This window comes from Macaca mulatta, chromosome 4 (assembly GCF_049350105.2).
Source record: "Macaca mulatta isolate MMU2019108-1 chromosome 4, T2T-MMU8v2.0, whole genome shotgun sequence".
NCBI lineage: Eukaryota > Metazoa > Chordata > Mammalia > Primates > Cercopithecidae > Macaca > Macaca mulatta.
The window spans coordinates 68,686,013-68,827,318 of NC_133409.1; the positions used below are offsets into that span (position 1 = coordinate 68,686,013).

The 141,306-nt window shown below is 47.3% G+C and overlaps 3 protein-coding genes, 2 long non-coding RNA genes and 1 pseudogene across 28 annotated transcripts; 2 read left to right on the forward strand and 4 right to left on the reverse strand.

Moving 5' to 3' along the window:
• Positions 1–402: 402 nt before the first annotated feature.
• Positions 403–6,622, reverse strand: LOC144340609 (UL16-binding protein 1-like; annotated as a pseudogene).
• Positions 6,623–6,776: 154 nt separating this feature from the next.
• On the reverse strand, positions 6,777–27,825 carry LOC694525 (UL16-binding protein 3). Of its 12 annotated transcripts, none has more exons than XR_013416244.1 (7): positions 24,160–27,637; positions 23,662–23,934; positions 22,831–22,959; positions 19,977–20,088; positions 18,419–18,530; positions 18,036–18,131; positions 15,069–17,153 (listed from the first exon to the last, which is right to left on the reverse strand). XR_013416244.1 is itself a non-coding variant. In XM_077999533.1 (5 exons), the coding sequence occupies exons 1-5, from the start codon at positions 27,755–27,757 to the stop codon at positions 7,078–7,080; spliced, it is 765 nt and encodes a 254-aa protein (XP_077855659.1). In that variant the 5' UTR covers positions 27,758–27,825; the 3' UTR covers positions 6,777–7,077. The 12 variants fall into 12 exon arrangements, 5 of the variants coding, with proteins under 5 accessions (XP_077855659.1, XP_077855657.1, XP_077855656.1 ...); XR_013416243.1 differs by having other exon boundaries at positions 18,036–18,203; XR_013416247.1 differs by lacking the exon at positions 19,977–20,088.
• A 61-nt stretch (positions 27,826–27,886) lies between these two features.
• LOC106998079 (uncharacterized) lies at positions 27,887–48,111 on the forward strand. 2 transcript variants are annotated; one of them, XR_013416250.1, is made up of 6 exons: positions 27,887–28,656; positions 39,209–39,474; positions 40,316–41,506; positions 41,963–43,198; positions 46,754–46,970; positions 47,704–48,111. It is a non-coding gene; the product is annotated as an uncharacterized LOC106998079 (long non-coding RNA). The 2 variants fall into 2 exon arrangements; XR_001444414.3 differs by lacking the exons at positions 40,316–41,506; positions 41,963–43,198 and having other exon boundaries at positions 27,902–28,656.
• Positions 29,581–60,178, reverse strand: LOC694076 (UL16-binding protein 6). Of its 9 annotated transcripts, XM_077999528.1 has the most exons (8): positions 59,516–60,178; positions 45,151–45,237; positions 42,946–43,026; positions 42,163–42,345; positions 39,576–39,839; positions 39,065–39,235; positions 38,203–38,413; positions 35,823–37,520 (listed from the first exon to the last, which is right to left on the reverse strand). In XM_077999528.1, the coding sequence occupies exons 4-7, from the start codon at positions 42,311–42,313 to the stop codon at positions 38,211–38,213; spliced, it is 789 nt and encodes a 262-aa protein (XP_077855654.1). In that variant the 5' UTR covers positions 42,314–42,345; positions 42,946–43,026; positions 45,151–45,237; positions 59,516–60,178; the 3' UTR covers positions 35,823–37,520; positions 38,203–38,210. The 9 variants fall into 9 exon arrangements, with proteins under 9 accessions (XP_077855651.1, XP_077855653.1, XP_077855654.1 ...); XM_028847219.2 differs by having other exon boundaries at positions 35,823–38,413; positions 39,065–39,346; XM_077999525.1 differs by lacking the exons at positions 35,823–37,520; positions 42,163–42,345; positions 42,946–43,026; positions 45,151–45,237; positions 59,516–60,178 and adding an exon at positions 29,581–34,747 and having other exon boundaries at positions 39,065–39,346; positions 39,576–40,389.
• Positions 60,179–64,669: 4,491 nt separating this feature from the next.
• LOC694135 (UL16-binding protein 3) lies at positions 64,670–72,417 on the reverse strand. Of its 4 annotated transcripts, none has more exons than XM_077999534.1 (6): positions 72,227–72,417; positions 71,684–71,790; positions 68,119–68,370; positions 67,621–67,893; positions 66,796–66,924; positions 64,670–65,550 (listed from the first exon to the last, which is right to left on the reverse strand). In XM_077999534.1, the coding sequence occupies exons 2-6, from the start codon at positions 71,766–71,768 to the stop codon at positions 65,540–65,542; spliced, it is 750 nt and encodes a 249-aa protein (XP_077855660.1). In that variant the 5' UTR covers positions 71,769–71,790; positions 72,227–72,417; the 3' UTR covers positions 64,670–65,539. The 4 variants fall into 4 exon arrangements, with proteins under 4 accessions (XP_077855660.1, XP_028703055.2, XP_014992619.3 ...); XM_028847222.2 differs by lacking the exons at positions 71,684–71,790; positions 72,227–72,417 and adding exons at positions 69,006–69,176; positions 70,536–71,507; XM_015137133.3 differs by lacking the exon at positions 72,227–72,417 and having other exon boundaries at positions 71,684–71,903.
• Positions 72,418–72,568: 151 nt separating this feature from the next.
• On the forward strand, positions 72,569–83,911 carry LOC106998080 (uncharacterized). Its single transcript, XR_003728854.2, has 4 exons — positions 72,569–72,837; positions 74,731–75,103; positions 78,290–79,156; positions 82,307–83,911. It is a non-coding gene; the product is annotated as an uncharacterized LOC106998080 (long non-coding RNA).
• Positions 83,912–141,306: the final 57,395 nt, after the last annotated feature.

The following is a 141,306-nucleotide window of genomic DNA, read 5'->3' on the forward strand; positions in this document are numbered from 1 at the left end:
TGCATCAGGCCAGAACCTTCTAGGTTCCTGTGTCCCTGCTCAGTCACAGAGGTGACTGCCATCCCATGTCCCTGTCTTCAAGCATAGACAGGCCCTGGGCTTGGCCCAGGCCTCCTCCCCTTTCCCACAGCATCAGGACCCTGGGGATTGAAGGTCACCAGGTGCAGGTTCTCCCCACACGAAGACTATGTGGAGTGGGAGGTCTGTGCCTATTTCTTTCATTTAATGGCGAAAGGGCTGAGTGACTGGGGGAAGAGTGGGACTCAGGCTCTACCAGTCTTCACTCCAGGCTAAGCTGTCTCTAGCAGGCTGGGGCCACTGGGCCCCTCACTTCCCTCCTACTTCTGCCCACAGTTCCAGATGCCTCCATGGTGACTGAGACGAGGATGTGCTGGGGATTCCTCAGTTGTGGGTGGGTGGAGTGACCACAGGGATGAGCTGCATGGAGAGGGGGTGAAGCTGTAGACTCAGGCCTGGTCGACCATCAATGGCTGTGCCCTAAAGTGAGCCCCAGACAAAAGGAGAACCCTCCCTCAGCTCCTGTGCCCATGGAAATCCAGCCCTTCACGGATCTGAGTCTCATCTGGATTAGGACATACATTTAGAAAGTGATGAAGGAACTCTGGGCCTGAGCTGCTTCAGTCTCTAGAGGGGCCTGGGGGTTGCCTGCAGGGGACGAGGGGGCAGGAGAAGCTGCCTGAGGCTGAGAACAGAGGGTGAGAGGGAAACACCTGGAGGCCCTGGCTTTGCAGGAGGAGGAGGAGCTGTGCTGCATTTATGGAATTATTTACCTCTTCACATCAATTTCTAAAAAGTAAGTTTTCTTGAATTTTTGGATGTGCTTTTTAAATAGTATGACAAATTATGAAATAAGCAAGAACCACAGTTGCTGCAGCACAGTCCAGAGAACTTCTCTTTCTGCCCACTTCAGGCCCTGGTGCCCCCTTCATCTTTAATGACATCATCTGATGACCCATACTTCAGTGGTTTTCCTCCAAACCAGGGCACTCTCCTAATAACCACAATATGATTGCCAAAGCAGATTTCACATCCACACGTGACACCATCTCACACTCATGCTCCTCTCAAGGTTCACCAATTGTTTCCGTCATGTCTGTCACAGACAGAGATCTGAGAGATGAGGCATTTCCTATCTCCCTATTTTGCTGAAGATACAGGAGATGGTATTTTATTTGTACCATTTGTTGATCTTTACATTTTGGAACATACATGGAGAAATCCAGATTGATGTGGTTAATATTTTTATGTGTCACTCAGAAGTCATTAGTATATTTGTGACTTCCAAATCCTTCCAGCATTTTGGTTTCATTTTTGCTAGTTCAGAGTTTCTAGGTTGATGTAGACTAAAACAGAAATCTTTCACTAAACTTGCTAAGTCTGGAACTCCTGCTGGTCTAGAAATACACAGGAGGTGGTGGGCAGGTGGCCAGCCAGAAGGGCGAGTTTGATCGAGGCCGTGCTCACAGGGGCTTTTTGGTATCATCTTCAACCTTCCGAAAGGACACAAATGTTGGTTTAAGAGGTGGAGGAGAACACAGACCATCCAGGCAATCCTTCCCTAGTCATTCCACGTCTCAGAGCCCCCTGCACTAAGGAACCTGTTTTTTCCCTTGAGTCCCAATCCTGGTGCCTGCAGCTTGGACCAACCTCCTTCTTCCTTTGTCACATCACAGAGTCAGCCCAGGCCCTGCACCTGACCAGGGGATGGAGTGGAGGGTCCTGCAGGACTGAAGCTGGTAGTGATGGGCCTGCTTCCTCACTCAAGGCCCTCTCTACCCTCTGATGAGAGGGCCTAAAACATGGCAAAAGGTTGAGGAACTCATCCAAAGAGAGGGCTCTGTATTCCTGTGCCCTTGGCCTTGGGTGGGCCTGCAGGCAACATCCCTCCTTCTCCTTCCTCAGCCTCTCCACACTGGGAGCAGCACCCATAGCTCTGAAGGTGACCGTCCCTGTTCCACATTATTCATTGCTGGTCCAGCCCAGTGGTGCCCATGGAACTCCAGCAGCAGCTCAGCTCCCCTGTGTCTCAGTCCACTCTGCTCCAGACAGGGCAATCAGCTGGCTCAGGACCTTGAGTACATAGAAGGCAGGATGTCAGGGGAGCTGCCTCATGGCCCGGACTCGAACCCCATGGGTCCATGGGACTGACTTTTTAAAAAACCTTCTCATGAGCAGCCTCTACTCTTCACCTCCACCTTAATTGCTGAACTCAAGCCACTTTCTGTGGGAAGACAGCTGTGAATTTCCTCCTTTTGAATTAGGTGTACCAAGGCTCTCCCAGCACCCCACCTCCTGGTACTAGACCTAGATCTCTCTTTTAGCCTCAGAGATGTAATTCCGCTTCCCTTGTCACACCCATGTAAAGCTACCAAAATGCACCTAACCCAACTAAGAGGACTGCCCATGCCCGGGCCCTCAAATCTGAGGAGATGCCTCCTCAGCTCCTGCCACCCCAGGTCATCCTGCAAGGCAGAGGTTTTGTCCCCCTCTGATGTGGGGCAGCCCCTGGGACAGGTCCTGGGGTAGGAAGGGAGAAGGGGTGTCCCTGTCCTCAGGGAGCTCACACAGCTGCTGAGAGAACAAAGTGACAGCACAGCCCACCCTCCTGCAGTGTTGGAAGAGGAGATCATGCCCCAGGGCAGGGGAAGGGAGGATCTCAGGGCTGTCATTGGAGGCGGTTTGGTTGGATTTCTAGAAACAGAGCAGAAGAAGGGAAAGGAAAAGTGGTCCCAGGAGGAGGGAACATTAAGCATAAAATTCTGGAAACACCATGTTGCCCAGTTTCAAGGCTGGTGAGAAATCCACAGTGAGGGGAGCAGAATCAAGTGTAGGGAGGAAAAGGAGTCAGGAGGGAGAAGGGAGAGGAGGATGGGAGAGCACAGGCATGCCAGCTCCCTGAGGAAGAGCCCCCCAAGAGGGGGTTATGTTCACACTCACTCACACACACACTCACACTCTCTCTCACACACATACATGCACACACACACACCTGGCTGATTAGATCTGAACTCAAGACCTTTGTTTTCTTCTCACTGACTTGCTTCAGCGTTTTTACCCAGTGTATCAAGAATTCCTCAAGCCAAGTTTCAGTCTCCCATTGAAATCTTCTGGAAGAACATGGTCACATCCTTGTTCTTATCCCACTTCTCTTTCATCTTGGCGCCAAGATAAAGCACTGTCCACTTTCTGTTGTTTGGGTCAAAGAGGAGAAACCTCTGTCCATTGAAGAGGAACTGCCAAGGTCCTCTGCCATGTCCATGGGCTTCGTGCTCACAAGACATCTGGGCCTGCAGAATGAGGGGCTCTGCCCCGTTGGAAAGAGATCAGCTCTGATCTTGGTAAGTCCTGAGCCCCGCCCTGCTTCCTTTCCTGGCTCCTGGACTTGCTCTTTCTGCTGCATCCTGCCCATGCTTCTCAGCCTCTTGTGTGACACAAACTTCTGGTTTATTTTTTACATGAAACCAATAAATACCTCTAAGTTACTATCCTGTCTGCTTCCTCCTGTCCTGGACAATTTTAACTTACCGCTGGGTATTCAATTCTCCACTCAAATGTCAGGCAGCTGCCCTTTGAGGAAATCCACCACGTCTCTTAGGGTTTCAGTCTGTTCTTCCCAGGCTTTTGTGACATTGACTTTCTTCCCCAGAGGAGCAAAGGCTTTGGCCTTATGGTTAACACAGTCATAGTAAAGAAAAGGCCTTTTATCTACCTGGCCTTGAACTTCACACCACTGTGGTTCAGGTCTGAACTCAGGAGTGATGGTGAAGTCATAGCAAAGACAGTGTTCGTCTGTGGAAGAAAAACACAGGAGGGGGTTGGTGTGGGGGGAAGTGGAACCTGAGACCCCTCCTCTTCCTTATGGTGACTGCAAGTGAAGGACTCTGAGGGGCTAGGCTGGCAGAGCAAGATGTGCCCCAGCCAGGACTGTCATGTCAACTAGTTAAAGACTAGAGCGTCTCCCTTATGTGAGTTCAAGACGAGGATGCTCCCTGCAGCCAAAAAAACACATGTCCCCCCCAAGACATATCCCACCTGGGCTCTGCCCACGTCAGTCAGCACATGACCCTGTCACTGGAGGTGCCAGGGCTGCTGTGGCAGGAAAAAGGCCTCGATGAGGATGACCTTCGGCAGCAGCCTCGGTGGACTGCGGGAGGTGGGAGAAGGTGTGGGGGATGCCCTGGATGCTCCAGCACAGTGGATGGGGTGAAGACAGAATCCAACTTGAATTAAAAAAGAGGTTATTGTCATAGTCACAGGATTTAACACATTGGCAAAGCCCCTGGCCATCATGCCCACCTGCTATGAGGATGCATTCCTGGAACCCTGGAAAAGGGATGGTTCACAGGGCGAGAAGTGGAAAACCTAGAACTCCTTTTTTTTTTTTTTTTTTTTGAGATGGAGTCTTACTCTGTCACCCAGGCTGGAGTGCAGTGGCGTGATCTCGGCTCACTGCAAGCTCCACCTCCTGGGTTCCCGCTATTCTCCTGCCTCAGCCTCCCGAGCAGCTGGGACTATAGGCGCCTGCCACCACGCCCGGCTATTTTTTTTTTTTTTTTTAGTAGAGAGGGGGTTTCACCAGGTTAGCCAGGTTGGTCTCGATCTCCTGACCTCGTGATCCACCCGCCTTGGCCTCCCAAAGTGCTGGGATTACAGGCGTGAGCCACTGCGCCTGGCCCCAAAAATCTAGAACTTCTAAGGCAGGGTGTAGAGGAAGGGATCACAGGCTCAGAGAAGCGCCCATGCCAGGGAGGTCTGAGTGTGAAAATCCAGAACAATGTCCATCCTCTGTGCTCATAGGAGGCCTGGAGGACTCCTGTTTACCCAGCATATAAAGCAGGCCCTGGGAGAAGGCAGCAGACTGTCAAGAAGCTCAGGAATGCCTGTTGCTGAAGGCCGGGGTTGGGGGTAGGAAATACTCTTCCCTAAATGGCTCCCGGGAGTAATGATCTGAAATAACTGATCCCAGGTGGAGGCTGTCACCTGTCAGGAGCACGGAAGATGCAATGATGCAAATAATTAGAGAAGTCACAATGCCAGCTGGAGTCCTGAGCCACAGAGAGCTATGCTCATGGCTCATAGAACAAGGGGGACCAAGAGGCAAAACAGATGGAGACTCACCCGGATCCTGCTGGACTTTAACTACAATAAATAAAGACAAAACAGAGAGCTGGATCATCCGGAGGCAGAAAGTGGACATTTCATTAGAAAACTGTATTACTTTGCCGAGTTTCCAGCACTAAGCCACTTCTCAGACAGACCCAGGATCCATTACTAGAAGCAGAGTCCACATTCCAATGAGGAAAGACCCTTCAACCTCACAACAAGTGCAAAGCTTCTTTTCCGACTTCCCCACATAAACGCATGGCCCGCAGAGCTTGCTGTGAGGGGCTGTATTGTGAATATAAGGGGCTTGCTGGCAACATAGTCCCTGTTGTCACTGATCAACTCTGCTGTGGTATCTTGATAGCAGCCACAGACAATCCATGCGTGATGAATGTGGCTGGACCTGTCACTAGGGCCCTAGGACTCAGTACACATTAGATTCTAGAAGCATCTGTGGTCAAAAAACATTTTGTGTAGAGTCCATAACAATTCCTCACTGGAGAATCAACAGGGTCACCTAGTGCCCAGAAGGAAGGCCATGCCACTGGCAGCAGGAAATACATCACACCCTTCAACAGTGGTTCTCGTTTTATCCTACGCCCTGGCAGATATGGGGCCTCCAGCCATGGGAGGGCAGTGACCACACAGCCTCAGAGCAGCCCATTACGGGGTGGGCTCCTCACCCTGTATGTCATTAGGAAGATAGGCCCGGCAGTGAGAAGACGCAGGTGCTTCTCCTGCGATGGGGAGGAGCAGGGCCACAGGGAACCGAGAAGCTGCAGAAGCAGTTGGCCCCAATCCCCAGGACACCACATAGCTGTACCCCCTCACCCTCAGCTCACACCCGAGGCTTCAGGGGATGACCCTGATGGCCCTGGTGGACCATAGATGCCACTCAGCTGCAAAGGAGGGGAGAGTAGGCCCCAAACCATGAACCCCCACTGCCATCATATCCACACCACCCAGAAGCCACAGGCAGGCTAGGACCTGCTTCTGACTTTTGGAGTTGCAGCTGAGACCCCACCTGGAGATGTTACCCTAGGGGATGGGCCATCAACTGTTGTGTCACTGTGTGTATCCTCATCTGGGGTCAGCAACCTAGAATAGTGTCCAAATCTGGGCCCTTTTTTATTTTCAGGTTGTCCTGGCCTGCTGTTGCTCTACAAAGGGATAGGACTTGACACAGAGACAGAAAACCCATGCCCTGAAAAGACCAAAGTGCTTCCTGCGTTCCTTTCTAGAAAGAGTTTGCCAACTCCTGCCTACCTTTCTATATGACGCTGGCTTCCCAATAGGAAGAATAGGCGAATCTAGGCTCCAAGGGCCAAAGTAGATGCTTCTACTCACCTGCGTTCTCAGGGTCGTCCTGAGGGAAATGGCACTTTCCATCCCCCCCGAACAGGTTCTCTTGGGAGCTCGGGGTGTGTTTACTGGGATGTGTCCTCAACAAGGGGAAAAAGGTGCTGGTTGGTGGGGGAGGTGGTGAGAGTTGCTTCATGGATAGGGAGGTGAGGGAGGCCTGTGGGGTGACAGGGCTGGGCTGAGATTGAAGGTAAAAGTGTGTGACCTATTTGGTGGCAGTGTGTTGTTGTCATTTATTACTGGATGAATGAAGGGGGACGAATGCAGAAATTAAGACAAAGACCAAAAGATACGTTTTGAAGAAGGGGTCGCAGGCTCTTTGCCTCTAGTGAACAAGGGCCCTGAGCTTTTACAGCCCTTCACTTTTATTAGGTAGAAAGAGCAGGGAGGGAGAGGTAACAGTTGGTCAGCTGTTTGATTTATCACAGGTATACAAAATTGTTTTCTTTGTACAACAGGCTTCAGATGTTTCTACAGATAGTCACGAGGAACACTGCACTGCGGCGAGTGAGCACCCTCCGTAATCCTTCTGGCAGCAGATGCAGTTTGTCAGCTTTCCAACATTCTGCTTTTACGAGAACAGTTTTCCGTTTACTCATATAGCCTCCAGTGGTGTACTGAGTTGGTCACGACCCCCATTTTTTCTTGGGTCTGCAACATCTCCCCCTTTTCGTTTATGCATAATTGGATAAAGGTAATCACAGGTTGTGTAGCTCTCAATTGCTGTTTGGTGGTCCAGCTGATTTTGCAGACTATGAACAGAAAACAGAAACATAATAACATTAATCCAATAGTTATATATTAAAAAAAAAAAAGACATTGAGGTGCAGTTTGAAGTAGGTCCAAGGGTTAAGGCTCTCCAAACCTTGCTGAAATTCTGCCCAAGTTTCTAAAGAGGGCTGAAACGCTTGAGTCTGCTTATTTAGGTTAAGGATTTTACTTTGTAAATCATTAATATCAAAAGCAACATTGGATGTTAAAGCTTCCTGTAAATGGGCTTTTACAAGGCTCCATGGATATTCACTTTGATTATATTTCAAATACACAAATATGGGTATGGTTAAAACAACAATGCAGTTGCTGCTGTAACTACAAAGTTTGTACTTGTTCTCTTAGCCACAGAACAGTAGTCTTTAACATTGCCACTTCTGTTTGTATCTCAGTGTTAATTTTATTTTGAAATAGCCATGCCTGGTCGGCTGTACGTGTCCAGTTTTCTACATATTGAGCTGTTTGAATGGAGATTGTGCCTTGCTACTGAAGACACCACAACAGAGGTTATTAATGTAACTAAGGAGACTATAGCAAAAATTATCACGCCCAAGGTTCTACGAGCATGATGAGTAAACTGAGAAAAAAGGAGTTTTATAAGACCTAAAGTGGGAGTGGCCGCTCAAGGCTCAGACAAAATTACAGGAATTCATAAGCCAGGAATGTGACCTAGAATTATTAGGGTAGATATACTGTGTGTTTGTATGGTGCTAGTATTAAGGCAATGATACAGTTGACAGGAATCACAAGTCAACTGGGCATCATCCATCTGGAGTTGGTCCTCTTTTGCTACTAGAAAAACATAGGGATTAAAAACACAAATTGTAAATTGGTAATATTTTCTACAAGAGTAACATTAAAACTGCGTTTAGCTCTGTCACTATTACTGAATAATGCTTCAACTTAAATGCTGCCATCCAAAATGGGAGTGCTGCTTTCCAAATCGATTTCTGAATTGGACCTCTTTTTCCTTGATAATGCCATTGAGGTAAAGGTGGGCTAAAGCCTGTACCGTACCGAGCAATTTGTGGGGCAGATTGGGATTGACTCCCAATGCGATGGGGCAAAGAGATGTCAGAGTTTTGCCACTAGTGCCAGCAAAGTTCATGTCATGAGGTTTGATGCTCATCTCCCCCAACAAAATAACCACGGGGACCCCAGTCAATAATGTCTCCTATTGGCATGGACTGTTGTCTAGCTAGGGAGCCAAGACACTGGGTCCAAGGAGGAGGGTTAGAATTATTAGAGGGAGCCCACTCTGTATGATTAATACAATTTGGGCGATTGGGCCAGGAGTGATTAGTAGCTACACCAGTAATATTAATAGAGCTAAGGCCCAATAGGTACATACCTTTTTCGTGGTAACTCAACTATGCCTGGGATTGAATTGTAAGACAACTGCGGTTGAGTGATGTATTCTAGGTGATGCATATAGGAAGTCCTTCCAACGGAGCGGTGTAATTAATACCATTGTTCTGAGAGTCTAATCGCTCTGTGTTAGGGTCCTGGTGCCCATGCTCCTTGATCATGATATAGGTCCGGATGAATGTCACTCCACAGTACAGGTCGTACTACTGGGGGGTTGGGAACATACATGCCTAATAAGTCTTCACCTCTGCACAGGGAAAACATACCGCACAGGATATTACTGCTAGCATGGCCATAAACATGGAGTCAGGAGTTTTGGCCTGACTCTGATGCTCCAGTAGTTTCTCAGTTTCCCGTGTGGTTTTGTTTGATCTATGAAACACAAGCATACCCTCATCCCCATGTCAGTAAATCCACTGGGCCTTTTCATTGTTCTTCCTCTGAGTATTTCCATAATACCTTTGGGTAAACTTTCTTTTTTCCCTCTAACATTTGCCAAGGTCATTCTGCCAGAGTCTTATTATCTGTACCAGGAGTTAAAAAATGTAAAGTAAATAAAGCTAAATGTAGTTTTGTTTGAGGTAACAGCTGGTCTCCTACTGCCCCTTTCTGTTTATTTAACATACGTTGTAATGTTTGATGTGCTTGCTCTATGATGCCTTTTCCTTTAGGATTATAAGGTATTCCTGTTTATATGAGTGATTGCCCATAACTAAAAAATGTTGAAAAGTATCACTAACATAAGTACGTCCATTGTCAGTTTTTATTTGTTTAGGGACCTCCATATGGGCAACTGATGACAAACAGTGTTGTCAGATATGGCCACCTCTTTCCTTTGGCATGTGGCATGTATCATATGAGAGTAAGTGTCTATTTTCACATGAACATAACTAAGTTTTCCAAAGGTTGCTATGTGTGTAACATTTATTTGCTAGATTTCATTTGGAGCTAAGCCTCGTGGATTACATCTTTCCACAGGTATAACAGCAGGGGCATGTTGACAAGTGAGGCAGGCTTGCACTATAGCTCCAGCCTGGCTGTGAGGCAGATGAAACATACAAGTAAGGGCAGAAGTGTTTTGATGCAGTAATGCATGAGAAGCTTGAGCTTGTTGAAGTATAGAGCTAATCAATGCATCTGGTCTCTCATTACCTAGAGATAGAGTCCCAGAAAATTGTGTGTGACAGTGAATATGAAAAATATGGAAAGGAGCAGCATGAGAGTGAACAGCATGCTGAAGCCTTAAAAACAAGTTAAACAGTTCTGGGTCTAGGGTGCTTTCAACAGTGGCATTCTCAATGTGACTGGCTACATTTACAACATAAGCTGAATCACAGACAATATTAATAGGAGTTGAAGCGGTGAGCTGTAAAACCTGAATAACTGCCATGAATTCTGAGCATTGAGCTGCAACTCTAGCGGTTTCTATTGTTTGAGTATGCTTAGGTCCATAAATAGCTGCTCAGCCTTTGGAAGAGCCATCAGTAAAATAAGTCTGGCCACCTGGAAGGAGGATAAAGGGGTGAACTTTATAAAATTGTAAAATTTTGTCTGAAGGGTAATGAGTTTTTATTGCACCCATCGGTTTAATTTGTGCATTAATAGCTCTTAAATGATGTCGTTTGCATTCTCAAAAGTTGGAGTTAAGGTGAGGGGATTGGGAGGGAAGTGTCTGCTGAGACCCTGGTTGTGAGCAAGTGCAGCAAAGTGCAGGGGGAAGTTGAAGGACAGGGAGCCTTGGGGATGCTGGAGGGTTTGTGTGGTGGAGAGCCAGTGAGAAAAGAGCATCTGTGTTTGTCTGGGATGTCTATGCTTGCATTTCTGCAAGATCCCCTGCCTCACTTCTGGTCCTGACCATGTCTGTGTCCTGGTAGCTCAGGCTCCTTCCGCCCCAGGGTGCAGTGGAGGTGCCAGCCTCACCAGAGAGTCTCGCCACGCCCGCTCGTCCCCTCTAATCCTCCTCCCTCCCAACCTCTGTTATAGGAGATAGAAAGAACTCATTTAGGTAGATAGGGTAAAGAGAGTCCCAGGCAAAAAAAACTTCCTTTTAACAAAAAGAAGCTCAGAAATCGCTCCCTTTCTAACCTCAAGCACTTCAAAGAAGTCACTTCTCTTCTTACAAAGAGAGCCTAGAAGATCAGGCTATAAAACGCAGATCAGCGACTCGGGCACGGAAGGAGGAGCTTGCTGGGTAATGACCAACCTTCACATACATAGAGTGGGCCCCCGCAAAAACAGTGGGTCTCAATGAGCACATTCCTGTCCATTTCTTTCTCCTTTCTTTCTTCCTTCCTTCCTGCCTTCCTTCTTTCTGTCTTTTTTTTTTTTTTTTTTGTCCCCCCCGAGTTTCGCTCTTGTCGCCCAGGCTGAAGTGCAATGGCGCGATCTCGGCTCACTGCAGCCTCCGCCACCCGGGTTCAAGCGATTCTCCTGCCTCAGCGTCCTAAGTAGCTGGGATTACAGGCGCCCGCCACCACGCCTTTTTGTTATTTTTAGTAGAGACGGGGTTTCGCCATGTTGACCAGGCTGATCTCGAACTCCTCACCTCAGGTGATCCACCCGCCTCGGCCTCCCAAAGTGCTGGAATTACAGACGTGAACCACCTCGCCTGGCCCCTGTCCATTTCTTTAGGCACACTGAGATAGGGAAGCCGGAAGCGTGCATGAGGTAGGGATGCCTGCAGCTGCAAGAAGGTGCCTGGGAACAGGCACAGAAACTCTGCATCCGCTTTTATCACAGGCGGGTACTTAGCACAGAGCAGCACAAACTAAGAGTTGGCCTGTATGATCAACGAATGGGGTGGGGGCTGCTAGAGACTCTGCCGTATGCACATGGCACACCTAGTCCTAACCGATTCTTCGCGCCCTATGGAGATAAGACACCCACTCCTCACTAGCCCATTTATAAAAACCCTGACATTTTTACAACCTGGCAACCCATTCGGGACTCCTCTCTGTGACAGAGAGCTTTCTTTCCTTTCGCCTACACAACTCCTGCTCCAATCTCACTCCGTGGATGTGCGTCCCCGTCCTTGATTTCCTTGGTCGTGAGACCAAGAATCTTGGCATTTCTTCCAGAAAACCAGCTGTTTTACTGTCGTTCCTTTCTGGCCTCATTTCTGCTACTGTGTTTTTACGGGCGGGGAGAAGCAACTCTAGGGACGCGACAGAGCCAGAAGGAGCCTTGCCCGGGGAATGGAGAAGGGCATGGCGCGGTCAGATAATTCCTCCTCCCGGACGCCCTCTCCTCTTGCTTCGACCCATTCCTGGAACTCACTGGCCCTCGGGGTCCAGGAACAGTCCCGCAGCAGAAGCAGAGCCAGGATGCAATGAATGAACGTGGGGCCCTCAGCCAGCGTCTTTGGGATCAGGACTTGGCGACGGAATGCAGACGACACCGCTGTTCACCGCGGAGGAAATGTGGGCGCCTCCCGCTGAGCCGTCCAGGGCTTTGGTCACCCGGGTGGAGCCGAAGCGGGGAGAAACGCCCTGACGTTTCACTCCGCCTGTCTCCTGCTTCCCATCCTTCCCAGGAGATCATTTCACTTCATTGTTTTGCAATATTTCCTCCCACTCGAGCGCTGCTTCTTTATTTTCTTAAATGCGTGTTTCACAAAAAGCAGGGATTGAGTTTTGTACTTTTGCTGTGTTGTTCATTTTTGTGTGTCTGTGGGTGGTGAAATCAGGTCGGAGTCCCTCTAAAGTCATTTTTGCCTCTTGCTCGCCTCAGGGAGGATATTAAAGGCTTTTGTGGATTTCAACCGCAAAAACCTTTTGTCAAAGTTCCTTCCGAGGGTTTCAGTTCCGTCCCGCCCCGTCCCTCCGGGTTCTTGGCCCTCCAGCGGCGCCCGCTGCGCCAGAGCTCAGGCTAGGTTCCGCCTGCCGGATGCCCCGCAGGGGGCGTTCGGCCGCCGCCGCCGCAGTCCCAGCAGGAGGGACAGGGCCTGGAGCGGGTTGCGGTCAGCATCACAGTCCTGCAGGCCACACTCTCGCCCACGCTCAATCTGGACTCCATCTCTCTGCACTCTACACCTGGAAGGAGTGAAGGATCCAGTCTCTCCATGTCCTCCCTGTGATTATGATGACAACCTTCCTTCTGGGTGTGAGGTGGCATCTTCTTGTGGCTGTGATTTGCATTTCCCTGACGGCTATGGATGTTGAGCCTCTTTTCATGGGCTTAGTGACCAATGTATACTTCGCCGGAGAAATGTTCATTCAAAACCTTTCCACATATTTATATTGCATTTTTTCTCTTTACAATATTGAGTTGTAAGAGTGCTTTATATATTCGGGATACCAGTCCCTTACCAGATATATAATTTGCACATATTTTCTCCAAGCTGTAAGTTGTCTTTTCACTTTCTAAATGGCATTCTTTTCGAAGCACAGAGGTTTTACCTTTGGAATAAATCAAATCAAACTATTTTTCTTTTGTCAATAGTTCTTTGGCAGGGGCCGGGCGCGGTGGTTCACGCCTGTAATCCCAACACTTCAGGAGGCCAAGATGGGTGGATCACCTGAACTCAGGAGTTTGACACCAGCCTGGGCAACACGGTGAAACCCCGTCTCTACTAAATATACAAAAAATTAGCCGGGCGTAGTAGTGTGTGCCTGTAGTCCCAGCTACTCCGAAGGCTGAGGCAGGAGAATCACTTGATCCTGGCAGGTGGAGGTTGCAGTTAGCTGAGATCGCATCACTGCAGTGCAGCCTGGGCGATGGAGCGAGACTCCAGCTCCAAAACAAACAAACAAACAAACAAGAAACAGAAAAAAGAAAAAATAGTGCTTTGGCATACAGTGCTTAAGTAGCCTTAGCCAGACCCAAAGTCATACAGATTTACGTCCATGCTTTCTTTTTTCTTTCTTTCCCTTCCTTCCCTTCCTTTCCTTTTTCCTTCCTCCCTTCATCCCTCCCTCCCTTCTTTCCTTCCTTCCGCAGGCTGGAATGCAATGGTGCAGTCTTGGCTCACTGCAACCTCTGCCTCCCGGGTTCAAACCCTACTCCTGCCTTGGCCTCCCGGGTAGGTGGGATTACAAGCTCCTGCCACCACACACGGCTAGTTTTTAGCAGAAACGGGGTTTCACCATGTTGGTCAGGCTGGTCTTGAACTCCTGAACTCAAGTGATCTGACCACCTCAACCTCCTAAAGTGCTGGGATTACAGGTGTGAGCCACTGTGCCTGGCCCTCCAACCCCATTCTTTAGGGCTTTTCTCTGGTAACCTAATGACCTATCAAAGCCTCCCCCTCCTAGCACATGTCGGGGATTAGGTTTGGGGGGACATAGACATTCAGTCACCAGTACCACCTCAGCTGAGTATTGTCTCCATGGAAATGAGGAAGCTGGATAGCTTTCTCCCCACAGTCTCCTCTTGACTGTCATCCCCTCGGAGTGACACTGAGTGACACTCCCTGGTGTGGAGGGCTTTGTGTGTGTGGTGTACTCCTACCCCTGCCACACTCAGGCGGGCAGCTGATGTCACCACTGCAGCTCTACTTCCTGCCTGCACAGAACCTCCAGGTCAGCCAAAGGTCAGAGATGTGGCCTTCTCAGGTGCTTCCTGGGCACATGCCAGCCGCTATGCTCATCTAATTCCCCAAATCTTTCTCTCAATCTCCCCCAGTAGCCACTTGTTTGCCCCACATGCAAACGGTGAGGATGTACAGTTTCAATGATTGCTTCTAGCCAGTGCTCTGAGGCTCTGGCTTTTCCCCTAGAGAGAGACCTCAGCGGGTCAAACAATGACAAACCCAAGGAATGGGGCTTTTCCAGTGAGTCCCAGACAGGCCAAAGAGAGTTCTCTGAGGCTGGGGCTTTTGAGGGGCTCCAAGCCCAGGGTGCCCCTCCAGCGAGTGGAGACTGTGGCCTTGCAGCTGTCACTGACATGGTGAGTCCAGTGTTTTCTGGGCACTATAAATCAGGATATATTGTGCAGACCACACATAGAAAGAAATGGTAGGAGGAAGAATAAAAATTTTCATGTATGTACTTGGTAAGAATTAGAAAAAAAAAAACAATGAGGAAGGGGCAAGGTTGGCTTGGTTGTAGCTAACCTGGTGGAGAAATGCAGCCGTCTGTGATAGAGGGCCTGAGCTCTTAGGTTCCTCTGCAATGCCGAGAGCACCTCCACAACCGGCCCTGCATCCTCCTCTCTCCCGAGGCTGAATGCAGCTCTTGTGCCTTCAGTGCCAAGGAAGCCACAGTCCTAGGCCAGAGGAAAGGCTAAGGTGGACAGTGGAACAGGAGGGGGTGGGTGCAGAAAGAGAAGGCTGACAGCAAGGATTTCCTGAGGATAAACAAAAAATGTCACGTGTAAATGGAAAGAAAAGAAGGGTATAAAGAACAAGATGGAAATCATCTGTAATTCCATTATACAGTGTTAATTTTAGGGTTTTGGCACTTCCATGTATAATTCTTATACAATTATCATCATACAACTTACGATTATTTTAAATGATTAGAGTTTATTTTTTTGAGCTGGGTTAGGGTTCTTAGTGCAGAATCCTCTCACTCCGGTCAGTTAACTCCAGGTTTTTGACCTTATGTCGTTTTTATTTATTCATCTTTAATTTCAACCTATATTATACATTAAAGGGTACACATACAGGTTTGTTACATGGGTAGATTTTGGGAGGCTGAGGCTTTGTGTCCCAGTGATCCCATCACCCAAACAGTGAGCATGGTGCCCCACAGCTCGTTTTTCAGCTCAGGTGCCCCTCTTCTCTCCCCCGTTTAGTAATTTCCAGCATCTGTGGTTCATGTGAATTCAATGTTTAGCTGCCACTTTCAAATGGGAACATGCAGTATGTGGTTTTCTGTTCTTGCCTTAGGTTGCTTAGGATAATAGCCTCTAGTTCCATCCATGTTGCTGAAAAGGACGTGACTTTGCTGTGTTTCGTAGCTACATAGATTTCCATGGTGTCTATGTACCACATTTGTTTTTTTCATTCAATTCAGTGTTGTTGGGTACTTAGATTGATTCTGTGTCCTTGCTAGTGAAAATAGCACTGTAATAGACATACTGGTGCAGGTGTCTTTTGGATAAAATGAATTCTTTTCCTTTGGGTATATCCCCAGCAGTGGGATTGTGGGATTGAATGGTAGTTCTATTTTAAGTTCTTGGAGGAATCTCCAAACTGCTTTCCATAGCAGCTGAACACGTTTGCTTTCCCACCAACAGTGTCTGTTTCCTTTTCTCTGCAGCCTCACCACCATCTCCGACTCTGACTGGTAAGAGATGGTAACTCATTGTGGTTTTGATTTGCACTTATCTCATGAATAGTGATATTGAGCATTTTGTCATGTTTCTTGGCCACTTGTATGTCTCCTTTTGAAGTGTCTGTTCATGTCTTTGCACATTTTTAATTGGATTTTTTGTTCTTGCTTGTCAAATTGTTTAAATTCCTTATAGATTCTGGATATTAGACCTTCATCAGATGCAGAGTTTGCAAATAGTTTCCCCCATTCTACAGGCTGTTTACTGTGTTCCTAGTTTCTTTTGCTGTGCAGAAGCTCTTTTAATGAGATCTCATTTGTCAATTTTTGTTTTTGGTACAATTGTTTTTAGTGTCTTCTCCATGAAATCTTTGCCAGGCCCTATGTCCACATTTGTATTTCTTAGATTATGTTCCAAGATTTTTACAGTTTTAATACTTATATTTAAATCTTTCATCCATATCGAGTTATTTTACATATATGGTGAGAGGTAGGGGTTCAGTTTCATTCTTCTGCATATGACTGGCCAGATATCCCAGCACTATTTTTCGAATAGGGGATCTTTCCCCCATTGCTCATTTCTGTTGAAGATTAGATGGCGGTAGGGGTGCAGGTTGATTTCTGGGCTGTCTATTTTGTTCCACTGCTCTAAGCGTCTATTTTTGTGCCAGCGTTGGTCTGTGTTCGTCACTGTAGCATTATAATATAGTTTGAAGTCCGGCAATGTGATGCCTCTGGCTTTTTCCTTTTTGCTTAGTATTGTTTCAACAGCTTGAACTTTGTTTTTTCCTTTTAGTTCCAAATAAGTTTTAGAATGGATTGTTTTAATTCTGTGAAAAACAATATTGGTATTTTGATAGAGATACCTTTGCATCTATAAGTTGTTTTGGGAAGTATGGCCATTTTAGCTATATTGATTCTTCCAACCCATGTGCATGAAATATTTTTTCCATTCATTTGTGTTTTGTCTTATTCTTTTTAGCAGTGTTTTGTAGTTCTCCTATAAAGATCTTTCATCCCTTCAGGTCAATGAACTACTAGGTACTTCATTTTCTTTGTGGCTGTTGTAAATGTGATTGTGTTCTTGCTTTCATTCTCAGCTAGAATGTTGTTGGAGTATAAGAATGCTACTGATTGCGTACATTGATTTTGTATCCTGAAACTTGACTGAATTCATGTATCAGTTCCAGGAGCCACTCCAGCTCCCCTTCTGTACCTGAGTTTTCCTTTGAGCCCCATTCCCTCCTGCAAGTGTCTCATTCATTCAGTTGCATGCTCAGCCTCCAACCACCACTTAAATCATGTCAGGTACACCTGATGAAGAAGAGAAAAACCATCCTCTGTGAGTCTAGAAAACACTCTGGATTCCTGATAAGTGTGTCCTGTGTCCCCCTGGTTGCTGGAGGAGGTGCATGATTGCTAGATCACAGCCATTAGCACTTTTGGGCTGCTGCTATTCCCAGCTTGGGTGGACCTGAGTCTGGTGGCCAGGAGCCTACAGCAGGAGTGAGGCAGGTGGGCCCAGGTGTGCACAGAGGCCCCTCCTCCTGTTACCTGGCTGTCCTGCCCAGGACTGTCCTGCCAGCATTCTGCCTTCCTCCTGTTCACCCAGTCACTGACCCAGGTTACCCAGCCTCAAGCCACTGGAGGCTGCCAGGGCTTTCCCAGTGGCCTCCTCCCAGGACTAACCCGGGATCCTGTCCCCAGCCCTGTGCATGGGTGGCTCTTCTCACACAGAGATCCTGGGATCCGCCAAACTCTACCCCTCCCAAGTCTGAGAACTGCCTAACTCCGTGTCTGTTGTCCTCCAGACAACCCTCTGTGTGGCCTCTCCTGGACAGAGCCTCTACTGCATCAGGCCAGAATCTTCTAGGCTGCCGTGTCCCTGCTCAGTTACAGAGGTGGCTGCCATCCCATGCCCCTGTCCTGAAGCAGAGAAAGGCCCTGGGCTTGCCCCAGGCCTCCCATCTTTTCCCTCAGCCTCAGGGCCCTGGGGATTGAAGGTCACCAGGTGCAGTTTCTCCCCACATGAAGACTGTGTGGAGTGGGAGGTCTGTGCCTATTTTTTTTCATTTAATGAGGAAAGAGCTGAGTGGCTGGGGGCAGAGTGGGACTCATGGTCTCTGCTCAGTCCTCACCCCAGGCTATACCCTCCACAGCAGCCAGGGGCCACTGGGCCCCCCACCTCCCTCTTACTTCTGCCCATGGTTCCAGATGCCTCCATGGTTACTGAGACGAGGATGTGCTGGGGGTTCCTCAGTTGTGGGTGGATGAAGTGACCACAGGGATGAGCTGAATGGAGAAAGGGTGCAGCCACCGACTCAGACCTGGGCGACCATTGATGGCTGTGTTGTAAAGTGAGCCCTATATGGAAGGAGAACCCTCCCTCAGCTCCTGTGCCCATGGAAATCCAACACTTCACAGATCTGAGTCTCATCTGGATCAGGCCATGTATTTAGAAAGTGATGAAGGGACCCTGGGCTTGAGCTGCTTCAGTCTCTAGAGGGGCCTGGGGGTTGCCTTCAGGGGATAAGGGGGCAGGAGAAGCTGCCTGAGGCTGAGGGTTAAGAGGAAAATACCAGGAGGCCCTGGCTTTGCAGGAGGAGGAGGAGATCTGCTGCATTTATGGAGGTATTCACTCCTTCACATCAATTTCTGAAAAGTAAGTTTTTCTTCAATTTCTATTTTCAACTAGTAAAAAAAAAATGAAACAATAGAATGAACAGAGTGGTCGCAAGCACATTACGGAGAACTTCTCTTCCTGCACTACTTGAGAGTGAGCTGTCACACTGACACCCCATCTTAAAGATGCCACCTCATGCCCCATACTTTACTATGGTTTCCTTGCAAACCAGGACACTCTCCAGATAACCCCTGTGCAAACTCCAAATTAGATTTCACTGCAGACATTGCGACCATCTCATGCTAAGACGCCACTCTGGGTTCAGCAATTGTTCTAAGAATGTCTTTCATCACCAGGGAGCTGATGGATGCGGGCATTTCCTACCCCCTTATTTTCCTAAATATCTACACTATGGTGTTGTATTTGTCCCACTGATTGATCTGTATAGTTTTGGAAATATGGAAAGTGATCTGGATTGATGTGGTTATTTTTATTGTGTGTAAATCACAAATGCTCACTAACATGTTGGAAAAGTTTAACATTTTCATCCAGCATTTGAATTGTTTCATTTTTGCTAGTTTGGATTTTCTAGTCTGATGTAGAGCGAAACAGGAATCTTTCATCAACATTGAAAAGCATTCTGTACTATACTTGAATATTTCATTGCTAATTTTTCGCTACGACAAAGGACAGCACAGTCAGCATCCTAGTATCTCCATGTTCTCTGGAACATGTCTGGAGCCCAGAACTGACTCTGGGATTGCTGGTTAGTGGGATAAGCACAGCGTCTACTCTCCTGGATACTACCTGAGTAGACATCAAAAAAGTGATTCAGTCTGGCCTCTTACCCACAATGTAAGAAGTCTCTGATATTCCATTTCCTGTCCACCAATTGGTAGAGACAGATTAAAAAAATTTGTTGGTAAGATGAGTATACAGGGGTAGACCATTGTTTTCTTGATTGTATCAGAGCTATGAAAGCTTTCACAGGTTTCTTTAGGATCTCTGAATTGCTCACAGCATTTCCTGAAGAATTAGGTGATTTTATTAATTTCTAGTAGTTCTTTATATATTCTGCTTCTGATCTTTTGTCTATGGGGGAATAGAATAACATTTACAAATAGAGATGTATCTGTAGTGAGGATTTCTTTCACTAGAAGTGAGCATGGTCAGGGCTGAAGAATGATGAGAAAAGCCACTGCCAGGCGTGGAGTGGGCTGGGGACAAACCAGAAAGCATCACATTCTGGAAGCAGGGATAAAGGCAGGAATACCTGCCGTCCCGGGACATCAGGACAGTGGTGAAGACTGACAGCCAGGCTGCTTGTAAATTAAGAGTGATCTTTAAAGTCTCTGTCTCCAAAAGATATCTAGCAGCATCCCTAGTTTTATTATTAAATATAACATGTCGGAAGGATGAAATCCCATTAATTCTCTATACAGGGCAACATAGGAAGACCCACTCTCTACCTAAAAATCAAACAATTTGCCAGGCATGGTGGCATGTGCGTGTACTTGCAGCTATTCTAGAGGTTGAGTCTAGAGGATCACTTGAGCCCAGGAGTTGGAGATTACAGTGAGTGATGATTATGCCACTTCACTCCAATATGGTTGACAGAATGAGAAACTGTAAAAAAGCATAACAGTAAAAAGGATTAAAACAATTCTTGGTCAGTGCATGGGAAAGATCCCTGAGATCTGAAGTCCAGCATGCTATTTTACTAGCAATACTGCTTGGAAGTATAAGGTCATGCTTTGGAGAAGTGTGTTTTCCACAATCAAAGAAGCAGAAAGAACTCTTTTTGCTGGGATTTCTTGTTCAGTTAAAACTTGTGCAGAAATTCCTTTCATTACCACTGAGAGAAAGTGACAGAAGATGTTAAGAAAAATGGCTGCTAGGATCATCATCAAAGGAAATGAGTGGCATGAGATGTTGAGTCTACAATGTCCTCATCATCTGCTGGGGGCCTGTGGTATTGGGGGAACCCATCCTCAATATTTCAACATATGTTCTTTCTATTTTCCCTAAGTGTCGGCCGGTCTGAGAAATAAAGAGAAAGAGTACAAAGAGAGGAATTTACAACTGTGCTGCTGGGGGTGACATCACATGTCGGAAGGTCTGTGATGCCCACCTAAGCAGCAAAACCAGCAGGTTTTTATTAAGGACTTCACAAGGGGAGTAGATGTACGAACAGGGAGTAGGTCACAAAGATCACATGCTTCAAAGGGGAATAAAGATCACAAGGCAAAGGGCAAAGCAAAGATCACAAGGCAAAGGGCAAAATTAGAATTACTGATAAGGGTCTATGTTCAGCTGTGCAAGTATTGTCTTTATAAACATCTTCAACAACAGAAAACAGAGTTCAAGAGCAGAGAATTGGTCTGACCTCAAATTCACCCAAATTCACCAGGGTGGGATTTTCCCCCCACCCTAATAAGCCTGAGGGTACTGCAGGAGACCAGGGCATATTTCAGTCCTTATCTCAACCATATAAGACAGACACTCCCAGAGCAGCCATTTATAGACCTCCCCCCAGGAATTCAATTCTTTTCCTAGGGGCTTAATATTATATTCCTTGCTATGAAAAGAACTTAGGAATATCTCTCCTACTTGCACGTCCATTTATAGGCTCTCTGCAGGAAGAAAAATATGGCTCTTTTTTCCCAACCCCACAGGCACTCAGATCTTATGGTTATCTTCCCTTGTTCCCTAAAATCACTGTTGTTCTGTTCATTTTCAAGGGGCACAGATTTCATATTGTTCAAACACACATGTTTTACAATCAATTTGTTCAGTTAACACAATCATCACGGGATCCTGAGGTGATGTACATCCTCAGCTTATGAAGCTAACAGGATTAAGAGATTCAAGTAAGACGGGGGTAAGAAATTATAAGAGTATTATTAGGGAAGTGATAAATATCCATGAAATCTTCACAACTTATGTTCCTCTGCCACAGCTCCAGCCTGTCCCTCCATTCGTGATCCCTGACTTCCTGCAACACTGTGGACTTGCTAAGGCTTGAACTCCTGCTTTTCAGAAAGGCACAGTGGTGAGTAGACAGCTGGCCTCCCTAAAGGGAGAGCAGGAACCAGACCAGACTAATAGGGGGTTCTTGATATCATCTTTCACCTTGACAAAAGATGAAGTGTTGGTTTAAGTGGCTGAGAAAAACCTGGATCTGTTCTCCTGGGTGATCCCTCCCAGACCCTCCCCATTTCGGAGCCTCTCCTCCAAATATGGAATATGTTTCTCCCTCCAACCCTACCCCTGGCTGTGCAGCCTGTCCCAACCTCCTCCCTCCTTCACCACACCACAGAGCCAGCCCAGGTTCTGTTACAGCCCAGGGAGGCTCAGAACTGAGGCTGGTAATGAGGGGTCTGCACCCTCACTCAGGTACTGCTCCTCCCTCTCATAGAAGGGTGTAGACGACCTGGAGGAGCCCTGTCCAAACAGAAGTATCTGGATGCATGTTTCCTGGCCTTGGGTGGGCTTGCAGGCAAACTTTCTTCTTTCCCCTTCTCTCTCAGCCTCTCCTCACCCTGGGAGTTGCACCCATAGCTCTGAATGGGACTGTCCCTGCCCTGCCCCATTCATTCCTGGCCAAGCTCAGTGGTGACCATGGAATTTCAGCAGCACCTCAGCTTCCCTGTCTGAGTCCACTCTGCTCCAGGCAGGGCCATCAGCTGACTCAGGATCTGGAGTGTGCAGGAGGCATAATGGCAGGGGCATCACCTCAGGGCCTGGCCACGAATCCCATGGGTCCAAGGGGCTTGGCCTTTTCCTAAAACTCATCCTGGACATGCTCTACTCTTCATCTTCCACCCTAACTATTGGGACTCAAGGTGCTTTCTCTGGGAATGCAGCTTTAGGAACTGGGTGGACCAAGGCCCTCACAGCCCCCTTGTCCTGGGATTCCTCCAGATGGCTCTCTTCTTAGCCTCCTCCAGGGACACCCTTTCCCTTGACATCCTAGGTGAAACGGCCATGCTATTCCTCTCCTATTGCGCGGACTGCCCATGCCTGAGTTCCTGCTGCCTGCAGGCCACACACCACTACCCTTCCTGAATAGAAACCTGCTCTGAAACAGGCCTGAATTGGCTAAACCCTCTCGAGCTCAATAGGCCCTGAGCTTTGGTGTGAGCCTCTCCCTTTCCCTCTGCCCTCTGACAGTGAGAATCCATCAGAACTCAAGGTTGAGCTGCCCAGGTCATTGCCAACAGGTGACACCAGGTCTTATTGACCTGTCTCATGTCAGGATGAGAAGGTCCCGGCCATGGGGAGGGGTGGGGCTCTGGGAATTCTCTTTCCCTTCCTCCCACCTCACCCATCTGTCTCTTGTTCCCCTCACAGTTTTGCCCACAGTACCTGTCACTCTAAAGGACTCTCCTGAGATGCCAGGGAGGATGAAGCAGAGAATGATGAGGAGGCTCCAGAGACTGAGGTTGGTGGACATGGCTTTGGTTAGGGCTGTGCGTGGGGCCATAGTGAGTGGTTCTGAAATGGAAACACTGGAGTGACAACTCTTGTCCACGCCCCAAATCTGAGGAGACACCTCTTCAGCTCCTGCTGCCCCAGGTCATCCTGGAAGGCAGAGGATTTGTCTCCCCTGCTGTGGGGCAGCCACTGTGACAGGTCCTGGGGGTAGGAAAGGAGAGGGGGTGTCCCCGTCCTCAGGGAGCTCACATAGCTGCTGAGGGAAGCAAGGTGACAGCACAGCCCACCCTCCTGCTCTGGCAGAAGAGGAGGTGATGTCCCAGGGCTGGGGAGGGGAGAGTCTCGGGGCTGGCATTCGAGGTGGTTTTGATGGATTTCCAGAAAGAGACCAAAGGAGAGGAAAGGAAAAGTAATTCTAGGTGGAGGGAAATCTAAAGAGAAAGGTCTAGAAACACAATGACGCCCACAGTTTCGAGGTTGGTGATAAATCCACAGTAAGTGGAGCAAAAGCAAGTGCAGTGAGGAAGAGGAGTCAGGAGGGAGAGAGAAGAGGAGGATGGGAGAGCCAAGGCATCCCCAGGAGGAGCCCCCCATGAGGGGTTCATGTTCTTACACTCACTCACACACACACTCACACTCACACATGCATAGACTCACACCCACTCACACCCATACACCCACACCCACCATACTCAGACTCACAGACAAGGGTGTAACTTGATGGCATCTCCATCGTGCTCCCAGTGCTCCCCTGTCAGTTACCTGTGGGTTCCAGCCTCTTCTTCCTGTGCATCAGGAAGTCCCTAAGCCAGCTCTTGCAGTCTCCCATTGAGAACACCTGAAAGAACATGGTTAGTCCACTGTCCTCCCACTTCTCTTTCATCCGCCTAGCTCCAGCCTGAACCACTGTCCATTTTCTGTTGTTTGAGTCAAGGAGGAGGAACTTCTGTCCGTCAAAGCCGAACTGCCAAGATCCATGGATGCGTCCATCAATTTCACACTCATAAGACATCCTGGCCTGCAGCGTGAGGGGTCCTGCCCCAATCAGAAAGAGATCAGCTCTGGTCTTTACATATTCTCTTCCCTATCCTACATCCTCCTATGCTGAGACCCTTCTCATCTGGTCCTGTTGCCTCCTCCAAGTCCTGCCCTTGCTGCTGGGCTTCATGGAGGTCCCATGTCTAATTTATTCTCCCCACACAAAGTGCAGCCCCTGAGCCCACACTCTGCTCCCTTCTGTCCTTGGTCTCCACCACTCACCGCTGGGTGTGAAATCCTCCAGCTCAGTGTCAGCCAGTTCCAGTCTGAGCCTCTGTCCCACTTCTCTCAACATTTCCAATTGTTTTCCCCAGGCATCTGTGGCATCCAGCTGCTCTTCTAGGTGATGCATAGATAAGACCTTGTCACTGCCACAGTCATAGGAGAGGAAATTCTTCTGATCCACCTGGCCTTGGACCTCACACCACTGTTGTCCATGTCTGGGCAAACGAATGATGGTGAAGTTATACCAGAAAGAGTGAGTGTCTATGGAAAAAAACCCAAAATACCGGAGAATTTTGAAGTGGGGGAAAGACCCCAAACACTGTGACAGCAAGAGGGTTTCCTGAAGGGCTGGGCTGGCAGAGATGGATTTCTCTTCCTCGATGGTGGTCTCTGCCTGTGGAGGAACCATGGGTCGCCAACATGTCCATCTCCCCACTCTGCCCAGACCTATACTCACATCTGTCAGCACAGCACCCTGCCAGGGAGGTGGCAGGCCTGCTACAGGTGAAAGGACCTAGATGGCAGGATCTTCAGCAGCAGCCCAGGTGGACTGCAAGAGGCAGGAGAGCACCCTGAGGATTTTGCAGCATGGGGTAGTGGGTACAATGTAGTCTAAATTGGGTAAGGATGAGTTTATTTATTATGGGAAAGAAGACATGCTAAGTTCCTGGAATATGCTTTTCAGCTGCTACTAGGTTGCCCTTGGAACCTTGGAAAAAGGAATGACCCACAGTGCACGAAACAGAAAGCCCATCTCTTACATGGCAGGTTGTAGAGGAAAGAACAAAATGCTCAGAGAAGTGCAGACGCTAGAGTGGCTGCAGTATGAACATTCAGAACAGTGGCCACCCTCTGGCTCAAGGGATGCCTGGAGGACTCCTGTTTACCCAGCATATAAGAAGGCCCTGGGAAAAGGCAGCCGATTGTCAAGAAGCTCAGGGATGCCTGTTGCTGAAGGCCAAGGTTGGGGGTAGGAGATGCTCTTCCTGAAATAGGCTTCCAGTAGTAATGGGGATGGAAAATCCTCAAATAACAGATCTCAAGTGGAGGCCATCAACTGTCAAGAGGAAGGAGGGTGCAATGATGGAAATAATTAGAGAAGTCACAATGCCAGCTGGGGACTTCAGCCATAGAAAGCTATGCCCATGGCTCATAGAATGAAGTGGTCCAAGATCCAAAAGAGATGGAAACTCAACCTGGATACTGCTAGATTTAAATAACTACAACAAACAAAGACAAAACGCAAGGATGGATGACCTGGAGGCTGAAAGTTGTCACCCCAGGAAATAACCGAGCTCCTTTGCCCAGCTTTGAGAACTGAGCCACATCTCAGATCAAGTCCATTACTAGAAGGAGAGCCCAGAGCCCCTGGTGGGCCTCTTTGACCCCACAGCAAGTGCAATGACTGCTTAAGACTCCCCCACAGAACCAGATGGGCATTCACTCTGGTAACTGTACACCATGAAACAGCAAATACCCAGATACTCCTAGTGAACATAGTGTGTGATCCGACCCCCTCCCAGGGATCTGAAGCATTAACTTGCTTCCCTGTTACTCATGAGGTGCAATGGGGCAAAGTAATGGATGGACACCTGTGTCAGGTCCAGCTTAGAGGGATGTGCTGGGTTCATGGACCCACTTGATGGTAATTTCACATTTCCTGGATTCGTACCGGGAATGGACAGTGTTTATAGCTAATGTAGTAACTATTAGAGGTTGTGCTGGTCATATGACCTCCCCTGTCACTACTCAACTCTGCTCTTGTAGCTCGTAATGCAGCCATACACACTCTGTGAACGAGGGGTGTGGCTGGACCTGCCACTACGGCTATTTGACCCTGCAGTCCCTAAGATCCCAGAGACATGTGTGGTTGGAAAAGGTGCTATGTGGATTTCATGGCAATTCCCAACCACAGAATCACAACAGGGTCCCCTAGTGCTCAGAAGCAAGGCTCATTTAAAGTGGCTCCAGGTGTGGTTCTAGGCCCTGGTGGAGATAGCCTCCAGCAATGGGAGGGCAGTCACCAGGTAGCCTCAGAGCTGCCCATTAGGAAGGTAGGCCCGGCAGTGAGAAGACGCAGGTGGGTCTCCTGGGATGGGCTGGAGCAGGGCCACAGGGAACCAAGAAGCTGCACAAGCAGTTGGTCCTGATCCCCAGGACACCCCATGCCTGCACCCCCTCACCCTCAGCTCACACCTGAGGCTTCAGGGAGGGTCCCTGAAGGTCCTGGGGGATGACTGATGCCCCCCAGCAGCAAAGGATGGGGGCAGTACACCCTGAATCATAGAACCTCCACTTACATCCATCACATCCACACCACCCAGAAGCCACAGGCAGGGTCGGACACACCTGTGACTCTTCAACTTACACCACTTGGAGATGACACCCTAGGGGATGGGGCAGCAATTGCCAGGACACAGCATGTACCCTCATCTGGGGTCAGCAACCTAGGATGGTGTTCACATCTGGTCTCCCTTTTATTAACAGGTTGCCATTTCCTGCTGCTGCTCCACAAAGGGACAGGACTTGACACAGAGAACCCACGGCCAGCAAGGACCAAAGTGCCTTCAGCCTTTCCTTTCTAGAAAGGGTTTGCTGACTCCTGTCTGCATAGTGACTATTCTGTATGACGTTTGCTCCCCAGTAGGAAGAACAGGCGGATCTGGGACCCAAGGGAAGTAGTGAGCGCCTCTACTCACGGGCGCTCCCAGGGTCATCCTGGGGGAAATGGTCCTACCCATCCCACCTGCACTAAGTTCTGTGGAAAGCGTGGGGAGTGTTTGCTGGGGAGAAGGGTAGAGGGTGCTAGTTGGTTGGGGAGGTGCTAAGGGCCCCTTCATGGATGGGGAGGTGAGGGAGGCCTGTGGGGTGACAGGGCTGGGCTGAGATGGGTAGTGAATGAATGTGACCTGGGTAGTGTAAGTGAACGCTGAGGGGAGCGGTGGGAAGTGTCTGGTGAGCCCCTGGGTGCGGGTGAGTGTCTGCAGCAAAGCTCAGAGGGAAGTTCCAGGGCAGGGAAGTTCCAAGGCAAGGAGCCCTGGGGGTGCTGGAGGGTTTGTGTGGTGGAGAGCGGGTGAGAACAGAGCAAGCCTGTGGCTGGTGGGGGTGTCAGTCATCGCGTCCCTGTGGAACCCCCTTCACCTCTGTCCTGACCACAGCTCGGGTTCCGGGAGCTCTGGTTTCTCCTTCCCGAGGGTGAGTGGGGCTGCGAGTCTGCACCAGGGATCCCCGCCCCACCTTGGGCTCGGCAAGCCCTTTGGTCCCTCCACCCTCCTGCGGTTCCTTGTCTGCCTTCTTTGACCCCCCGCCCCCCTCCTGGCCTGTGGGGCAAGCAGTAGCCACAGAAAGAGGACCGGAGGAAAGGAGCCTGGCAGGGGAACTGAGGGGGCACGCAGTCCTGGGAGATCGCGCCAGTCCTTCCAGAAGCCTTCCCCTCCTCTGAAACCCGGTATAGTCCACAGTCCTCCAGGTTTGGCCCCCGTCCCGCTTAGGCTCCATCCCTGAACTCACCGGCCCTCCCTGCCCCGAACCAGCCGGACAGCAGGAACAGAAGCGGGAGGCACAGAAGGAACGTGGGGTTGGCGGCCTCTGCCATGGGGGATCTGCAGCGGAAGGCACCGGAATCGCTGTCGCAGCAGAGATCCGCGGTTGAGTTGCAAAGAGAACCCCAAGCCGATTGGTTGTTGGGTGCCCCGCCCAGGCCGGTGACGTGCCCTCCGTCCGACCCCGCCCCGCCCCGCCGCTGCGCTCAGTCCAAGGCTGGGATCCACCTGAAACGTTTGCCGGCCCTCCTCTGGGGAACGCTCCACTCGGTCCTGTCCCCGGCTCCTGGCCTGACAGCGGCCAGGTCGGGCGAACCCTCCCCGTCCACCCCGCCCCTGCGACTTGGTGGCGGCGTGCGCGGGTTCCGCGCGGACCAGGACACAGTTCCTTCCTCTTTTAATTTTTCAACACAGCATTTATCATTACCCCAGTGTAAACACTGATGCAGAGGAAGGTGAAGAAACTTGCACGGGGATATTCAGTGGCGGCGGTGTTCTCCGTCACCGCCTGCGCCAGCGACACCTGCCCTCCCTCCGCCTGCAGGGCAGAATCCCCGCCCCTCTCCGTCCAGGGCGCCGCAGGTTCCCAGTCCGGAGCGGACCTTCTTTGCCTCACCTCTAAAAGCATGAGGAGGTCTTTGAGTGTATTATATATCCCTTTATGACTTTGGGGAAAAAAAGAAAGGAAAGCCCTAAAGGCCTACCGTGATCAATCTTTAAGTGATCAATTGTGTTTCCATGGAGAGCAGAAGCCGAGGGTGGAGTCTACGTCTTGATGGGGCTCACTTTGCTGCACACCCATCTGTGGCCAACTACACCCAAATCCATGGCTGCACCCACACCTCTGCTCAGTCCCTGGATGGTCCCTGCAGCCATCCTCAAAGGGGCAACGTGAGTGCATCCTCGTCTCAGTCACCGTGGAACCATCTAGATCTGTGGGCAGAAGCCAGAGGTAAGTGGGGGGCCCAGTGGCCCCTGGCCACAAGGGAGGGCTTAGCCTGGGGTGAGGACTGGGCAGAACCCCTGAGTCCCACTCTGCCCCCAGCCACTCAGCCGGTTCCCCATTGAATGAGAAAAATAGACACAGACCTCCCACTCTACACAGTCTTCATGTGGGGAGAACCTGCACCTGTTGACCATCAGTCTCCAGGGTCCTGAGGCCGTGGGAAAGGGGAGGAGGCCCGGACAAAGCCCAGGGCCTGTCTCTGCTTCAGGACAGAAACATGGGATGGCAGCAGCCTCTGTGACTGAGCAGGGACACAGAAGCCTGGAAGGTTCTGGCCTGATGCACGAGAGCCTCTGTGCAGGAGGGGCCATGTGGAGGGTGGTATGGAGGACAACAGACACATGGGGGTGGGCAGTTCTCAGATTTGTGAAGGCATAGCTTGGTGGTCTGGGGATCTGTGTGTGAGAAGATCCAGCCCAGGATGGAGACAGAAGTGGTTCAAAAGTGACTGTAATGGCCATGATCTAGAGACCATGTATTCAGACATGGAAGTCAGCTGATATTGTGGCATTCCCGTGCAAAGTTCTTCAGCTTTCTGGGCATGGATGTCTGCATGTGGAAAATGACAAATTTTACAAGAAACTCTGTCCTTGCACGTGCTAAGGACCCAGGGCAGGTCTCCTATTTCAGTTGTGAGCCCTGCGGCCCACCCTGAAGTCAGCAAAAGCCAGGTCCACCCTGAGGAGAGCTGGAGCTCTGATCCCAGGCCGAGGCCTCTTCATGGCCCTGAGGGTGCTGTGAGGGAGAGGAAATGAAAGCAAGGCCCATTCATCAGGACTCAGACGTGTTTTTCAGACCCACAGAGGATTTTTCTCTCCATCACCTGGTGAGCCTGACATGATTTAAGGGTGGTTGGAGGCTGAGTGAACCAGTGAATGAATGAGACAGTTGTGGGAGTGAATGGGGCTAGAGGAATAGCACAGGTTCAGAGGGGAGCTGGAGCGGAGGTTGTAACCCCCAGGGGCCTGAAGGTGGCAGCATCGAGGTTGAAGACCTCGTGGCTGGCACAAGTTGGTAATATTTTTTTCCCTGTTTTCCCTTTTTGGTTGTTGGGTGTTTTTTATTTATTTTTTGTGGGGATGCGGCGTACAGAGTCTCGCGCTGTCGCCCAGACTGGAGTGCACTGGGACGATCTCAACTCACTGCAACCTCCATCTCCCGGGTTCAAGTGATTCTCCTGCCTCGGCCTCCTAAGTAGTTGGGATTACAGGCGCCTGCCACTGTGCCGGGCTAATTTTTGCGATTTTAGTACAGACCATGTCTCACCATGTTGGCCAGGGTGGGCTGGAACTCCTGGCCTTAGGTGATCCACCTGTCTCAGCCTCCAAAAGTGCTGGAATTATAGGCATGAGCCACCGCACCCGGCCACAACATGGAAATTTGAATGCCCATCTGGGTGTCCACAAAGATTTTCCAAGGAAAAGTAATTTTGGTTTTCAACCAATCTGGGGGTGCTTCATCAGGATAGAATCTTCTAGAAAACAGTGTAATGGTGGACAGCAAACTGCTGTCTTCAGCTAAGGTTTGATTGAGCCTAGAGTGCAACAGGGCCAGAAAAATCTTGCCTTTTTTTTTTATTTTTTTTTTTTTAAGACAGACTCTTGTACTGTCGCCTGGGCTGGTGTGCAGTGGCGCGATCTCGGCTTGCTGTAACCTCTGTCTCCTGGGTTCAAACGATTCTCCTGCCTCGGCTTTCTGAGTAGCTGGGATTACAGGTGCCTGCCACCATGCCCAGCTAATTTTTTGTATTTTTAGTAGAGATGGGGTTTCACTGCATTGGCCAGGCTGGTCTCGAACTCCTGATCTCATGGTCAACCCACCTCAGCCTCCCAAAGTGCTGGGATGACAGATGTGAGCCGCCGTGCCTGGCCAAAAATCTTGCCTTTTAAGCAAAGAAGGAATGAGTCTGAAAGTGGGAATGGAGATGGGAAAAGATAAGGAAGGGGGCCAGGAGGAAAGAGGAGAAAAGAAGGGGTGGGATCTGAGAGGGAGCAAGGATCTAAGCATTTAGGGCCCCATGGCCTCTAGTTGCAAGTGGGCGGGGCGGGGACAACGGAGCTGTGACAGCCTTGAGGGCCTGGGTGACTCATGCACGGGGCCCTCTGCTTCCTCCGGGTGTGTCACGCCCTGGGCTTCAGGTCCCCAGTGGCACAGTTGCTGGTGCAGAGTTGGGCATTTGCCTCCAGCCTCTGCTCCTGCTGCCAGGCTGGTCCGAGTCGAGTCAGGTAGTTGAGTTCTGGGGCTGGACCCTAAGCAGGGGTTGTGGGCAAACACAGGGGGTCTTGGCCTACATGGGGGTCAGGAGGAGGGGAGGCTTCTGGAAGTTTCTGAAGGTCTCCCTGGAATTTAATGTGGCATTGCTAGCTGGAGCCAGCCTGGCATGGGGAGAGAGATGTGAAACTGATGAAAAGCACACAGTCTGATTTAAAAGCAAACCCTGAGACCTTTCCAAGAACAATAAAGCATATTGTAGTCACTAAAATAAACGAATACACACACACACACAAAAGTAGCCTTTCTTGGCAGATACAGCACATTTTATTTTTAATCTTTACATTTATCATTGCCTTTTGAAAACAATGTATATTATTCAATATTTAAAAATCCAACCTGGGAGTTTCAGTGATTTATGTGATAAGTTTAGTAATTCACCTTCATTGTTATTACTGTTTAGGATTTAGCTCTGTCATTTTTTTTTTTTTTTTAAAGATATGGGGTCTCCCTTTATTGTCCAGGCTGGAGTGCAGTGGCGTGGTCATAGCTTACTGTAGCCTCTAACTCCTGAGCTCAGGCCATCTTACTGCTTCAGCCTCCGAGTAGCCAGGACTACAAGCATGTGCCACCCACTGGGCTAATTTTCTATATTTGTTTGCAGAGATGGGGTCGGCCTATATTGCCCAGGCTGGTCTTGAACTCCTGAGCTCAAGCAATCCTCCCACCTCGGCCTCCCAAATTGCAGGGATTACAGACGTGAGCCACTTTCCCTGGTCCATATGTATTTACTGTATTTTTTATTGCTGGTATTTGCCCTCCATACCTGTGTTCCATTTAGTATACTGAAGGTTTTTTTCTGTTGGTTTAAAAGTTATATATTCTAGTTTTCTTCTCAGGGTGGCTGCCCTTTACCTATGACTCATACCAATATGTATCACATTTATTGGTATTAATGGTTTTGTTTTATTCCTAATTTTAGAAGTATCAGCACATTTTCCTATCCCTTTTGTGTGCCACCTTCAGCCCCATTTTCTTAATATCTTTCATAGCTATAATTCTCGGTTATTCTTAGCAACACTTCCTTGTTTCTGTGATCCTAGGTTCACATTTCCCACCCCCACCAACCCTTTTTTTTTTTTGAGATGGAGTCTCACTCTGTCACCTACCCTGGAGTGCAGTGGCACGATCTCGGCTCACTGCAACCTCCACCTCCTGGGTTCAAGTGATTCTCCTGCTTCAGCCTCCTGAGTACCTGGGATTACAGGCACCTGCCACCACACCCAGTTAATTTTTTGTATTTTTAGTAGAGACAGAATTTCGCCATGTTGGCCAGGCTGGTCTCTAACTTCTGACCTCAGGTAATCCACCCACCTCGACCTCCCAAAGTGCTGGGATTACAGGTGTGAGCTACCACGCCCGTCCCACATTTTCCCTTTTTGTTGACAACAGTAATCTGGAACAGATTCTTTGATCACTCGTCCTCCTTGGTGGTCTTGTCACATGTTCTGTGTTTCTCTTGCTATTGGAGTTCCTTCCTCTAAACTATTTCCAACTTGGATCTTCAGGAGGTAAATATTCTTCAGGTTTTAATAAGCTCAGGAGCTTATTTCCTGAGCTATTTCATCCAGTGGTACTGTTCTAGGCTGTTAGTCATAGTCTCAAGAAGGCGGAGAATGGTTTCTACTTTAACCTACCTTTTCATAGATGCACTTGTAGATCAGACAAGCTTATTGTTTTTCTCTTATTCAGCTACTGCTAGTCTTCTCTTCTCCCACTAAGGAAGGAGACCACTACTACTCCTGCTGCCCTCCTACCCCCACCTTGCCTAGTTCACAAAAGAGGAGGAAAGAGAGAAAGCAAAAAGTTAGAAAGAAACAAAAGTAAGATAAATAGCTAGACAACCTTGGCACCACCACCTGGTCCTAGGAGTTAAAAAAAGTAATAATAATAACATCAATCCCTGACCTAAACTTGTGTTATCTGTAAATTCCAGACACTGTATGAAAAAAGCATTGTAAAACTTTTTGTTCTGTTAGCTGATGCATGTAGCCCCCAGTCACGTTTCCCACGCTTGCTCAATTTATCACGACCCTTTCACGTGGACCCCTGAAAGTTAAAAGCCTTTAAAAAGGCCAAGAATTTCCTTTTCTGGGAGCTTGGCTCTTAAGACGTGAGTCTGCCGATGCCCCCGGCCGAATAAAAAACCACTTCCTTCTTTAATCTGGTGTCTAAGTTTTGTCTGTGGCTCGTCCTGCTACACCAGCATCACACCAGCTCCTCCCCCATTGCTGTGGGGTCCCTGCTCTCCCTGTTCACCATGTTCCCACCATTGGCTCCCCATTCTTACTGCCCTCCAAGCATCATCCCAGCCCCTCCAGGGTCACTGCCTGACCAGGTGGGGGTTGGGTGAAGAGGCAGAGATCAAGACAAGATACCTGGTCCAGTTTGACTTTAGGTTCCTCTCTAAAACACGACTGCATTCTACATCCTGTTCCTCCGGCATCCTCAGCTGGGAGGATGTGTAGGACTGTGTAGAATCTTGGCCGGTGATGACCGGTTCCTGCAACCATGGCTTTTCAGCTACATTGATTTTTCCTAAAACAGACAAGCAGACTGGCAATAAGTTATGGAAATACGGTTTTCGTTACTAAAAGTAGAGATGTGTACACCTATCAGTGCTGGTTTTTGAAATAAACATAAGCCCATAGGCACTCTGCTGCATGCAGATTCTATCTCAAAATAACACACTTTGAAGATCTTCCAAGATCTGCACATACAGATTCTTTTCCTTTTTATCTCTGCATGATATTGCATAGAAAGACTGCATCACAACAAATGTAACCAGTGTCTACGTATGAAGATCCAGATGGTCTCCAGTCAGTTACTTTTACAGACACGAAATGCTGCAGAAACTGTGCTTGCATGAGTCTCAATTCAATTGTATAGAATAGATTTCCAGACACAGAATTGCTGTGCAAAGTAATGCACCTTTAAAGCGTCTCACGTCACGGAATGGCAATGCTGGCAACACTCTTGTCTGTGATTGTGAAGACCCAGCTTGGGCAGAGGATGGTGAAACATCCACTGTAGAGAGAGAGGTAACTAGTACAAGCTTCCTGGAGAACAGGGTGACAGGGCTCATCAAGGGTCAAAAATATCCAAGTCTGAATTAAGAATATGTATTAATATGCGTTTGAAATGGCATAAAGACTCCCTGGAAAGATGAGAAGAATCCAATAAAGTTTTGTCCTGGGCATGTGGCCAATGAGAGTGGATGCAGGCAGGGGTGGGGGAGTCTTTTGCACATGACTTTTCATGGTTTCCATCCTGCAACAGGTGACTATATGGAGGTAAAGAAGTAAGGAAAAATGGGGCCCGGAGTCCTGGGGACAGTCACTGGGTGGGCTTGCCAGATCTGTTGTGGGCCACGAGGTTCCAGGGACTCGGAACCCAGGTAAGCGCATGCGGGACTGCTGCAGTGACGAGGCACTGGTTATAGATATTTACCCAACGGTATTGTCACAGGGGAAATATTACAGGTGATTGCTGATTTCAACCACAGATGATTTTGGGGAAAGTTCGCACCTGGCTGTTTCAGTTTCCACCCAGTCACGTCCTCTGGGCTCTGCTCCCTCCTCCCAGGTCGCCCGCTACGCCGGAGCTCTGGACCCGGGTCCTGCCCGGTGGAGACCGCGGAGCGGGTGCCCCGCTGCCGGCCAATGCGCCAGGGCCTCCGGGTCCACAGCCTCCGGACAAAACGGCCTTACCTGGGAGGACTCGGCTGTCGCGGCAAGGGACAGGCGGTTCCCGTGATGGAAGGATCCTGGAAATGTGGGGTTTTGGTGTGGTGAGGAGCAGGAGGTTTCCCCTTCATCCTCGCGGGGACTTTGCCACCGGCTCCGTGTGGAGACGTCACCTTCCCGCTCGGATTAGTGGGGCTCCAACAGTGTAGCCCCCAAAAGTACTCCCCATCCCCCTTGCCTTGGGGCTGCTGCGGGAGGGCGCCCGAGACGGGCGGGGCTTCCCGTTGTTGCCTCCACTACCCCGCCGCTCGCGGTGCAGGACTCCTGGTTTCTCCTCTGGGCTGGGGGCCCCGAGCATGGACATCGTGAGGCGGAGAAAACTTGGGATGGGTGGACAGAAGGATTCGAGGGAGGGCGGGAGAAAGGGAGAGGAAGGAAGCAGGTAGGCTCAGAGAACGGGGAGAAACCCCTGCCACGAAAATGGGGAGAGGGTGACATACATACAGCACCCGCACTCCACCGACTCTCCATCTCCTGCTCTCTGCCCTGTAAGGAATACAGGCCCCACCCGCTCCACCCTCAATGTGTTTGGGGTCAGCTATTCCAGCGGGGTGAGGCGTCCCCTTGTGGGTGCAATTGGCATGTCCCTGAGGACTGCGGATACTGAGCACCTTTTCCTGGGGTCACTGCCATTTGCATTCTTCTTCTTCGTCTTTTTTTTTTTTTCTTTTTTCTTTTTTTTTTTTTTTTTGAGACGGAGTCTCGCTCTTGTTGCCCTGGCTAGAGTGCAGTAGAGCGATCTCTGTTCACCGCAAACTCCATCTCCCGGGTTCAAGCGATTCTCCTGCCTCAGCCTGCAGAGTAGCTGGGACTACAGGCGTGTGCCACCATGCCTGGTTAATTTTTTGTCTTTCTAGTAAAGACGGAGTTTCTCTATGTTGGTCCGGCTGGCCTCAAACTCCTGACCCCAGGCGATCCGCCCGCCTCGGCCTCCCAAAGTGCCGGGATTATAGGCGTGAGCCACCGCGCCCGGCCTGCATTCTTCTTCTGATACCAGTGGGCAAAGGGAGGGCCCCAAACGCCAGTGGGACGGCGACCCCAGCCGCTGTCGGGCTCTAGACACCGCCCGGGAAAATGAATTTAAAGACCAGTGGGAAAACAGACAAAGGACAGAGATTTATTGTAAAAGGAAAAGTACACACTCACGTAAAGGGACTGCAGGGGAACTCAAGAGAGAGGAAGGCGCAAGGAGGCTTGGGTGAATAGACACTCTCTATTCTGTTCCACTGATCTAAGTGTCTATTTTTGTACAAGTACCACTCTGTTTTGATCACCATAACCTTATATTATAGTTTGAAGTCAGGCAATGTCATGCCTCTGGCTTTGTTCTTTTTGCTTGTGATTGTTTTGGCTATTTGGGCTCTTTTTTTAATTCCAAATAACCTTTAGATTAGATTTTTCTAATTTTGTGAAAAATGACATTGGTATTGATAGGGATAGTGTTGCATCTATAAACTGCTTTTGGAAGTATGGCCATTTTAGCTATATGGATTCTTCCAACTCATGAGCATGAAATATTTTTCCATATATTTGTGCTGTCTCTGATTTTATTCAGCCATGTTTTGTAGATTCTCTGTTTCCACACAAAATCTAGCAGAATCACTCATTTGTTACTCCATATCATGGAGGAAAAATGAAATAACATTAAGTCTTTACTGGGTGATACAACAAAATTCTAAACTCAGTAGTTTTTTGGGAAATAGAACCCTTCATTTAAATATCAGTACAGAGCAATAAATTACTAGAGAAAACAATCATTAATATAATTTTTGCTTGTTAAATAATTAAATAATTATCTTTCAGGACACGGAAAGAAACCCTGGAGGTCTGAACTATAACATGATTGTTTCACTGACAATATCATTTGTAAGAAAGAGGTCATCACTCAAAGAAGTACTTGATTTTCCAAACAAAAGCAGAAGAAAGAAAATGCTGACATATCTTGTTTAGTCAGCCAGATGTTAAGTTCAGGAATTCCATCAGGTAGCACCAAGAGAAAATAGCATAAAATGACAGGAATAACCGCTGGTAAAATTGCTGGCAAAAGGAATCAAGGCAGTGAAGGAGCTATTGGGTCCATGGTGTCATTATGATCTGCTGGAGGCCTCTGGACATACACAGTATGTGGTGAGCAGGTGGCCAGCCAGAAGGGTAAGATTGATCAAGACTGTGCCACAGGGGCTTTTTGGTATTATCTTTGACATTCAGAAAGGACACAAATGTTGATTAAAGAGGTGGAGGAGAACCTGGATCACTTTTCCAGGGCAAGCTTTCCCTAGTCACTCCATCTGTCAGAGCCCCCTGCACTAAAGGACTTGTTTTTCCTTTGAGCCCCAACCCTGGTGCCTGCAGGTTGGACCAACCTCCTTCCTCCTTTGTCACATCACAGAGGCAGCCCAGGCCCTGCACCTGACTAGGGGATGGAGTGGAGGGTCCTGCAGGACTAAAGCTGGCAGTGATAGGCCTGCTCCTGCACTCAAAGCCCTCTCTACCGTCTGACAAGAGGGCCTAAAACGTGGCAAGGGTTGGGGGGAGCCCATCTAAAGAGAGGGCTCTGTATTCCTGTGCCCTTGGCCTTGGGTGGGCCTGCAGGCAAACATCCTTCCTTCCCCTTCTTACTCAGCCTCTCCTCAAACTGGGAGAAGCACCCATAGCTATGAAGGTGACAGTCCCTGTTCCACCTTATCCATTCCTGGTCCAGCCCAGCGGTGCCCATGGAACTCCAGCAGCAGCTCAGCTCCCCCTTGTCTGAGTCCACTCTGCTCCAGGCATGGCCATCAGCCAGCTCAGGATCTGGGGTGTGCAAAAGGTGGATGGCAGGGGAGCTGCTTCACGGCCCAGACTTGAACCCCATGGCTCCATGGGACTGACTGAGAAGGTTTTTAATCAAGAGAAGCCTCTACTCTTTGCCTTCCACCTTAATTCCTGAACCCAAGCCACTTCCTGTGGGAAGGCAGTCCTACACTTCCTCATTTTGAATTAGGTGTACCAAGGCCCTCCCAGCCCCCTCCTCCTGGGATAAGACCCATATCTCTCTCTCAACCTCAGAGATGGAATCTCACTTCCCTTTTCACACCTCATGTAAAGCTACACGATGCACATGACCCAATTAAGAGGACTGACTGCTCATATCTGAATTCCTGCTGCTGGCAAGCCATACACTCACCCATCCTCAATAGGAACCTGCTCTGAATCAGAACTGAACTTGCTAAACCCTCTCAAGCTCAATAGACCCTGAGCCTTGGTATGGGCCCCTCCATTTCCCTCTGGCCTCTGAAGGTGAGAATCCATTATAACTCACGGCTGAGCTTCCCAGGTCATTGCCAACTAGCAACGCAAGGTCTCATTCACCTGTCTCATGTCAGGATGAGAAGATCCTGGCCATGGGGAGGGGTGGCACTCTGGGAATTCTCCATCCTCGTCCTCCCTCCTCACCCACCTACTCCTTGCTTCCCTCCCAATTCTGCCCCCATACCTGTCACTCTAAAGGACTCTCCTCAGCAGCCAGGGAGGATGAAGCAGGGGAAGATGAGGAGGAGGCTCCAGGGACTGAGGGTGGTGGCCATGGCTGTGGGTTGGACTGTGCCTGGGACACATGAGGAGGCACATGATGAGGAGGCAGCAAAGAATGAGGGTGGTGGCCATGGCGCTGGGTTGGGTTGTGCCTGAGGACACAGTGGGTGGTGCTGAAATGGAAACACAAGAGTGACAACCCTTGTCCAGGCCCCAAATCTGAGGAGACGCCTCCTCAGCTCCTGCTGACCCAGGTCATCCTGGAAGGCAGAGGTTTTGTGCCCTCCTGCTATGGGGTAGCCCCTGGGACAGTTCCTGGGGTAGGAAGGGAGGGGGTGTCCTTGTCCTCAGGGAGCTCACACAGCTGCTGAGGGAAGCAAGCTGACAGCACAGCCCACCCTCCTGCTGTGGTGGAAGAGAAGGTGATGCCCCAGGGCTGGGGAGGGGAGGGTCTCGGGGCTGGCATTTGAGGTGGCTTTGATGGATGTCCAGAACCAGACCAGGGAGAAGAAAGGAAAAGTGATTCTCAAAAGAGGGAACACTAAGGAAAAAGGTCTTAAAACAGTGACACCCGTAGTTTTGAGGCTGGTGAGAAATCCACAGTGCGGACAGCAGAAGCAAGTGCAGTGAGGAGTCAGGAGGGAGAAGGGAGAGGAGGATGGGAGAACACAGGCACGCCAGTACCCCGAGGAGGAGCCCCCCACAAGGGGGTCATTTTAACATAAATGTGTACACTGGGATGACTGAAGCTGAACTCAAGAACTAGTTTCTCGAGATCACCATTTCTGATCTCATTCCAGATCCCCGTTTCTTTCTGCTGTTACCTCCTGCACTTGGCTCCAGGGTGCTGTCCGTGCCCGTCAAGAAGTCCTTAAGCCATTTTGTGCAGTCTCCCATTGAGATGTAACGGAAGGACATGGTCACATCCTTGTCATTCTGCCACTTTTCTTTCATCTTTCTGGCTCCAGGATGAACCGTTGCCCACATTCTGTTCTCTGAGTCAAAGAGGAGAAAGACCTGTCCATCGAAACCGAACTGCCAAGATCCACTGCTGTGTCCTTCAGCTTTCTGCTCACAAGACATCCTGGTCTGCAGGGTGAGAGGTTCTGCCCCCATCAAAGGAGAGAGATCAAGTCTGGTCTTGACACATTTTGAGGCCCCATCCTGTTCCCCTTACAATTTCCTGGCCTTACTCTCTGCCACATCCTGGCCTTGCCTCTACACCTCTTGCAGGGTAAGATGACCTTCCCATTTGTACTTTTACATAAAAACTATAAATGCCTCTAACCTACCACTGTATCTGCTCCCTCCTGTCCTGGGCCATCTGAAACTTACCCCTGGGTGTGTAATTCTCCAGCTCAATGTCAAGCAGTTGCTCTGTGAGCATGTCCACCACCTCTCTCAGTACTGGGTTCTGTGCTTTCCAGGCTTTTGTGACATTTAGTTTCTTCCCCAGGGGACTGACGGGTGTGACTGTCTTGTTGCCACAGTCATAGGGAAGAAAAGTCTTTTTATCCACCTGGCCTTGAACCGCACACCATCGTGGTCCAGGTCTGAACTTAGGGATGATGGTGATGTCATAGCAAAGAGAGTGAGGGTCTGTGGAGAAAGGCAGGTGAGGGTTGGGTGGGGAGAAAAAGAGCCCTATGTAGCCCTCCTCCACATTGTGACGACAAGAGGATGCCTCTGGAGGGCTGGGCTGGCCCAGAAAGGAGTGCCCCCTCCAGAACTGTGGTGTCCATAAATTTAAGGTGAGTGCTCCCCCCTTGCATGAGGAGGAGGAGGAGGAGGTCTCTGCCTGTTGAGAAAACCACATGTCCCCAGACATGTCCCACTGCTCCTCTGTCCACATCAGTCAACACATGACCTTGCTAGAGAGGTGCCAGGCCTGCTAGAGGAGGAAGGGTCTGGATGGCAAAGGATCTTCAGCAGCAGCCCAAGTGGGCTGCGGGAGGTGGGAGAGGGTGTGGGGGCTGCCCCTGAGGATGCTGGTGCATGGTGGGATGGACTGAGGATGGAAAATCTAACTAACTAGGGTTAATTAGATAAAGAAGAGTTAATTTTCATTGTCACAGAATTTAACATGTTGGCAAAGCCCCTGGTGAAGTGCTCATCTGCTATGAGGATGCCTTCCTGAAATGAGGATGCCTTGGACAAAGAGATGGTCCACACAGCAATAAATAGAAAATTTGAAAATCTAAAGCAGATAGTAGAGGGAGCTCACAGGCTCAGAGAAGAGCCCATGACAGAGGGGTCTGAGTGTGAAAATCCAGAACAATTTCCATCCACTGTGCTCATGGGAAGCCTGGAGGACTCCCGTTTACCTGGCGTATAAAGAAGGCCCCATGAGAAGGCACCAGAATGGGATGAAGCTCAGGGATGCCTACTGCAGAAGGCCAGGGTTGGGGGTAGGAGATGCTGTTCCTGAAATGGGCTCCCAGTAGTAATGGGATGAAAAATCCTTAAATAACAGATTCCAGGTGGAGGCTGTCAACTGTCAGGAACAAGCAGGGTTCAGTGATGGAAATGATTAGAGAAGTCACAATGCCAGCTGGTGACCTCAGCCATACAAAGCTTTGACCATGGCTCATAGAACAAAGGAGCTCAAGATCCCAAAGAGATGGAAACCCAACCCGGATACTGCTGGATTTAAGTAATTACAACAAACACAGATAAAACAAATGATGGATGACCAGGAGGCTGAAAGTAGCCAGTCCATCAAGAACAAGGCTGCTTTGCCCAATTTACATAATTAAGTCACCTCTCATACCCTGAACCCATGACTACAAGAAGACACCAGTTTCCAGTGAGGAAGGACCCTTTAACCCCACAGTAAGAGCAAATATTCTTTGTGGCTTTCTCCAAAGATATTTATGTCCACTAGAGTTTGCTGTGAAGGGCAATTTTGTAAATATATAAAGGTGTGCAGGGAATACGTTCTCCTTTGTGACTACTCAACTCTGCTGGTGTAGCTCAAAAGCAGCCATAAACAATCCATGGATGATGAGGGATTAAGGGATTAATGCCTTAAGTGCCCAATGACCCAAGACCCCCGAATATCCTAGAGGTACATGTGGTTACAATGTCTAATTGGAAAATCGCAATATAGATTCCGTGTGAATGTTCAGAGGCAAGGCAACGCCACTCACATCAAGGAAATCTCAACATTAAAAAATGACTCCTGTAGAGTACTGTGCCTTGGCAGAGATGGGGCCTTTAGCCATGGAAGGGCGGTGACCATGCAGCCTCAGAGCTGCCCATTACAGGTATGGTTCTCACCCTCTATGTCATTAGGAAGGTAGGCATGGCAGTGAGAAGACGAAGGTTGTTCTCCTGGGATGGGCAGGAGCAGGGCCACAGGGAACCAAGAAGCTGCACAAGCAGTTGGCCCCAATCCCCAGGACACCACATGGCTGCACCCTCTCACCCTCAGCTTCAGGGAAGGCTTCAGGGAAAGTCCCTGATGGCCCCCATGGAACATAGGAGCATCAAAGGAGGGGAGAGTAGGCCCCGAACCATGGGACTCCCACTCCCATCACATCCATACCACCTAGAAACCACAGGCAAGGTTGGACCACTTTCTACTCTCCAAATGATACCTGAGACACCACTTGGAGATGACACCATAGGGGATGGAGCATTATTCACTGGGACACTGTAATCCCCTCATTTGGGGTCAGCAACCTAGGACAGGGTCTGAATCTGGTCCCCCTCATTTGCAGGTTGCCATTGCCTGCTGTTGCTCTACAAAGTTACAGGACTTGACGCAGAGACGGAGAATCCAAGGCCTGCAAAGATCACAGGGCATCCTTCCTCCCTTTCTAGAAAGGGTTTGCTGACCCCTGTCTACACAGTGACTATTCTCTATAGGAAGAACAGGCGGGTCTGGGCCCCAAGGACAGAAGTGGGCGCCTCTACTCACCAGAGTTCCCAGGGTCTCCTGGAGGGAATGGTGATTCCCATCCCCCCCGCACAGGTTCTGTGTGGAGCTTGGGGTGTGTTTGCTGGGGTGTGTCCTCAGGCCAGAGGCAGAAGTTGCCGCATGGTGTAGGAGGTGGTGAGGGTCCCTTCATGGATGGGGAGATCTCTGGGGTGACCAGCTGGGCTGAGGTGGGGAGTAAGAGCATGTGACCTGGGTGGTGTCAGTGGATGGTGACGGGAGGGGTGAGGGGTGTCTGCTGAACTCCTGGGTTCAGGTGAGTGTCTGCAGGAAAGTGCATGGAAAAATTCCAGGGCAGGCAGCCCTGGGGGTGCTGGAGGGTTTGTGTGGTGGAGAGCGGGTGAGAGCAGAGCAGGCCTGTGGCTGGTGGGGCTATCCGTGATTGTGTCCCTGGGAACCCCCCTTCATCCCCGTCCTGACCCCAACTCAGGTTCCAGGGGCTCTGGCTTCTCCTTCCCGAGGGTGATTGGGACTGCTGGGCTGCGCTAGGGATCCCCAACCCATTTCGCCCTCTTGCAGCCCCCTGGCCCCTCCACCCTCCCGAGGTTCCTTTCCAGCCTCCTCTCTGCCCAGCTCCTCCCCTGGTGGGAGAAGCAGGCTGGGAGAGTGGATCTGTCGGGAAGGAGCTGCAGAGAGGAACTGAGCGGGGGTGCAGTTCGGGGAGATGTGCCGATTCTTCCAGAAGCCTCCCCTCCTCTGAAGCCCGCAGTCTACAGCCCCCCAGGCTTGGCCCCCGCCCTGTTTAGGCTCCATTCCTGAACTCACCTGCCCGCACCAGGGGGACAGCAGGAGCAGAGGTGGAGGCATAGAAGGAACGCCGGGCTGGCGCCTGCTACAACTGGGGACCTGGAAAGCAAGCCCTGGATCACTTGGCGGCTGGCATGGAGTGAATGTCAGGTGGATCACAGAGAGATACAGTCATGGAGGTCAGATGTGGAGGTCAGGTCCGGAATAGTGTGGGAGGCTGGAATGAAGTCTGGACCAGGAACAATGGTAACTGTGGAAGACTCAACAAAGAGTGAGTATAGCTGAAGGAGCTGGGGAACAGAAAGTATATGTGTCGGTGTGAGGAAGAAAATAGATTTTGGAAGTTATGAGAACTGTAGAGGGTGAGTTGAGCATAGTTTGTGATTTTGAGGGCCTCTAAAACTACAGGGCAGTGGCAGACACCACACTGAGACATGATGGCTGCCTAAAACAGTAATGTCAAGTTGTTTGGACAGAAAGGCTGCAGGGCAAGGTCCCGGTCCATGTGTAAGTATTCTGCCTGCACAGCCCAGCACTTCAGCTGTGTGTAATGAAAAGGGTTGACATGAGTCAGGGAGAGCTAGTATGCGATCAGTCTCTAGAAGTTTCTTCAAGGAAGGAAAAGAGGAGTGGGGAAAGGATTTAGGATCTGTGGGGTCAGCTGGGTTTCCCTTTGTGAGTATGTATAATGGTTTTGTTAGGATGGCAAAACCAGGTATCCAAAGGCGAAAGTATCCAACCATGCCCAGGAAGGAAAGGAGTTGTTGTTTTGTAAAAGGGGTTGGGGATTGAGAAATCAGCAGGATATGATCAGCAGGGAGAGCACGGGTTTTCACGAAGGATTATGCCAAGGTAGGTAATGGATGGGGAAGAAATTTGAGCTTTGGAGGGGGATACCAGATATCCTTTGGAGAATAAATGTTGAAGGAGCAGAAGGGTATCTTGTTAAGAAGACTCAAAGGAAGGACTACAGAGTAGAAGGTCATCAAGGTATTGAATAAGGTGGGAAGCAGAGAGGTGGAAAGAAAGTAAATCATGAGAAAGAGCTTGGCTGAAGTAACGAGAGCTATCCCAGAAGCCTTGTGGCAATACAGCCCAGGTAAGCTGCTGGGACTGATGGGTGTCAGGGTCAGTCCAGGTAAAAGCAAACAGAGGCTGGGATGAGGGATGCAGGGGAATAGTGAAAAAAGTGTCTTTAAAATCAAGAACGGGCCGGGCGTGGTGGCTCACACCTTTAATCCCAGCACTTTGGGAGGCCAAGGTGGATGGATCATGAGGTCAGGAGTTCAACACCAGCCTGGCCAAGATGCTGAAACCCCGTGTCTACTAAAAATACAAAAAGTTAGCCAGGCATGGTGGCAGGCACCTGTAATCCCAGCTACTCGGGAGACTGAGGCAGAGAATTGCTTGAACCTGGGAGTCAGAGGTTGCAGTGAACCAAGATTGCACCACTGCACTCCAGCCTAGGTGACAGAGCAAGGCTCCGTCTCAAAAAAAAAAAAAAAAAAAAAAAAAAAAAAAAAGGATCAAGAACAGAATAGTGAGTTGTGGAAGGAGGTATTGAGGACAAAAGAGTGTACGGGTTGGGCACCACAGGGTGGAGAGGCAAAACAATTTGGTTGATAAGGCACAGATCCTGAACCAACCTGTAAGACTTGTCCAGTTTTTGGACAGGTAAGATGAGAGAATTGTAAGGAGAGTTTGTAGGCTTTAGAAGCCCATGCTGTAGCAGGTGAGTGATAATAGGCTTCAATCCTCTTAAAGCCTATTGTGGGATGGGATACTGGCATTGAGTGGGGTAAGGGTGATTAGGTTTTAATGGGATAGTAATGGGCGTGTGATTAATTGTCAGGGAGGGAATAGAGGTGTCCCATGTCTGTGGGCTAAAGTTGGGGGATACAAGAGGAAGACACGAAGGAGGCTTTGGGTTGGGAAGAAGGGTGGCAATGAGATGTGGCTGTAGTCTAGGAATAGTCAGGGAAGCAGATAATTTGGTTAAAATGTCTCAGCCTTATAAGGGAACTGGGCAGGTGGGGATAACTAAAAAGGAGTGCATAAAATAATGTTGTCCAAGTTGGCACCAAAGTTGGGGAGTTATAAGGGATTTTGAAGCCTGGCAGTCAATACCCACAACAGTTATGGGGGCAAGAGAAACAGGCCCTTGAAAATAAGGTAATGTGGAGTGGGTAGCTCCCGTATCGATTAAACAGAGGATGGACATACCCTCCACTGTGAGAGTTACCCAAAGCTCAGCATCTGTGATGGTCCAGGGGGCTTCCAAGGTGATCGGGCAGCGTCGGTCTTCAGCTGCTAAGCCAAGCAGATTGGGGAAGGAGTCAGTCAGCTCCTGTGCCTTCATTGCCAAGGAAGCCACAGTCCCAGGTCAGAGGAAGGGCTGATGTGGACAGTAGAAAAGGAGGGGGTGGGTGCAGAAGGGGACGCTTGGAAGCAATGACTTCCAGAGGATAAACAATATCACCGGAAAATATGACAAAAAAGAAAGGTATAAAGAACAAGGTGGAAATCATCTGAAATTCCATCATGCAGTGTTCAATGTTAGGATTTTGGTGCAATCATATGTAATTTTTATAAAATTATGATCATACACCTTAGAATTATTTTAAATGACTAGAGTGTGTATTTTTAGAGCAGGCATAGAGTTCATAGTGCAGTGCTCTCTCGCTCCTGTCACTTAATTACTTTTTTGGCCTCATGTTATTTTAATTATTTATTCATTTTTGATTTCAATTCTTATCGTAAAGGGTACACATGCAGGTTTGTCACATGGGTCAATTGTGGGAGGCTGAGGCTTGGGGCCCCAGTGATCCCATCACTCAGCCGGTAAGCATGGTACCCAACAGGTGGTTCTTCAGCCCATGTTCCCCTCCCCCACTCCCATCTAGTGATCTCCAGTGTCTCCATCTTTACATTCATATGTATTCAATGTTTAGCTCCCACTTGTAAATGGGAACATGCAGCATGTGGTTTTCTACTTCTGTGTTAGGTCACTTATGATAATGGCCTCCAGGTCCATCCATGATGCTGGAAAGAACTTCATTTTGTTGTTTTTCATGGCTGCATAGATTTTCATGGTGTGTGTGGACCACATTTTCTTCATTCAATCCAATCTCACACAGTGAAATCCTCTCACTATGGGTTCAGGACACAAGAGGGGGAAATAATTTAGCCTGGGGAGGTGTGATGTCATGTGTCAACCTGGAAGGTGATTTGGATGAGATTGACATTTAAATTGGTGAATGCTGAGTAAAGCAGATTACCCCTGTAAGAGAGGTCAGCTTGAATCTAATTAGTGGAAGTCTTGAAAACATCTAAAAGATTGACCTCTCCAAGAAAGAAAAATTCTCCAGCAGACTGCACGTGCCCCATCAGCTCTCCTGGGTCTCCAGCCGGGTGGCCCACACTGCAGATTGTTGGCTTGCCAGTTGCATACTGGTGATAGGCAATTTCTAATAACATCTCTCTCTCTCTGTCTCTCTCTCTCTCTCTCTCCCGAGGATGCGCCAGAACAGAAAGGCTGGAGGCAAGAAGATAGTACCAGGAGTAGGCCAGGAGGGTTTTACCATAGAGGATCAGAGAGGAAGAGATGTCAGGAAGGGAGAAGGGACAGGGAGGATGTGTGGGAAATTCCTATTACAGTCGTGAGTTCCAGGCAGAAAATCCATGGAAACTTACATACACACATAAACAGATACAGACACACGTGCACACATATAGTGCACACACATGCACACACCTAGGCAGCTAAGACAGCTGATCTAATCTCAGAATAGCTGTTAAGCCTTTTCTCTGACTCACCTCCTGCCAGCTCCTGCATTCAAGTGAGGGTCAAGGCCTGTGAACCTGAATGACCCCAGCTCCTGTTTTGGGCTGAGCTGCTTCAGGCTCTAGAAGGACCTAGGAGTTGCCTGCAGGAGAGGAGAAGGCAGAAGCAGCTTCCTAAAGCAGAGAACAGAGGGTGAGAGGGAAACACCTGGAGGCCCTGTCTTCGGAGGAGGAGAAGAAACCATAGTGGATTCATTGAGGTATGTATATCTTTACGTCAGTTTCTGAAAAGTACATTTTTCTTAAGTTCCTATTTTCAACTAGTAAAAAAACAAAACAAAACAATTTGAAACAAGCAAGAATTGCAAAGTATTTGTAAGCAGAATCCAGAGAACTTCTCTGCCTGCACTACTTGAGAGCGAGCTGCCACGCTGATTCCTCATCTTTAATGACACCACCTCATGCCCCATACTTTAGTGTTCTTCCTACAAACCACGACACTCTTCTAATAAGCACAATACAATCACCAAAACAGATTTCACACATCCCTACATTACATCCATCTCATGCTCAGACATCACTCAAAATTCACCAGTTGTTTTGATTATCTGTTTTACAGGCAAGGATCTGATGGATTTAGGCATTTTTTATCTACTTATTTTACTGAAAATATAGATCACGGTGTTTTATTTGCCCCATTATTTGACCTCTGTATTCCTGGAAATATGAGGAGAGATTTGGATTGATGCAGTACTTCTTATTGTGTGTCACTCAGAAGTCCTCATTAATATATTTGAAAGATTTAACATCTTTTTATCCAGCATTTTGGTTGCTTAATTTTTTGCTAGTTCAGATGTTCTAGTCTGGCATAGAAAGAGAAATCGAACACCAACATGAGAAAACATGCTGTACTTCAGTGGAATGTTTTATTGCTAACTTTTTATTATGAAAACAACAGTAAAGTAAACAACCAAATATCTTCATGCTTTCTAGAACGTGCTTGGAGCCTGGAACTGACTCAGAATGCCGAGTAGTGAAATGAGTACAGCGTCCCCTGTCCTGAATACCACCTGAGTCTATGTCAAAGGAATGATTCAATAAAGACTCCTACCCACAATGGAAGAGGTCTCTCCACTTCCTGCCCACCACCTGGTGTAGACAGATTTAAACACTTGTCAGCAGAATGGGTGTGAGAGGGCATTCCATTGTTCTTTCATGGGTGTTATCTTGATTATGTGGGACATGTCAAATCTTTCATGGGCTTCTTCAGAATCTCTGAACTGCTCATGGCATTTGCCCAGTCTTAGGAGAATTAGATGTATTCTTATTTATTTGTGGCAGTTTTTTATACATTCCAAATCTGATCTTTTGTCCACAGGGGAATAAAATAACTCTTAAAAAGAGAGATTAATCTGATGTGGGGATTACTTCTAATAGAAGTAGGTGTGGTCAGGGCTGAGGAATGACAAGGAACGTCACTGCCCAGGCTGTAGTATGCTGGAGCCAAACCAGAATGAGTCAGTTTTTTTTTTTTTTTTTTTTTGAGACAGAGTTTTGTTGCCCAGGCAGGAGTGCAGTGGTGTGATCTCAGCTCACTGCAACCTCTGCCTCCGGGGTTCAAGCGAGTCTCCTGCCTCAGCCTCCCAAGTAGCTGGAGAGCTGGGACTACAGGCGCCCACCACCATGCCTGGCTAATTTTGTATTTTTAGTAGAGACGGGGTTTCTCCATGTTGGTCAGGCTGGTTGCGAACTCCCAACCTCAGGTGATCCACCCACCTTGGCCTCCCAAAGTGCTAGGATTACAGGCGTGATCCATTGTGCCCAGCCAGTCATGTTTTTTAAGAATAGGAGCATTGATGTTTGTCCAGGGTATCAGGACAATGTTCAAGACTGACAGTCAGAGGACCTGTAATTTAGAAGTATCGTTATCTTCTTCCCAAACAGTCTAGCAGAATCTCTAGTTTAGAAGTATCGTTAGGTTACCTTCTTCCCAAATAGTCTAGCGGAATCTCTAGTTCATTACTCGATCACATGAGGAAAGAATGAAATTCCATTAATTCTCTACTGGATTATAACACGAAATTTGAAAGCCAATAAATATTTTAGAAAATGGGATTTTTGGCCAGGTGTGGTGGCTCACACCTGTAATCCCAGCACTTTGGGAGGCAGAGGCAGGCGGATCATGAGGTCAAGGAGATCGAGACCATCCTGGCTAACACGGTGAAACCCCGTCTCTACTAAAAATACAAAAAAAAATTAGCAGGGCGGGGTGGCAGGCGCTTGCAGTCACAGCTACTCGGGAGGCTGAGGCAGGAGAATGGCAGGAACACAGGAGGCTTGCAGCGAGCCCAGATCACTCCACAGCATTCCAGGCTGGGCTACAGAACGAGACTCCATCCTTCAAAAAAACAAAAAAATAGAGATTTTTAACTAAATATCAGTAGCAGATAAATTACTAAAGGAAAGAATCATGGCTTTATATTTTCTTATGAACAAATTAGAAAATTCTGATTCAGGACATGTAAAGAATCCCTGGTGTTCTGAAGTCAGCCATGGTATTTTAGTGGCAATACTTTAGAAGAACAAAATCATAGTTTAGAGAAGCATCTGTTTTTCCACAACCAAAGAAGATGACAGAAAATGTTCTTTTGGTTGAGATTTCTTTTTCACTAAGTTAAAACTTTAAGTGCAGGGATTCTTCCATCAGGTAGCACAAGAGAAAATGGCAAAGCATTTTAAGAAATTCCAGCGATAGGATTATTGCCAAAGGGATTAAATCTCATGAGATGCTGAGTCTATGGCATCATCTTGATCTGCTGGAGGCCTCTGGATTTGCTAAGTCTTGAATTCCTGGTGATCTAGAAATGAGGAGTGGGTGACGGACAGGCTGTCAGGAGAGTTTGGGTGCACACCTGTAATCCCAGCTACTCTGGAAGCTGAGGCAGGAGAATTGCTTGAACCTGGAAGGCACAGGTGGCAGTAAGCTGAGATCGTGCCATTGCACTTCAGCCTGGGTGACAGAGTGAGACTTCGTCTCAAATCATAATAATAAAAGAAAAAGACAAAAATTCAGACAACTAAAGGGAAAATGGGCAATAGAGTTGAACCAGCCCTTTATAGAAGAGGAAATGTGAAGAAATGACCAATAAAAACATGAAGAGGGTCTCAGCCTAACAGGATGAGGTATCACGTGACACCCACCAAACTGGCAAAAATCCCACAACCTAGTAAATGAAACGGTTGGGGAGAATGGAAAGCAACAAGAGCGTTCAGCCGCTGCTAAGAATGATTATGAATTTTTTGTTGTTGCTGTATTCTTGTATATGAAAGGATGTGTGTTGTGGGTTATGAGGAAAATTACATTTATTACCAGGGAGGAAATTTTAAAAATTGAAAGCTACTGACCAGAAGAAACTTGCACTTGTGTACAAAAGAAATGCTCAAGAACATTCTAGCAACACAGTCCTAAGGGCCCCAACCTGGCCAAACACTCATCAACAGGAAAATAGACATTTCCCATGTTCCCCTCATAGAACGGGAGATCACTCAGCAATGAAAATGAATCACGTCAATGTTGATGGGTCTCAGGAAGAGAATGGAGGACAAAAGTAGACATCGAGCAAATGCTCAGACCCAATGCATTCACACAAAAGAATTCCTTCACATCAAAGTTCAAAAACTGCAGCCGAGGCAACAGAGCAAGACCCTGTCTCAAAGACAACAGAAAGTTCAAAAACTAAATGGCATATTGTTTAGAGATGTACACATACATGGTGAAAGAAACGTACTATGAAGAAAAGTACCGGAATAATAAAGACTAAAGCAGAAAATGATTCCCTCTGTAGAAGGGAAGGGACTGGGATTCAGGAGGGGCCTCCAGGGAGCATCCAAACTTATGTCTCTTCAGATTCTATTCCCTAAACTTGGTGGAGGTCCTGGGTGCCCAACGCGTCGATATTCTTTATACCTTACCCATATTATACAAATACATTTTTCTATTCAATATTTAGAAGACAGTTATAAACAAGATCCATTAAATAGCAAGATGGCAGATCCACATCAGGAAGGAACATCAGGAACATCCATAGTGTTCCATCCATGGAACCTCACCATGGATACCCTTGTGCTCATGGGCCTGGTCTCCTCTCAAGACACGGTCAGTTGGTCAGTTGTCGGGGATCAGAGGCCACACTCATCATAGCAGAGAGGCAGGATCAGCTGGGACAGGGTCCTTCTGTGACACCTACTGCATCACCAGGCCATGCAAAGTGACTCAGCTGCCAGAACACATAGAATATCATTCTGCACCAAAACCTCACAGGAAAAATGGTAAGTTCTCAGTTTCTCCATTAACAGCAACTCTCAGATTAATCTCTGTCCTCCATTGCTTCTCCATGAAACAAGATTTTACAGCTTTGCTTGGGTCTATTTTTCAATTCATTTTTAATTTTACTGACTGATTGAATATACATATATATATATATATATATATATATATATATATATATATATATATATATATAGTGTGTGTGTGTGTGTAATTTTGTCTCAGTCAGGATAATGACGGTTTAATTTCTATTATTATTATTAGCAACATCATTTAGTTTTTTTAAGCTTTTCAATTCCTAAGGGTATTAATCATTGTCTTTCTGTCTCATGAGACAGAAAACAAATCCAAACTGTGTAAGAGGAAAAAGAATGTATTAATCACTGGAATTGAGAAGTTCCCAAGCTTAACTTGCTTGGGGTACAGCTACATCTACAGTTTTAAGTGGCATCCTGTGACCCTCTCTCTCTCTACTTCTCCAAATTTGGCTCCACGTTTAGCTCCATGACCCTCAGACTTAAACAGCAGCACTGGCTCCTCCCAAGATCTCCAGCTCCCCAGCTCCCCAACCCTCAAACTACAACAGCAGCACCAGCTCCCCTCCAGCTCAATGATTCTCAGACTTGAGAGGCAGCAGTGGCTCCTCCCCAAGGCTCCAGCTTCAAGACCCTCAAACTAGAAGAGCAGCACCAGCTACTCCTTAAGTCTCCAACTCCCTGACCCTCAAACCTCAACTGTAGCACTGGCTGCTCCCCAGGGCCAGTAGCTCCACGACCCTCAGACTTACATGATGGTAGCACCAGCTCCTCCCTAGGTCTCCAGCTCCACAACCATAAAACTTGAACTGCAGCACCAGCTCCTCCCCAGTCTCCAGCTCCACGATCCTCAAACTATGACAGCAGCAGTGGCTCTTCCCTAGATCTCCAGCTCAGTGACTCTCAGACTTGAGAGGCAGCACCAGCACCTCCCCAAGGCTCCAGCTCCATGACCTTCAGATTTAAACAGCGGTAGCACCAGCTCCTGTCCGGGTCTTCAGCTCCATGATCCTTAAACTAGAACAGCAGCACCGCCTCCTCCCTAGGTTTCCAGCTCCATGAACCTAAGACATGAATGGCAGCACAGGCTCCTCCCCAGGGCTCCAGCTCCAGGACTCACAGATTTGAACGGCAGCAACAGCTCTTCCCCAGATCTCCAGCTCCATGACCCTCAGACATGAACAGCAGCACCGGCCTCTCCCCGGGTCTCCAGCTCCACAACCCTCAGACATGAACAGCAGCACTGGCTCCTCCTTGGGTCTCTAGCTTCACCACCCTCAAACTTGAATTGTAGCTCTGGCACCTACCTGGGTCTCCAGCTCCACAACCCTCAGACATGAACAGCAGCACTGGCTCCTCCTTGGGTCTCTAGCTTCACCACCCTCAAACTTGAATTGTAGCTCTGGCACCTACCTGGGTCTCCAGCTCCACAACCCTCAGACAACAACAGCAACACCGGTTCCTTCCTGGATCTCCAGCTCAACGACTCTCAGACTTGAAAGGCAGCACCAGCTCCTCATAAAAGTTCCAGCTCCAAGACCCTCAAACTAGAACAGCAGTAGCAGCTGCACGCTGGGTCTCCAGCTCCACAATCCTCAAAGTAGAATAGCAGCACTGGCTCCTCCCTGAGTCTCCAGCTCCTCAAGTCTGAGGGTGGAAGAGCTGGAGACCCGGGGAGGAGCCAGTGCTACTGTTCTAGTTAGAGGGTCATGGATCTGGAGACCTGGAGAGGAGTTGCTGCTGTTCTTCTAGTTTGAGGGTGGGGGATCTGGAGGCCCAAGGTGCAGCCGGGGCTGCTGTTCTAGTGTGGGTCATGGAACTGGAGACCTGGGGAGGAGCTGCTGCTGCTGTTCTAGTTTGAAGGTTGGGGAAATGGAGACCCAAGGAGGAGCCATTTGAACAGCAGCGATGGCTTCTCCCCAGGTCTCAGGCTCCACAACCCTCAAAATTTAAAAGCAGTAGTACTGGCTTCTCCCTGGGTTTCCAGCTATACAACCCCCAAACATGAACAGCAGCAGCACAGGCTCCTCCCCGGGTCTCCAACTCCACGACCCTAAAAATAGAACGGCATCACCAGCTCCTTCCTGGATCTCCAGCTCCCAAACCCTCAAACTTCAACTGAAGCACCGGATCCTACCCACAGATGAAGAGCAGCATGGACACCTCCCACAACCTCCAGATCCACGACCCCCTGACTTAAACAGTGGTAGCACTAGCTCCTCCCTAGGTCTCCAGCTCCATGACCCTCAAACTATACAGCAGCATCGGCTCCTCCTTAGGTCTCCAGCTCCACGATCCTCAAACTACACAGCAACAGTGGCTCCTCCCTGGGTCTACAGCTCCACGATCCTCACACTAGAACACCAGAACTAGTTCCTCCCCGCTCTCCAGCTCACGACCCCCAGGCTTGAACAGCAGCAGCAGCTCCTCCCTGGGTCTCCAGTTCCATGACCCTCAGCCTTAAACCACAGCAGCACCAGCTCCTCCTAGGTCTCGAGCTCCACAACCCTCAAACTAGAACAACAAAGTTCCTCCCTGGGTCTTCACCTCCACAACCCTCACACTAGAACAGAAGCACCAGCTCCTCCCTGAGTCTCCAGCCCCACGAGCCTCAAACTAGAACAACAACACCGGCCCCTCCCTTGGTCTACACCTCCACCACCCTTTGAATTAAACAACAGAAGCACCAGCTCCTCACTGGGTCTCTAGCTCCATGACCCTCACACTAGAACAGCAGCACCGGCTCGTCCCCAGTTCTCCAGTTCCATAAACTAAAATTTAAACAACAGCAACACCAGCTCTTCCTTGGGTCTCCAGATCCACGACTCTCAAACTAAAACAATAATGCTCATTTCTAGGTCTCCACTCCATTCACCTCGCACTACAACAGCAGCACCAGCTCCTTCCTAGGTCTCCAGCTCCACAATCCTCAAACTAGAACAACACCAGCTCCTCCCTGGTTCTTCAGCTCTACAATCCTCAAATTTGAACCACACTGCTCCTTCTTGGGTCTGCAGCTCCACAACCCTCAAACAAGGGCAACACAGCTCCTCCCAGGATCTCCAGCTCCATAACATTCAAACTAGTACAACACAAGCTCCTCCTCAAGTCTCCAGCTCCACGACTCTATAACTGGAATAACACCGGCTCCTCCCTGGGTCTCCAGCTCCATGACCTTAAAACAAGAACAATACCACTCCTCCCCAGGTCTCCAGGTCCACGACCCGAAAACTAGTACAACACCAGCTCCTCCCCACGTTTCCAGCTCCACGATCCTTAAACTAGAACAACAGTGCTCCTCCCTGGGTCTGCAGCTTCATGACCCTCAAACTAAAAAAACAGCGGCGCTCCCTGGGTCTCCAGCTCCATGACCCTCAAACTAGAACAAAACTGGCTCCTCCCCAGGTCTCCAACTTCATGACACTCAAACCAGAACAACACCACCAGCTCCTCCCCGGGTCTCCGACTCCACGACCCTCAAACTAGAAGAACACCGGCTCCTCCTCGGATCTCCAGCTCCATGACCCTCAAAGGAGATCAACACTGGCTCCTCCCCAGGTTTCCAGCTCCATGACCCTTAAACTAGAACAACAGCACCAGCTCCTCCCTGGACCTTTAGCTCAATGACTCTCAGACTTGAAAGGCAGCCTGAGCTCCTCCCCAAGACTCCAGCTCCAACACCCTTAGATTTGAACAGCGGTAGCACCAGCTCCTGTCTGGGTCTCCAGCTCCATGACCCTCAAATTAGAATGGCAGCAGCAGCTCCTCCTGGATCTTCAACTCCACAACCCTAAGACATCAGTGGCAGCACCAGCTCCTCCCCAGGGCTCCAGCTCCATGACACTTAAACTAGAACACCACCACCAGCTCCTCCCCAGGCCTCCAGCTCCAGGACCCTCAGACTTGAACGGCAGCATCGGCTCCTCCCTATATCTCCAGCTCCACAACCCTCAAACTAAAACAGCATCACCAGCTCCTCCCCGGGTCTCCAGCTCCACAACCCTCAAACTACAACAGCAGCATAAGCTCCTCCCTGGACCCCTAGTTCAGTGACTCTCAGACTTGAAAGGCAGCACCGCTCCTCCCCAACGCTCCACCAGCTCCATCACCCTCAGATTTGAACAGCAGTGGCACCAGCTCCTCCCTGGGTTTCCAGCTCCTCAACCCTCAAACTAGAACAGCAGCACCAGCTCCATCCAGATCTCCAGCTCCAAGACCCTAATACATCAGTGGCAGCACTGGTTCCTTCCCAGGGCTCCTGGGGCTAGAACAGCAGCACCTCAGACTAGAACAGTAGCACCAGCTCCTCCCCGAGTCTCCAGCTCCATGACCCTCAAACTAGAACACCAGTCCTCCCCAGGTCCCCAGCTCCATGACCTTCATGAACAATCCCTTCTTATGAAGTTCAGCAGTCAAGAAAACTGCAGAGGAAGTGAATGAATACATGTTTTGCTTTCAAATTGATATTTCTTTTATGTTCACACAAGTCAGGAAACTTTTCTGCTTTCCCCAACCTTGCAATCTACTTATGTTCAAATGTAAGATAGAAATCGACCATTTGAAATGACCTTTAAAAACTTAGTAATTTTTGCCAGGTGCGGTGGCTCACGCCTGTAATCCCAGCACTTTGGGAGGCTGAGGCAGATGGATCATGAGGTCAGGAGATCAAGACCATCCTGGCTAACATGGTGAAACTCCGTCTCTACTAAAAATACAAAAAAATTAGCAGGGCATGGTGGCGGGTGCCTGCAGTCCCAGCTACTCGGGAGGCTGAGGCAGAAGAATGGCGTGAAGCCAGGAGGCGGAGCTTGCAGCGAACCGAGATGGCACCACTGCACTCAAGCCTGGGTGACAGAGCGAGACTCTGTCTCAAATAAATAAATAAATAAAAATGTAAAAAACTTAGTAATTTTTAAATATTATATTATTTCACAGTTGTAGAAATGATCTTATTTCTCTCTGCCTGTGCAGAAGTCTTATGAACATTCAAACTATGAATTCAGTTTGTTGAGGTTCCCAGAATACATATTATCCCCAAATGTTACTGCTCTCCTTAAAATCTTCTAACATGTTCCCACCACCTGAGCATAAGTGCCAGCTCCCATCCACAGCCCACAGTGCCCAGCACAGCCCTGCCCGCTGCCCTGGCCTTACGGTCTCCCCTCTGCTGTTACTTTCCTGCCAGACATGCCTTTGTCAGTTCCTCAAACCACACAGGCGCAGGCCTGACTCCGGGTCTTTGCCTCTGCTGTACCCTCTGTACCCTCTGCATGAGGTCCCTTGCCCTGGCTCCCATCCTCTTCTCAACCTGCTCAGCTCCAGCCTGCTGGTCGCCCCTCAGATCAATGAACACACGATGTCCTCCCCATATAGGCCTTTGCCCATGCTGTTCTCTGTGCCTGAAACACTTTCCCCTCTCACCATCTGGGTTCACTTTTCTAATTACCATTCATCTTTAGACTCTTCACTGAAATATTGCTCCCTGCCCGCCCCCATCACTTGGATTTAACCTTGGTTAGGTTGACCGCCTATCTCTTGACTCCAGGTAGCTAGATGCTATCCTAGCACTTGGAACTTTCCCATTGCAGCATTTTGTACACTCGGAATTATTCCATCAGGTTGGTGCAGAAGTCATCTTAGCTTTTGCCATTACTTTCAATGAACTGCAGCACCGGCTCCTCCCCACTTTTTATTGCCATTACTTTTAATGGCAAAAACTGGGATTACTGCTGCACCAACCTAATAGAATAATTTATATTTATTCATCCATCATCTGTCTTCCCTTCTAGAAAGTAAGCTCCGTGAGATTAGGGACCAAATCAACTCAAATCACTCTACCTTCCTAGCACATTGTTTGTCAATAATTATTTGCTGACTGACTGATAGAGAAACACCTTCATTGTTGCTGGGATGAGCTGCATAACATGACACGCCCTTTGAAAGTCAATGTCATGGACAGTTAGCATTTGTTTTTCACTCCTGCACCCATGGCTTAGCTGGGCTTAGGCTGATCTAGTCTGGGCTTGACTCCAGGCTGAGGTTGTAACCATGTGTTCTCCACATGCCTCTCATCCTGCAGTTGGAGCCGCAGTTTCCTGGGGCACGCTCATCTTGTGGGAAAAATCAAGAGCATTAGAGGGCAGGCCTGGCAGCGCTGACACATTCCAGGCTTCTGCTTGTGCCGTGTCTATGAAAATCTCATTGGCATAAGAAAGTCACCCAGCCACAAGAAATGCCCTGTGGGATGGGTAAGTCTATCCACCCTCCTTTGGGCCCTGGCAAGGATATGGCTGTGTCACACTCTTACAGGGAGAATGAAATATTGAGGGACAATATTAAATCACCTACAGCAAGAAATGTCAGCCTCTGTGTCCCCACGCTGGAATCATTCTTCACCAGCGGGTTCACCTGAGCTGACTTCCCTTTGCAATCAATGGTTGGTGTCTGCAGGTTTAGGCCAATGCTGTTCCCTGTGGAGGACAAAGAAGGCTCAACTGGCCTTCAACAGTTGGGAAGAACAAGATATTAGGTTGGCACAAAACAACCACAAGCCCCAGGTGGCCTGTGCCCAGTGAGACAGGAGAGGGACAGAGACCTGTGGGAGCTCAGGGTACCTTGTATCCCCAGCCTCTTGCCCCCATCTCTGCTTTCTGGGTTTTTTTTTTTTTTTTTTTTTTTAGACACGGTCTGGCTCTCTCACCCAGGCTGGAGTGCAATGGTGCGATCTTGGCTTGCTGCAATCTCTGAGTCCCTGGCTCAAGCAATCCTCCCACCTCAGCCTCCCCAGTGGCTGGGACCACAGGTGCATGCCACCACACCCAGGTAAAATTTTTTTTTTTTTTCTGTAGAGATAGGGTTTTGCTGTGTTGCCCGGGCTGGTCTTGAACTCCTGGGCTCAAGCATTCCACCCACCTCGGCCTCCCAAATTGCTGGGATTACAGATGTGAGTCACTGAGCCCCGCCTGCTTTATTTTTCTTTTCAGTACTTGGAACCTTCTATTTTACTAAGTACACGTGTGTTTTCTTTCTTCTTTGTCTTCCCTAGAATAGGAGCTTAACGTGGGCAGGTATTTTTGTTTACCTCATTTATCACCCTATCCTCAGTCCCTGGGACAGTGTCTGGCACATGAATGGTGTGTTCTAAATGAATATTTTTAACAAATAAATAAATGAAATATCATACAAGAGAAAGCTAGTATTTGGAACTCATTCATCAACAGAACGAAAAAGCCAAAGACCTTTAGCCTGTCCCTACTTTTTAACGCATCCCACCCCAGAGAAGCCAGCACAGAAAAATGAGGAACCAAGATGGAGAAGGGAGCAGATGGTGCCTGCCCCCTCAGCTAAAGACCCCTTAGGCTTAGGTTGAACTTGAGCTGGAGAAGGGACTAATCTAGGAACTGGGTGTGAGATTAAAGTTTAGATTTGTCTGGCCTGGATTTTGTAACACCTAAACACGAGGTATTCCGTTCGTTTTTGTTTCTGTTTTTGTTTTTTTGAATCAGAGTCTTGCTCTGTCGCACACGCTGGAGTGCAGTGGCTCAATCTAGGCTGACTGCCACATCTGCCTCCCAGGTTCAATCCTCCCACCTCAGCCTCCCAAGTAGCTGAGATGACAGGCGCCCACCACCACACCCAGCTAATTTTTGTATTTTTAGTAGAGACTGGTTTCACCATGTTGGCCAGGCTGATTTGGAACTTTTGACCTCAGGTGATCCATCCGCCTCGGGCTCCCAAAGTGCTGGGATTACAGACATGAACCACTGCGCCTGGCCCCTGTCCGTTTCTTTAGGCACACTGAGATAGGGAAGTCGGAAGCGTGCATGGGGTGGGGATGCCTCCAGCTTCAAGAAAGAGCCTGGGAACAGGCACAGAAACTCACCATCCCCTTTTATCACAGGCAGGTAAGTAGCGCAGAGCAGCACAAACTAAGAGCCTGCCTGCATGATCAACGAATGGGGTGGGGACTGCTAGAGACTCTGCCCTATGCAGATGGCACACCTGATCCTAACCGGTTCTTCAGGCCCTATGGAGATAAGACACCCCCTCCTACTTAGCCCATTTATAAAAACCCTGACGTTTGTTTCTATAACCTGGCAAATCGTTCGGGACCCCTCTCTGTGACAGACAGCTCTTCTTTCCTTTCGCCTATGAAACTCCTGCTCCAATCTCACTAGGTGATGCACGTCCCCGTCCTTGATTTCCTTGGCGGCCAGATCAAGAATCTTGGCATTTATCCCAGACAACGAGCTGTTTTACTGCCGTTCCTTTCTGGCCTCGTTTCTGCCACTGTGTTTTCTCAAGCGGGGAGAAGCAACCCCAGGGACGCGACGTGGCCAGAAGGAGCCCCTGCGTGGGGAATGGAGAAGGGCACAGGCGCAGTCAGAAAGGCCTTCCTCCCCGACGCCCTCTCCTCTTTCTCCGACCCAATCCTGGAACTCACCGGCCCGCGCGGTCCAGGAACAGTCCCGCAGCAGAGGCAGAGCCAGAACGCAATGAAGGAACGTGGGGCCCTCAGTCAGCTCCTTTGGGACCCGGACCTTGCAACGGAATGCCGAGGACACCGCTGTTCACCGCGCGGAGGAAATGTCGGCGCCTCCCGCTGAGCCGTCCGGGGCTTTGGTCACCCGGGTGGAACCGCAGCGCAGAGAAACGCCCTGACGTTTCACTCCGCGTGTCTCCTGCTTCCCGTTCTTCCCAGGAGATCATTTCACTTCGTTTTGCAAATCTTTTCTTCCACTTGCGCGCTGCTTCTTTATGTTCTTAAATGCGTGTTTCACAAAGAGCAGGGCTTAAGTTTTGTACTTTCTCTGTGGTGTTCGTTTTTGTGTGTCTGTGGGTGGTGAAATCGGGTCGGAGTCGCTCTACGGTCATTTTTGCCTTTTGCCTCTTGCGCGCCTCGGCGTCCCTGGATTTCAACCGCAAAACACTTGCGTGGAAAGTTAGTTCCAGGGGGTTTCAGTTCTGGCCCGCCGCGTACCTTCTGGTTCCGCGCGCTCCTCCCTGGGCGCCAGCTGTGCCCGGGCTCGGCCCCCACTAGCCTGATACCCCTCAGGGGGCGCCCTGCTGCAGCCGATGTCCCATCAGGAGGGACCCGGCCCCGGGCGGGTGGCAGCGGGCGGAAACGCCTTTGGAAGACGTAGGAGGACTAGCCCATCGTGGCAGGGATAAGGTTTTTTCCTCGGGCTTGAGGTGAGGGGAAATCAGAGGTGACTGCTGGTTTCCTCCCACAGCCTGGTGCGGGGGGCGGGGAGGACTTTACACCTGGCTCCTGCGGAGACGTCACCTACCAGCTGGGGTCCTTGGAGCTCCAACAGCGCGGTTCCCGCGCGGATCCCCCTCCTGCTTTCTTTGAGGCTGCTGGTGGGCGGCGCCCGTGACTCATTTGGTCCTGAGGGTCCACGGGTCGGGTCAGGAGCTTCTAATCGTCCCCTTCCCGACCCCGTCGCCTGGAGGACAGGGCCCTTGGTTCCTCGGCTGGGCTGGGGTCTCTTCCAGGATGGACGTCCTGAGGCTGAGAAAAGCCCGAGAGGTGTGGAAAAGTAGGTTCAGAGAGAGGACGGGAAAAAGGGAAGGAGAAGCACGTGGCAGGAGAACCAGAAGAAACTCCAACTCCGAAAATAGGGAGAGGGTGCCACAGGGACAACCCGTGCCCCACCCCCCGGCCCCAGTTAGGGTTCTTCAGAGGGACTGCCCCGATAGGATATAGGTATATGTATATGAAAGGGAGTTTATTAGGGAAAATTGGTGCACACGATTTCAAGGCAAAGTCCAATGGTAGACCGTCTGCAAACTGGGAGGAGACAAACCAGCAGGGATCAGTCCAAGTCAGAAAGCTTCAAAACCGGGGAAGCTCACAGGGCAGCCTTTATCCCCTGCCAAAGGTCCCAGAGACCCCGGAAGTCGGAAACTGCTGATGCAAGCCCCAGAGCCCGAAGGCCAAATAACTTGGACTCCGATGTCCAAGGAGGAAGGAAGCAAGAACCTGCACGGAAGGCAGAGAGAAGCCAGAGAGCTCCGCCCGCAGAGTCACCCCACCCTCTCCCGCCTACTCTCTTCTAGCCCAGCACTGTTTGTTAAATAGGAAGTCTTTCTTCCATTGCTCATTTCTGTTGAAGATTAGATGGCGGTAGGTGTGCAGGCTGATTTCTGGGCTAATTTGTTCTACTGATCTAAGCGTCTATTTTTGTAACTGTGTAGGTCTGTGTTGGTCACTGTAGCCTTATTGTATATTTTGAAGTCTGGTAACGTGATGCCTCTGGCTTTGTCCTTTTTGCTTAGGATTGTTTTGAGAGTTTGAACTTTTTTTTTTTTTTTTTGGTTCCAAATATATTTTAGAATAGATTTTTCTAATTCTGTGAAAACCAATATTGGTATTTTGATAGTGATAACTTTTCATCTGTAAATTGTTTTGGGAAGTATGGCCATTTTAGCTATATTGATTCTTCCAACCAATGAGCATGAAATATATTTTCTATTCATCTGTGTTGTCTCTGATTTTTTTAAGCAGTATTTTGTAGTTCTCTTATAAAGATCTTTCATCTCTTTGGGTAGATGAACTACTAGGTACTTCATTTTCTTTGTGGCTGTTGTAAATGTGATTGTGTTCTTGCTTTCATTCTCAGCTAGAATGTTGTTGGAGTGTAAGAATGCTACTGATTGTGTACATTGATTTTGTATGCTGAAACTTGACTGAATTCATGTATCAGTTCCAGGAGCCACTCCGGCTCCCCTTCTGTACCTGGGTTTTCCTTTGAGCCCCATTCCCTCCTGCAAGTGTCTCATTCATTCAGTTGCATGCTCAGTCTCCAACCACCACTTAAATCATGTCAGGTACACCTGATGAAGGAGAGAAAAAACATTCTCTGTGAGTCTGAAAAAGATTCTGGATTCCTGATAAGTGTGTACTGTGTCCCCCTGGTGGCTGGAGGAGGTGCATGATTGCTAGATCACAGCCATTAGCACCTTTGGGCTGCTGCTATTCCCAGCTTGGGTGGGCCTGAGTCTGGTGGCCAGGAGCCTACAGCAGGAGTGAGGCAGGTGGGCCCAGGTGTGCACAGAGGCCCCTCCTCCTGTTACCTGGCTGTCCTGCCCAGGACTGTCCTGCCAGCCTTCTGCCTTCCTCCTGTTCACCCAGTCACTGACCCAGGTCTTCCAGCCTCAGGGGTGGGGCTGCCAGGGCCTTCCCAGTGGCCTCCTCTCAGAACTAACCTAGGCTCCTGTCCCCAGCCCTGTACATGGGACTCTTCTCACACACAGATCCTGGGACCCACCAAGCTCTGCCCCTCCCGTGTGTAAGAACTGCCCATCCCCATGTGTCTGTTGTCCTCCAGACCACCCTCCATGTGGCCTCTCCTGGATAGAGGCTTTAGTGCATCAGGCCAGAACCTTCTGGGTTCTTGTGTCCCTGCACAGTCACAGAGGTGGGTGCCATCCCATGCCCCTGTCCTGAAGCAGAGACAGGCCCTGGGGTTGGCCCAGGCCTCCTCCCCTTTCCCACAGCCTCAGGACCCTGGGGATTGAAGGTCACCAGGTACAGGTTCTCCCCACGTGAATACTGTGTGGAGAGGGATGTCTGTGCCTATCTTTTTTCATTTAATGGGTAAAGGGCTGAGTGGCTGGAGGCAGAGTGGGACTCAAGGTCTCTGCCCAGTCCTTACCCCAGGCTATGCCATCCCCAGCAGCCAGGAGCCACTGGGCCCCCTATCTCCCTCTTACTTCTGCCCACAGTTCCAGATGCCTCCATGGTGACTGAGAAGAGGATGTGCTGGGGATTCCTCAGTTGTAGGTGCATGCAGGGGTGAGCCGAATGGAGAGGGGATACAGCCACAGACTCAGGCCTGGGCAACCATCGATGGCTGTGTGGTAAAGTGAGCCCTAGATGGAAGGAGAACCCTCCCTCAGCTCCTGTGCCCATGGAAATCCAACACTTCAAAGATCTCAGTCTCATCTGGATTAGGTCATGTATCTAGAAATTGATGAAGGGACTCTGGGCCTTCATTCTGTAGAGCTGCTTCATTCTCTAGAGGGGCCTGGGGGTTGCCTGCAGGGGAGGAGGGGGCAGGAGAAGCTGCCTGAGGCTGAGAACAAAGGGTGAGAGGGGAACACCTGGAGGCCCTGGCTTTGCAGGAGGAGGAGCTGTGCTGCATTTATGGAGGTATTCACTCCTTCACATCAATTTCTGAAAAGTAAGTTTTTCTTCAATTTCTATTTTCAACTAGTAAAAAAAAAAAAAAGAAAATGAAACAAGCAGAATGAACAGAGTGGTCGCAAGCACATTACAGAGAACTTCTCTTCCTGCACTACTTGAGAGTGAGCTGTCACACTAACGCCCCATCTTAGAGATGCCACCTCATGCCCCATACTTTACTATGGTTTCCTTGCAAACCAGGACACTCTCCAGATAACCACTGTACAAACTCCAAATTAGATTTCACTGCAGACATTATGACCATCTCATGCTCAGATGCCACTCAGGGTTCAGCAATTATCCAGGGAGCTGATGGATGCGGGCATTTCCTACTCCCTCATTTTCCTAAATACATACGTTATGGTGCTCTATTTGTCCCATTGATTGATCTGCATATTTTTGGAAATATGGAAAATGATCTGGATTGATGTGGTTATTTTTATTATGTGTAAATGAGAAATCCTCACTAACATGTTGGAAAAGTTTAACATTTTCATCCAGCATTTGGATGGTTTCATTTTTGCTAGTTCAGATTTTGTAGTCTAATGTAGAGCGAAAGAGAAATCTCTCATCAACATTGAAAAGCATCCTGTACTGTACTGGAATATTTCACGGCCAACTTTTTGCTATGACAATGAATAGCACAGTCAGCAGTCTAGTATCTCCATACTCTCTGGAACATGTTTGGGGACTGGAACTGACTCTGGGATTGCTGGTTAGTGGGATGAGCACAGTATCCACTATCCTGGATACTGCCTGAGTAGACATCAAAGAAGTGATTCAATCTGGATTCCTACCCTCAATGTAAGAAGTCTCTGATATTTCATTTCCTATCCACCAATTAGTAGAGACAGATTAAAAACATTTGTCAGTAGGAAGGGTGTGCAGGGGTAGACCGTTGTTCTCTTGATTGTGTCAGATATATAAAAGCTTTCACAGGTTTGCTCAGCATCTCTGAACTGCTCATAACATTTGCCCAAGAATTAGGTACATTTTATTTATATATTCTGCTTCTGATTTTTTGTCTATGGGGGAATAGCATTACTTTTAAAAACAGAAATGTATCTGTGGTGAGGATTTCTTCTACTAGAAGTGAGCATGGTCAGGGCTGAAGAATGATGAGAAAAGCCACTGCCAAGCATGGAGTGGGCTGGGGACAAACCAGAAAGCATCACATTCTGGAAGCAGGGATAGAGGCAGGAATACCTGCCGGCCCCCAGGGCATCAGGACAGTGGTGAAGACTGACAGCCAGGCTGTTTGTAAATTAAGAGTGATCTTTAAAGTCTCTGTCTCCAAAAGATATCTAGCAACATCCCTGGGTGTATTACTAAACATAACATGGCAGAAGAATGAAATCCCATTAATTCTCTACTGGGTTACAAACCAAAATTCCAAAGTCAATAAGGTTCTTTGAAAATAGATATCTTTATTTAAGTACAGTCTAATAAATTACTAAATAAAATAATCATGAATATAATACATTTTCATATTAAATACTACATATTAAATACTAAAAATTTCTACGACAGACACTGTGGTTCAGGTCTGTAATCCCAGAGCAATTGGGAGGCAAAGATAAAAGGATTGCTTGAGGCCAGGAGTTGAAGACCAGCCTGGGCAATGTAGGAAGACCCAATCTCTACCTAAAAATAAAACAATTGCTAGGCATGGTGGCATGCGCCTGTAGTCCCAGCTATTCTAGAGGCTGAGTCTAGAGGATCACTTGAGCCCAGGAGTTAGAGATTACGGTGAGTGATGACTATGCCACTTCACTCCAATATGGTTGACAGAATGAGAATATTTAAAAAAAAAAAAAACCTTTCATAACAATAAAAAGGATTAATACGATTCTTGGTCAGTGCATGGAAAGGATCCCTGAGGCCTGAAGTCCAGCATGCTATTTTACTAGCAATACTGTTTAGAAGAATAAGGTCATGCTTCAGAGAAGTGTCTGCTTTTCCACAATCAAAGAAGTAGAAATAAAATGCTTTTTGCTGAGATTTCTTGTTCAGTTAAAACTTGTACAGGAATTCCATCCATTAGCACCAAAAGAAAGTGGCAGAAGATATTAAGAAAAATGGCTGCTAGGATCATCAGCAAAGGTAATGAATGGCATGAGATGTTGAGTCTACAATGTCCACATCATCTGCTGGGGGCCGGTGGGCTTGCTAAGGCTTGAACTCCTGGCTGTCCAGTAAGGCATAGTGGTAAGTAGACAGGCGCCTTCTCTGAAGGGAGAGCGGGAACCAGACGAGGCTAACAAAGGCTTCCTGGTATCATCTTCCACCTTGGGAAAGATGAAGTGTTGGTTTAAGTGGCTGAGAAAAACCTGTGTCTGTTCTCCTGGGTGATCCCTCCCAGACCCTCCCCATTTTGGAGCTTCTTCCCCAAATAAGGAACATGTTTTTCCCTCCAACCCTACTCCTGGCTCTGCAGCCTGTCCCAACCTCCTCCCTCCTTCACCACACCACAGAGCCAGCCCAGGTCCTGTTATAGCCCTCAGGGGCTCAGAACTGAGGCTGGTAATGAGGGGTCTGCACCCTCACTCAGGGCCTGATCCTCTGTCTCATAGAAGGGTATAGAGGACCTGGGGGAGCTCTCTTCAAAGAGAGGTCTCTGGATCCATGTTCCCTGGCCTTGGGTGGGCTTGTAGGCAAACCTCCTTCTTTCCCCTTCGCTCTCAGCCTTTCCTCACCCCGGGAGCTGCACCCATAGCTCTGAATAGGACTGCCCCTGCCCCGCCCCATTCATTCCCAGCCAAGCTCAGTGGCAACCATGGACCTCTAGCAGCAGCTCAGCTGCCCTGTCTGAGTCCACTCTGCTCCAGGCAGGGCCATCAGCTGGCTCAGGATCTGGAGTGTGCAGGAGGCAGAATGGCAGGGGCATCACCCCAGGGCCTGGCCAGGAATCCCATGGGTCCAAGGGGCTTGGCCATTTTCTAAACCTCGTCCTGGACATGCTCTACTCTTCACCTTCCACCTTAACTGCTGGGACTCAAGCTGCTTTCTCTGGGAATGCAGCCTTAGGAACTGGGAGGAACTGGGTGGGCCAAGGCCCTCACAGCCCCCTCGTCCTGGAATTCCCCCAGGTCTCTCTCTTCTTAGCCTCTTCCAGGGACGCCCCTTCCCTTGACATCCTAGGTGAAGTGGCCATGCTGCTCCTCTCCTATTGTGCGGACTGCCCATGCCTGAGTTCCTGCTGCCTGCAGGTCACACACCACTACCCTTCCCGAATAGAAACCTGCTCTGAAACAGGCCTGAATTGTCTAAACCCTCTTGAACTCAACAGGCCCTGAGGCTTGGTATGGGCCCCTCCCTTTCCCTCTGGCCCTGATGGTGAGAATCCATCAGAACCCAAAGTTGAGCTACCCAGGTCACTGCCAACAGGCGACACCAGGTCTCATTCATCTGTCTCATGTCAGGATGAGAAGGTCCCGGCCATGGGGAGGGGTGGGGCTCTGGGAATTCTCCTTTCCCTTCCTCCCACCTCCCCTATCTGTCTCTTGTTCCCCTCACAGTTTTGCCTACAGTACCTGTCACTCTAAAGGACTCTCCTAAGATGCCAGGGAGGGTGAAGCAGAGGATGATGAGGAGGCTCCAGGGACTGAGGCTGGTGGCCATGGCTTTGGTCTGGGCTGTGCCTGGGGCCACGGTGGGTGGTGCTGAAACAGAAACACAGGAGTGACAGCCCTTGTCCATGCCCCAAATCTGAGGAGATGCCTCCTCAGCTCCTGCTGCCCCAGGTCATCCTGGAAGGCAGAGGATTTGTCTCCCCTGCTGTGGGGCAGCCGCTGTGACAGTTCCTGGGGTAGGAAGGGAGAGGGGGTGTCCCCGTCCTCAGGGAGCTCACATAGCTGCTGAGGGAAGCAAGGTGACAGCACAGCCCACCCTCCTGCTCTGGTGGAAGAGGAGGTGATGCCCCAGGGTCAGGGACAGGAGAGTCTCGGGGCTGGCATTTGAGGTGGTTTTGATGGATTTCTAGAAAGAGACCAAGGGAGAGGAAAGGAAAAGTAATCCTAGGTGGAGGGAAATCTAAGGAGAAAGGTCCAGAAACACAATGACACCTACAGTTTCGAGGCTGGCGAGAAATCCACAGTGAGTGGAGCAAAAGCAAGTGCAGTGAGGAAGAGGAGTCAGGAGGGAGAGAGAAGAGGAGGATGGGAGAGCCCAGCCACCCCAAGGAGGAGCCCCCCCATGAGGGGTTCATGTTCTTACACTCACTGACACACTCACACACACACATAGACTCACACCCACTCACACCCATACACCCACACCCACCATACTCAGACACTCACAGACAAGGGTGTAACTCTATGGCATCTCCAGCGTGCTCCCAGTGCTCCCCTGTCAGTTACCTGTGGGTTCCAGCCTCTTCTTCCTGTGCATCAGGAAGTCCCTAAGCCAGCTCTTGCAGTCTCCCATCGAGACCTTCTGGAAGAACATGGTTAGTTCGCTGTCCTCCCACTTCTCTTTCATCCGCTTGGCTCCAGCCTGAACCACTGTCCACTTTCTGTTGTTTGAGTCAAAGAGGAGGAACTTCTGTCCATTGAAGCTGAACTGCCAAGATCCACGGATGGGTCCGTCGACTTCACACTCACAAGACATCCTGGCCTGCAGCGTGAGGGGTCCTGCCCCAATCAGAAAGAGATCAGCTCTGGTCTTTACACATTCTCTTCCCTGTCCCACATCCTCCTATGCTGAGACCCTTCTCACCTGGTCCTGTTGTCTCCTCCAAGTCCTGCCCTTGCTGCTGGGCTTCATGGAGGTCCCATGTCTAATTTATTCTACCCACACAAAGTGCAGCCCCTGAGCCCACACTCGGCTCCCTTCTGTCCTTGGTCTCTTCCACTCACCGCTGGGTGTGAAATCCTCCAGCTCATTGTCAGCCAGTTTCATTCTGAGCCTCCACCCCACCTCTTTCAGCATTTCCAATTGTTTTCCCCAGGCATCTGTGACATCCAGCTGCTCTTCTAGGTGACCCATAGATAAGACCTTGTCACTGCCACAGTCATAGGAGAGGAAATTCTTCTGATCAGCCTGGCCCTGGACCTCACACCACTGTTGTCCATGAGTGATGTTGAAGTTATACCAGAGAGAGTGAGCATCTATGGAAAAAAAGAAAAAACACCGGAGAGTGTTGGTGTGGGGGAACAACCCCAAACACTGTGACAGCAAGAGGGTTTCCTGAAGGGCTGGGGTAGCAGAGCATGGATTTCTCTTCCTCGACGGTGGTCTCTGCCTGTAGAGGAACCATGGGTCGCCAACATGTCCATCTCCCCACTCTGCCCAGACCTATACTCACATCCGTCAGCACAGCACCCTGCCAGGGAGGTGGCAGGCCTGCTACAGGAGGAAGGACTTAGATGGCAGGATCTTCAGGAGCAGCCCAGGTGGACTGCAGGAGGCGGGAGAGTGTGGGAAGGCACCCTGAGGATGTTGGAGCATGGTGCAGTGGGTACGATGTAGTCAACATTGGATAAGGGTGAGTTCATTTATTATGGGTAACAAGACATGGTAAGTTCCCTGGAATGTGGTCATCTGCTAGGAGGTTGCCCTTGGAACCTTGGAGAAAGGAATGACCCACACCGCATGAAACAGAAAACCCAGGTCTTACATGGCAGGTTGTAGAGGAAGGAACAAAAGACTAAGAGAAGTGCCCATTCCACAGTGACTGCAGTATGGAATCCAGAACAATGTCCACCCTCTGTGCTCAAGGGAAGCCTGGAAGACTCCTGTTTACCCAGCATATAAAGACGGCTCCAGGAGAAGGCAGCAGACTGTCAAGAAGCTCAGGGATGCCTGTTGCTGAAGGCCAGGGTCAGGGGTAGGAGATGCTCTTCCTGAAATGGGCTCCCGGTAGTAATGGGGGTGGAAAATCCTGAAATAACAGATCTCAAGAGGAGGCCGTCAACTGTCAGCAGGAAGGAGGGTGCAATGATGGAAATAATTAGAGAAGTAACAATGCCAGCTGGGGACCTCAGTCTTACAAAGCTATGCCCCATAGAAAAAAAGGGTCCAAGATCCAAAAGAGAGGGAGACTCCACCCGGATACTACTAGATTTAAATAATTACCACAAAGACAAAATGCAAGGATGGATGACCAGGAGGCTGAAAGTTGCCACCCCAGGAAATAACTGAGCTCCTTTGCCCAGCTTTGAGATCTGAGCCACATCTCAGATGCAGAGTCCCTTACTAGAAGGAGAGCCCAGAGCCCCTGGTGGGCCCCTTCAACCCCACAGCAACTGCAATGACTCCTTCAGACTCCCCCCACAGAGCAAGAAGGACATTCACTCTGGTAACTGTACACCATGAAACAGCAAATACCCAGACACTCCTAGTGGACACAGTGTGCGATCTGAGCTCTTCCCTGAGATGTGAAGCATTAACTTGCTCCCCTCTTACTCATGAGGTGCATTTGGAGCAAAGTAACAGATGGACGCCTGTGTCAGGTCCAGCTTAGAGGGATGTGCTGGGTTCATAGACCCATTCGATGGTAATTTCACATTTCCTGGATTTCTACCGGGAATGGTTAGTGTTTGTAGTTAACATAGTAACTATTATAGGTTGTGCTGGTCATATGACATCCCCTGTCACTACTGAATGCTGCTCTGGTAGCTGGGATGCAGCCATACACACACTCATGAGGAGTGTTGCTGGACCTGCCACTATGGCTATTTGACCCTGGACTCCCTAAGATCCCAGAGGCATGTGTGGTTGGAAAAGGTGCTATGTGGATTTCATGGCTATTCCCAACCACGGAATCACAACAGGGTCCCCTACTGCTCAGAAGCAAGGCTGTGCCACTCACAGCAATGAAATCCCCTCACTTAAAAGTGGCTCCAGGTGTGGTCCTGGGCCCTGGTGGAGATGGGCCTCCATCTATGGGAGGGCAGTGACCACACAGCCTCAGAGCTGCCCATCACACGGTGGGCTCCTCACCCTTTAGGTCATTAGGAAGGTAGGCCCAGCAGTGAGAAGACGCAGGTGGGTCTCCTGGGATGGGCCGGAGCAGGGCCACAGGGAACCAAGAAGCTACACAAGCAGTTGGCCCCGATCCCCAGGACACTACATGGGTGTACCCCTCACCCTCAGCTCACACCTGAGGCTTCAGGGAGGGTCCCTGATCGCCCCAAGGGACCGATGATGCCCCCCAGCAGCAAAGGAGGGGGGCATTGACCCCAAACCATAGAACCTCCACTCGCATCCATCACACCCACACCACCCAGAAGCCACAGGCAGGGTCGGACACACCTGTGACTCTTCAACTTACACCACTTGGAGATGACACCCCAGGGGATGGGGCAGCAATTGCCAGGACCCAGCATGCGCCTTCACCTGGGGTCAGCAACCTAGGATGGTGTCCACATCTGGTCTCCCTTTTATTTGCAAGTTGCCATTGCCTGCTGTTCCTCTACAAAGGGACAGGACTTGACACACAGAGTACCCATGGCCAGCAAGGACCAAAGTGCCTTCAGCTTTTCCTTTCTAGAAAGGGTTTGCTGATACCTGTCTGCTTAGTGACTACTCTATATGACGCTGGCTCCCCAGTAGGAAGAACAGGCGGGTCTGGGATCCAAGGGCAGTAGTGGGCGCCTCTACCCACGGGCGCTCCCAGGGTCATCCTGGGGGACATGGTACTTCCCATCCCCCCTGCATTAGGTTTTGTGGAAAGCATGGGGTGTGTTTGCTGGGGTGTGTCCGCTGGGGTGTGTGATCAGGCAAAGGGGGTGAAGGTGTTATTTGGTGGAGGAGGTGCTAAGGGCCCCTTCTTGGATGGGGAGGTGAGGGAGGCCTGTGGGGTGACAGGGCTGGGCTGAGATGGGGAGTGAAAGGATGCGTCCTGAGTAGTGGAAGTGAATAGTGAGGGGAGGAGTAGGAAGTGTCTGCTGAGCCGCTGGGGGCAGTTGAGTGTCTGCAGCAAAGCGCAGGGGGAAGTTCCAGGGCATGGAGCCCTGGGGATGCTGGAGGGTTTGTGTGGTAGAGAGCCGGTGAGAGCAGAGAGACCTGTGGCTGATTGGGGTGTCAGTGATCGCGTCTCTGTGGAACCCCCCTTCACCCCTGTCTTGACCCCAGCTCGGGTTCCAGGGGCTCTGGTTTCTCCTTCCCGAGGGCGAGTGGGGCTGCGGGGCTCCACCAAGGGATCCCCTTCCCACCTAGCCCTCTGCAGCTTTTTGGCCCCTCCACCCTCCTGCGGTTCCTTTTTCGCCTTCTTTGACCCCCCTCCTGCCCTGCGGGGCAAGCAGCAGCCTCAGGAAGCGGACCTGGCGAAAAAGAGCAGCGAATGGGAACTGAGCGAGGGAGCAGACCGGGGAGATCGCGCCGGTCCTTCTAGAAGCCTTCCCTCCTCTGAAACGCGCTGCAGTCCACAGCCCCCCAGGTTTGGCCCCTGCCCCGCTGAGGCTCCATCCCCAAACTTACCGGCCCGCCCCGTCCCGGACCAGTCGGATAGCAGGTACAGAGTCAGGAGGCACAGAAGGATCGCAGGGCTGGCGGCCACTGCCATTGTAGACTTGGAGCGCAGCTGACTGGAGGAGCGGTCGATGTGGGGACCGGCGGATGAATCACTTCCACCCTCCCATGCCTGCCAGTGGTTAAATAGGCCGGCCCGCCCCGACCCTCTCCGTCCCGTCCCGCCCCTCTCCGTCCCGTCCCGCCCAGGCGCCCGCTCCAGTCCCGCCCCGCCTAGGGATCCAGGGGAGCCTATGCCTGCCCAAGTTTGGACGGCTGCTCCGCCCTATCCCGCCCCGTCTCGCCCTTCCCCGCCCCACCCCCGGCTGGGACCCGGGGAGCCTAAGCCTGCTCTTGTTTGGGGATGCTCCGCCCCATGCCGCCCCGGGCTCGTGGCCTGACAGCGGCCCCCTCTAGCCAACACTTACTCTCCACCCCTGGCGCCGCGCGGGCCAGGACACGGTTCCTTCTTGACCGCCTCATTTAATTTTTTAACACAGCATTTATTATTACCCACTGATGCACAGGAAAGCGAAGAAACGTGCACAGGGATATTCAGTGGCGTCCGCGTCACCGCCTCTGTCAGCGACACCCGCCCTCCTTCAGCCTGCGCCCAGAGTCCCAGCCCCTCTCCGTCCAGGGCGCAGCCGCTTCCCAGTCCGGAGTGGACCTTCTTTGCCTCTCCACTAAAAGCTGAGGCGGTCTTTGAGTATATTCTACATGCCTTTATGACTTCTGGAAAAAAAGGAAAGAAAAGAAAGTCCTAGTGGCCGACCGTGATCAGTCATCATGTGATCAATTGTGTTTCCATGGAGAGCAGAAGCCGAGGGAGGGGTCTACGCATGCGTGGGGCTCACTTAGCTGCACACTCATCTGTGGCCAACTACACCGAAATCCATGGGCCTAGGGCGGGTTTCCTATTTCAGTTGTGAGGTCTCCCGCTCTCCCTGAAGTCAGCAAATGCCAGGCCCACCCTGAGGACAGCTGGAGCTCTGAGCCCAGGCCGTGGCCTCTTCATGGTCCTGGGGGTGCTGTAAGGGGGTGGAAGTGAAAGCAAGACCCACCATCAGGACTCAGGCGTGTTTTTCAGACCCACAGAGGATGATTTTTCTCTCCATCACCTGGTGAGCCTGACATGATTTAAGGATGGTTGGAGGCTGAGTGAACCAGTGAATGAATGAGAGAGTTTTGGAAGTGAATGGGGCTCAGAGGAACAGCACAGGTGCAGAGGGGAGCTGGAGCGGAGGTTGTAACCCCCAGGGGCCTGAAGGTGGCAGCATGGAGGTTGGTAATTTTTTTTTTTTTTTTTTTCCTTTTTTCCTTTTTTAGTTGTTGGGTTTTGTTTGTTGTTTTCTTGGTTGGTTGGTTGTTTGTGAGACAGAGTCTCACTCTGTAGCCCAGACTGGAGTGCAGTGGGACGATCTCAGCTCACTAGAATCTCTGCCACCCGGGTTCAAGCGATTCTCCTCCCTCAGCCTCCTGAGTAGCTGGAATTAGAGGCGCCTACCACCACCTCCGGCTAACTTTTGCAATTTTAGTAGGGACAGGGTCTCACTATGTTGGCCATGCTGGTATCAAATTCCAGGCCTCAGGTGATCTGCCTGCCTCGGCCTCCCAAAGTGTTGGGATTACAGGCGTGAGCCACTGCGCCTGGCACCAACTTGGAAATTTCAGTCTCCACCTGGTGTCCACAAAGATTTTCCAAGGAAGAGTAACTTTGGTTTTCAACCAGTCTGGGAGTGCTTCATCAGGATAGAATCTTCTAGAAAACATAGTGTGATGATGGACAGCAAACTACTGTCTTCAGCTGGTTTGATTGAGCCTAGAGTGCACCAGGGCCAGGAAAATCTTGTCTTTTTTCTTGCTTTTTTTTTTTTTTTTTTTTTTTTGAGACGTTGTCTCATACTGTTGCCCGGGCTGGTGTGCAGTGGCGTGATCTAGGCTTGCTGCAACCTCCACCTGCCGGGTTCAAGCGATTCTCCTGCCTCAGCCTCCTGAGTAGCTAGGATTACAGGCACCTCCCACCATGCGTGGCTAGTTTTTTAGTATTTTTAGTTGAGATGGGGTTTCACTATGTTGGCCAGGCTGGTCTCGTGATCCCCTCCATACCTGTGTTCCATTTAGTATACTGAGGTTTTCTTTGGTTGGTTTGAAAGCTATACATTCTAGTTTTCTTCTCAGGGTGGCCGTCCTTAACCTATGACTCATACCAATCAGTATCACATTTATTGGTATTAATGGTTTCATTTTATTCCTAATTTTAGAAGTATCAGCATGTTTTCCTATTCCTTTTGCGTGCCACCTCCAACCCCATTTTCCTGATATCTTTCCTAGCTGTAATTCTCGGTTATTCTTAGCTACACTTCTTTCTGTAATTCTAACTTCACATTTCCCTTGTTGTGAGATAACAGTAATCTGGAACAGATTCTTTGGTCACTTGTCCTCCTCGGTTCTCTTGTCACATCTCCTGTGTTTCTCTTGCTATTGAGGTACCTTCCTCTAAACTATTTCCAACTTGGTTTTTAGGAGGCAAATATCCTTCAGGTTTTCTGTGTTTCGAATATTTCTAAAACACTGTGGTGGGCAGGACTCGGTAGCTGCCCCTTCAAGTTTCCTGTACTGTTTCTAGAACGATATGTTCTAGAAAACACTGATGATAGGACAACTAGCTGCTGTCTTAGCCTGTTTGTTTAAGCCTGGAGCACACCAGGGGCAGGAAAATCCAGTATTTTAAGCAAAGAAAGAATGTGTGTGAAAGTGGGAATGGAAATGGGAAAGGAAAGGGGGCCAGGAAGAAGGGGATGCAGAGAATAAGGGGTGAGGGGCCTAGAGAAACCAGCTGCTCCTAGTCTAGGCACCGCTAGTCTAGGTACTGTGAGTTTAGGCAACGCTAGTCTAGGCTCTGCACAGTCATAATTAAAGCTACTAATCAGTTGACCTTAAAATAGATTTTCCTGGGTTCTCTGAGTGGGCCCAGTGCCATCACATGAGCTCTAACAAGCAGAAAATTTTCTCAGGCTGGAGCCAAGAAAGATGCGTCCAATGTCAGAGAGATTCTAAGCATGAGAAGGATTCCATGCACTGTTGCCGGCTCTGAGATGTGGGGACCATGAGCAAGACTGGAGAGGGGCCTCTAGGAGTTAGGGAAGGGCTGACAGCCAGCAGGGAAGCTGGGACCTCAGTCCCACAGGTCCAAGGACTGGATTCTGCCAGCAACCTGAATGCACTTGGAAGGAAATGCTTCCCAGAACTTCCCAATCAGAGCCCAGCTGGTGGACACCTTGAACTTGACCTTGACCTTGAGGACTGGGAGCAGAGAAACCAATCAAGACATCTCAGGCTTGTGACCTAGAGGAATATGAAATAATAAAGATGTACTGATTTAAGCAGGTAAGTATGTGGGTGGCAATTTGTTAACACTGCAACAGAAAAGATACCTTCCTATTTAAATGAGAACTGGACTGGATATAAAATTCTAGGCTCAAGTTCTTTTTCTTCATATTTGAGAAAGAATACTCTGTTGTTATCTTGCAACCAGGGTTGTTGTTGTGTAGCCTGAGGGCCAAGTGTTTCCTTCTTCCTTCCATTGTTTCCCTGGGGTAATTTGGGAAAGGGAGCCAGAAGCCTGAGCTTATTTCCTGTCTTCACCCAGTGGATTTGTACTGTTCTAGGCCTTTAGTCACAGTCTCAAGGAGGTGGAGAATGGTTTCTACTTTAACCTACCTTTTCACAGATGCATTTGTAGATTGTACAAGCTTATTGTTTTTCTCTTATTCGACTAGTGCTAGTCTTCTCTCCTCCTATTTTATAAATATTAAACTTACTGAGATGTAATTTACAGACAATACTCCTTTGTGAACATAGGAGCTTAAAGTCTCTTATCTTTGGGAGCGTATTGAAATACATAGGCATTTGGCCATATTATAAGATGTGTTCCCAGGCTATAAACGTTAAACAGATGAATGATATTACTTCAGTCATGAATCATCTTACCAATCTGTCAATTCTGTAGAAAATCACGTTTCTAGCAGTGCTTGCTTCAGGTTTGCGAAGAGAAAAACAGCAATGTTTTCACTGAACATTGACTTTTAGACAAAAGGAAGGCTAGAACTACATTAAATTCATTTTTACTTCCTATCATTTCTATATTTTATAGATTTCATAAAATCGGCCCACAGTCTTAATTTATGATAATTGTAATAGATATCTTAGTAAAACACCCAGTCTCTTTCGGTTATTGGAAACACTTATAAATTCTAGGCTTTAACAATAAATAGCACATTGTAGAACAGCAGTGTCGTTTAAAAACTGAACTTACTTGAATTAATCAGACATGACAAGATATTTTATGACCCTAACAGAAGCTTAATGAACAATGTTGAATAGATTTCAATACTTTTTTATAATGTATCTAAACTGTGTCAATTATGTTAACACTGCCTTTGAGAAGAAATCATCAATTTTGGATTTAACATACAGGATGGCACCCTAGAAAATGTTAAAACATCAGGAGAATTGTACCTTTAAGAGTGGAAATGAGCAATGAAAATACACACTACCAGAGTCACCTCCTGGGACGCCTAGATATTTACTTGTGATTTGAGCATTTTTCTGCCTAGAAACAGCAAAACTGACAGTTTAGCTCTAACTGGCAGGCACCACATGACATAGCAACAACAGAGCAAGAAAACCAGGAATATCTTTTGCTCAAAATAAAGTTATTTCAAATCTTGTTTTAAAAGCTTTTTTGCTAAGGTGCCTCCTCTACCCAAGAAACTAACAAAGAGCCACAGCAGCAACAATGATGCCCAGCAAGAGCAGCACTGCACGTGTAAAATCCAGTAAAGCACTCTGCCCTGAGGATTCGTCACTGCAGCTGTCCTGAGGGTTAGAATGTTTTCTACCTGACTGCTCCGGGAATGTGCGAGCCAAAAAATGAACAAAAATGATCCCTGGCTTGTGGAGATCCACAGGCGTTGAACAGAATCCAACATAATATCTCTGCAGAACACAACCTCACATAGGCAGCAGAGGCTTCCTGCAGTAAAAAAGCCATGCCACAAAAAAGCTCAGAAACCTGCAGAATATATCAAGAGTCAAATCACAGTAAGTGAGTGAGCCAATCCCACAGAGTACGTTTGGCCCTGAAGAACTACAGATATTAGAACTAAAAAGAAAATAGTAGGCCGGGCGCGGTGGCTCAAGCCTGTAATCCCAGCACTTTGGGAGGCCGAGACGGGCGGATCACGAGGTCAGGAGATCGAGACCATCCTGGTTAACACGGTGAAACCCCGTCTCTACTAAAAAATACAAAAAACTAGCCGGGCGCGGTGGCGGGCGCCTGTAGTCCCAGCTACTCGGGAGGCTGAGGCAGGAGAATGGCGCGAACCCGGGAGGCGGAGCTTGCAGTGAGCTGAGATCCGGCCACTGCACTCCAGCCTGGGTGACAGAGCGAGACTCCGTCTCAAAAAAAAAAAAAAAAAAAAGAAAATAGTAAAATATGTATCCTTAAATCATTAAAGACATAAAAGAATAAAACCCACTGCAACCATTGAGACATTGTCAAAAAGACTAGTTATATCTGAAATAGAAAGAACCAAGCAGCACTTACAGCAATGAAAAATATGTTAATTAAAATTTGAAACTCAACACACTGAGAAGCAGCATATTAAATACAAGATGAAGTCACTGACCTGGATGGATCTGAAGAAATCATTCAAAATTTGGTAGAGAGAGAGTTTCATGCTGAAACTGCAAGAGAGAAGTATAAAGATATGGATGTACAAGGAAAAGGGCCAACCTGCCTCTAATTGGACTTCCAAAAGCAGAGAAGAAAATGAGGGAGAGGAAATTTTCAAAGAGCTAATGGCTAAGAACTTTTTCAGATTTTATGAAAGACATAGATTCTCAATTTTAGGAAACATAACCAATCTCAATTAGAATAAATAAAAATAAATTAACTCCTAGGTGCATTGTGATGAAATTGGAGAATATCTTAAAGGTTGTCTTCAAGAAAAGTATGTTTGAAGAGAACAACTTAAAAGGGAAAAATTTAAAAGCAATTATTGATAAAATATAATCCATAGGAAAGACAATCAATTTGACAACAGCCTCCTAGCCAGTTTTCAAAATTCGCAGCCATGGTCTCTCAAAATATGCCTTCTGTGTTGTTTTACCTGTCCTTTTAGGATTCCAATTAAATGTGGGGTGAACCATTCCACAGTGTCTGCCACAGCAGCTGTGGCTTCTGAATTTTACTGTCTCTTCTAAATTTTTCCGCTCTTCAGTCTTCCTGTACTGCATTCCAAAGGATTTCTCTTTCTTGACCTACCTTCCAGCTTACACTTCTCTCTTCAGCTCTAATTTGCTATTAAAGCCATCTGTTGAGTTCTTCATTCCAGTTATTTAGTTTTATACTTATAGATTATTCCATAGTGCATATATCTTACATTTGAAGTAATGATTTTTTTCTGTTGTTTTTTCATTTTTTTAAGTTATTAAATCATAGTAAGCATAGTTATTTTTAAATCCCTGCCTGATAATTCTAATTTTTTTTTTTTTTTTTTTTTGAAACAGAGTCTTGCTCTGTCTTCTGGGCTGAAGTGCAGTGGTGTCATCTCGGCTGACTGCAACGTCCACTTCCTGGGTTCAATTCATTCTCGTGCTTTAGCCTCCTGAGTAGCTGGGACTATAGACATGCCCAATTAAGGAAGGAGACCACTCCTACTCCCCACACCTTGCCTAGTTCACAAGACAGGAGGAGAGAGAAAGCAAAAAGTTAGAAAGAAACCAAAGTAAGATAAATAGCCAGACAACCTCGGCACCACCACCCTGCCCTAGGAGTTAAAAAAATAATAATAATAACATCAATCCCTGACCTAAACTACTTGTGTTATCTGTAAATTCCAGACACTGTATGAAAAAAGCATTGTAAAACTTTTTGTTCTGTTAGCTGAGGCATGTAGCCCCCAGTCACGTTTCCCATGCTTGCTCGATTTATCACGACCCTTTCCCATGGACCACTTAAAGTTGTAAGCCTTTAAAAAGGCCAAGAACTTCTTTTTGGGGGAGCTGGGCTCTTAAGACGCGAGTCTGCCGACGCTCCCGGCGGAATAAAAAACGTCTTCCTTCTTTAATCCGGTGTCTGAGGAGTTTTGTCTGTAGCTCTCCTGCTACATTTCTTGGTTCCCTGACTGGGAAGCCAGGTGATTAACCAACTGTCGAAGCAGCCCCTTAGGCAGCTTATGCCTGCCCTGTAGAGCATCCCTGTGGGGGACGCTGGCCAGCTTGAGCTATGCGGATCCTGAGAGCGCTCCCAGGTAGGCATTTGCCCTGGTGGAACGCCTCGTCAGAGCAGTACACAGCAGGCCCCCACGGAAGATCAAGGCAGTGACTGAACACCGGGAAGGAACTGGCACTTTAAGTCCAGACATCTGAAACTTGGTAAGACTGGTCTTTGGAACTTGCTCACTCCATTTGAGTGGAAGTGTGGCCTGATCACCCACGGCGTGCCTGTACCGGCACTTTGGTTTTTGTTTTTGACTTGACTTGCTTGACACTTTGGTTTTAGTTTTGATTTTGATTTAGTGTGAATTAGATGAGTGAGTGATCTTTTACCCTTTACTTCTTACAGTGTGAATGTTGTTTTGTCTTGAGAAAAAAATAGGTCAGACACAAAGTAAGCCCACTCCACTAGGAACTGTGTTTAAAAAAAATTCAAAAAGAAAAAAAGAAAGTCATCAAATCATCAAAACGTACTCTATTAAAATGCACGTTACAGAACCTTAAGAAAGGTTTTGCAGGAGATTATAGAGTTAAGTTAACCGCCTAGAGGTTAAGAACTCCGTGTGAATTAGAACTGCCCTCTTTTGGTGTTGGATGGCCCATGGAAGGAACTATAGACAGAGAACAACTGGCCATGTATTTAAGGTGGTGACAGGGGTCAGAGGACAGCCAGTGTACCTAGATCAAATTCCTTTATATTGACTCACGGTTAAATATAATATAGACAAAACCAGCATAAATTTAGCCCCGTTTAACAGCTTATTGCAAAAAAGCCAAAAGTAAAAGTAAGAGCAGCTTCACCAGCAGACAGAGAGTTAAAAAAGGAGTCCCAGAAACAGCAAGAGAAGCCAGGTTTGCAGGAGTCACCAGAGATAATAGAAAGTCTTTCTCCATGTGTCCCAGCCCACTACCCCGCTTTACCAAGGCCAACAGCCCCCTCGGAAATGAGATTCAGAAGCTAACACACCCCAGGTCTCACCTCGAAGGGGAGGATTGGAGCCTCCAGAGGCCAAGGAAGTCAGTCAAGATAGTCAAGTGGGCTGTCTCAGATCTGGTCTTGCTGGAGCTATGTAAATGCCTCTCAGGGAGACGGAGGACCTGTCTATTATAATGACCAAGCCCACATCCGGGGGGTGGGGAGGGGAGGGAGGCAACAGACTTTCATCTATCAGCCATTTCAACCATTGATCTACTAAACTGAAAACACCCTGAACCCGCCACCTTGCTCCTGGCAGCTAGAGCCCTGTAGAGCATGACTGTGTAGAGGTGTTGGACTCAAGTTTCCTCTAGCAGACCTGACCTCCGGGACCAGCCTTGGGCATCAGTAGACTAGGAGCTATACGTGGACGGGAACAGCTTCATCAACCCACAAGGAGACAGAAGTGCAGAATATGAGGTAGTAACCCTGGACACTGCCGTTAAGCTGAGCTCAATGCTTTAATTCGGGCCTTAGAATTAAATACCTCAGTCAAGGTAAGACTGTAAACATTTACCTGACTCTCAGTATGCCTGTTTAACCCTTCAAGTGCATGGAACATTATATAAAGAAAAGAGCCTGTTAAACTCCAGGAAAAGGGGGAAAAAAGACGCAGAGAATGCAACTCAGCTTCAGCATTTGCAGAGGTACTGAGAAGCACTTCTGCAGAGGCTAAAACTTGGTAGAAAAAAGCAAGTCATATAAAAGAGATTTCAGGAATGCTTCAAGTTGCTGACAAGAGCCTAAGTCAGTTTTATAAGAGACTATAAAGCATTCTGGTTTTACACCCCATTTAACACTGAGGCTGCTGAAAATCAGTATATAGTGAATACTTCATTTGTAAAGCAAGCCCAGGGTAACATCAAGCAGAAGCTGCGGGCATGAATACCACCTAGTCTATAAAAGTGGCCACCAAGGTGTATGTTAACTGTGACCAAGGGACAAAACTGGAAAAGAGCAAAAGAAAAAAAAAAGACTAAGAGTCAATGTGAAAAAGAGAATCTGAAGAAAATAGGAGAGACAGACAGCAGTGCACGGGGCCAGGGCCTGCGCCGTTGCCCAGCCCCACCAGCTGGCCTAAGAGCAGGAAAACTCAGGAAAAAAAAAAAAAGAAGACTTAAGAAAAAAAGCCAATCTATTAGCAACAGCTCTTATAAAAAAAACATTAGCAATGTGAGAAGAGATGGTCATGCATATAAACGTGAAAAAAGTCAAGTTAGGCAAAGATTCAAGAGCCAGACAAGGCTAGACAGAGATGAACGTGCGAAATGCAAAAAGAAAGGACACTAGAAGGTTAAATATTCAAAAGGCAATAAAACAAATGGCCAAGGCCACAAGACAAAGAGGCCGTCAGCCAAGGGCTGCTGCACCTTGGAGGAACCAAATACTGATCTGATCAGGCTGACAGGAGCTAAAAAATGTAAAGACTAGGGCAGACGAGGCACCTTCCCATTAGGCTCCCAGGAGCCCATGGTCACATTAGAAGTCAAAAGCAGCAAGATTTCTGCTGTATCTGGATTCCAATTTCTCACTAAAGGCTAAGCCACTAAATAGAGTTACAAAGGGGGACAGTGTGGGGAGAAGAGCCCCTCCTCTAAGAAACTTAAACAGGAAAAAGAGCCATACCTTGTGAAAACCTGCTTACAGATTTTACAGACCTGCCCCGTGCTGGAGGCTATCGGTACAGGCTAGTGCTTGTTTGCACCTTTTCAAGGTAAGTTAAAGCTTTCCTCACCAGGACAGAAAAAGTACAAGAAGTGACTAAAGTACTGTTAAAAGACATTATCCCCAGGTTTAGACTACCTCTAACTTTAAAGTCAGACAATAGGCCAGCATTTGTAGCTGAAATAGTGCAAGATTTAATAAGACTGTTAAAAATAAAATAAAAGTTACACACAGCCTATCGGCCACAAAGTTCAAGAAAAGGTAAAATGCATGAACTGGACACCCGAGCAGCTACTAAAAAAAAATATTGCCAGAAAATCATTTAAGATAAAATCAGGTTTTTGCCTACGGTCCTCCTCCGAGTCAGATGCACTCCCACCAAACAAACTAGGTATTTGCCCTATAAGATTTTGTTCAGTCGGCCACCCCCAAATCATAAGTCAAATTAAAGGTGACCTCCAGAAACTAAGGGAATTAACCTTAAAAAAACAAATGCAGGATTTAAAAATAGCCATATGAAGTGTTCATGATTGAGTAAATGGAAATGCCTATAAGTCTGACACCACTTTAAATCTAGTGACTCTGTTTAAAGTAAAATCTAATTTTTCTAGCACCCATATAGGATGAGCCCTCTACTGTAACCTTGTCCACTCCCACTGCTGTTAAAGTTGCAGGTGTTGTGTCTTGGATCCCCTCAGTCAGCTAATACCGGCAGCTCAGGACAAGTGGACCAGCCAGCAGGAAACAGATCATCCAACCCGGCTGATCCTTAGACGAGACCAAGCTGCTGCTGAGGATGACAGCCCTGCTCTGGTCACTCTGGAGGCTGACCAGTCTACACACGGCTGAAGCTTGAGGAGACAACAAGCCCTGCTCTAGTCACACACCGGCAGCTGACTAGTGTATGCATGGCCAAAGCTTGAGGACTCATCAAGCAAGTAAATGGAGTTAAAAATCTTAAGATTAATAGTTTTCCTGTAATACTGTTTTTCTATTGTTCTGTCACTGTATTCAACCTTTTTCCCAAGTAAGGACTTGTTTTGTCCTTGCTGGATATGAATATGCTGTACATTGTTTTGTTGTTGTTAACCTCCATAACCATGCTAGAAGAAACACCTGTATAAGGTGTCCCCACTGTACACATGCTACTTAGGAAACCCAGACCCGTCCAGCCCAGCGACAATTCCGAGTCTTTCAGTCATTCTTGAAACTATAACCAGAAGTTACCAGAACCTCCTCCTTTAGCAAAAAAAGAAAAAACCTATTTGCTCAGTTGGCTGTAAACATTGCTAGCAGACTAAATGTTTCTTCGTGTTATATTTATAAAAAGGCTAACATAAGACACCAATGGCCTTGAGAAGCAAAAGAGTTCATGCCTCCAGATAACTTCACTTTAACACTTTCCCCAAACAGATGCCCCAAGTTCAAGCGTCTGGCTCTTAAAAACTTGTTATTAAAAAATACTGTGTTACTCGCTAAGAAAAAGCTTTTAAGACCCAGTAAAAAAACTAACCTGCTTAGGACATGACAAAGTTGGTACATGTGCCTGTACAGGTTTAACACAGGTTTGATCCTTGGTCTTCATTTAGAAAATAGTTTACAGCTATAAGAAAATTTAAAACCCTCATTGTAAGTGTATTACTAGTACTAGAAACTCGCTTGCTGCTCCCCTGTATATTACATTTACTCCTTCAAATGAAAGAAGGGTTTGTAGCTACCATGGTTCGTCAGAAAACTTCAACGCAAGTGTGTTACATAAAACACTATCACTGTGTCTCGCAGAAAGACTCAAAAAATAAAAATAAAACTCCCACTAATTAGTGAGAATTCTCAAAGAGGGGGATAAGGAAGGAGACCACTCCTACTCCCCACACCTTGCCTAGTTCACAAGACAGGGAGAGAGAAAGCAAAAAGTTAGAAAGAAACCAAAGTAAGATAAATAGCCAGACAACCTCAGCACCACCACCCTGCCCTAGGAGTAAAAAAAATAATAATAATAACATCAACCCCTGACCTAAACTACTTGTGTTATCTGTAAATTCCAGACACAGCATGAAAAAAGCATTGTAAAACTTTTTGTTCTGTTAGCTGAGGCATGTAGCCCCCAGTCATGTTTCCCATGCTTGCTCGGTTTATCACGAACCTTTCATGTGGACCCCTTAAAGTTGTAAGCCTTTAAAAAGGCCAAGAATTTCTTTTTCGGAGAGCTTGGCTCTTAAGATGGCAAATCTGCCGATGCTCCTAGCCAAATAAAAAACCTTTTCCTTCTTTAATCCGATGTCTGAGGAGTTTTGTCTGCGGCTCGTCCTGCTACACAACCACACCTGGCTAATTTTTGTATTTTTAGTAGAGACAGGGTTTCACCATGTTGGCCTGACTGGTCTTGAACTCCTGGCCTCAGGTGATTCTCCCGCCTTGGTCTCCCAAAGTGCTGGGATTATAGGTGTGAGCCACTACACCTGACCAGATAATTCTAAAATTTGAAGTTGCAAGGTCTAACCCAGCAGTTACTAGCTACACGAGGCTATTGAGAAATTGAAATACAATTAGTTTGAATTGAGATGTACTGTAGTATATGGTGCACACCAAATTTCAAAGGTTTAGTATAAAAATGTCAAATGTCAGCTGGGTGTGGTGGCTCACGCCTGTAATCCCAGCACTTTGGGAGGCCAAGACAGGCAGATCACGAGGTCAGGAGATTGAGACCATCCTGGCTAACATGGTGAAACCCTGTCTCTACTTAAACTACAAAAAATTAGCCAGGTGTGGTGGCTGGTGCCTGTAGTCCCAGCTACTCGGGAGGCTGAGGCAGGAGAATGGCATGAACCTGGGAGGCAGAGCTCGCAGTAAGCCAAGATTGCGCCACTGCACTCCAGCCTGGGTGACACAGCGACACTCTCTCCAAAAAAAAAAAAAAAAAAGAAGTCAAATGTCTCATTATTCATTTGTCTATTGATGACATGTTGAAATAATAGTTTTGGTTAAAAAAATTGAGTTAAAACATATTGAGTTAAAAATATTGTAAAAATGTATTTCACCTGTTTCTTTTTATTTTTTCAATGTGTTCACTAGAATATTTAAAATTCCCTGTGTGGCTCACACTTGTGGCTTCCATTATATTTCTATCAGAGTACTGATCTAGAGGTTCCATATATTTTCTGTCTCTGTTGTACATTTCAGCTGGTTCTCTGGTTCTCATTTCTGCTATCTTATCTTCCCATGTGGTTGGTTATCTTTGTCTACGTTCTGGGTACGATGTTTTAAAAATTGCTGTTGATAGAATATAAAGTGTAGGATGGGCTGGCCATAGTGACGCACTCCTATAATCCCAGCACTTTGTGAGGCTGAGGTGGGGCAGATGGCTTGAGGCCAGATGTTTGAGACCAGTCTGGGCAACATGGTAAAACGCCATCTCTATTAAAAATACAAAAATTAGCTGAGTGTGGGGTCATGCACCTGTAGTTTCAGCTACTCAGGAGACTGAGGTGGGAGGATCACCTGGGCCTGGGAGGTGGAGGCTGCTGTATGCTGTGATCGCACCACTGAACTCTAGCCTGGGTGACAGAATGAGACCCCATCTCAAAAAAAAAAAAAAAAAAAAAAAAAAGGTAGCATGATATTTCCTTCCTCCAGAAATGAATTTCATTTGCTTATATCAGGTACTTGATAGCTATAAAATTGCTTGAATTTTGCTGCAGGAATTGAGATATTTTGGGACATTCAGAAGCCTTGAACCCGGACTGCCTTCTGTTTGAAGACTGGTTGACCATCAGTCCACCTTTACTCTGAGGGTCCAGTCCCACTCTTGGCAGGCTCTGGACTCCAATATCTGTTTGCACAGCCCCATGAAGCCATCCAAAGCGCACGTGAGCCACTAGAATCAAAAGGCTGCTGACTCTTTACCATATCACTACTGCCACAGTTAGGAAGCCACCAAGACAAGGAAGGAATCCATCCATAATCAGAAACCTACCACCCTCAGAAACCACAGCCACTGTTGCCCGCTGCAGATCCCACTGTGCCTGCGAGGATTTTCAGCTTCAAATGGACGCCACGTGCCCTGCTCTCAGCACCTCAGAGCCAGCGACCAGAGCCCAGGACCTCAGCTAACACTGCCCAGAAAACTGAGTATCTCCCCCGCTGGGCTTGGCAGCAGGAGCAGCAGATGCCTGGCCCCTGCTGCAATTCCCCCACATTTGAGTGACTGAATCTGCACCACATCCTGACTCTGGTTGTAAAGGAGTCTGGGAAATGTAGTTTTTAGCTTTCCTGTTTCTGTAGTATAGGAAGGCACAGCAGAAAGCAGATGGAATGGACTTATCCTTCTCCCATCTGCCCCCCAGGTACATACAATTATAATACCATTTGGTTTAAGTTTCAAAATATGCAAAATGATACTATATCTTGCTTACTGATATATCATATACGTGTAAATTCATGTACATCCATACACCTGTATCCGTGTATCTACATATGTGCATATCCATATATAAGTATACAATTGCCACAAAGGCAGTAAGATCAGTTGTGGTTTCAAGCACCGGCTCTGCAGTCAGAAACCCTGTGTTTGTGTGACATGGGGCATGCACGTTTCCTCAGTCTCGCTCGCTAAGCTTATACTTCCCTGTGTGTAAAATAGGCATCATGATAGTACCTACCTCAAATATTGCTGTGGGCCTCAAATAAGCCAGTGCCTGTAATAGACTTAGCATAGTGCTTGGCTCGTGGTAATACTCAGAGAATTGTAGCTCTTTCCATCATAGGGGGTAGCGGAAGGCCTCGGTGGTCAACCCAACTCACTGTATCAGCCTGACAAGTCACTTAACTCCTCCGGGCCTTGATTTCTTGTCTTTCAGATGAGGGAGTTGCCCTAAATGATCTATGAGGTGAGTTCCTAAGCCAATGTCTCCAGGTCCTTAGGGGAGAGTGAGGTTATTTCCTTAGCATTTTACGGTGAGCATTGGAGAGTCTGGCTTTCCGAATTTTTACTGTTATTATTTCTTACAAACCCTTGTCGTTCTAACTTATCTCTAGATACTACCTGAGAGAAACAGAAGATAAAACTACCACCAGGACCCACCAGCAACATGACACACGGCCAGTGACTTCGGCTGCTAAAATCAAAATGTACACCAGAGGGTGCTGCAGTTAAAGAGCGAGACAGAGGTGAGCGGGCTGCCAGGGTCCAGTCTCCTAGGGGCTAGAAAAAGCTATGAGCACAGGCCTTGGGGAGGCGGTAGGACTACCTGAGGCGGAATTCCACGAAAACCAAGTGAAAAAATACTGTTTCATTCAGGCTTCAGTTACCTGGATGTGTGTTCCTCGGGAGAGTGGTTGTGTGTGGTTTTCGCACACTGATTTGGATTGTTGTTATAAAGCTGAAAGGGCCACATTCATAAAACAGAAATAAATAACAAAAATAAAAGCTTTTATCTTTTGCTGTGAATTTTTTTTTTTTTTCTGAGACAGAGTCTCCCTCTGCTGCCCAGGCTGGAGTACAGTGGCGCGATCTCAGCTCACTGCCAGCTCCGCTTCCCGGGTTCACGCCATTCTCCTGCCTCAGCCTCTCGAGTAGCTGGAACGAGAGGCACCCACCACCGCACTGGCAAACTTTTTTGTATTTTTAGTAGAGACGGGGTTTCACCATGTTAGCCAGGATGGTCTCGATCTCCCGACCTGGTGATCCGCCCGCCTTGGCCTCCCAAAGTGCTGGGATTACAGGCGCGAGCCACTAAGCTCGGCCATGAATTCTTAAATAATGGAAAGTGCTTGCAGAATTCTCCTACTTAGTAAATGAGAAAATGTCCGTGTTGACAGCCCGTCAAGATGACACGTTTTCACAGTACTTAGGGGAGACAACCTCCAGAAATAAAATAACCTTGTGGCAGTTTACTCACAGTGACTTCAGTCCTCAAGGAAAATATGGGCTTAACAAACTGTACACTAAGACTATAATAAATATTGGAGATGGATAATAATTAAAATATAATTTCAATTAGTTGAAATTATATTATTCCATCAAACCATTTTTAACTCCAATAGAGATATACTTTTTGAAAAAAATGGAGACCGGGAGCAGTGGCTCACGCCTGTCTGTAATCCCAACACTTTGGGAGGCTGAGGTGGGCGGATCACCAGGTCAGGAGATTGAAACCATCCTAGTTAACACGGTGAAACCCCGTCTCTACTAAAAATACAAAAGATTAGCTGGGCGTAGTGGCGGGCACCTGTAGTCCCAGCTACTCGGGAGGCTGAGGCAGGAGGATGGCCTAAACCCAGGAGGCAGAGCTTGCAGTGAGCCGAGATCGCGCCACTGCACTCCAGCCTGGGTGACAGAGTGAGACTCCGTCTCAAAAAAGAAAGAAAGAAAGAAGGAAAGAAAGAAAGAAAGAAAGAAGGAAGGAAAGAAGGAAGGAAGGAAGGAAGGAAGGAAGGAAGGAAGGAAGGAAGGAAGGAAGGAAGGAAAGGGAAATACAGGCAACTTCATAGAAAAAGGCCCTCATAAATGTTAAATTTAAATAATTTTTTTTTTTTTTTTTTTTTTTTTTTTTTAAGACAGGGTCTATGTCACCCAGGCAATCTCAGCTCTCTGCAATCTCTGCCTCCTGGGCTCAAGTGATCCTCTTGCCTCAGCCTCCCACCCCCCCCAACCCCCACCCCCTTGCCGCGGTAGATTAAATTACAGGCATGTACCACCACACCCCCCTAATTTTTGTATTTTTAGTAAAGATAGCATTTCACCATGTTAGCCAGGCTGGTCTTGAACTTCTGGCCTCAAGCGATTTGTTCACCTCGGCCTCCCTAGAAAACATTTAAATTATCTCTTGATAGCTGTTTGTGTGAGAGGTGTTTATACTGTCATGTGCTCTTTTTTCTCAGTTAACATAATTTCAAGAAAACAAATGAAGATTTTTATGCAAATAAACTTTCATAATACAATAAACTGCCCTATGGTGGCTCAGAAATGATGAAAGTGTAGGCAAATGAAGCCTCCTAGATAACAAAGGGTTCCCACTAACTCCTGCCCTCCATCGTAACCTCAGCACTGCGTGTTCAGAAAATCGGAAGGCTGGAAACTCTTACCAGTTCTAACTCAGTGGATGGATGAGGGATCCACGAAAATTCCAAAATCTGAACAGACACCTGCACAGTTCATTAGCTACCCTACAAAAGGAAGTGCTTAAATACGATTGTAAAAATGTTTTGGTTACTGGCCGGGCGCCATGGCTCATGCCTGTAATCCCAGCACTTTGGGAGGGCAAGGCGGGTGGATCACGAAGTCAGGAGATTGAGACCATTCTGGCTCACATGGTGAAACCCCGTCTCTACTAAAAAAAAAATACAAAAATTAGCCGGGCGTGGTGGTGGGCACCTGTAGTCCCAGCTACTCGGGAAGCTGAGGCAGCAGAATGGCATTAACCCGGGAGGGGGAGCTTACAGTGAGCCGAGATCGCGCCACAGCACTCCAGCCTGAGCGATGGAGTGAGACTCCATCTCAAAAAGAAAAAAAAAAAAAAAAGTTTTGGTTACTAAGAGCTATCAGAAGAAGTGTGGTTGCTTTTCACAAGAAGTTGACAATAAACTTCTTAATGATTAGTAAATGATGGAGTGATTTTAAACATTTAAAAGCAATCCCTCATTGTTCCACATTATTGTGAAGATCCACGATATGCTAGTTTGTTAAGCGGGAGCAAGTGTTTCTTTCCAGCCCACAACTCTGCCTGGCACCTGGCTGATCCTCTTCCAAGGGTCACTTGGGTCCTGGGCCAGGCTGGTGTGGGTGCAAGGGGGAGGTCATTTATATGGAGCACATATGAATGCAAAAGTCATTATTGAATTGATGTCTTCTTGGTACTCATTATCAAACCTAAGTGTGACTCCCCAGCTGTTTACTTGAAGCTCAAGTGTAGGCCTGCAGGATGTGCGGGTGAGATTTAGGAGATATGTAAGTCTCCACATCTCACACTGAGCCACGTGCCCGTTAGTACTCAGATGGGTGACAAAAGTGCAAGAAACCACAGGGTCAGCTGGTGCATTGCCCCGGAGACTCATTTTGGTCAAAAATTTGTACAGGATAAGCGTATTAATATTTGTTTATATTAAAACAAATCTAGCTATACTATGGAGTAAAATACAGAACTGGACATGATTTTCCTTTTCAGTGAAAACAAGGAACATCAAAAAATTACTGTTTTGTAGAGTGCTGCTGTGGGCTGGGTTTTTGTCCTTAGGAGCAAAACACTCACTCCTGCTCTTCTGCCAGGAGGGGCAGTTCAAGCGAATCATCCGGAGACCCAATTCTCATTTACCAATTTCATTTCGCATCCAAGGAATCTAAAGCACAAGGAGAAAACTCCGGATATGTGGATGAGATTTGGGCTTCATACACCTTCCTTCTTCCATTAAACCTTGGCTATGTCTTCCTACTTTCAACCCCAGCCTTGACCAAGCAGACAGTTCAGAGGAAGCCTGGTCTAGTGGTCCAGGGAGGAACCTAGGAGGGTCCATGATTCTAGTTCCTGTTGTGCCACTAACCAACCATGTGACTCAAGCAAGGAACTGCATGTCCCAGTCCCTCAGTGACAGAGAGATGTGAAAGTGGAGTGTGAAGGGCTGTGTGAAGAGGTGGAGCCTGAAGCCTGGAGTCCAGCGATTGAAGACACTTTGGTAAGGAACCGAAGTGGGCTGCCCAGGAGCAAGTCCAATCTCAAGCTAGCACACTTGCCCTCTGCCTTATCTGCATGGCCTATGGTTGGTGACTCCAGCACTGGGCACAGTGATGAACACATCATAGGTGATTAATGTGCATCTGCTGAATGAATGAGGCATCTTGGGAAATCCTGCAGAGGTGGTTGGCATTTGCAGTACAACTCACATCAGAGGAGTTTGCTGGGAGAAGGGAATGGATAACTTTGTAAAACAGATGTGCATGATTAGACTTATGTCCCTCCTTGCTAGCACAGAAAAATCCCTGATGTTTATCAGTAGTTCTAAAGGCAGGATGGAGCTCAGGCTTGTGGAGTGTGTTTTATTCTTTCACCTTCCCAAGTATTTGTGATCCTTCCTTTCAGCACACCTGGGAAAGCCAAGAGAGAATGGGGCTTGGTGAGCAGGGAGCCCCAGGTCTTGCAGGGATCGCAGAACCTGCCTTCCTTTCTTCCTCCATCCTCCTGGGAAAGAGAGCTCCCCTTCTTCACCCCATGACACTGGGAAGAGTTAAGCCCTAAGAGAAACCTGTGCCGTATCACCATTCCTTTGTTTAGTGTTTCTCATTTTACCTTTCTTTCCTTTTTCATTGCATCTGGTGATCAGAAATGCTGCTGGGAGGAGAGAGACTCCTGAGGGAGATTGGCACTGTAGTGTGGGGAGCACTGGACACCAGGGCTAAAAGTGCCCACATGTGCGCTGTCTCACAGAGACACTAGACACTGCCACTAGAAAGTGGAAGGCAGGGATTTAGGCTCATGTTTCCTCTGGCTCCAAAGCCCGTATTTATCTCACTGAGGTGGGTATAAACTGTTTATCTTCTTAGAATTAGGAAGAGAGTGGTAGAATTTTCAGGAACCTTCATTGTCAGCTAGATTAGTAATACAAGAGTTTCCTGAATTTCCAGTGCAAAAGGCCCACAGCCAATTGGCCTGAGGAAGGAGACTCTGGGGGAGCCTTTTGTTCCCCAGCAGCAGGAGGAATCCAAATGAAATCCTTGGCCACACCGTGGGCGAACTGGCTCTCAGTCACATGGGAGAGGTTCCATTTCAGGCACGCTCTCTGGGTTTTCTTTTAGTGGATTTTGGGAGAGGAAAAGGGCTGGATTCCTACTACTCTTGTCACCGGAATGAAGGAGAAGCAGGAAAGAGGAGGGGCTCAGATTCCAGGGTCCTGAGTGCTCGGGGGGGCTGCTTAAGTGCCTCTATGGGCTTTGTGGGTTAGACTCCTGGGAAGACCTGGCTGGGCACCTAATTTCTATTTTTAGAATCCTTTCTGGTAGAAAGTAAGTTCCAGGTTCTAAACATGAAGTACAAGGCCAGGTGTGGTGGCTCTCGCCTTTAATCCCAGCATTTTAGGAGGCCGAGGTGGGCGGACTGCTTGAGCTCAGGAGTTCGAGACCAGCCTGGGCAACAGGGTGAGACCCCATCTCTACCAAACTACAAAAAATTAGCCAGGCATGGTGGTGTGCATCTGTGGTCCACCTACTTGGGAGGCTGAGGTGGGAGGATCCCTTGAGCCTGGGAGGCGGATGTTGCAGTGAGCCAATATCGTGCCACTGAACTCCTGCTTGGGCAACAGAGTGAGACTCAGTCTCAAAAAGTTAAAAATAGGCCAGGCGTGGTGGCTCACACCTGTAATCCCAGCACTTTGAGAGGTCGAGGCAGGTGGATCACGAGGTCAGGAGATCGAGACTACCCTGGCTAACACGGTGAAACCCCGTCTCTACTAAAAATACAAAAACAAAATTAGCTTGGTGTGGTGGTGGGCGCCTGTAGTCCCAGCTACTGGGGAGGCTGAGGCAGAAGAATGGCGTGAACCGGGGAGGCAGAGCTTGAAGTGAGCTGAGATTGTGCCACTGCACTCCAGCCCAGCCAACAGAGCGAGACTCTGTCTCAAAAACGAAAAAAAAGGGTTAAAAATAAATAAACAAATAAAACAAAAATGAGTTACAAAAGGACTTCTGAACACAACCTGTTTATAAGTTGAGGTTGTGATGATAAAAATAGTTTTACATTCAAGACACATTTTAAAATCTTGATGTTTGAAATACTTGTGAACAGGAACTTGCACTGGTAAGAACTTGTAACAAATGGATATGTATGATGATGAAAAGCTAGTGGTCTGACTAGGTTGGGAGAAAAATGAATCAATGCATCTTCCTCACTCAGAAATAAATTAGACTAAAACCTGTCACCACCTGAAATGACTCCGTTCCTGCCAAATGCTTTGTGACCTGTCTCTTTTCATTAGGTAGGCTTTGTTGGTCCTGGTATGGTGCCTTTTGTGTATTTCATCTTCCGTGGAGCAAATGGGGTGATAATAAATTAATTCTTGCTGTATACAGGTGGGGCAATGGAGGGACACCAGTGTCAGAGTAGTGGGCGGATTCTGCTCTCCCATGCCCACTATTGCTGGGTGACCCTGGACGAGCCAGTTGACCGTTCCAGGTCAACTTTGCTCATCTGAATATGAAACTAGGGAACAGAACAAGCCTTCATCAGTCTCCAAAAGTCTGTGATCCTGTATGTAAAGCAAAGTTTTATCATAGAGCCTCCTGGAAGAGGACTAATCAAATTACGATTCAATGAGTGATTTTTTTCATAGCTATATAGTTATTATCAGAGTAGGTTATTGCTTATTTTTAATGTCTGTGTTTGGAAAAGATTAATACAGTTATAAATTGTGTTTCTCAAAAGTCCCTTGAGTGACAGGGGACATTAAGTTAACAATTGTAGATCCTTTTTTTTGTTTGTATTTCCTTTGTGGTACGCAGCTGACAAGTTATCTGATTTCCAACACAGCATCACAGACATTTCCATGCCTTTGACTTTAGAAAATGCAAGCATGAGTGTTGCATCTTGGAATTATAAATATTTGTGGGTATATAAATTCATACCCACACATATTATTTTAATTCAAAAGTTAGGACTTCTGAGAAAAATGGTGGCTGGAGATATCTTCAAAGAAGGGATGCAATAGTACTTTACTTTGCTGCAGTACTGCTTCGGATAACTACGTTTGTCTCTCCCTTGGCTGCAGCGTGTCAAATTTGAGCTGCCCTTCATTTTTACCAAATTTTCTGGCTTTAGAAAGAAACCACCCATAGTGCTGAGAGTGTTGAAAAAGCTGATTTTTATGTCTTTTTCCTCTGTAAATGTGGCTGCTTCTTTCCAAGCTGGGGAAGAGAGGAGGGCATGGGTTCAGTCTTTTTACAAGATGCTCCTCTGTTCTTACGTGGTTGGTAAGAATGTGTAAGTGGTCATCTGGGATGAGCTGCAAGTCCTTCACAGAGTGTGAACTGTATTAGCCAGTTCCCAATGAGGCCCTGCATGATAGAGCCACAGCAAAGGGAAAAGACATACAAAAAGGCTGAGTTTTAAACCTACTGCATCAGAACATGTACTTTGAAAGCTATGTAGACAGAGTGAATATAGTTTTAGGGAGGCAGGATTCTGGGCACCCACTGCTGTTGTAGGAAGGACAGGCCCCTACAAGTAGGCGTGCTGGTGCCCATGGCCAGGGAATCTGTATCGGTTCTGCCTTTGGGCTGAGCTGAGCAGAGCAGGGGCCATATGGAAGGTCAGACGCCCTCCACAGCCCTGTCCTTCCCTTGCACAACTCTCCCTCTACCCTCTCAAAGGCACTTTGTTTGTGCAGCTCTTTCTATGGGAGGCACTTGTTGACTCTCATGTTGCAGGTTGCTCAGGAAATATTATTTACTACCTTTCTTAGGTGAGGAAAGAGACACCGGAAGGTGAGTGCACAGGCCCAGGGTCACACTAGTTAGTAACAGAGGTTGCTTTTGAACGAGGTCACTTGTCATCAAATGAAATGCTCTCTCTGGGGTCCCAATGACTTCTAAAAGATATTCTCAGAATATTTCCTGCAACTGATTTGCTGTGTTTCCATTATTTCACTTGTAGCCCAGTGTTAATAAGATATTTTATAACCAGGCCAGGTATGGTGGCTCACACTTGTAATCCCAGCACTTTGGGAGGCTGAGGCAGGCAGATCACTTGAGGTCAGGAGTTCGAGACCAGCCTGGCCAACATGGCGAAACCCCATCTCTATTAAAAATAAAAACATTGAGTCCAGGCACAGTGGCTCACGCCTGTAATCCCAGCACTTTGGGAGGCCGAGGCAGGCGGATCATGAGGTCAGGATATCAAGACCATCTTTGCTAACACAGTGAAACCACGTCTCTACTTAAAAAATACAAAAATTAGCCAGGGGTGGTGGCAGGTGCCTGTAGTCCCAGCTACTTGGGAGGCTGAGGCAGGAGAATGGTGTGAACCTGGGAGGCGGAGCTTACAGTGAACCGAGGTCGTGCCACTGCACTCCAGACTGGGTGACAGAGCAAGACTCTGTCTCAAAAAAAAAAAAAAAAAAAAATTGGCCAGGTGCAGTGGCTTGTGCCTGTAATCCCAGCACTTTGGGAGGCTGAGGTGGGTGGATCACGAGGTCAGGAGTTCAAAACTATCCTGGCTAACATGGTGAAACACCGTCTCTACTAAAAGTACAAAAATTAGCTGGGCGTGGTGGCGGGCACCTGTAGTCCCAGCTACTCAGGAGGCTGAGGCAGGAGAATGGCATGAACCCGGGAAGCAGAGCTTGCAGTGAGCTGAGATCACACCACTGAACTCCAGCCTGGGCGACAGAGTGAGACTCTGTCTCTAAAAAAAAATAAAAATAAAAAAATAATAATAATGAAATGAGCTGGATGTGGTGGCATGTGCCTGTAATCAATCCCAGCTACTGAGGAGGCTGAGGCAGGAGAACCACTTGAACCCGGGAGGCAGAGGTTGCAGTGAACGGACATAGCACCACTTGCTCTCAAGCCTGAGTGACAGAGCGAGACTCCATCTCAGAAACAAACAAACAAACAAACAAAAACTCAAAAAACCAACCAAACAAACAAAGATCTTTTGTGACCAGCAATATAGAACCATACAGGGACTCTATGAAAAGCTCACATCTTTTGGCCAGGGGACAGCAAGTGGCCACAGCAGCAAAGAGGGGGAAGTGTCAGGATGGGATGACTGTCACCAGTTCCTGTTTCTCAGAGGTTGGGCAGGAGCTGGACTGTTTGCAAGGGTCTGGTAGACTGGAGGAGTTACAGCCATCAGTGGTAGAGGGAAGGGAAGGGGGAGGTGGAGGGGGTTACCACTCACGGGACACCTGCATGATGTGAAGCACAGCGCTCCCTTAAGCTCCGTAGTGGGAGGGTGGAGCCCGCAGGGCAGATGTTCTCTCTCAGCCTCCAACAGGGAGGCAGCAGATGATGGCCTGAGCATGACCACTGGATGCTGCTCCTGCTATGCTGACTTGGAAGGGAGAGGTGGGGAGAGTCCGGGATGCTGCTCAGCAGGAAGGTGACTGCCCAGTGGGGCAAGGGTGGCATCCTTTAGGATGTTCCTGTGATCACCCTGGCTGGGCCCAGCCTCACTGGGCTTCTGCAGTTGGCCAGCCTGAATCTCCAGCCCTCCGGTCATCCTAATAAGCTCCCTTTCAATAGGCGGTTTTCGGCTACATATGTGTTCTACTGTTTGCAACTGAAAACCCAACTGATGCAGCCAGAAAGAGACAGAATCAGGATTTAAACGGGGCCTCTCCTGTGCTATAAGCCTGTTGTTTGCTCTTCTGCACCCCCAGCAGTGACCAGAATCTGAGTGACTGTCAAATCCTGTCCAGTTCAAGTTTTCATGGGAAATCGATTTACAAGCAGATCTGTGATTAAATATGTATAGATGTTTAAACTGATTGCTGAGCAAGTTGTCATGAATGAAATTGGCTAATCTCTATGTTACTGGCATTTCCAGGGGAGGAGAGCAGAAGTCACACATACTAGGTTGTAAATGTGAGAGGCAATTTGTGGCGTCTTTGTTGTTTGTGCTGCTATAACAAAATACCACAGACAGTTATTTATAATCAATAGACATTTATTTCTAACAGTTCCGGTGCCTGGGAAGTCCAAGTTCAAGGCTATGGCATTCAGTATCTGGTGAGGGTCTTTATGTGGCAGAAGGGGAGAAGGCTGTGTCCCCATGGGGTGGAAGGCAGAAGGGCAAAGAAGGGCCTGAGCTAGTTCCCTTCAGCCCTTTTGCAAGGCAGTAATCCACTCAGGAGGGTGGAGCCCTCATGACTTAATCACTCCCCAAAAGGTCACACCTCTTAACACCGACACAATGGGGGTTCAGTTTCAATGCATGAATTTTGGGGGACATTCAGACCATAGCGGGTAGGCTATGGAAGGGATGTTTTGGTTAAAACATAGATTAGAAGCCAGACAGATTTGATTTCAATTCTATCATTTAATGTACTTCTGTGGGCTTGGATGCGTTGTTTATCTTGTTTGAGCCTCATCTGTAGAATACAGATAATAATTTATATTTCACAGGGATCCTGCATAGCACATGCAAAGTGCCTAGCACATGGTGGATGCTCAGTAAATGGAAATTATTTCTTTTATTTAAGCACATGGCTGAATTCAGCTCTCAAGCAATGCTAATAGGTGGGTCCTTTCTTGACTGGCTGTCCCTTGTTACATAAGTTTAGGAGTCTTCCTTGTCAGCATACTCTCACCACCCTCTAAAAGGGGAATGACATCAGGGAGAGGGAGCAGTGAGATGAGGAGGAAGCCAAGCAGATGTTGAGGAAGTTTTATTTGACCCTAAAATGCCACCTGGGTTGTCTGTTTTCAGGTCCATTATTGATCTGTTAGTCAACAGTTAATTGGACCTGTTTATTTTGCCTGCCAGATTACCCAAGAAAATCTAGATTAAAAAGAGCCTACTATAAATTAAACACACTCAGCATTTATCATAAATGGTGGCACAATTCCTCTGAGTTGGGCCAGTCACATTGCCCTAGGCCCTGATGTCCAGGTGCACAATCCACCCAAGCAAGGCTTACAGCTCCAAGCATCCACGCTGAGCTCCCCACCCAGGGATGCGGCTCTTCCCGGGTAGTGGAAGGAAAGCAGGCTGTGAGCGGCACTGGTCCAGGAGCAGCCCACCACTCCAACGAGCAGGGATGGCTTTGGAGGAAGCAGCCGAATCCTCCACTATAAAGTAAGTCAATCAACACTTCATTCATGAACACTTGATAATAAACCACATTGTATTCTATTACTCGGGGTAGTGGTTATGAAAGGTCTTTCTCAGTTTGCTTAGTGAAATACAGTTTTAAGGGAATCTTCATTTCCTTTCTCTCTTTCTTACATAAAATCTGTATCTCTTAAAAACTTTTCTTTGGGCCGGGCGTGGTATCTCACGCCTGTAATCCCAGCACTTTGGGAGGCCGAGGCAGGCGGATCACAAGGTCAGGAGATCGAGACCATCCTGGCTAACACGGTGAAACCCCGTCTCTACTAAAAATACAAAACATTAGCCGAGCATGCTGGTGGGCGCCTGTAGTCCCAGCTATTCGGGAGGCTGAGGCAGGAGAATGGTGTGAACCCGGGAGGCGGAGCTTGCAGTGAGCTGAGATCACTCCACTGCAATCCAGGCTGGGTGACAGAGTGAGACTCCGTCTCAAAAAAAAAAAAACCAAAAAAACAAAAAAAACTTTTCTTTGGAATTAGCCCGTATAATTCTCACAATGATCTTGAGATGTGTGTTGTTTTTTGTCTGCTTTACAGAGGTGGAAATCTGGAATTTGGAAAGGATTTTTGCAGGTGTGTGGTGTCTGGAAATGGTGAAGCAGGGGCTTAAACCCCAACATTTTGACACCAACCTTGTATTGATTTCTTCATTCCCTATGTGAGGACCACCTACCATGTGCCTGCAGCTGGCCTGGGCACCGGGGACCCCAGTCTTGGCTGTGGCCCCTGGTTAAGAAGCATTTCCTTTTTGCCGTCCTGTCTGAGACGGCACCACTTTTTTCTGGCCCTAATTAATGAGCCATTCATAGCCTGAAGCCAGAGGATGAATAGCTATATTCAGGTTTCCCATTTATGGTAATTTTCTTTGGAAGCCGACCAGTTTTCGGCTTCATTTCAATCTGCCCATGCGCTTCATAGTGACACTGTTGAAAATGATGTGGAACTGGAAACGTATCTCGCCAGGCCCCACAGAGAGGCACTGCAGGAGTCCACAACTCCCTGACTCTCTTCAGGCTGGGAAACGGAGGAGGAGAAGCTCCGGAGTCAATGTCTGCCCCATGGAGAGTGTCCTTGCTGTTGTTTTAATTTCTACAGTTTTTAATATATATTAGAGATAGAGTCTTGCTCTAATGCCCAGGCTGGAGTGCAGTGGTGTGGTGCAATCTTAGATCACTGCAACCTGCAACTCCTGGGCTCAAGCAATCCTCCTGCCTCAGCCTCCTGAGAACTGAGACTACAGGCATATAACACCATACTTGGCTATTTTTTTTTTTGAAACGGAGTCTCACTCTGTCGCCCAGCCTGGAGTGCAATGGTGCTATCTCGGCTCACTGCAAGCTCCGCCTCCCAGATTCACGCTATTCTCCTGCCTCAGCCTTCCGAGTAGCTGGGACTACAGGCGCCCGCCACCACGCCCAGCTAATTTTATTTTTGCATTTTTAGTAGAGATGGGGTTTCACAGTGTTAGCCAGGATGGTCTCAATCTCCTGACCTCATGATCCGCCCACCTTGGCCTCCCAAAGTGCTAGGATTACAAGCATGAGTCACTGCACCCGGCCCATATAACTTTTATTACAGCATATTGTTATCATTGTTCTATTTTATTATGAGTTGTGGTTGCGAATCTCATACTGTGCATAGGTGTATGTGTACAGTTTAGGAAAAAACACAGTATATATAGGACCCAGTATTATCTGCAGTCTCAGGCATCCACTGGGGGTCTTGGAGCATATCCCCCACAGATAAGGGGGACTACTGTATACACTTCATAATTAGCCTGGCCACCTGGCTAATTTTTAATTTTTGTTTCTAGAAATGGGGTCTCCCTATGTTGCCCTGGCTGGTCTTGAACTCCTGGCCTTGTGATATTCTGCCTCAGCCTCCCAAAGCTCTGGGATTACAGGGGTGAGCTGCTGCACCCAGCCTGCTTTGGTTTTTGTGGTTATTGTTAAATAAGACAAAGCAGAGTTTAGTTTTTAACCTGGCAAAAGAGACAGCTACTTTATCTGACGCTTGACAACATCTCAAGGGGGTAAACATTCGGTGGAGTTATTTATTGAGACTATGAAGTCTGGCTAAATGCAGGTCTTTACATGTGGTACTTGATTAGAAAGGTGCTACTCTTTTAAAACTCCAGAGTGGGCTGGGCATGGTGGCTCCTGCCTGTAATCCCAGCACTTTGGGAGGCCGAGGCAGGCAGATCATGAGGTCAGGAGTTTGAGACCAGCCTGACCAACATGGTGAAACCCTGTCTCTACTAAAAACACAAAAATTAGCTGGATGTGGTGGTGCACACCTGTAATCCCAGCTACTCGGGAAGATGAGGCAGAAAATTCGCTTGAACTGGGGAGGCGGAGGTTGCAGTGAGCCGAGATAGCACCACTGCACTCCACCCTGGGCGACAGAGAAAGACTCCGTCTCAAAAAAACGAAAACTCCAGAATAAGCCTTGAGAGGAAAGGCTTAAAGAACCCTTCCAGGTCTGGGGCTACTGTCCACATCCTTCCCTTCGCCACCAGGCAGTATAGTTAATCCCAAGGAGTCCAGCTGTGAACTTCTTGGGACTGAGACACCAGAGGGACCTACATCTGAGCAGCACAACCCCTTCTGTGTCTGAGTTCACTGCTGCTTTCTAATTTAGTCCAGGGATTTCCTTTCCTCTCCTCCTTTCCTCTCCTCCCCTCAAAAACTGGAACTTCCAGCCGGGCACGGTGGCTCACGCCTGTAATCCCAGCACTTTGGGAGGCGGAAGCAAACGAATCACGAGGTCAGGAGATCGAGACCATCCTGGCTAACACAGTGAAACCCCATCTCTACTAAAAATACAAAAAATCAGCGGGGTGTGGTGGCGCGCGTCTGTAGTCCCAGCTACTCGGGAGGCTGAGGCAGGAGAATGGCGTGAACCTGGGAGGTGAAGCTTGCAGTGAGCCGAGATCGCGTCACTGCACTCCAGTCTGGGCGAGAGAGCGAGACTCTGTCTCAAAACAAAAACTAAAACAAAAAAAACAAAAAAACCTGGAACTTCCTGGGAGCATCACATGCATAAACAATAATCATCATAACCATCCTAACAGCAGCACGAGCCAGCCTCAGTCCACCCCCGACAGTGTGCAGGCAACCGTGCTAAGCACGTCACATGGACGCCTCTCATGGGAGCCGTGTAGCTGTGCTGTGACATGGCTGTAGGTTTATTCCCATTTATATTGGGGATCATTAAACTTACAAAGGGTAAATAACTGGGACAAAGTAGTTAGTGCCACAGCCAGAATTCAAGCCATGGCCACCTGAGCCCAAAGACCATTTGCTGTTAACTCCTGTGCTGTAGAAGCTCTCTCTCCTTTTACAACTTACTGTTCCTTCATAGTAGCAACAAATGTTTTTTTTAAGTAACATCCAAATGTTTCTTCACAAGGGAGAAGACTGACTTTCTCAGTACAGGGCTCCTCTCTTCTTTTGGCCTGGCAGGAAGTGTAGGCTTTAATCCACATTTCAGTGGTGAGGAGCTTCTCCCATTCTCGGGATGCCTTCCAGGAGAAAGCGGTTTCCTCAGCAACGCACAGCCCACATGCCAGCCCCTCTGCTAGCGAATTCATTGCTTTGAGAGTCTTGGATTCTTAAAGTTGTTTCTGTTGGGATGTTCTCAACTGCTTAGACACATGTTATGACAAATTAGTGATGAAGAAGACACTGTCTTGGGCTAGAAGGCGTGACTATTCAAAGAAATTAAAGAACGCTGTCAACATAAATGGTAGTGGCCACAGACCAGAGGGCTCTGAGTAGCGGGTCCATTTATTTCCCTAGCTTTGGGCAGATACTGAATTATTCCAGATAGATGAGGTTCTACAGATTTTAAAAGTTTCCTAAAGACAATGATCCCTCTGTTCCCTGAAAGCAGTGTGTAACCGTGGGGAAATTATTTTTAATAGCTAATCCAAGTACTGCACCTGACAATCTTGACATTACCTCTTACTATATGCTCCTTAGGTAGAAATGGACAAAAAGTCCCCCACTTGATACAGGGGACCACATTTGTCCTGCCAGATTGTCTTGGAAGAAGGATTATGGTGGAGGAAAGGACTCCCGGCCTTCAGGGAAGGGTAGAGGGTGAGGGGAGAAGTGAGCCACAACCTCTAGCTTGATGTAAGTGGAGGGCCAAGTCTATTGGGTCCTTCAGGAACCATGAGCATAAGAACTTCCGGAACTTCTGCAGATGTGTGCTTGCTGACTAGTGCCTGCCTCCTGTCAAAAACACACAAAGAAAAGGTTCCACACACTTGCTTCCTGGGCAGCAAAAGAGAGAAAGAGGAGGAAGCAGGGTGGTGGGTGAACTGGCTCTAGGGAGATGGGGAGAGAATGGCCCTAGGGAACACTGAGGGGCTGCTTTGTTAGGAGAAGATGAAGGCCGATTTTTGGTGGCCAAAACAGGGAAAGAGATAAAAGCCTGGAGACTCATAAGGAGTCTCCGAAAGGACCCTGACACTGAGCAGGAGAAAGGCCCTAGCACACTCCTATGCGTGTTAGATGTTAAACAGGCCCTAGCACACTCCTATGCGTGTTAGATGTTAGAGAGGCTTGCACACTCCTATGTGTGTTAGATGTTAGAGAGGCCTTGCACACTCCGATGTGTGTTAGATGTTAGAGAGGCCTTGCACACTCCGATGTGTGTTAGATGTTAGAGAGGCCTCACACACTCCTATGTGTGTTAGATGTTAGAGAGGCCTCGCACACTCCCATGTGTGTTAGAGGTTAGGTCTTGCACACTCCGATGTGTGTTAGATGTTAGAGAGGCCTTGCACACTCCGATGTGTGTTAGATGTTAGAGAGGCCTCACACACTCCTATGTGTGTTAGATGTTAGAGAGGCCTTGCACACTCCCATGTGTGTTAGAGGTTAGGTCTTGCACACTCCGATGTGTGTTAGATGTTAGAGAGGCCTTGCACACTCCGATGTGTGTTAGATGTTAGAGAGGCCTTGCACACTCCTATGTGTGTTAGATGTTAGAAAGGCCCTAGCACACTACTATGTGTCCTACCTCGGGCTTCCACATGCTTGTGAACTATGCAAGTTCACAGGGTCTTGACATACCCCTGGTAAAATCACATCTCCTCCTGGGTTCTGTTTTTTTCATTCTTTGTTGTATTTTTGTCTGTTCTAGTGAAAGACTTTTATTTTTTATGGAAAGACATAAAAGGGAGGAAAAACAGAAAACATTTCTTGGAATGGGCAGAGGACTTCAGAGGTGGAAATTTGGGAACAGACATGATCAATTCAAATGGCAGGTGACAAAAAATACATAAGTAAAACAAATGAAGAAAGGAAGAAGTGTTAAAGGGAGAACACAGAATTATTATTCCAAGCTCATGTGTCTTATAGACAGTATCATCACGCCCTTTCACTCATTCCGCAGCCATTTATGAAGTCCCTATCATGCCGAGGGACTGTGCTGTGCTATGGATGAAGCATGTGTGAGTGAGACTTGGAGGCCCCAGGGTCTCTCAGGGAGCTGGACTGTGTATTGCAGGTGGATGGTGAGACATGAAAGTCGGAAGCCCAGAACTGGTCCCAAGGGGTTCAGAGGAGGCAAGATTCCTCTCCGCTGGGATGGTGCAAGCAGGTGTTGGAGAGGAGGAAGCCTGAGAACCAGGACCTGAAAAACAGCAGGTGGAATTTAGTCCTGCCCACCAAGGGGAGGGCGTCCTAGGTGGGAAGGATATTGAGGGCAGAGGCATAGAATGAGAAAGTGCAGACTCAATGAAGGGAGAAAGTCTGCACCAAAGGAAGCCTGATATGGAATGGGAGAAAATTGTGTTGGAACGCAGTTCAGAGCCCAGGCGCAGAGTTTCTTGACTTCCTTCATTTTTAGGTCTCTGGGAAGTCATTGGAAGCCTTTGGCTTGTGGCCAGATGGCTGGGGCAGGGGTGCGGGGAGTGCTGTGTGGCTGCAAGTGACGCTTTGGGGTGAGGGTGACAGCAAAAGCCTTTCTCCTGATGCTTATTAAAAATGAGGAACTGTCACCTGTGTAATTATTGGTGAGCCCAGGTACCATTAGCCTGTTGCAGACTGCAGCGGCAGCTGCTGGTGAGAAGGCTATGGGTGAGAAGGACTTCATGCAAGTCAAGGGCTTTGCTGGGTCGCTCTGCAGAAGGATGAACGATGGCTCCTTCTGACCCTGTGGGCAGCCTCATGGTGGGGACTTTCTCTGAAGCTGCTGGCCCCAGCTCATGCTTTGCTCCTTTACTCTTTGGAAGTGGAACAGCCCTCTTTGATGGCGCACTCACCCATAAGCTCGAGGGAACTGCCTGGCCGCGGGCAGACTTCCAACCCGCACAGACAGTGGCCGCTCTGAATGGCAGCTTTGCCTCTCCACCACGCTGGCCTTCCACGCTGGGGATTCTGGAGGCTCCGTGAAGCGATTTTGAGCAAACATGGAAAAATACAATCCCAGATCATCATTACCCAATTATCTATGTTCCTGAGTATCGTTTTTCCAAGATGAACGATTCCATAGCTACAATAAGGAATTACCTAGAAATTGGCCAGGCGTGGTGGCTTATGCCTGTAATCCCAGCACTTTGGGAGGCTGAGGCGGGTGGATCACTTGAGGTCAAGAGTTCGAGACCAGCCTGGTCAACATGGTGAAACCCCGTCTCCACTAAAAATACAAAAAAAAAAAAAAAAAAGCTGGGAGTTGTGGTACACACCTGTAATCCCAGCTACTCGGGAGGCTGAGGCAGGAGAATTGCTTGAACCCCGGAAGTGGAGGTTACAGTGAGCTGAGATGGCACCACTGCACTCCAGCCTGGGTGACAGAGTGAGCCTCTGTCTCAAAAAAAAAAAAAAAAAAAGAATTACCTAGAAATTGAATATTTGTATACCTTAGTGCCAGTTCAGTGTGTCCTCATCCTATACTCATTTTGAGGAAGGATAGGCAGCACCTGCATTTACAACCTTGGTCCAAATATGGCACAGCCTGGGTTCCTGGTCAATGGCACCAGCTGAGCTCCTAGTTGGCAGCCATGTATAAGTACAAAGTATTGTTACATTATCTAGAATTCATCATAGAAATTCCCAGAAGTCTGGTGGCATCTGGACAGCATATATGCAAGTAGAAAAAAAGATATAGCTCATCTTCTTCTGCTAATGCTTCGGCAATATTTAGAACTGATCTTTTATGAGTCCACTCCTCTTTATCCTCTAATATCACCCCCCCAACCCCCCGCCCCCACATTCTGAAATTATCCTGTTCACTGTTTGCTGTCTCCTCTCATGGGAACACTTGCCTCCAGTGAGCAAGGACCCTGCCTGCCTGGTTCATGGCTATGCTCTTGCCTGGAACAGTGGGGAGCCTGCCTTTTCCTTCCTTCCATTTGTGGGTCAGGCTCTCTGCATGTTCCTCCTTGGGGTCTGACCTTGCAGACATGAACACTCTTCATCAGCCCCCTTGGCCTTCTTCTTACATTAAGTATTACGTAAGGTAGAAGTTAGAAGGAGGACCTGTTTTAACAGGCACTCGTTAAAATTTGTATTTCTAGGCAAAAGCACTTGCCTTTTCACTGACCACCACTGACACTGGTTTGTGTTATAGTTACAAAGAATTCTCAGTCTTTAAAGGAGGATTAACTGATTTATACTGAAGCATGTTTCATCTTGTTTTCTAAATGTAATGTACTTCTTAATGACACAGGAACTGGAAGGCAAGTAGCTGAGGGCATCAGTCTTTAGCCAAAGGCCCACAGGATCACACTGGAGCTGAACATATTGGGTTCACCACACAGTGCAGTGCTGGAGGACACACACCATGGGGAAACTTGGAGAGTCTCAGTAAGAGGGTAGGAAAGGACTTAGAGAATTTGCACTTGTGTTTTGGGGAGGGCTTGAGGAAGGCGAGCTTTGCTCTGCCTTGGATGCTGTCAGGAAGTGGTGAATTCTGTGATTGAGTATCTTGGTCATTCTTATCCAGAAAGAAAAAAAAAGGAAGCGGTTAGAGCCCTGCTGGGTAAAGAAGCCGCAGCCACTCATATTGGCCAGGACAGAGAGACGCTGGTCATTTTGATTTCAGGAATGCTCTTATTTTTGGCCATGTTCAGATGTGAATGAAAGACTTTCCCTGAGGCCTGAAAGCTGGGGGTGGTGGGTGAATAACTCCTCCATTCTCAGGGCCAGTCCCAAGGTGCAAGACCACTTGCGCCAGCAGCGTGTGTCAGCAAGATAGCAGAAGCAGGAAGAGAGCTGGCCGGAAGACACGTACCCCCTGAAGACCAAGAGAGAGGCCATCTGGGTACCGAGTAGCAGTTACATCAGACTGAGACACGTCCTGTTTACAGGAGACTATAAAGCCCCTGCCCCGTCCTCATTTGGTGCTGACGCCATTTTAGGCCTCAGCCTATCTGCACCAGGCACTCATTAAAACAGCGTGTTGCTCCACACTGCCTTGTGGTGTTTGTTGGCGCGCTCTTGGGGTTCGAACCGATACAAGAGCCTTGCAGTGATTATGGGTGGTCTTGTCTTCGTCTTCCTCCATCCTGAGTGGGGTTGGTGCTTGTTGCCTGGTGTTGATGTTATGTCAGATTATGTCCCACAGAACATCAGCGCTTAGTTGTGAGTGCCAGGCCAGCTCCTGCTGCCAAGAGCTTTTCTCCGATTCAGCAACGTATCACAGAGCGCTGTAGGGAGACCTCAGCCTGGTGTACCATAGAAGGCAGGGAGATGATATGTGAATCACAAAGTGAAGAGACAAGTTTCGAACACCTTGGTCCTAAGGTGTAGATTTGGTTTCAATACATAACATTTTTTTATGGAGGTAACATTTAGATTTAACACTCTAACTGGTACTACTAATACAGTAGCATAAGTTTTCTCTAATTTTGCATAAATAAACAGGTTTAAGGTTACTTAAATGTTGACAAGAGCCTCACCTTAAGTTCTGTGTTCCTCCCAACCCCATTAACATCTTTGTGGTGCAAGTGAGGAATTTTCTCTTCTGGGATCTAAATATTGCAGACGCTACTATGTTGCAGCAAGTCCTCAGGCTGAAGGACTGGGCTCCACAAACGTGTTGGAGATGGGACATAGTTGCATGCACTTAAGGAAAATTGCTTTCTGTTAAAACTTGCTAGAGAAGTGAGACCATTACTGTTTAAACACACAGACTTTGAAGTCAGGCCAATCTGGGTTTGAATCATCCCAGGCCTCCCATTTCCTTGTTGTGTGACCTTGGGCAAGTTATCCAATCACTCTAAGTCTTAGCTGTTACAAATATAAGATGGGGATAGACATTTCTATTCATAATTTTGTTGAGAGAAATAAACCCACTGTGACAATGGGAAACACTGCGTGTTGTATGTGGCATACTTATTGATTGTTACCAGGTAATCATCAGCCATCACCTGAAGTCCAGGAGCAATCAAAGGGAGATCACAATGAGCTTCTTCCTGAGAGTCATTCTTAGGTAAAGGGGTGGTGCTGGTTGTTATGAAATGATTATTTCATTGGATTCAGGAAATCTGAGTTACAGCTCTGACTTGGTAATGAATCAGCTGTATAACTTTGAATAAGTCTCTTCATCTTTTTGAGCTGCAATTTGCTTATTTATAAAATGAAAATAATGATGGCAGCCCCTTTGCACCACCAGAGTTATCGTGACACTGAAATGAGAGCAAGCAACAATGATCAAGGTTTTACGGCTGTACCATGTGCAAAGCCATGTTGCAAAGGTACGCAGCATTAGAAAATGTAAGATGCTATCAAAGAACTTGAGTTTATCATAAATTCACTCCTCAAAAGTGGCCTTTAAAATGCTTATCTATATGGAACATTCTTTTTGTTTCCTTCTTTTGGGCAATATGACATACAAAAGTACACATTTTTACACATTTTTATCTACATGTAACCGTCACCAAGATTTAAAGTAAATATTTCCGTGGAAGACATTAAATTGTCTTTGCAGATGACACGATTTTATACATAGAAAGCCCTAATGATTTCAGCAAAAAAAACCAAAAAAACAAAAAACAAAAAAACTGTTAGAAATGATAAATTTCGATAAGTTGCAGAATACAAAATCAACCTGTGAGAATCAGTAGCATTTCTATATGTTAACAACAAGCTATCTGGAAAAGAAATTAGGAAACAATCTCATTTACAATGGCATAAAAATACTTAGAAATCAATTTAACCAAAGAGAAAAAATCTGTTCATTGAAAACTATATCATGTTTTACATTGATAAAATAAATTGAAGAAGATGGAAATAAATGGAAAGCTATGCTGTGTTCATGAACTGGAAAAATCAATACTGTTGAAATGCTCATATTACCCCAAATGATCTACAGATTCAATGCAATTCCTATCCAAATTCCAATGACATTTTTTTCACAGAAATAGAAAAAATGATTCTAAAACTCACATGGAACCACAAAAGATCTGAAACTGTAAAACTACTAGAAGAAAACATAGGGGGAAGTCTTCCCAACATTGGTCTTTGCAAACAATTTTTGCATTATGAACCAAAAGCACAGGCAACAAAAGCAAAAAATGGGATTGTATGAAACTAGAAATCTTCTGCACAACAAAATAAACAATTTAATACAGTGAAAAGACAACCTGTGGAACCTGCAAGCCATATATTTGATAAAGAGTTAATACAGAAAATATATAAGAAACTCAAACAACTCAATAGTAAGAAAACAACTCAATTTTAAAATGGGCAAAGGACCTGAATAGACATTTCTCCAAAGAAAACATATAGAGGCAATAGTTGTTTTTTTTTGTTTGTTTTTTTGTTTTTTGTTTTTTTTTGAGATGGAGTCTCGCTGTGTTGCCCAGGCTGGAGCACAGTGGTGTGATCTCGGCTCACTGCAAACTCTGCCTCCCAGGTTCATGCCATTCTCCTACCTCAGCCTCCTGAGTAGCTGGGACTACAGGCGACCGCCACGACGCCCAGCTAATTTTTTGTATTTTTAGTGAAGACGGGGTTTCACTGTGTTAGCCAGGATGGTCTCGATCTCCTGACCTCGTGATCCACCCGCCTCGGCCTCCCAAAGTGCTGGGAATACAGGTGTGAGCCACCGCGCTCGGCCAGAGGCAATAATTTTAAGGAAAAATGTTCAGCATCACTAGTTATCAGGGAAATGCAAATCAAAACCACAATGAGATATCGCTTCACACTTCCCAGAATGGCTATAATCAAAAAGACTCTTTTAATAACAAGTGGCAGCAAAGATGTGGAGAACAGAAAACACTTGTACACTGTTGGTAAATTAGTGCAGTCATTATGGAAAACAGTATGGAGGTTCCTCAAAAAATTAAAAATAGAACAGGTATATGATCCAGTAATTTCTCTTCTACATATAGATACAAAGGAAAGGAAATCACTATGTGGAAGAGATATTTGCACTCTCATGTTCATTGCAGCATTATTTGCAATAGCCCATGTATGCAATCAGCAGACAAATGGGTAAAGAAAATGTCATACGTATATATAGATGCACATATCTAATGAATATTATTCACCCTTAAAAAAAGTAAGTAATCCTAGGCCGGGCGCGGTGGCTCAAGCCTGTAATCCCAGCACTTTGGGAGGCCGAGGCGGGCGGATCACAAGGTCAGGAGATCGAGACCACAGTGAAACCCCGTCTCTACTAAAAATACAAAAAATTAGCCGGGCGCGGTGGCGGGCGCCTGTAGTCCCAGCTACTCAGGAGGCTGAGGCAGGAGAATGGCGTGAACCCAGGAGGCGGAGCTTGCAGTGAGCCGAGATCGCGCCACTGCACTCCAGCCTGGGCAACAGCGTGAGACTCCGTCTCAAAAAAAAAAAAAAAAAAAAAAAAAAAAAAGTAAGTAATCCTGTCATTTGCAGTGACATGCATGAGCCAGGAGAACATTATGCTAAGTGAAATAAGCCTAGCACCGAAAGACAAATACTGCATAATCTCACTTATATGTAGAATCTAAAATAGTTGAACTCATGAAAACAGAGAGGTTATCAGGGTCTGTAGAAAGAGGATATGGAGAGATACTGGTCAAAGTTTCAGTCAGACAGGAGGAATAAGTTATGGAGATCTACTGTATAGCATGGTGACTGTAGTTAAAAATAGTGTATTATATCCCAGAAAATTGCTAAAAGTAGATCTTAAATGTTCTCTCCATAAAAAAAAGATAAGTCAGTGAGGTTATGGTTGTGTCAATCAGCTTGATTTAATTACTTTATTGCATATACATATTGCAAAGCATCATGTTGTTCACCAGAATATATATAACTTTTATTTGTTCAGTAAACCTTAATAAAGCTGAAAAAAGAAAAATCAATGTTTCCAGCACCCAGAAGGCTCCTTCCTGACCCATCATAGCTAATAGCCTTCCCCTTCAGAGGTAACCGCTACTCTGCCTTCTCCCACCGTTGATTTGTTTTTGCCTGTTCTTTTTGTTTTTGTTTTCTTTTGTTTTGTTTTTTGAGGTGGAGTTTTGCCCTCGTTGCCCAGGCTGGAGTGCAATGGTGCAATCTCAGCTTACTACAACCTCTGCCTCCCGGGTTCAAGGGATTCTCCTGCCTTAGCCTCCCGAGTAGCTGGAATTAAACAGGCATGTGCCACCATGCCTGGCTAATTTTTTATTTTTAGTAGAGACGGGGTTTCTGCATGTTAGTCAGGCTGGTCTTGAACTCCTGACCTCAGGAGATCCGCCCGTTTCGGCCTCCCAAAGTGCTAGGATTACAGGCGGGAGCCACTGCGCTTGGCCTGCCTGTTCTTTAACTCCATAAAAATAGCATCATGCAGTGTGTTCTCATTCGTGTTCAGCTTCTTTTGTTCTCATAATAACTATGAGAGTCATCTGGTTGTGTGTATCAGTGGTTTGTTCTTTTGTAAAATGGCAAGGGGTATTCCTTTGTGTGACTATATCACAGTTCTACTACCTGTCCTAGCCATTCCCCTGTAGATGCACATTTGGGCTATTTCTGTTTTTCAGCTGCTAAAAATAAAGTGGCTATGAACTTTCCTTTCTTTAAAAATTTATCTTTATAAAACTTCAGATGTGTTTCGTAGAAAACATGACTTTGACACATAATGAGAAACATCAAACATTTAAATTAAAACCTCCAAACTTAAGGGATAATGTTAATTTCAAATGACATTATTCTTAAAAGTAAATGATATTATAAAGTGCAGTCTTAGGCATTATTTTTACCTATGGGACACAAACACAATAGTCCACAGCAGGATGTTTTTTTCATACTGCAGTTTGGGGATCATTAGTGTATTCTAAGTAAAATAATAATAATTAGGAAATAGAAAATAAGAGAAAAAGTCAAACTCCTTGGACTTAGTAAAGGTAGATATTATTTATTTTATTTTATTTTGAGACTGAGTCTTGCTCTGTCACCCAGGCTGGAGTGCAGTGGCGTGATCTTGGCTCACTGCAAACTCCGCCTCCTGGGTTCACGCCATTCTCCTGCCTCAGCCTCCCAAGTAGCTGGGACTACAGGCACCCACCACCACACCTGGCTAATTTTTCTTTTGTATTTTTTTAGTAGAGACGGGGTTTCACCGTGTTAGCCGGGATGGTCTCGACCTCCTGACCTCGTGATCTGCCCGCCTTGGCCTCCCAAAGTGCTGGGATTACAGGCATGAGCCACCGCGCCCAGCCAAGGTAGGTATTATTTCTTATGACTTCTGTTTCACTGATGCAAGCATATGTTTTTCAGTTGCAACTATAAAGGGAAGATTGTCCCAAATCTATAGTGTGACATAAATGTATAATCACTTTCTGGAAAGAAATGATCATTCCTGAGAAAACACTGAAGCAATTTTCTGATATACTTTAATGGGATTAAGACTTACTCAAAAAACCAGTTATTATCTGCAACTAGCTGACTCAGTTGAGTGTCAGTGAAGAAATTTAGTGACCTTTGTTTAACCAAACGTTTATTTATTTTTTTAGTAGTCTAACAATAAATGTCTTCTTTTTCTATAAAATGTCCCCAATACAGGTAAATCTTTGAATTGGCCTACCAGAGACTTTTCCTTTGTAGCCTCCCCATGGAGGCTGAAATAACAGATAGAAGAGGCTGAGAGGATCCAAAGTGGTGAATAAGGCCGGGCGCTGTGGCTCACATCTGTAATCCCAGCCCTTTGGGAGGCCAAGAAAGGCAAATCACCTGAGGCCAGGAATTCGAGATTAGCTTGGCCAACATGGCAAAACTCTGTCTTTACTAAAAATACAAAAATTAGCCAGGTGTGGTGGTGCATGCCTGTCATCCCAGCTACTCAGAAGGCTGAGACTTGCCTGAACCTGGGAAGCAGAGGTTTGCAGTGAGCCAAGATCATTCCACGGCACTCCAACTTGGGCGACAGAACGAGACTCTGTCTCAAAAAACAAACAAACAAACAAACAAAAAATCCAAAGTGGCAGATAAGAGATGTCCAGTCCAAGCCAGGCATGGTGACTCACACTTGTAATCCCAGCACTTTGGGAGGCCAAGGCAGGCGGATCACGAGGTCAGGAGATGGAGACTATCCTGGCTAACACAGTGAAACCCCGTCTCTACTAAAAATACAAAAAAATTAGCTGGGCATGGTGGCGGGCACCTGTAGTCTAAGCTACTTGGGAGGCTGAGGCAAGAGAATGGCGTGAACCCTGGAGGCAGAGCTTGTAGTGAGCCGAGATTGCGCCACTGCACTCCAGCCTGAGCAACAGAGCGAGACTCCATGTAAAAAAAAAAAAAGAGAGAGATGTCCAATCCAGATGGTGATACAGTTATTCCTTGGGACAATATTTTGGCCAGAAAGAGTGAGAATGAGAAATTTTAGACATCTGCTTCAGTCTTGGTTTTTGTTTTTCTTAGTAGTGATAGTTTCAGTGATAGTGTGATGGTGTAATAGAGTGATAATGTAAGATGTCTGCTTGTTTTTTTTTTTTTTTTTTTTGAGATGGAGTTTCGCTCTGATGCCCAGGCTGGAGTGCAGTGGCACAATCTCAGCTCACTGCAAGCTCTGCCTCCCGGGTTCACGCCATTCTCCTGCCTCAGCCTCCCGAGTAGCTGGGACTACAGGCGCCCGCCACCACGCCCAGCTAATTTTTTTGTATTTTTAGTAGAGATGGGGTTTCACCATGTTAGCCAGGGTAGTCTCGATCTCCTGACCTCGTGATCTGCCCGCCTTGGCCTCCCAAAGTGCTGGGATTACAGGTGTGAGCCACCATGCCTGGCCGAGATGTCTTAATATATTTGCTTGAACTGGAAAAAAAGAATACAAGTTTTCAGTCATGTGAAGAGTTCACAACAGGGCTCACTTTTGAATGCCAAGAATGGATTATTGCAAGGCACAAATATCCCCCACCCAGCCCAAGAGAGCCAATCCATGCCTGGCTTTAAACACTATCTGTAGGATTCCCAGCTCTAAATTTCCACTCAGCCTCACTCCACTTACTTTATCTTTAAGAATCCTCTAAGAGGAATTTCCAATAGAACCTGTCCAAGACAGAAATCAACAGTCTTTCCCTCTTGCCTTCTCAGTATTATGAATGGAACCCACAGGGTCAGAACACTAGGAGGGAGCCATTCCTGCCTCCTCTCTTCTCTCCTTCATGCCCCTCCCCACATCCAGCTAGCTGTGGAATCCCATCAATTCTACCTCCTTGCTATCTTTGTCCGTTACTATGTTCTGGTCCCTGTGGTGTTTAGTTCTAGGCCCTTGTCTCCTCTTGCCTGGATTGAGCCACAAATGGCCTTTCAGCTGGTCTCCCTGCCTCCAGTCCTGTCCTCCACCAATCCCTGGGAAGACTTCCCTGACTGCCCAGTGACAAGGGATGATGTGAGGAGTCACATGATCTAGTGATTCTCAACCAACAAGATAAAGATGTCATTTAGGTGGACATAAAGTTTTTTATAACAATTACCAGAATTGGCTTTTGTTTGTTCTCCAAGTTCATCAGTGAATGTGATGTGATTTCTGTTCCTCCTTCCTGTACATGGTTTATCCACTTACATCCCTCTAGTAGGTGGGTTCTTGGACATTCAGTGCTGTTCTTGATCCCCCCTAAACAAGCATTTATGACATGCTGCCGTTGTTACTGTATAGAGTTGACCCTTGGCTAGGGGTGCCAACCCACTGCATAGTTGATAATGTGCACATAACTGTTGACTCCTCAAAAACTTAACTAATATTAGTCTATTGACCAGAAGCCTTGACGATAAGATAAAGTGGATTAACACATATTTTGTATATGTGTTATATTCTGTAGTTCTACAATAAAGTAAGCTAGAGAAAAAATGTTATTAAAAATCATAAGGAGGAGAAAATGTATTTAGTCTTCATTAAGTGGAATCGGATCATCATAAAGGTCTTCTTCATTGTCTTCATGTTAAGTATGCTGAGAAGGAGGAAGAGAAGGGATTGGTCTCGTTGACTCAGGGGTGGCAGAGGAGAGAAAAGGCTGTGTATAAGTGGACCAGTGCAGTTCAATCCCATGTTTTTCAAAAGTCGATTATGTATGTATTTGCTGGTGGCTGGGGTTGACATTGGATCTACAACACAGGATAACTCCACAAATACTATAGGAAGGTGCACGCCAAGAAGACAGGTTCATTCAGCAGGGCCTCCCTGGACCTTAGCCTGGCCTTGATTTCCTGTCTCCCTTGCTGTTTAAGGAGCAGGTGGAGGTTGGGGGAGATGATTTTGACCACACTTCCTGAGGAGGGGAGGGAAAATTTAATTGAGTGATGGGTGGAAAGTAGCGTGTGAAGGCTTGAAAGCTACTGACCTAGACTAGCCTTGTATTTTATAACATGTTAAATTATTCCCTAATGTAGTAATAAGGATTTCCCATGGGGCAGCCATGTCCCACCTCATGAGAAGCATTGTGGAAGATGTAAAATGTGTAAGGTAGATTCCCCTTAAAGTGAGAGGGTGGGGATATATATGAATCACGAATACAAGGTTAAATAACCGATTGCTTAATTGTATAGTGCAGATAGATAGGTGGCTAGAGAAGCTTTTGCCGGCCAGGTGCAGTGGCTCATGCCTGTAATCCCAGCACTTTAGGAGGCTGAGGCAGGTAGACTGCTTGTGCCCAGGAGTTCGAGACCTGCTGAGGCAACATGGCAAGACCCCCATCTCCACAAAAAATAAAAATTAGCCTGGCGTGGTAGCATACACCTGTGGTCCCAGCTATTTGGGAGTCTGGGTGACAGAGTGAGAACCTGTCTCGAAAAAAGATAAAAAAGGAAGAAGATCCTACAGCATCCTTGAGAGGCCATTGTGGAAAACCATCTAAGGGGGAGGCCAGGCTCATATTCTATTTTGGAACTGCAGCTCACAGTGTGTCCTATTGTCTACTTTTCAAAAAGTACTATGGTGAGAAAACATTTTACTAGATCGAAGTTTCACTGAAAGTTCTTCAGGCACATTTTCTTATAATTCTACTTACTGGCTATTTTTTTTTTCTGGATGCTAAAACACATTGATTGAAGAGAGGAAAACTCAGACATATCTGTTTGCTTTTTGCTTACTTTGTATGATTGAATTTTAAATTGTTCTTCCAATTTTTGGCAGCATATGCAGATTGAGCCATGGCAAAACAGAATTCTAATTAGTGAATCCTGTAAACAAAATCATGGACATGCTGCCTGTTGTCAGCGTTTACTGTATGACACTGAGATTAATTTTATTTTAATAGGATCAACCTGGTAGCCTCAATGTCCTTAACGAATGCCAGGTTAAATCCATTACTTATTTCATGGCTGTGAGTTTCATTCTTTGTTAACACATTGCATATTTCAGATGTCAGACTTTTCTTTCTGTCTACAAAGAAAATTTTCCTTTTATTTCATGTTTAGGAAATTTAATTTGTTGGTTCTGTCAAAAACTAAACAGAAATCACACTTATACTCATTGCTCCTTAGTTTGGGTGGACTCATTTTACTTAGGGTAAAACTTTGCAATATCTAACAAATGGAATGTATTCTTTTCTTTATATTTATTTATTACCACTATTTTTAATAGTGGCAGGGTCTCCTTATGTTGCCTAGGCTGGTCTTGAACTCCTGGGCTGAAGCAATCCTCCTGTCTCAGCCTCCCAAATTTCTGGAATTTCAGGCATGAGCCACTGCACCTGGCTGGATTTATTCTTAAGGCAAGTGTTAGATGATTTCTTTGGTTAGGTCAAACTCAACACACCCTTTAGGGGCTGAATTGTGTCCCTTCCCCCACTCCCCACATGTGTATGTTGGAGCCCTAACCTTTAATACCTTAGAATGTGACTGTATTGGAGAAAGGATCTTTAAAGAGATGGTTAAATTAAAATGAGGCCATTGGGGTGGGGCCTGACCCAGTCTGACTGGCGTCTTTTAAGAACAGGAAACTTGGACACACAGAGACGCCAGGGATGTGCCCTTGCGAAGAGGGAAGACCACGTGAGGACACAGTGAGGAGGTGGCCATCTGCAAAGCAAGGAGAGGCCTCAGAGGAAATCAAACCTGCCCATATGTGGCTCCTGAACTTCCAGTCTCCAGAACTGTCAGAAAATTAATTGCTGGCCTGGTGCGATGGCTCACGCCTGTATTCCTAGTACTTTGGGAGGCTGAGGCAGGTGGATCACAAGGTCAAGAGATCGAGACCATCCTGGCCAACATGGTGAAACCCCATCTCTACTAAAAATACAAAAATTAGCTGGGTGTGGTGGCATATGCCTGTAGTCCCAGCTACTCAGGAGGCTGAGGCAGGAGAATCACTTGAATCCGGGAGGCGGAGGTTGTAGTGAGCCAAGATAGCACCACTGCACTCCAGCCTGGAGACACAGCGAGACTGTCTCAAAATAAATAAATAAATAAATAAATAAATAAATAAATAAAATAAAATAAAAATAAAAATAATTAACTGCTGTTGTTTAAGCCACCCAGTTTGTAGTATTTTGCTATGGCAGCGCTAGCCGACTAATACATCTAGAACCAAATGTTATTTCCTGCCCAACACATTCATTCTGTGGCAGAGGCACTTACTGATCACTGAATAGCCACATGATTCCCTCTGGAAGCCCTGCCTTCCTGCTGGTTAGGTGCGGCCATGCACTGATTTTAATAATTAGTCCTTGCCATTCTATTTTTGCAACATTCCACAGACCCGTCCCTACTTTCCATTCACAGAACTGTCATGGTTATCTCCCTAAACAAATGATGACAACGATGATGATGACAAGGATGGAATAGTGTCCCAGGCACTGTTCCAGTGCTTTCTATGATGAAGTCATTTAATCTCATAATCTTATGAAGTAGGTACTATTATCATTCCCTTTTTCAAATGAAGACATTGGGGCATGGAAGTTTAAGTAACTTACTCAAGTTCACACAACCGCTAAGTGTGCAGAGCTGGAATGTGAACTCTGGCAATGTGGTTTTCATTGTTTTACAATAAATTCATACTTTAACAAACCCTCATGTACTAATTCCAGTATACCCTCTCAGCCTCTTCTCCCATCAAGAACAACCCTCTACCTCTGTCCACTTCTAATCCTTCACTCTAGTTAGAGTCTGGATTGTGTCTTCAAACGAAGCCGACATTTGCCTACCTCTGTCTCATTGCTAAGATCTTCCATTAGAATTGCTCTGCTTCCCATCCCCTGTCTTCCTTCCTTAGCCCTATCCATCCACATTCTGTGCATCCTGCAATGCCTCACTCAGTTGCCAACTCTTCTGGGAAGCCCTCCTTGGGGTCATCTTCATTCAGCTCTCCCATAATCCCTTGCCTGTGCTTCCCTGTGGGCACTCAGGCTCCTTTTATTTGTGCATCTGTCTAGCTCTTGCCCCGAGGGCTAAGCACCCTGAGCACTGGGACCATGCTTCTTTGTGTGTAGATTTCCTCTGCAAGTATAACCAGCACAGTGCATTGCACATAATCATTGTGCTACAAATACTGTTTGCATTTAATTGAAAGTTTCCTTGAATGCCTTGCTACTTTAGGGAAGATAATGTTATCTCCTCTTACATGGGCCCCAGTCACACTAAATGAAAGCGACTTTGTTAATAGCAGAACTTTTTTTAACTCGTCCCTGTATCTGCTCTCACTTCTCTGAGTTTGATGCTACCACTCTTTATCTTTCATGTTAGCAAATTGCTCCTTTAGTCTTTATATTAGAACTGAGTTTCACTGAATTTCAATTATTTCTTAGTCTTGATCTATTAATTGAGAGCAGTCTTTTCATCCTGGTGGTGTTTTCAAACATGTGGTAATGTACGTTCCAGTGAGTCAAAAGAAAAGGATGGAGTTCCTGCCTCCTTTTATTCCTGCAAATCTCACCTTCGAGCATTCCATGGAGCTTTGGTTGCAGAAATGGGCAGAAAACAGAAAGAAAAGTGGCGTTCAGTCACTTCTGCTAAAGTACATATGGTTCAAATGCAGGAAGAAGGATTTGAAACTTTAACAAAATTGGATGTTCTGAAAATAGCAGTTGATCATTTTCCCCAAGAACACGTATGTGTTAATTGTGATCTTAGGTAGCATTCATTTTCCCTGGATTGGCAACCCTCCTCCAGGATGGCATCCAGCAATCCTCACCTCCTGGTCTTGTGCCTTTGTGTCATCCCCTCCCACACTAAATAGGGGAACCAGTCCTGGGTCAACAACAGAAGTGACCGAGTTGCTCAAGTTCACACAACTGCTAAATGTGCAGAGCTGGAATGTGAACTCTGGCAATGTGGTTTTCATTGTTTTAGAATAAATTCATACTTTAACAAACCCTCATGTTCTAATTCCAGTGTACCCTCCCAGCCTCTTCTCAGTCTATGGCTGGATTATAAAAGGCCTTGTGGCTTCTGCTTGCTCTACTGATCACTTGCTCTGGGGGAAGGCAGCCTCCAGGTCGTGAGGCTCTGAAGCAACCCTATGGCAAGGTCCGTGTGGCAGGGGATTGATGCCCACAGCCAGCACCTGCTTGCCCGCCATGCCAGTGAAGTCTCCTGAAGCTGGCTCTCAAGCACCAGTCAAGCCTTCAGATATTGAAGCCATTACAGATTTTTTTTTTTGTTTTTAAAGAAACGAGTTCTCACTGTGTTAGGCCAGACTGGTCTTGAACTCCTGGCCTCAAGCCATCCTCCCACCTTGGCCCCCAAAAGTGCTGTTACTGCAAGCGTGAGCCGCCAGACTTGGCCTGTAGCTGACATTTTGATGGTAATTCACGAAAGACCCAAAGCTGGATCGGCCCAGTCAAGCTGCTCCCAAATTCCTGATCTATAGAATCTGTACAAGATAACAAATGTTTATATCTATTTTAAGCCACTATGTTTTGGGGTAATTTACTGTGTAGCAATAAGTAACTAATATACATGGCACAAAAAGTTTGATTTTATTGGTTCTTTGCAAATCCATTGTTTTGTAGTTTCAGTTCTACATTTTTGGCAGTTATAGAGTGTGACTGTGTATGGTAGAAATAACAATCGTTGGTTTAAAGTGAGATCACCATGGTTTGATCAGATGCTCAGCAGAGAGCTGCCTTGGTTTCCTGCTTCGGGTGCACCTGGACCCTTGGAACTGCCCTGAGACACGCTTCCCTTCCCTACTCCACCCCCAGCCTCCTTTCTTCCCCCTTTCAGCAACTCTCCAGGACAGAGCACCCGTCGCACAGATGCACTCCATCTACCATGAAGACTCAGAGGCACCCACCCATCTCCAGGTCAGCACGGACCTCCATGCCTTTTACGGTCAGCACGGACCTCCATGCCTTTTACAGCCACCACCTCCCTCAGTGGGGAGGCTGAGACTTTGAAGTGCCTTGTGAAATATTTGCTTCATCAATACTAGAAGTAGAAACAACGTGCTGAGAAATGGGTGCAAAATCACTGAAACTGGTGCAAAACCAGAGCCTCAAGATACCAGAACCTTGACACTAAAAGGCTGAAGCCGTGAAGTCTCCATTGCATTGGGGAAGGGGTGAGAATGGGAGTCAGTCATTCCTGTAATCACACAACTAGCTCCGGAAATATGGCCCTACATGAGGGACCTCTCCTTGATGCTCAATGTCTGAATGTGCTGGTGAAACCACCAAAGCTAACTTGCCTGAGATAGAGCCACAGAGGCTGACGTAGCAGAGTGTTTCTGACAAGTACAGTGGAGACAGGCCTGGCTAGAGCAAAGTCACGGGCTGCTTCCCTCTGCCTTGGAAAAGGGAGCCTTGCCCACATCTGTCTGTTTCAGAAGGTGCATCTGCCACCTGGGAAAGTCCGCCTCCCCTGGCTGAGGGCTGAGACATTGACTTTTCCCCTCCCCTCCCACCCCTCCTCCCCTCTACACCTTTACCCACTGGCACAATTAAGCATAATTAGTACAATTAATCTTTACAGTTCTAAACAGTGTATTCAGAGCTACCTTAGTTAATTAGCAGAAATTCTGCGTTGCTTTGCTGGCAGGGAGGATGAAACACACCATGTAAAAGGCTGTAAGGATTCATTCATTTACTCTAGAAGATGTTTCTAAAAATCAGAACAAATATATGAAGTGTATACAGTAGTCCCCCTTATCTGTGGGGGATACCCTCCAAGACCCCCAGTGGATGCCTGAGACTGCAGATAATACTGGGCCCTATATATACTGTGTTTTTCCCTAAACTGTACACTTACAGCTATGCACAGTATGGGATTCACAACCACAACTAATAATAAAATAGAACAATGATAATATGCTGTAATAAAAGTTATGTGGGCCAGGCGCGGTGGCTCATGCCTGTAATCCCAGCACTTTGGGAGGCCGAGGTGGGTGGATCATGAGGTCAGGAGACTGAGACCATCCTGGCTAACACGGTGAAACCCCGCCTCTACTAAAAATACAAAAACAAAATTAGCCGGGCGTGGTGGCGGACGCCTGTAGTCCCACCTACTCGGGAAGCTGAGGTTGGAGAATGGGGTGAACCTGGGAGGCAGACCTTGCAGTGAGACGAGATTGCGCCACTGCACTCCAACCTGGAGGAGAAAAAAAAGTTATGTGAATGTGGCCTCTTTCTTTCTCTCAAAGCCGTCTATCATAGGTCATGTTTTTGGATTGTAGCTGACCGTGGGTAACTAAAAGCATGGAAAGTGAAACTTTGAAACAGGGGAACTACTGCACATCTCTCCTGTAAAGCTGAAGAACACAAGTCATCTCAAATGGAAATCATTTGCTATGAAGATATACAATTTAGAGAGGATGAAAGTGAAAAATCTACATGGTTGATGGATGCAGCGTTCAAAACCACACTGGGTTATTTAGACAAGAAGATACACTTCATCTACTTTGATTGAATCTGCAAGGTACTGCTGCTGCCAAATTTTCACCTGGCTCCTTGTTGCACAGATAGAGTTTTCGAAACATAATGTCAATAATTCCAGTTATAAGGACATGTCCAACACTTGTCACTGTCCACCCGAAGTCTCCTAGGGTTACTCTACTGATGCTCACTTTATGTGAACAGGTTAAATGTGGCTAGGTGTCCATTGCCAATGGCCTCAGGTGGTCTGAAGAAATCCTGGTCACTTCTCTGAATCCTAGGGGCTAAGGGACACAAGAGGATGCCAGTCCTTTGAGCCTCCTTGGAAGCTCAGGTCCTCTCTGAGGGTCACAGTCAACACCGGGCCTGCCTGGGCCTGGACTTCTCTGGCCTAACATCCTATCCACAAAATCAGGCTAGAGTTCAGCCCCTGGGCCGGGCAGGGTCAGCTGTGTGTTTCCCCAGCTCCTGTCTTGCTTCCCTGACACCCCAGGGCTGGCCCGCTCAGACTGGCCCCGGGTAACAGCACAGTTCTGGGAAGGAATGGTGCCAACTGCCTTCCCCATTCATGGTGTCAATCAGGGGCTTTACAAGGTTGTCCCTCACCCCCACCCCCTACCTCAACAAGAACTATTATGTTATTGAAAGTGCTGAGGGCATTTCCTGGGAACATGGAATTCATCAAACAGAAACTTACAATGAGAGGAATGAACAAATTCTACAAGTGTTTGCTCCTCTCAGGCTCCCAGGAGGCCAATCCCACAAACTCCTTTGGGAGGCGAACCCCATGGGACTGCCAGGGCAGGAAACCGCTTTGTGCTTCTTCCCTTGAGGATACTGGGGGCTGCCCCCCAAGGCGGCTCTGAGTCACAACCAGGAGCCACCGGGAGCATCTGGGGGGAGTGCTGTTGTTCTCCAGGGGCCCCAAAGGCCATAACGTGATGAGTTCTCCACTGAGGCCTGGATGTCAAGGGGAAGCCTTGGGTGGAACTGCGAATGGGTGGCCTTGTCTTTACTGGTCTCTTTTTATTGAGGCCTCTCTCCCAGCACATCCTTTCTAGGGTCTCTGGTCTGCTGTTCTCACCACCCTTGTTCCACCAACCACCCCCTTCTCACCACTGGCCCCCAACTATCCAGGACACCTGGCTGCATCAGGGGCCAGCTTTCCTCCACCCCGTCAAGACCCTCCACGCTCCGCCTTCTCACCTCCTCCAGGTGTCATCTGCTGAGACCCTCCCTACCCACGTGGCAATCAGAGGGACCGCCACACCCCCAAGACCTCTGCCACTCTTGAGGGACACACATCCTAACAGTGGCTCCATGCACCCATGAAACCCAGTAGGGCCTATAGGGGAGGAAGCTCAGCCTCATGGCAGGGGTAGGAGTTCAGGATGCGCCACCCCAAAATATGTTGCTATTCACTGACAATTAATTATTTTACGCTAAAAACACTGGAAAAAAGCAGGTGCAGGGCCAGGCATGGTGGCTCACGCCGGTCATCCCAGCACTTTGGGAGGCCGAGGCGAGCGGATCACGAGGTCAGGAGGTCAAGACCATCCTGGCTAACATGGTGAAACCCCTTCTCTACTAAAAATACAAAAAAATTAGCTGGGCATGGTGGCGGGTGCCTGTAGTCCCAGCTACTCAGGAGACTGAGGCAGGAGAATGACATGAACCCTGGAGGCAGAGCTTGCAGTCAGCTGAGATCGTGCCACTGCACTCCAGCCTGGGTGACAGAGTGAGACTCCGTCTCAAAAAATAAAAAATAAAAAAAGCATGTGTGGGAAGAGCACGCTGATCTTTTTTGTTTGTTTGTTTGTTTTCAGAAGCAGGAGATAAAATACCCATATAAAATGTGACCATTGGCCGGGTGTGGTGGCTCACACTTGTAATCCCAGCACTTTGGGAGGCCAAGGCAGGTGGATCACCTGAGGTCAGGAGTTCAAGCCCAGCCTGGCCAACATGGTGAAACCCCATCTCTACTAAAAATACAAAAATTTAGCCAGGCATGGCGGCAGGTGCCTGTAATCCCAGCAACTCTGGAGGCTGAGGCAGGAGAATTGCTTGAATCTGGGAGGCAGAAGTTGCAGTGAGCTGAGATCGCACCACTGCACTCCAGGCTGGGTGACAAGAGTGAAACTCCATCTCAAAAAAAAAAAAAGTGACCATCTTGTACTAGCAAAAAGAAACATTCTTTTCATCAGAGAACGGAAGTTGAGGCTGAGAGAAATCTGTACAAACAGACCTTGTTAAAATAACCCTTACTGTCCTTTAGTCTCCCATACATTTCAGTTACTTTTCTGCAGTTGCTATTCTTTGTCCAATGTAATATATAAGCACGTAGGCCTAGTTGCTTTGGGTCTTCATCTTTCTTGCGAGGGCTCCCACGTACACACAAATCAAATTTGTGTGCTTTCCTCCGGCTAATCTGTCTTATGTCAGTCCCAGCTGGAAGCCCTCAGAGGGTAAAGGGCCATTTCCCTCCCCTACACGTGGATGTCCTCGTGGGCAGGCTGCCGGGAATGACACCTGGAGACGGCATAGGTGCTGTGGAGGGTAAACTGCAGCTCACGACTCTATAGGACTCACACCCATCCATTGTTTTGCTTGCACAGTCTCTTTTAAAAATTGTATTTAGTTGTCAACATTTTAAAATTTTTTCACATAAAAATCTGAATTCTCATGGAAACCTGGAAAGCCGGCAGCGTGGGATCTGAATAGTTCTTGGTGGAAGTGAAGAATGTGCCTGTGTTTAACATGCGCATGCGTCTGCTTCACTCCCTGCCTGGGGCCTTGTGGCCCAGCCTGGGGAAGGCAGTGCTGGCATAGACAAGGGGCTGCCAGGCAACTGGGGCCTGGTGCAAGTTTAGAGGAGTCCAGAGTCTAGATTCTCTGCTCGGAACCTGTGTGCCTGGAATCAAAAGAAAGTGACAAACCGCACCTGAGTAAATATAGTTTCACAATGAAGCGCATGCCAACACTTCTACCAACTAAGAGGCTGTATCACTCAGGAAGCTCTTCAGGGAGCAAGGGACAGTCAGTGCAGGGAGCGGGAGGGTGGAGCTCAGGGCCGGCCTCTGGGGCCTGTGTGGAATGGTCTGCTGATGCTGTCTTGAACTCACTGATCCTTTCCCAACGAGGGTCATTTTGCCCTGTGTACCCTCCCCAAATTATGTAGCCAGTTCTGGCAGAGCTTCACCAAAGCAGAATCTCCTGTGTCACCAAGGAGACACTGTTGAGTTTGGATACTTTAAAGAGACTTAAATTGTTGGTGGAGGCTCTGGGGTTCTGAGCAGAGTGATTTCATGTAATACTGTCAGTGAAGTTGGGGAACCATTCAGTGAATGAGAGAGCTCCTAGGAGAAAGTGGGAAAAACTGGACACATCCATTGTTAAGTGATCAGAATGTTACTGTTCTCACACGGAGTGAAGTGAATCTCTTCTGTGATTTAAGTATTTTTTGCAAACTGTTGGATGGGCGGGCCAGAGCCAGCTGGGACCACAGGTGGAAGAGTGCTGGTGTGAGCGCTGGGAGGCCCTCAGATTTCAGTGAATGCTTTGGAAACCTCTGGGGAGAAGTCTACTCCCTGTTGCTACTTTTCTTCTAAATGAATACAGTGTAAATATCTGCCTAGGGCAGCAGCAACTCAACTACATGCTTTGAGAACTGAGTCAAAAAAGTGTAATATCTCTGCAAGTATGTTCTATTGGAGTCTTTGGCTAAATGTGTGGTCTTTATAAAATTAAGATAATTTTTAATTGACAAAAATTGCAAGTATCTATGGTCTACAACATGATGTTTTGAAATTTGTATACATTGTGAAGGGCTACATCAAGCTAATTAACATATCCATTACCTCATATACTTTTTTTTTTTTTTTGGTGGTTTAGGCACTCTCAGAGATTGTCAAGAATACATTACATCGTTACTGTTACTAACTATAGTCATGGTGATTATGTAATAGGTCTCTTGAACTGACTCTTCCTGCCATATTGAAATTTTGTATCCTTTGAGTAACATCTCCCCAGACCTTCCCCCTGTGCAACCCTGGTAACCACCATTCTATTCTTCTATTCTCCATTTCTCAGTTCAACTTTTTTTTTTTTCTTTTGAGACAGAGTCTTGCTCTGTCATACAGGCTGGATGATCTCGGCTCACTGCAACCTCCACCTCTGGGGGTCAAGCGATTCTCCTGCCTCAGCCTCCTGAGTAGCTGGGATTACAGGCGTCCGCCACCATGCCCAGCTAACTTTTTGTATTTTTAATAGAGACAGGGTTTTGCCATGTTGGCCAGGCTAGTCTCAGACTCCTGGTTACAAGTGATCTGCCTGCCTCAGCCTCCCAAAGTGCTGGGATTAGAGGTATGAGCCACTGCGCCTGGCCTGAGTTCGACTTTTTTAGATTCCACGTATAAATGAGATCATGAACTAATTTTCTTTCTGTGCCTGACTTACTCCACTTAGCATAATGTCCTCCAGGTTAATCCATGTTGACACAAATGACAGGATTTGCTTCCTTTCTAAGGCTGAATAGTGTTCCATTGTGTATAAGTCACATTTCTTTATCCATTCATCTTAGGTGTGGGAGTGTAGATATTTCTTCAATATACCGATTTCATTTCCTTGGATGTATACCTGGAAGAGGATCATATGGTAGTTCTGTTTATAGTTTTTTGAAGAACCTCCATACTGCCTTCCATCATGGCTGTACTAATTAACATTCCTTTTCTTCCACATCCCTTGCCAACTCTTGTTACATTTTGTCTTTTTAGTGAGAGCCATGCTAGCAGGTGTGGGGTGTCATCTCATGTGGTTTTGATTTGCATTGCCCTGATGAGTAGTGATGTTGAACATCTTTTCATGTATCTATTGGTTCTTCGTATGTCTTCTTTTGAGAAAAGTCTAAGTCCTTTGCTAATTTTTAAAATTTTAACTGTTTATTTTTATGGGTACACAGTAGGTGTATTTATGGGGTACATGAGATACTTTAATACGGGTATACAATGCATAATAATGACATTAGCAAAAATGGGCTATCTATCCCCTCAAGCACTGATCATTTCTTTATGTTATAAACCTTCCAATTATACTCTTTCTGTTTTATTTATTTATTTTTTGAGATGGAGTCTCGCTCTGTCACCCAGCCTGGAGTGTAGTGGTGCGATCTCGGCTCATCGCAACCTCCGCCTGTTGAATGTTGTCAAATGCATGGGTTCAAGCGATTCTCCTGCTGCCTCCTGAGTAGTTGGGATTACAGGCCCATGCCACTGCACCTGGCTAATTTTTGTATTTTTAGTAGAGACAGGGTTTCACCATGTTGGCCTGGGTGGTCTTGAACTCCTGACCTCAAGTGATCCACTCCCTTCTTGGCCTCCCAAAGTGCTGAGATTATGGGCATGAGCCACTGTGCCTGGCCTTCTTCCTGTTATTTTTATTTTTATTATTTTTTTTGAGATGGAGTCTCACTCTGTCGCCCAGGCTGGAGTGCAGTGGTAGGCTCACTGCAAGCTCCGCCTCCTGGGTTCACACCATTCTCCTGCCTCAGCCTCCTGAGTAGCTGAGACTACAGGTGCCTGCCACCACGCTGGGCTAATTTTTGTATTTTCAGTAGAGACGGAGTTTCACCGTGTTAGCCAGGATGGTCTCGATTTCCTGACCTCATGATCTGCCCACTTTGGCCTCCCAAAGTGCTGGGATTACAGGTGTGAGCCACCGTGCTGGGCCACTTTCTGTTATTTTTAAATGTACAGTAAATTATTGTTGACTGTGGTCACCCTGCTGTGCTATCAAATACTAGACCTTATTCATTCTACCTAACTACAATGTTTGTACCCAGTAACTACCTCCGAGTGCTCCCACCTCCATCACCCTCACTGCACTTCCCAGCCTCTGGGAACCACTTTTGCTCATTTTAAAAATCAGGTTGTCTTCTTGCTATTGAGTTGTTTGAGTCTCTTATGTATTTGGGATATTAAATGTATGACTTGCAAATATTTTCTCCCTTCCCGTAGATTTTCTTTTCAGTCTGTTGGTTGTTTCCTTTGCTGTGCAGAAGCTTTTTAGTTTGATGCAGTCCCATTTGTCTATTGTTGCTTTTGTTGCCTGTGCTTTTGGGGTCACAGACAAAATATTATTACCCAAACCAATGTCATGGAACTTTCCCCCTATGTTTTCTTCTAGTAGTTTTAGAATTTCAGGTCTTATATTTAAGTCTTTAATTCATTTGGAGTTGGTTTTTGTATACGGTGTGAATAAGGGTTTAATTACATTCTTCTGCACGTGGACATTCAATTTTCCCAACACCATTTATTGAAGAAACTGTCCTTTCACTATTGTGTATTCTTGGGACCCTTGTTGAAGATCAGCTGAACATAAACACATGGATTTATTTCTGAGCTTCCTCTTCCATTGGTCTATATATCTTTTTCATGCCACTACCGTGCTGTTTGGATTACTATAGCTGTGTAGTAGATTTTCAGATCAGGTAATGTGATGCCTTCAGCATGATTCTTTCTGATAAAGATATTTCTGGCTTTTCAGGGTCTTTTGTGGTTCCATATAAATTTTAGGATTTTTTTTTCTATTTCTGTGAAAGATGTCATTGGATTTTCATGGGGATTGCACTGCTTCTGTGGATTGCTTTGTGTGGTATGGGCATTTTAACAATATAAATTCTTCTAATCCATTAGCACAGAATATCTTCCCATTTATTTGTGTCTTCTTCAATTTTCCTTTTCCTTCCCTCCCTCCCTCCCTCCCTCTCTTCCTTCCTTCCTTCCTTCCTTCCTTCCTTCCTTCCTTCCTTCCTTCCTTCCTTCCTTCCTTCCTTCCCTCCTTCCTTCCTTCTCTCCTTAACTCCTTTTGAGATAAGGTCTCACTATGCTGCCTAGGCTGCAGTGCAGTGACATGATCATAGCTCACGGTAATTCTGAACTCCTGGTCTCAAGCAATCCTCCTGCCTCAGCCTTCTGAGTAGCTTAAACTTCAGGTGCGTGCACACCACCACACATGGCTAATTTGTTATCTTTATTTTTTTTTTTGTAAAGACAGGATTTCACTGTGTTTCTCGGGCTGGTCTTGAACTCCTAGGCTGAAGCAATCCTGCTGCCTTGTCCTCCCAAAGTGCTGGAATTACAGACATGAGCCACCATGGCTGGTCTTCAATTTCTTTCATCAATATTTTATAGTATTTAGTGAACAGATCTTTCATCTCCTTGGGTAAATTTATTTCTAAATAATTTTTTTTTTTTTTTTTGAGGCAGAGTCTTGCTCTGTCACCCAGGCTGGAGTGCAGTGGTGCAATCTTAGCTCACTGCAAGCTCCGTCTCCCGGGTTCATGCCATTCTCCTGCCTCAGCCTCCCGAATAGCTGGGACTACAGGCGCCTGCCACCATGCCAGGCTAATTTTTTTGTTTTTTTTTTAAGTAAAGATGGTGTTTCACTATGTTAGCTAGGATGGTCTTGATCTCCTGACCTCATGATCCACCTGCCTCAGCCTCCCAAAGTGCTCGGATTACAGGAGTGAGCCACCGTGCCTGCCCCAATTTCTAAATAATGTCTGATGCTATTGTAAATGGAATTGTTCTCTTGATTTCTTTTTGGAATAGTTCATAGTGTATAGAAATGTCACTGATTTTCATATGTTGATTCTGCATTATGTGTTGATTTCTGCAACTTCACTGACTTATTATCTCTCTCTCTCTCTCTTTTTTTCTTTCTTTTTTTTTTTTTTTTTTTTTGAGATGGGGGTCTCACTCTGTCACTCAGGCTGAAGTACAGTGGCAAGAACTCGACTCACTGCAACCTCTTCCTCCCAGGCTCAAGTGATCCTCCCACCTCAGCTTCCTGAGTAGCTGGCACCACAGGTGCATGCCACCACACCCAGCTAACTTTTTGAATTTTTGGTAGAGATGGGGTTTCTCCATGTTGCCCAGGCTGGTCTCAAACTCCTGACCTCAAGTGGCCTGCCCACCTTCACCTCCCAAAGTGATGGGATTACAGGCATGAGCCACTGCTTCTGGCCTTGTTTATTATTTCTAACAGTTTTTTGATGGAGCCTTTAGAGTTTTCTATATATATTATTATGTCATCTATAGACAGAGACAGTTTAACTTCTCCCTTTCCAATTTTAATGCCTTTTGTTACTTTCTCTTGCCTAACCACTCTGGCTCAAACTTCCAGCACCGTGTTGATTAGAAGTGGCGAGAGTGGGCATCTGTATCAGTCTGTTTTCACACTGCTATAAAGAACTACCTGAGGCTGGGTAATTTATAAAGAAAAGAGGTTTAATTGACTCACAGTTCCACATGACTGGAGAGGCCTCTGGAAACTTACAATCATACTGGAAGGCAAAGGGGAAGCAAGGCACGCCTTGCATGGCAGCAGGAGAAAAAGAGAGAGAAGGGGGAAGTGCCGCAACTGAAACCATCAGGTCTCGTGAGAACCCACTCACTATATTGAGAACAGCAAGGGGAAAATCTGCCCCCATGATTTAATCACCTCCTACCAGTTTCCTCCTCTGTCTATGGGGATTGCAATTCGAAGTGAGATTTGGGTAGGGACATAGAGCCAAACCATATCACCATTCTTGTCTTGTTCCTGGTCATAGAAGAAAAGCTTTCAACTTTTCACGGCTAGTTGTGGGCTTCTCATATATGGACTTTATTGTGTTGAGGCACATTCCTTCTATACCTAATTTGTGGAGAGTTTTTATCAGGAAAAGATGTTGAATTTTGTCAAATGCGTTTTCTACATCTATTAAGATGATCCTATAGATTTTGTCCTTCATTCTGTTCATGTGGTGATCACATTAATAGATATGCATTTGTTGAAACATCCTTGCATGCCTGGGATAAATCCCACCTGATCATGCTGTTTCATATGCTGTTGAATTTGGTCTGTGATATGGTTTGGATACGTGTCCCTCCCAAATCTTAGTTGAAATGTAATCCACAATGTTGGAGGTGGACCTGGAGGTGATTGGATCATGGGGGTGGATTTCTCACGAATAGTTTAGCACCATCCTCTTGGTGCTGTCCTCATGACAGTGAGTGAGTTCTCATGAGATCTGATTGGTTAAAAGTGTGTGACACCTTCCTCTGCTACCCATTTCTCTCCCCCCGGCCCCCCTTTTTTTTTTGAGATGAAGTTTCTCTCTTGTCGCCCAGGCTGGAGTGCAATGGCGCAATCTCAGTTCACTGTATCCTCCGCCTCCTGGGTTCAAGTGATTCTCCTGCCTCAGCCTCCCAAGTAGCTGGGATTATAGGTGCACACCACCACCATGCCCAGCTAATTTTTTTTTTTTTTTGAGACAGAGTCTCGCTCTGTCACCCAGGCTGGAGTGCAGTGGTGCAATCGCGGCTCACTGCAAGCTCTGCCTCCTGGGTTCACTCCATTCTCCTGCCTTATCCTCCCGAGTAGCTGGGGCTATAGGTGCCCGCCACCATGTCCAGCTAATTTTTTTGTGTTTCATTTTTAGTAGAGATGGAGTTTCGCCATGTTACAGGATGGTCTCGATCTCCTGACCTCGTGATCCACCTGCCTCGGCCTCCCAAAGTGCTGGGATTACAGGCGTGAGCCACCGCGCCCAGCCTAATTTGTATATTTTTAATACAGACGGGGTTTCACCATGTTGGCCAGGCTGGTCTCGAACTCCAGACTTCAGGTGATCTGCCAGCCTGGCCTCCCAAGTGCTGTGATTACAGGCGCGAGTCACAGCACCTGGCCCCATTTCTCTCTTGCTCCTCTTCCTGCCAAGTGATGTGCCGGCTCTTGCTTCTCCTTCTGCTTTGAGTAAAAGCCCCCTGAGGCTTCCCAGAACCAAGCAGATGTGCCACACGTGTACAGCTTGCAGGACTGTAAGTCAATTAAACCTCTCTTCACTGTATTCCCCAGTCTCAGATATTTCTTTACAGCAATGCAAGAACAGCCCGCCACACTTTGATGGTTTTTGTTTGTTTGAGAACTTAAGGATCTATGTTCATCAGTGACATGGGCCTAGAATTTTCTTTTCTTACGGTGTCCTAAAAAGAAGTACATTTTCTTTAAAAAGTGACTTAGTAGGTTTTTATGGGTTGAATTAAGTCCCACCAAAAAATATGTTGAAGTCCTAGTCCCCACCCAGTACCTCAGAATGAGACCTTATTAAGACAGCATCATTGCAGATGTAATGATTGAAGATGAGGTCGCACTAGACTTAGGTGGGCCTTCATCCAGTGTGACAGGCGTCCTCATAGGAAGAGAAGAGGACGCACAGGAACATGTGGGGAGACAGCCATGGGAAACACAGGCCGAGATGGAAGTGCTGCAGCCACAAGTCAAGGAATGTCCAGCATGGAGGCGCACCACCAGACGCCAGGCAGAGGCAGGGATTCTGCCCTGCAGCTGTCAGACGGAGTGTGGCTCTGTGGGCATCTTGATTTTGGACTTCTGACTTCCGGAACTGAGCAAGAATAAACTGCTGTTGTATAAGACACCCAGTTAGTGGTGCTTTGCTATAGAGTCCTAGGAAATTAGTATGCAGGTATTTCTCTTTTTTTTCCTGTCTTGAGTAAATATAATTCTTTCTGAATGTCAACATTTCAATTTTTAAAAATGAGGCACTCCATATTTTTAGATATCTGGACCTCATTTTAAGCTCCTAAAGTTTTTGCCTCACAGGGAAACTTCAGTATTTTTAACACACACTGTGGTATACAGTACTAAGAAGTGATTCCATAGTGTTCTATGATCATTCCATTAAAAATCAGCTGCCATTAATGAGTGTGTGGCTATTTCAACATTTGGCAATCCTGGCCTGGTATATAAACAGCAGCGGCATTTTTGTCTCTTGTGTCCCTCAAATTCCTCTGTGGCCTTACCCCTGACTCCTGCTCAAGGAGAAAGCACTAGAACCTTTCCTGGTCGTTTTCAGAGCTTTTCTGGTTACTTTTCATTGATCAGGTTCAATGCGATACTTAATATGCTCAGGTCAGTGTAACATCAAAGCTTGACTCCTCCCTACACTTCCTCCCTTCCTGTAGCTCTGACTGCCTCAGGCTAGGAGCTGCCAGCTGTGATGGTGGTGGGAATGGCAGGGGTGTGGGGTGGGCTTCACCCTCTATCTCTATGCTTGGCTCTAGGGCTCCTCCCCAGTCAGCTACCTCTGGTGTTTGGAGTCCAGGGCAGGAAGAGCAAGGAAGAGAAACCAGAAAGTTGACTTTCCATGATTAAAATGGCAGCCCCAGCTGGTCATGTTCACAGCTGCCTTTTCTCGTTAGAACATCACTTTCTAACATGCCTTACAGCTTGCTCATTTGCCATGCTCATTGTTTACTGTCTTCTCCCACTGATACAGAAGCTGTGCCAGGGCGGGGCCTCCGGTTTGTTCACTGATGTGTCCCAGGCCCCTAGAGGAGGCCTGGTAGTAGGAGGTGCTCAGTGAACGTTTGTTGGAAGACTCTGAATTAAACAGAAAGATCGGCAGCACCTTTCTGTGCGTGGCAGGTTGGAAAGATGAATTTGTTCCCCTGTGCCTTTTTGTGAGTTGGTGGAAGTCCCCTTGCCCAGCCCAGTGCCGAGTTCCTGTCACTGGGATCTCCGTTGCAGCTCTCTAACATGGGTGAAGCATCTCGTTCATATTTGGTTGCCGTCGGCTCCATAACCTCTGTTACCAGGAAGGCCTTCTTTAGCTGCTTTGCTGAACCCTCCCTGAGGCCCCTTCGATTGGGATCCATGACATTCTTTCGCTTTGCCCTCTCCCGGCCACATCTGGTTCTCACTGGGACTCCACGCTTGGTTCCTGGGAAACAATGGGAGGTGGCTGTCCCCATGCAGTGCCTCTTCTGCCTCTGTTGGCACAGCTGCCAGCCTGCCAGGTTTGTCAAGTTTTTCAGGCTTGGGTTAGACACAGGCTACCTGTGTCCCCAAGTCCTACTGTTGCCGCCCACCCCTCATCCCCTCACCACCTTAAAATCAGGCACCTCCAACACACCTCTCCTGGGGATGGGAGAGTGGGACACCCAGCAGCAACCGTCTTCCCCCAACTCCACCCAACTCCTTCCCATTCCCTTAATGGGAAAGAGGGTTTGGGAGTTGCCTGATTCCTTCTCTCCCCCTTTCTTTTTGCAAGTCCTGCATGGTGGTCTCATGCCTTACTTTGGAAGGTGGTATCTATTGTCATTTGGAATCTCGGTGAAATGTGATTTGATTCCTGTTCCCAGGGCTTACTCTGTGCCAGGTCCCATGCTCTTCACTATAATATACAGTCCATGCACATCTTCTCACTTAACCCTCATACCATCTCTGTGAGACAGGTGCTATTCTTGTACCCATTTACATATAAAGAGACTGAAGCCAAGAGAAATTAATATCTTGCCCAGATCAACCAGCTACAAAGGTGACAGAGTCCAGATTCAAATCCAGGCTATCTGACTCCAAGGCCTTATACAGATTACTGCAATACACACAATTTTTGTCTGCGAGTTTTTTTATTTGTTTAGGAAATCCTGAAAATGAAATTTAAAAATATTAACTATAAGGCTTCCTACAGCCTATGTTGTCCAGGATAGTATCTTTTTATTGAAAGTGGGGAATAAGGTTCAGGGTTTATCCATCATCTCATATCTTGTTATGGAGCAGAGACTGCTAAGGGATCATCAAAATCCATGTTTCTCCATGGCTGAGCTGTTTCTCAGGTCCCCTTGCCATATAGGAGTGGCTGATGGCCCTGAGTCCTTCCTACCCAATAAAATGCATGCCAAAGGGGTAGATACCATTTCCTGACCTGGCCTAAGAAACCCCACCCATGCTGTCTCCTGGGCTTTCCCTTTGCTGAAGACTTGATTTCAACACCCAGGGCTACCTTGAGAGCCACTTGACTTTCAACTTGGAGTTACAAGAACGTTTTCCACTTGAAAAGGTGAAGATAGCAGAGCTTTCCTGAGCCTGGGCCTCTTCGTAAGTGACTACATGGAGGACGGCTGTGCATCTATTTAGAACTAATATGTGAGCACCGAATAAACTTCTATGGTGGTGGAGCCATTACAGATTTTGGGTCTCTGCCATGGCAGTTAGCTTTTTCTAACGAACGCACACTGTGTAGCTGACACACAAGCAGGTGTATAAGCAGAACATGTGGCTTCCAGGCCAGATGGAGGGAACTGCCCCACAAAACTCGGGCATGATCTGCTGATGCTGCTACTGATTTCCCAGAAAAATTAATGGTTTTCAAATGTTTATTCAGAAATAAACGCTGATTCAGGTTTTTCTGAATAGCTTTCAGATATTACTGAATGCAGATAAAGGGTCAGCTACCTAGCTACGGCCTGGGAGGTGTCCTGGGGGCAGTTTCAAGAGTCCATGAAAAATGTGATCCACATATTATCTTGACCACATCTGGTAAATAGTCCCATTAGCAAATTCCCTAAATCCCATTCTAATTTCTCACGTACACACAGAAAATGTACTGTAACCTCCAGGAGTTTTGGCTAAAGGAAGTGTATTAGGCCATTTTCACACTGCTATAAAGAAATACCCTTGGCTGGGTGCAGTGGCTCACGTCTGTAATTCCAGCACTTCGGGAGGCCGAGGTGGGCAGACCACCTGAGGTGAGGAATTCGAGACCAGCCTGGTCAACATGGTGAAACCTCATCTCTATTAAAAACACAAAAAATTAGCCAGGTGTGGTGGCAGGCACCTGTAGTCCCAGCTACTTCGGAGGCTGAGGCAGGAGAATCGCTTGAACCCAGGAGGTGGAGGCTGCAGCAGTGAGCCCACTGCACTCCAGCCTGGGTGGCAGAGTGAAACTCCATCTCAAAAAAAACAAAACAAAACAAAACAAAAACGGGAATACCTGAGATGGGGAAATTTATAAAGAAAAGAGGTTTAATGGACTCACAGTTCTGCATGACTGGAGAGCCTCAGGAATCTTACAATTATGGTGGAAGGGGAAGCAGGCTCGTCTTACGTGGTAGCAGGTGAGAGAGAGAGAGAGAGAGAGAGAGCATGCAAGAACAGGGAAAACTGCCTTGTAAAACATCAGCTCTCCTGAGAACTCACTGTCACGAGAACCACGTGGGGAAACCACCCCCGTGATCCAATCACCTCCCACTGGGTTCCTCCCTCAACATATGTGGATTATGGGGATTACAATTCAAGATGAGAGTTGGGTTGGGATACGGCCAAACCGTATCAGGAAGTCATCAGTCTTGGTCCTGCAAATAGAGCCATCACTGCCATCTTCTTGCTTGTGTGGTTAACATTTCCTTTCAATCCCAGACATGCTAGCCATGTCCAGGGGAATTTTGACATCTGACAAGACAGCTGTCTAAGTAAACAAGCAGTTCAGCTTTTAAAACAAGCTAAATTAATTTGTTTGCGAACATTCACTTTCCTCCTGAGGAAGAGCAGCCAAAACTCCAGGTTGTTCCCAACTACACCATGGTTCACATCTTGTTCGGGGTGCAGCTTTTTTTGTTTTTTTGTTTTTGAGACAGTCTCACTCTGTCATCCAGGCTGGAGTGCAGTGGCAGTTATAACTCAGTGCCGCCTTGAACTCTTGTGCTCAAGCAATCCTCCACCTCAGTCGGCCAAGTATTTGGGATGACAGGTGTGAGCCACCATGCCTGCCCCCATCGTGTGAGTTTGATGATTCCCTGTACCTGCCTGACACAGGGAGAGAGAGACACTGGGTGAGTGAGAGCCTGCTGAGTGTGAAGATCGGATTGAGGGAGGAGGCTGTGGAGGGCCAGAATTCGGGTTTGGAGGAATGTGAGGGGCCGTGACCCGGAAGAGCCTTCTCTGGGGAGCCTCCTTGGTGCTTCTTTGTCTCTGTGTGATGGCAGATGGGGGACTTGCACACAGTGGGCCCTTCGTAGATGCTGACTGGAGGAACGGCTTCTGAGGAGAGGCTACATGGCACAGGGGCTGCCCTGGATGGCTCTGCCCTCACCAGCTGTGTCTGGGAGAGTTACCTGACTTCTCAGTGCCTCTATGGCCTCGATTGCAAAGTGATGAGCTGTCCTGAGGACTGAACAGTAGTAGATGTAGAGCAGGTATGACGGGGGCTGGCATTAGGGAAGGGCTGTTTAAGCATTGCCATTGTCCCATGCAGCAATATTCATGTCTTCCTTGAATAGCAACTTTCAGAATGCTGAAGAGATTCTCAATGTCTTCCTCTTAATAAACTGAGTGGAAAAACAGTATAGAGCAGTTCCAGGTTATCAAGATGATATTTTAATGCCCAAATAGCATTTGGTGTCCAATTATCTGTAAACTGTTTAAACAAATTAGCATGTGGAGTCAGGTATTTATTTGCTAAACCTTCTGCTTTCCATATACCATGCCAGGCACGGGGGTCACTGAGCTAATGTCATAAGCCAAACCCATTCTCTGTTTTCTTCAGAGATTTCATCATCTAAACTCTGTTGTTTAAAAACCATCTTTTCAAGGCCGGGCACGGTAACTCACGCCTGTAATCCCAGCACTTTGGGAGGTCGAGGCGGGTGGGTCACAAGGTCAGGAGATCAAGACCATCCTGGCTAACACAGTAAAAACCCATCTCTACTAAAACCACAAAAAATTAGCCAGGCATGGTGGCGGGTGCCCATAGTCCCAGCTACTGGAGAGGCTGAGGCAGGAGAATAGCATGAACCCGGGAGGCAGAGCTTGCAGTGAGCCGAGATCACGCCAATGCACTCTAGCTTGGGCGACAGAGCGAGACTGCGTCTAAAAATAAATAAATAAATAAATAAATAAATAAATAAATAAATAAATAAAATAAAAAATAAAATAAAAACCATCTTTTCAAGGCCGGGTGCTGTGGCTCACACTTGTAATCCCAGCACTTTGGGAGGCTGAGGCCGGTGGGTCATCTGAGGTGAGGAGTTCAAGACCAGCCAGGTCAACGTGGCGAAATCCCTTCTCCACTAAAAATGCAAAAATTAGCCAGGCGTGGTGGCACATGCCTGTAATTCCAGCTACTTGAGAAGCTGAGACAGGAGAATCGCTTGAACCCAGGAGGCCGAGGTTGCAGTGAGCTGAGATCATGCCACTGCATTCCAGTCTGGAAAATACAGCAAGACTCTGTCTCAAAAAAACAAACAAACAAAGCATCTTTTCAGGCCACACATTTTCTGAAACCACTTTGACTTTATATTTTAAGTCTTTAAACTGTTATAAGTCAGTCTTTTTCTTCAGGACCCTTCTCTAATATTCTTTTACATATACCTCCATACTGGGCCTAGGATCTGTTAATAAGAAACAAGCTGACCTTCAGTGTATTTGTAGAAAGATTAATAATTTCACTCAAAAGAAAAAAGGCTGGGTGCAGTGGCTCACAACTCTAATCACAGCCACTTTGGAGGGCTGAGGCAGGTGGATCACTTGAGCCCAGGAGTTTGAGACCAGCCTAGGCAACATGGTGAACCACCATCTCTACAAAAAACATTAAATAAAAAATTAGACTTCTAGAATACTGACATTTGAAAAAGATTACTCCTAATTTTAAGTGCACTATTTTGTATTCATTTTCTCTTTCTCCTATAACATGAAAAACAGAAAACATTTCAACACAGTAGGAGAGCGGGTGATTGTTAGTGTGAGGCTGTGGGCCCTGGGGAGCGCCCCCAGTGGGGCTGGCATTTCAGGCCATGAGACTGTGGCTCTCTGTTCTGCGCTCATGGCAGACAGCACTAACGCTGCCTGCAGCACGCTTCTTTCCTGACGCTGGACCGGGCCCTGGAGCCCCTCTCCACACAGAGAGCTAAGTGGCCCCTGCAAAGCCATGTGAGTTATCATTTGGAATGAAACTTATTTTCCACGCCAATCTGTAGGTGGCCACAATTAGCAGCCAGGTACACATGGCCCTGTAAAGGCTCTGTGTTAGTTCCTGAGGCCGGACTAACAAAGCACCACAAACTGCGTGGCTTCAAACAACAGAGATTTATCCTTTCATGGTTCGGGAGGCAGGAAGCCCAAAATCAAGGTGTCTGCAGGGCTGCGTTGCCTCTGAGGACCTTGGGTGGGTTCTTCCTTTCTCTCCAGCTTACGCTGCTTCCCAGCAGCCTTGACGTTCACTGGCTTGTCGATGCGTCACCCCCATCTCACCTCTGTCATCCCATGACACTCTCCATGCCTCGTCATGTAGTCATCCTCCATGTGTGTCTGTGCTTGTGTCCCTTCTCTTCTGATGCGGACACCAGTCACTTGGGCTGAGGGCCCCCCTACTCCATGGGACCCCAGCCTAACTGGTTACATCTACAATGATCCTCTTTCCACATGAGGCCACATTCTGAGGTTCCAGGAAGTCATAGACTGGGGGCCAGGGGACTGTCCAACCCAGCCCAGGCCTTTGCCTTTTGTCATCATCACACCACTGGGTTAGTCCATCACGAGCTGCTGCCTTGGTCCCAGAGGAGCAGGAAGAGGACTGGCAAACGGAGGAGAGGGCAGGGGAGGAATTGTGGCATTGGGGCCTCGCAGGAAACTCTGCCGGCAAATGGCAGTGGTAGAAAGACGAGGCACCTGGAGTAGGCACCTGGGGAGGTGGGTGGCCTGGAAATTAGGAAGAGGGACACAGTTCACCCCTTCGCAGCTTATCTCAGGCCAGGAACCAACCCTCAACTGCATTCCAGGATTGGCAGCTGCAGACGGCCCAGCTGATCCTACCCAGGTGTGGGGTCTGGCTTGTTCCTTGCGCTGCCTGTCTGATTTTAAAGGACAAAATAGAAGAAGAAGCATAATAGGTAAATTAAACTCTTACCCTGTTTTTCAGAAAGACTCCATATTCCTTGGCTTAATAGATTCAGAAACTTACTAGACTTTTTACTTTCTGAAGGGATGTCTGTGATGACAATTGCATTTCTACTGTCACTGCAGTGACAGCTTGGGAGGCACCTTGAGGCTTATCCTCATTCATTACAGGCTGTCACATTTCTGGGCTTTCAACTATAAATTCTCTTTCTAACTTCGTCAGGGCTCAGGTAGCCAAAGGGCATCTGTGGAATATTTTATAATATTCTTTTTCTGTGGGTTGGGCCGTTGGGGCAGAGGAGGTTAATGGCACTGAGGATTTGAATCAACAGCATAGTGCTTTGCTGTCTACATGAGATACACCAGGTACACTTAGTGTTTGGTTTATTTTCTAGGCTATAACGTTATTGCTGTGCCATGACATACAATGTTATAATGTGGTTGGTTTTTCAAACAGTCTGTATGCAACACATGTCAATAGATTTTTCATTTATCTTACTTATGAAAGCTAGAAAGAAATGTCTTCTTTACTTTTTTACTTTTTTTTTTTTTTTTTTTGAGGCAAGGTCTCACTCTGTCACCCAGGCTGGAGTGCAGTGGTGCAATCCTGGCTCACTGCAACCTCTACTTCCCCAGGCTCAAGTGATCATCCCACCTCAGCCTCCAGAGTAGATGAGACTATAGGCGTGCGCCATCATGCCTGGCTAAGTTTTGTATTTTTTGTAGAGATGGATTTTACTATGTTGCTCAGGCTACTTTCGAATTCCTGGGCTCAAGCAATCCACCTACCTCGGCCTCCTAAAGTGTTGGGATTACAGGCATGAGCCACTGCACCTCACCTCCATTCTCTACATTTTCAACATACTGTAATTTATAGGATCAACATAATTCTTTACACAAGTTTCTGGCACATGTGCTGTTTGGGTATCTGTCCCCTTCAAATCTCATGTTGAAATATAATCTCCAATGTTGGAGGTGGCGCCTGGTGGGAGGTGTTTGGGTCATGATGGCTTGGTGCTGTCCTAGCGATAGTGAGTGAGTTACAGCTAGACCTGGTGTTTAAAAGCATGTGGCACCTCTTTCGTTTCTCTCCCTCTGGCTCTTGCCATATGAGATGCCTGCTTCTCCTTCACCTTCTGCCATGAGTGGAAGCTTCCTGAGACCCTTGCCAGAAGCAGATGCCAGCACCGTGCTTCTTGTACTGTTTGCAGAATCGTGAGCCAATTAAACTCATTTCTGTATAAATTACTCAGCCTCAGGTATATCTTTATAGCAATGCAGAACAGCCTAATACAGTACTGTTAAGGTTTTTTATTTTTAATTAACAGACTTTCTTGGTGGCATGAGATATTCACTTATTTACACAATTATGTAACAATTTCCAATTCCTTTATTATTCTATAATGAAGAGAGATATATATATATTTTCGCCTGCCGGTCAATGTCCACTCTTAATTTTTTTTTTTTTTTTTTGAGACAAAGTCTTGCTCTGTCTCCCAGGCTGGAGTACAGTGGCGCGATCTCGGCTCACCAAGCTCCACCTCCCAGGTTCACGCTGTTCTCCTGCCTCAGCCTCCTGAGTAGCTGGGACTACAGGCGCCCACCACCACGCCCGGCTAATGTTTTGTATTTTTTTAGTAGAGATGGGGTTTCACCGTGTTAGCCAGGATGGTCTCGATCTCCTGACCTCGTGATCCACCTGCCTCGGCCTCCCAAAGTGCTGAGATTACAGGCATGACACTCTTAACATTTTAAAACAGTTGGCAAATTGCTTTATCCATCTCAAGTGGTGAGTGAAATCTATGCAGTGATGGAAGAGGGTGTTCTGTGGAACTGAGAAAGCACCGGCAGGGAAGCGGCTGCTGCTGGGCCTGAGGCCTCTGTGGGACAGAGACCAGAGGAGAGCAGCTGCGCGTGGGAACAAGTGAGAGAGGTCTGGGAAAAGAGGGCAGAGCTTGTGGAGTACACTTGTCACCCTTAAGACTGTCCTCAAATGGCCTGGGACAATTGTCCTCCACTCTATCTGCACAGTGCGATGACCCAGGAACATTATTTATTTTTGAGATGGCGTCTCACTCTGTCGCTCAGGCTGGAGTGCAGTGGCACAATCTCAGCTCACTGCAAGCTCCCCCTCTTGAGTTCAAGTTATTCTCCTCCCTCAGGCTCCCAAGTAGCTGGCATTACAGGTGTCTACCACCACTTCCGGCTAATTTTTGTATTTTCAGTAGAGACAGGGGTTTCACCATGTTGGCCAGGCTGGTCTCGAACTCCTGACCTCCGGTGATCCACCTGCCTCGGCCTCCCAAAGTACTGGGATTACAGGCGTGAGCCACCATGCCCAGACTCTAGGAACTTTTATTTATTTGTTTATTTATTTATTTTTTTGAGACAGAGTCTTGCCCAGTCACCCATGCTGGAGTTCAATGGCGCAATCTCGGCTGACGGCAACCTCCGCCTTCCGGTTTCAAGCGATCCTCCTGCCTCAGCCTTCCGAGTAGCTGGGATTACAGGCACATGCCACCACACCCGGGTAATTTTTCTTTTTCTTTTCTTTTCTTTTTTTTTTTTTTTCTTTGTATCTTTAATAGAGACAGGGTTTCACCACGCTGACCAGGCTGGTCTTGAAGTCCTGACCTCGTGATCTGCCCGCCTTGGCCTCCCGAAGTGCTGGGATTACAGGCGTGAGCCACCCTGCCTGGCCTTCTAGGAACTTTTAAATAACACCAGTGCCCAGGCCAGACCCCCAGAGGCTTTGACTTAATAGGTCTGGGTGGGCCCATGTGACAAGGGACATGGTACTGAACATCTGCCAGATGCCATCTAGTATTACCATTTAATTGTAGAGGGTTTTAGTTCTTTATTTCTTTCTTTTTTTTTTTTTTTTTTTTTTAGATGGAGTCTTGCTC

Coding starts and splice junctions, on each gene's coding strand:
- LOC694525 (XM_077999530.1), bottom strand. CDS start 24,571: ATGGTTCCTCCACAGGCAGAGACCACCATCGAGGAAGAGAAATCCATC. Junction 22,960..23,661: donor GAAGAGGCTGGAACCCACAG/GTAACTGACAGG, acceptor TTTCCATTTCAG/AACCACTCACTATGGCCCCA. Junction 7,239..22,830: donor AGAGTCCTTTAGAGTGACAG/GTACTGTGGGCA, acceptor TTCTGTTCATAG/TCTGCAAAATCAGCTGGACC.
- LOC694076 (XM_077999525.1), bottom strand. CDS start 40,092: ATGTGGACAGAGGAGCAGTGGGACATGTCTGGGGACATGTGGTTTTCT. Junction 39,347..39,575: donor GGAGAATTACACACCCAGGG/GTAAGTTTCAGA, acceptor TGATGGGGGCAG/AACCTCTCACCCTGCAGACC. Junction 38,414..39,064: donor CCTGGAGCCAAGTGCAGGAG/GTAACAGCAGAA, acceptor TTTCCATTTCAG/CACCACCCACTGTGTCCTCA.
- LOC694135 (XM_077999534.1), bottom strand. CDS start 71,768: ATGGCAGTGGCCGCCAGCCCTGCGATCCTTCTGTGCCTCCTGACTCTG. Junction 68,371..71,683: donor GTCCGGGACGGGGCGGGCCG/GTAAGTTTGGGG, acceptor TTTTTTCCATAG/ATGCTCACTCTCTCTGGTAT. Junction 67,894..68,118: donor GGAGGATTTCACACCCAGCG/GTGAGTGGAAGA, acceptor TGATTGGGGCAG/GACCCCTCACGCTGCAGGCC.